Source organism: Chaetodon trifascialis, chromosome 9, assembly GCF_039877785.1.
Source record: "Chaetodon trifascialis isolate fChaTrf1 chromosome 9, fChaTrf1.hap1, whole genome shotgun sequence".
In the NCBI taxonomy this organism is placed as follows: Eukaryota; Metazoa; Chordata; class Actinopteri; order Chaetodontiformes; family Chaetodontidae; genus Chaetodon; species Chaetodon trifascialis.
This window is the reverse complement of record NC_092064.1, coordinates 2196533-2332778: the sequence shown is the minus strand read 5'-3', so window position 1 is coordinate 2332778 and position 136246 is coordinate 2196533. Positions and strand designations below refer to the sequence as shown.

The 136246-nt window shown below is 41.5% G+C and overlaps 1 protein-coding gene and 1 pseudogene across 3 annotated transcripts; both read right to left on the bottom strand.

Moving 5' to 3' along the window:
- Positions 1 to 40282: 40282 nt before the first annotated feature.
- On the bottom strand, positions 40283 to 104498 carry LOC139336736 (kinase suppressor of Ras 1-like). Of its 3 annotated transcripts, none has more exons than XM_070970941.1 (19): positions 104376 to 104498; positions 63271 to 63418; positions 56348 to 56744; positions 51926 to 52089; positions 51755 to 51821; positions 51027 to 51110; positions 50866 to 50927; positions 49755 to 49867; positions 48405 to 48576; positions 47807 to 47864; positions 47240 to 47294; positions 45035 to 45280; positions 44743 to 44939; positions 44442 to 44538; positions 43544 to 43677; positions 43270 to 43401; positions 42672 to 42807; positions 40444 to 41196; positions 40283 to 40336 (listed from the first exon to the last, which is right to left on the bottom strand). In XM_070970941.1, exons 2-18 carry the CDS (start codon positions 63377 to 63379, stop codon positions 41074 to 41076), a joined length of 2346 nt encoding a protein of 781 aa, XP_070827042.1. In that variant the 5' UTR covers positions 63380 to 63418; positions 104376 to 104498; the 3' UTR covers positions 40283 to 40336; positions 40444 to 41073. The 3 variants fall into 3 exon arrangements, with proteins under 3 accessions (XP_070827042.1, XP_070827041.1, XP_070827043.1); XM_070970940.1 differs by lacking the exon at positions 104376 to 104498 and adding an exon at positions 93119 to 93210; XM_070970942.1 differs by lacking the exons at positions 40283 to 40336; positions 40444 to 41196; positions 42672 to 42807; positions 104376 to 104498 and adding an exon at positions 93119 to 93210 and having other exon boundaries at positions 43339 to 43398; positions 43538 to 43677.
- Positions 104499 to 125408: 20910 nt separating this feature from the next.
- Positions 125409 to 126474, bottom strand: LOC139336503 (gap junction delta-2 protein-like; annotated as a pseudogene).
- Between the last annotated feature and the right edge of the window lie 9772 nt (positions 126475 to 136246).

Genomic DNA, 136246 nt, shown 5'->3' with positions numbered 1-136246 from the left:
TAAACACCGGATTGCTGCTGATATTGATAATACCGGCAGGGGCCCTTAGACTGTGGTGTATTCACCCAGGCCATGCTATTGACTGGTCTGATTAGTGTGTGCAACAGTGATTACAGGACATATCTGTCCATTTGTCTGGACCTCATGCCATAAAAATTCCAGTTAGAGAAATGGAAGTTTGTATGTGTGACAGGAGAGTGGGAAGGAGCATTACATATGGAGAGATACCAGATATTAGATGCGACAACGCCACCTGGGGAATTACACCCGAGGAAATCCTAACTAAGGTTTAGTTTAGTAAACAAGGTGACACAGGTTCAAGTACCACAGGGTGAGATGGTTCCCAATCAAAACAAATTTTATTTTTTGGCGGGGGGGGGGGGGGGGGGGATTAACTGCCGCTGTCAGCCCACAGCACCTGGTAACAGAGAAACACATAATAAAACATGCCCAAAAGCTAAACTAAACTGGTGTGGACTAAACAAATGTTTACATAATTAGAGAAACCAAAGAAATTAAACAATTTAATACATTAATCAATTCAATCAATGAAACTAAATAGACTACAAAAGATGATAACTTAAATTAACACAATAAATGAAACCAAAATACCAAGGAAAATTACTAAATTAATTTCCAAGTAACGAAATCAAAGAAAACAAATTAATACATAAGGGCTTAACACAATGGGCCCGTGCCACGAGGCGTGAGGAATCCTGCAGAACACAGAGCGGCTTGTATGGAGTTAGATCAGTCTCATAATTAATAAATGCACGCAGAAGGATTCACAAATGTATATTGGGATTTATATATAAATGTCTCTCAACACACAAATATTTTTCAATGCACACACAAATATTTCTCATTCTATATAAATGTAAAAATAATCCACATATAAATTAATAAAGTTCACAAATGTATTTTTGATGCACACACAAATATAACTTGTTTTAAATATATATCACGGAAATCCACAAATATCTTTATCTAAAAACATTTGCAATTTTCATCTAAATCATTATGTACATTGTGACATTTATTCACGAACTGTCGAATCTGCATTTGTGAACTGCTCTCCATTTGTGAACTTCGCTGCATTTGTGTGTGAATGTTTTTGAGACTCCCCTCGATCCACAAATGCATTTTTTTAACAGGAAAGTATCTGTAGCCAATCAGATGTCGCCCTCTTTTCAGCCAATCACAAGAACGTGCCCCACATGGGGGTGGGATGTACTTTTCAGCCAATCATATGAACGCGTCCGCACAGCACTATAAATGCCTGCCACAGCCAAGGACAGGACAGGCTGTTGTTGACCATGAACATGGCGTCCGGCAGTGGTAATGCGGAAAGTGTAAGTGAAACATTATACAGGTGTACTTAGTTTTCCTAAGTTGTGAGGTTTCCTCATAGTTAGAAAATTGTATGAAATGTATAGTTACGTGGTTTAAGTGTGTATCTAGTTTCATGAGCTAGCGAGCTATCATTGCATCAGCTAGCAGCGTATGCTAGCGAGCTATGCTAGCGGGCTATGCTAGCGTTCCCGCATGCTAAAAAGGTTAAGTTAACATCTTGCAATTAAATTGAAGTTATAGTAAATATAATGACTGTTTGACAGGGTCTGTCAGACAGCAGCCCGGACATTTGTCCAGCTGTTGGCCTGGCCTTGGCATGCATGATTAAGTATGTTTTAGTTATGAGTACTTGGGACATTATAGATGTGACATCATGGCTAGCTAACAAGTAAGCTATACAATGCTTACAGACAACCAAGGATCATTAACTGCTTAACATCAGCCATTATATGATCCAAGTAACATTAGACCAATATTACCCAAATTATTTTTCTGGGGACCCACCTTTTAAAAATGGCAAATCATTGTGAAGAGTTTCCCAATAGCCTGTATCTATAAATGATGAGATGAAATGAATGTTGTTCATCATTTTTACCATGATTCATAAATCATATGTTGGTTTTATGTAAATGGTATTGAAAACATATACACTCGTTAAGTGCTTTATGAGACAAACATGATAAGAATACATGAATTTAGGCGGAAATAAGACAGACTGTTGTTATTTTTATTTCCTTGCACCAGTAAAACTATACACACAAAAATACGATATAGAGAGGTTAGAGGTTAGCGCTTCAGTAAGTAAACATAGCAACTTACCTGGCCAATATACTTATGTCACATTAGTAGCAGAAAACTTAGCATTAATTAGTAATTAAAATTGCCTTCTTAGCTGGCAGCTAACAAAAAGTCATTGTGCAATCCTTATTTGCTATGTAGCACTGCCTCCAGCCCTGACTGATGTGCTGCTCTGTGAAGATGTGGTTGGGGCAGACAGCTCCCGGGCCAATAACTGGACAAAAGTCCGGGCTGCTACCTCGGCTTGAGGTGACAGACCCTGTCAAACAGTCATTATATTTACTATAACTTCAATTTAATTGCAAGATGTTAACTTAACCTTTTTAGCATGCGGAAACGCTAGCATAGCCCGCTAGCATACGCTGCTAGCTGATGCTATGATAGCTCGCTAGCTCATGAAACTAGATACACACTTAAACCACGTAACTATATATTTCATACAATTTTCTAACTATGAGGAAACCTCACAACTTAGGAAAACTAAGTAAACCCTAGGCAACCGGAGAATGTGAGCCTCTGACGTGTGGCTCAAACGCACAGCCAGAGCGGCAGGTAACCATGCAAAGCACAGCGGGGTTCCACCAGATCACTCCTCTTTCCCCGGCTGCAGAAATTGCAATGAGTGGAGAGAATAGTGCGCCTCGATGGCGATCACACCATTCTGTCCAAAAACAATGCTACCACACAAAGCCACAGCCACCATGGGGGCAAGTGAGGAAATTGCACTTACACTGCGATACATTGCAATTACACTGGGCTGCAGCCACAGCAAACCCTAGGCAACCAGAGGATGTGAGCCTCTGACGTGCGGCTCAAATGCACAGCCAGAGCGGCAGGTAACCGTGCAAAGCACAGCGGGGTTCCACCAGATCACTCCTCTTTCCCCGGCTGCAGAAATTGCAGTGAGTGGAGAGAATAGTGCGCCTCGATGGCGATCACACCATGCTGTCCAAAAACAATGCTACCACACAAAGCCACAGCCACCATGGGGGCAAGTGAGGAGGGGAAGAGAGGAAGAGCCACTGCCACACACCTGGATACAAAGGTGCGCATGGCACTGCCCAGCAATCCCGATGCTCGCACCGCTGGCGCAGTGCTCAACAGTGGCCAGGAAGGAAACAACCTCCGGCCACATGGTCCGATGATGTACAGAGAACACTGAAACTAACACCAAGGCCTGAAAATAGCAATCTGGGGACTTCCGGTTTGACGAGTGAGGCGATGGCAGCATAGGAGGGTTGCTCCTGAAAAATTGCCCACAAAAAACTTGAATATCTTTGAAAAACGTGAGTACAGTTGAATTTAGGATTGTGGGCAATAAAAATGCCTAAATATCAGCCGAAAAAGCGCATGCAGTCGAAGTTAATTGAGAATGACGAAGTTAGCCAGGAACTTCAAGCTAGCAACGAAATCAAGGATGCAGACTCAGACCATGACCAGGAGCAGATTGAAGAAGCAGGTCTGGGCCTTATACTGAAAGAATTAAGAGAGTTTAGGAAGGACAGCAGTCAGCAGCTGGAAGGGATCCGTGAAGAAATGAACAAAACTAACACTAGAATAGAGGAGGCGGAAAAGAGGATTGACACGGCCGAAACACGGATACAAGTGACGGAAGAAGCGGTAATGGAGCTGTTGAAGCTGCAGATACACCTGGATGCAAAGCTGACGGACCTAGAGGGTCGCTCCAGAAGAGAGAACATCCGAATCCACGGAGTTAAAGAGGGAGTGGAGGAGAACTCTCCATCGATGGTGGGTTTTGTTGAGCGGCTGCTGCGGGAGGGCCTGGGGCTCCAGGACTCCTTTGAGCTAAGAGTGGAGAGAGCTCACCGCGCATTGACATCGAAGCCACCACCGGGAGCTCCACCGAGGTCCATTGTAGCTAAATTGTCGAGCTACAAGATGAAAGAGGAGTTACTGAAGCTGGCCTGGCAAAAACAGGGATTTCAACTTCACAAAAAAACTGTAAACCTGGATCATGACTACGCGCCTGAAGTGTTGAGAAAACGAAGGGAATACGCCGAAGCGAAATCAGTTCTGAAGGAGAAGAACATCAGATTTCAAACTCCGTTCCCAGCCCGGTTAAGAGTGTTCTATCCGGGGGGGACAGTGGTGTATGGATCCGCGGAGGAGGCGACCAGGGACATGGCGAAGAGGGGGTTCCAGGTCTCGGTTATCAAACACCCAGAATCTTTGCTGGAGAAGATTCAAAAGTTCACATGGCGTACGGCCAGGAGACCGGGGAACCGGGAGGGAGCAGGCAAAGAGAGGAGCTACGCGGAAAAACTACAGGCTTTTAGACGTCAGGATCCAGCATGACATTAAAATATAAGTGAATCAGGGGATGTTGAATCTCTTGGAGAAGAAAGGGTGAGTTTGATTTTTTTTTTTTTCTTTTTTTTTTAAAGAGGAGAGTCCGGGAGAACCAGCTATCAGTGTGAATAGACTGCAAACAAGTACTGTGTATGACAGGAACATTTTACAGGCTATAACTGAGAACAGACTGTAACATCGGGAGTCTTGTTTTCCTATGTCAGACAACCAGATGGACATTAGAATAAAACTGCAAATAAGTGAGGGCCCTCCCACACCGGCCTGTGAGAGAGGATTTCCCTCAAGGCCCTCTTATCACCAGGGCCTAACAAGGGTCGAGATGAAGACCTCACTATTGGAAGTCGTTTTTTCTGGTGTTACTGTGTTTGTGTTGTTCCTCATTAAGAGGCTTGTTGTACTGCCGTTCTATGCAGCTTTTGGGGTGCTGCTGGGTTACACTCAGTTAGTGATGGACAGTGGTGTTGATGCGATGGGGTTTTCATTATTTCTTTTCAATATTGAACACCAAATGCAAGCAATTAAAATAGCAACTTATAACATGAATGGTCTAGTCAACCCTATCAAAAGGAGTAAGATCTTGACAAAACTTAAAAGAGACAAAGTTGAGGTGGCATTTTTACAAGAAACTCATCTTTCAGATCCAGAGCATGCTAAATTAAAAAGAATGGGCTTTAAGTGTCAGTTCTCATCATCATATTCAAATGGGCATAGGAGAGGGGTGGCTATATTAATCTCCAATAAAATTTGTTTTGAGTCCCTATTTGAAAAGAAGGAAGATATGTGTTTTTGAGAGGAAACTTAAATGGGTCATTGATAACCTTGCTGAATATATACTCTCCCCCTAATTCTGATTGGAGTTTTTTTAGTCAAATATTTGACTTGATTATAGCAGAATCTCAAGGTGTATTAATTTGTGGGGGAGACCTTAATATTAGATTGTGCCCCAAACTTGATTTATCAAAAATCTATGGATATCTATGGATATGGATCTAGTAGATGTGTGGAGAGAATTAAACCCTTCAAAGAGAGACTATACATATTTTTCTAATCCACACTCATTATATTCAAGGATTGACTACTTTTTGATTTTTGGTAAAGATTTACACAGGGTCTGTGATTGCAGCGTGGGGATTATGGACCTTTCTGACCATAGCCATCTGTATTTAAAACTAGATCTTGAACAACCCCAGAGAAACACTTTTTGGAGACTAAACATACATATTTTGAATAACATGAAGGACCAAATTAAAAAAGATATTACAGACTTTTTGGAACAGAATGACAATGACGAGGTTACACCTCCGATATTGTGGGATGCATGTAAAGCGGTATTGAGGGGCAAGATAATTGGTTACAGCTCCCACTTAAAAAGAGCTAAGCTAAAAGAGTTAAACCAGCTCCAAACAGAACTGAAACAATTAGAACAAAAACATAAAGACACAAATGACAAGAAAATTAAAGAAGCTCTTAGGAAGAAAAAGAATGAAATAGATGAGATCTATACAAGAGATATACAAAAAAAGTTAATATTTACCAAACAAAAGTATTATGAAGGAGGTGGGAAAGCCAGTAAACTGTTGGCTTACAGGCTAAAAAAGCAACAGACGGAGAATTCAATCCATAAAATTAAAAACCCAGTGACTAAATTAATACAGGAGATTTAGAATAGCTTTGAAACTTATTTCCAAAGACTGTATTCTCAACCACAGGTTGACAGAGGAAAAATGGAAGCATTTTTCGAGAAAATTAATCTTCCCAAATTGACAAGTGAACAAAGTAATCAACTTGCAGAAGAAATTACAGAGAAAGAAATAAGAGCAGCCATAGCCCATCTCAAACCAGGGAAAGCCCCTAGTCCTGATGGGTTTCCTTCAGAGTGGTATAGGGTGGTGGGGGATTCATTGATCCCTATGTTGCAGTCCACTTTTAACTGGGTCCTTAAAAGGAATATAATACCTCCCTCTTGGAGGGAAGCAGTAATTTCACTTATTCCAAAAGAGGGAAGGATAGATCTGAATGCGGTAACTACAGACCAGTAAGCGTGTTAAACCAGGACTATAAGATCTTTACACATATATTGGCCAAACGAATAGAAGGACTGTTACCACAAATCATTAGCCTTGACCAGACGGGTTTTCTTCATCAGAGACAAACCCAAGATAATATCAGACGGACGCTACATATAATAAATCATATAAGAGAACAAGATTTAGAAGCAGTTTTAGTTGGACTAGACGCAGAAAAGGCGTTTGATTGTGTAAATTGGTCCTTTTTGTTTAGAGTCCTGGATGAGTTTGGTTTCCACAACTCCTTTATTAAGACAATAGAAGCTCTTTATGATAACCCAAGGGCAAGACTTAAAATTAATGGTGTAGTTTCAAACCCATTTTCATTGGAACGTGGAACAAGGCAGGGTTACCCAATAAGCCCCCTGCTATTTGCGATTTTTATTAAGCCGCTGAGTCAATGGGTTATACAAAATAAGAACATTAAAGGAATACATATGCAAGGAGGAGAACAAAAGATTTCTTTGTTTGCGGATGACATACAGTTATCCAGTCCAGAACAATCTTTAATACATTTGTTTTCCCTTTTGGATCAATATGGATCTTTCTCAGGATATAAGTTAAATGTCTCAAAAACACAAATTCTCAGTTTTAATTACAGTCCCTCAGAAAATGTGAAAAAAAGATATAAGTTGAGTTGGGAAGCCGAATCCATGAGGTATCTGGGGGTGAATATAACAGCAGATTTATCAAAATTGTTCTCTCTGAATGTTCTCCCCCTGAATAACAAAATCAAAGAAGATATTAGGAGATGGGATTTAATACCCTTTCTTAATTTTGGGTCTCGTATTGAATCTGTTAAAATGGTTATTCTACCAAGGTTATTGTATCTTTTTTAATCCCTTCCACTAGATATACCTGACCAACAGTTCCAGGAGTGGGATAAACTCATCTCCAGATACATCTGGCAGGGGCGTTGACCAAGAATCAAATATCAGAATTTACAGTTAGCAAAGAATAAGGGAGGAGTCGCACTCCCATGTTTAAAAGATTATTACGTTGCAGCCCAGTTAAGACCATTAGTGTGTTGGTGCGATCCAGAATGTAGTGCTTGATGGAGGGAGATAGAGGGGGCTATAACAGCAGAGTTCCCAATTCAAGCAGCAATAGGGGATAAGGGTTTGATGAATAAATTGACTGATCTGGGAAACCCTGGATTGGTTTACCAATTAAGCTGTGGAATAAGGTAATAACTCAAAAGAATTTGAAAGAAGCGATAAAAATACTGAGATGGTGTGCATTTGATGCAGATTTCATACCTAAAAATATGGACACAAGATTCATGGCCTGGAAAACTCAAGGAATAACAGCATATTGCACTTTACTGTGTAAGGGGTCAGTGAACAGTTTTCAAAATCTAAAAAGACAGTTCAGTCTAAATAATGATGACTTCTTTAGATTTTTACAGGTTCGTCACCGTATTGAACAATTGAGGAAAGAGATTAAACAAGAACAATGGGATAACATTCTACGAAAAGTATTTTTAGATGCATATGTTTCAGGTCCAGGCCAAAAAACCATCTCAAAACTCTATAAAGGTTTGCAACAAATGAAGGGCAGCTCATTGCATGTAAAGCAGAAATGGGAGAGGGAAGGAAATCTAGCTTTAAGCGAAGAAGATTGGGAATATTTGTGTGTGATACAATGGAAAACTTCTAACTCAATATTATGGAGAGAGTTTTTTGTTGGAAAACCCTCATCAGATTTTTTATAACTCCAGTTCAAAAAAGACATTATACCAATTCATCAATATGTTGGAGACAATGTGGGTGCCTGGAAGCAAATCATTATCACATATTTTAGTCTTGTGTAATATTGTTGCCTCTCTGGCGGGAGATCTACAACATTTTGAAAAAGGTGTTTCAGATAGATATTACTTTTGAGTTTGTGTCATTATGTTTAGGAGTTTTACCATCGGAAAATGTATCCTCTAATGACAAATACCTATTTCAGATACTAAGTGCTGCTTCTAGAAAAGCTATAACAAGAAAGTGGCTAAAACTAGAAAAACCTTCAGTAGACGAATAGTTTGACATCATTTATAACATCTTCAAGATGGAAAGAATTACTTTTGCTGTAAGATTAAAACAGGATCTGTTTTTGAGAAGATGGGAAAGATGGATTAAATATGTCACTCTGGTCCGTCCATCCTTTGTATAGATCTGATATCCTTCTCCTTTCTTCATCTATGTTTTTCCTTTTCAACCCTTATGCATCAGTATATTTAGTTCATTTATTTATTTAGTTAGTTTTTTTTTTTTTTTATAACAGATGTGCACCCCAGCATTCTTGCTCTAAGCCAGAGGAGTTATGTTCCTAATTTTTGTATGTAAGTGATTTCATCTGTGGTATGATTGAGAGGACCAATCATCCCTAACTGTATATCTTGTGTAATTGTGGATGTCTTGCTGGATGAATCCGTTGTAATGTACAGACAATAGGAGGTGATTGGTGAATTGTTAACCATGAAAATCATAATAAAAACAGAATTGGAAAAAAAAAGAAAATAGCAATCTGGGCATTGGACACAGGGTCCGGAACTCCACCAGTCGCATTGTCCGGGTGATCAGCAGACTGAGGAAGGTGATGGACATTAGAATGGTGGCCAGCTGTAGAGCAAGCAGTTCTAAGCAATGCCTGCTGACTAGTGCTTGGCTGGTCAGTTGGAGACAACGAAGGAGCTGGCAGCTCTAGTACTGGGGAGGTTGCCGGGATGAGTGCGGGCTGCACAGGGGTTGCGACAGGAGCTTCGGCCGGACAGAAGACACCTGGAACAGCTGCAGGTGTTGGATGGGATGTTTCAGAGACCAAGACCCACAGATCACCATCACCAGAGGACCCACCATCCATTGCTGCCAGGGCAGGTGACGAGAGCGCTGTTTGTGGAGGAGCGGCAGCTTTGGGACCACCAGCCTTTAACATATCCTGATGCACATTTCAGACCTTACGCAGGTCGTGCGTGGAGCAACAGTGTAAACCAATCCTTCCATAGCAGGGGCCCTCACCACCTGATGAACCACCGGGCTCCAGAGATCCTGGATCTTCTGGTGGCCCCTATGACTGTGGTCTCTCAAATAAACCTGCTGACCAACTAACAGAGGTGTTTCCTGGACCTGTTGATCATGCCGCTCCTTCCGCCTGTCAGCAGCAACCGACAATGCTTACGAGCACCCTCAAAAGCAACTCTGAGTCTGACTTGATGCTCAACCACCCAATCCTGTACCTCACCAGGCACTGGATCCTGGACTCTGTCCAAGAGAAAATCCACAGGAAGCTGAGGTTCCTGCCCAAACATCAAATAGAATGGCAACTCTCCCGTGCTCTGAAGAGGGGTTGTGTTGTAACAGAAGAGTACCTGAGGCAAACAGGAAGCCCAGTCCCGTTTTCGTGATGCTGGGAGAGTACGAAGGAGGTTATGAAGAGCTCGGGTGAAGCGGTCGCATTGCCCGTTATCTGCAGGATGGTACGGAGTAGTGCGGGACTTTGCAACCCCGTAAAGAAGGCAGAGCTGGCTAATCAGTGAACTCTCAAAGCTCCTTCATCGATCCAAATGCAGACAGCTCAGAATGCCAAACTTATAAAACAACTCGGAGATCAAGACCTGGGCCACAGTGGAGGCCTGTTGATCCCCTGTAGGGACAGCTACAGTGAATTTGCTGAAGACATCAGTCATGACCAGGACATTTTCATACCTGTTCCGTGAAGGCTCCAGCAGTGTAAAATCAATGGCCAAGATCTCATCTCACAAGTGGCCCATGAAGCTACGCGGCCGGGGTCCAGCCTCCTTAGCAACTTGGCAATGCTCACACTCTAACACCCACTGCTTTATGTCAGAAGACATGTTTGGCATACAGCAGCGCTGTTAGACCAACTCGGTCGTCCACTCAATGCCCTGTTGGCCATGTTCTTGGTGAAGCTGGTTTAAAGTCTCCTGCTTAAGGACTGCAGGCAAGATGAGCTGGAGACACTCTTCTCCCCCATCTGGACGGAAGACCTTGCAGAAAAGAACCCCATCTCTCTACCAGGCAGTTCCATTGGCGCAAAGGAACTAGAGCTGCCTTTGAAAGCTGTTGTCGCTCAGCCCAGTTGGGCGAGGCCTTCCATCGCCAAAATGGCAGCACAGCCTTCAAGAGGGGATCCACCTTCTGCAAGGAGCAGAGATCGGCAGCAGAGTGGGAGGGAAGGACTGAGATGACAGCCTGAGTGCTTAACACCACAGGGCCTAAGTGTGCGTCTTGCTGAAGGTCGCTGGGAAGTAGCACCAGGCAAGGAATCAGCAACTACGTGTGACGCCGGCACATACTGCCATGAAAGTGCGTCTGCATTTTTGTTGCGGCGGCTAGAACAATACTAAATATCAAAGTCGAAAGCGGCAAACTGAGCGGCCCAACGATGTTTGGTGGCCCCCAATTTTGAGAGGACAGCCCCAAGGCCACTGTGACTGGTGTCGACCTCCAAAATAAAAGGGCACGAGAAGTCAGCATAGGCAAGGACTGGGGCTGAGACGAACTTTGCCTGACCAGATCTTCTCTTCGACTTTGTGCTGGCTGGTTCGGCCACCAACCGATGCAGAGGGGCTGCCGGCTTGGCAAAGCCCTCTACAAAGCACCGATAGTAGCTGACAAAACCTAAAAAAGAGTGCAGCTCTGACACATGGCTGGGGCACCGCTAGTTAGCCACGGCCTTTATCTTCTTGGAGTCCGTAGAGACCCCCTGGCTTGAGATCACATGCCCAAGGTAGCCCATCTCTTGTTGGAAAAGCAGTCAGCCCTTCCTGGTGGAGCCAACCAAACACCATTTCCAGGCACTGCAGATGTTGCTCAACAAAGGATGAGCAGACAACAATGTTGTCAAGATAGAGCAGCACAGACTGACACTGCTGGTCACCGAACATCCTCTGCATCAGCCACTGGAAGGTGCTTTGGGCATTACACAAGCCAAAAGGCATGGAATTAAAGAAAAGAGAGCCGAAGAGGCCGAAGAGTGTACAGAAGGCAGTTTTGGGCCAGTCCTGTTCCGACACAGCAACTTGGTTATAACCACTGGCCAGGTCAAGTGTGGAGAACCAGTGGGCCCCAGAAAATGCATCCAAGAGGAAGGTGCGTTATGGTGCATTACCGCCATGGCGGTAATGCACCATAACGCACGCACCATAACGCACGCAAATCTAGCTTGGTAAATACCTTAGCCTGCTGCAGCTGGTCGAAAACAGACGTCATCAGGGGCAGGGGATAGCGATTTTTGACGGTGATGGCGTTTAGGGGGCTGTAGTCGATGCAGGGCCTGAGAGATCCGTCCTTTTTCCCCACAAAAAAGAATCCGGCCCCAGCTGCTGACGAGGAAGGACGAATAAGCCCCGCCCTCAATGATGACTCTATGTAATCTTTCATGGCTGCTTTCTCTGGCCCGGAGATGGAGTACAACCGGCCCTTGGGTATGGGGGAGCCAGGAATCAAGTCTATGGCGCAGTCGTAGGGCCGGTGTGGGGGAAGTGACAAGGCCTTGCTTTTGTTAAAAACCTCTCGGAAGTGGTGGTAGCAGGAAGGCACGGAGCTCAGGTCGGAGGTTTCAGAGTCTGTGGCAGAGGTGACAGAGAAGTGATTAATAGCAGTCATGTTATTCCCCTGGACCGGAACCGGTTTGCGGTGGTCCACACAATCCTCCCCCCATCCCATAATAGCCCCTGTTATCCAGTTCACGTGGGGGTTGTGTTGACATAACCAAGGGTAGCCTAAAACCAGAGACTGAGAGGGTGAAGTAACCAAGTAAAGGGTCAGGAGTTCCCAATGCCCCTGGATCTGCAGATCCAGTGGTTCCGTGGCGTGAGTGATCAAAAACAGTTTTTTACCGTTGAGAGCCCTGGCTTTGATGGGGCTGGCCAGGGGGTTCGATTTTAACCCCAATGTCTCCGCCAGCCCCCAGTCAATTAAGCTCTCATCGGCCCCAGAGTCTATGAGTGCCTCAATGTCCATAGTGATGGCATGGTGCGTTACCTTAACAGGCGTCAGGCTGCGCGGAGCGCGGTCCGTGGCTGGGGGTTGACTCACCTCCTGGATCTTTTTGGCCGGACAGGTAGCGACGAGGTGATTAGATTTGCCGCAGTAAAAGCAGCTGCCTTCCTGCTGGCGTCGTCGTCGCTCCTCCGGTGTCAGCCATGTCCTGCCAAGCTGCATGGGCTCCTCTTCCCTGGTGGGGAAGGAGGGAAAACGGTGCTCAGGCGGTGAATCACGGAGAACTTGCCCCCCCGGGGTAGGAAAACACGGAGCCCTCTCCGACCTCGAACCGCTGCTCCGCGGTTGCCGGAGCTCACGAACCCGGTTGTCAGTCCGGATGGCAAGCGAGATGAGTGAATCCAGGTCCGCAGGCAAATCCAGGGGCAACAGCAGCTCCTGGATATGAGTCGCCAGCCCCTTCAGGAAGACATCGTACAGGGCGGTGTTATTCCACCCACTCTCCGCCGCCAGGGTGCGAAAGCGAATAGCATAGTCGCACACCGAGTCCCGGCCCTGTGTCACTCTGCTCAACTCCCTGGCCTTTTCCCTGTCAGTCGACACAGGATCGAAAGTCATCATGAGAGCAGTTTTGAAGTCTGTAAAAGAGGAGCAAAGCGGAGAGTCTCGAGCCCACTCAGCGGCGGCCCAAGCTTTGGCTCTCCCTGTCAGGTAGGAAATCATGAATGCAATTTTAGACTTGTCTGTGATGAATGCGTGCGGGAGCTGTTCAAAATGTATGGAACAATCAATAAGGAAAGCCCTGCATTGTCCTGGTTCCCCCGAGTATCGCTCCGGGGAAGCCAACTTGATTCCCATCCCGGCCACGCCCTGGGACGCGGCCGCAGCAGGAGCTGGGGGTTCCGGCGCCGCTGATGGTGGGGCTGTCTGCCGCAGGTGGTCCGTCAGCTCCCTCACCTGGGCCGAAAGCTGGCCAAGCTGACCCACCATCGCCGTCTGGAACTCCTCCTGACGAGAGATGCGGGCTTCCTGAGCCTGTAACGTGGCCGCCCACCGGCCAGCCTCTGCTGAGTCCATACTGGCCGAAGTGTACTGTCAGGCCCGAACTCAAAACAGGACTCAGGAGCAGAGAATGACAGTGAGCAGACTTTTATTGAGTCAAGACAACCTCAATGCAGAGCAAATAAAGGGGCTATGAAACCTGATCTATGAGAATACTTGACTACTCTAGTGAAAACAAAAAACACTCCAAAGGAGGAAAATATCTCAAACACGGATCTATTAAAATTATCAAAATCAAAATCACTCACAGAGAGGCAAATCAAAAGGTTACAAAACTTTAAACTAAAGTCTCTCCGAATGGAGAATGAGCTAACAAAGAAATAGAAAGAACAGGACAGAAACAAAAAACTCTCCTAAAAGATGGAGGCTAGACTCACTACAACTATATGAACTAAAAATCACTCCTAAGGGAGGCAAACCAAGAAAGCAAATTACTCAGAAGACTATAAATGCTAAACTAAACTACAGAAGTTACAACAAAAAATCACTCTGACGAGGAAACAAGACTTACAAGTACAGACTGTGGCTGTGAGCTATGATGCAGGCTTTGGTGATCGGACATAAGACGAAACACTTCGGCACAGGACAAAGGGGGACGCAGACTATTTAAACACATGAGGGTAATGGGGAACAGGTGGACACAATCAGGAATCAGGGATGACGAACAGGTGACACAAGAGGAAGGGCAAGTGATCTGAAACGAGAGGAGAGTTAGACTTTCAAAATAAAACAGGAAATGACAAGACAATAACCCAAGACAGGACGACCTCACCGCAGTGTGACAATAGCATGTGCACATGCTATGTTGGATTGTGGACCAGAGTAGCTACCCCGTGTTATAAAACAAACCATAACAGACAGAAAAAAAAACCAAAAAGAAACACCGAATTCTTTGGATCAGCCCTGTTTCAGTGAGATAATTGAATAAACTACCTACTCCAGTGGTAAAAATGTCTTTTAAGGTGATCTGTTCAACTCCCAGTTTCCTGATTTCCCTCCCCAAAGTTTCTTGTTGTCTTGAATATTTCTGACAATGAAGAATGACATGTTCCACTGATTTCTCTACTTGACACTGCTCACACAGTCCTGTGGGGTGTTTATTTATTAGATGAAGAGTTTTGTTCAGCCCTGTGTGTCCTACTCTCAGCCTGGTTAGAATATTCTCCTCTTTTGTGCATCTTTTGTCTGTCCTCGTTGTACCCACATCTTGCTGTAATGAATAAAGGTGTCGCCCTGTGCTTCCTGTGTCCCAACTGTGGTGCCACTCTTTGATAACGTGCTTTTTAATTAATGCTTTTGCTTCATTTTTACTGAAAGATATGTCCATACTTTCCTCCTGATTAAGGGTCTGTTTTGCTAGTGAATCTGTTATTTTGTTACCTTTTACCTTTTGTGAGCTGGTACCCACATAAAGGTTATAACTGTATTTAAACTCTTAAATTGGCATAACATTTCATATAATTCATTAACAATGCCCTGTCTACTTTGCGATGAATATGAGTTCAACGACATAAAGCAGAAGATGAGTCTGTATGAACAATGGCATTCTTAATCCAGAGTTCTTCTATTCGTTGCAGTGCTGTGTAACCTGGTTAGAAAATTATCGTACATTGTGTTTAAGTTTATATTAAGATAAAATATGTGACTTGTTTAAAAAGACATCTGGAAGGATGGAAGATGGCATTGTAACAGTGCATTAAGTTAAAAGGTTAAAAATAGTGCAAAGATCCTTTTAAATATGGTTAATAAAGCTATTTCATGTTTGGGTTAAAAAGATAAAATCTGATAAGTAAGTTTAACAAATGCAGAGGCATTGGTATAAATATTGAGTTTATTTTGAAGAGTTCATGGTTGTAAAAGGAAGTGGTAATTGTGAATAAGAGCAATGCTAATCATTCATGGGTTGAGGTGGGTGACTGACAAGTGTGCAGACACAGGAAGTGAGAACCTGAGTTAAGTTTCTACCACTTGACTGACGAAGTCGCGACGGAGGAAAAAGTCCATGTGGAGTGTGCAGACAAATGTGTAGCTGATGTCTTAGACTTACAACTCGTTAGTCTGTGTCCAGACATTCGTGTTGCACATTTTGGTAAGCAGCTAGAGATATTTCTACTCGGAGTATGTCACACAGTTGTTTACGTGTGCATTTTCTTCACATGTTAACGTTAACTCATTTGCATATTAAACGTTTGTTATTAGCATTCATTAGCCAAGTGAATGGACTCGTGGCCGCTTATTAGCTAACCCAGCTAACGCCGGAGGCTTTTGGTTCATCGTTTCTGACGTGGAAACCCTGAAGATTCATCAGAGACTTCTGTGAGTTAATCTTATTGTAATAGTTCATAGCTCAGAGAGCACTAGACCTCGCTGGAGAGACGACGCTGTCGTCTGATATCCTGCTAATTGTCTTGTTCTTCGCCAAAACTCAGACTGGTTAAAGCGCAGAGACTGTGACTGCTTGGACCCCTGCCTGCCGTCCTGTCCTGCTCCAGAGGGCTGGAGACTGGTAACCCTGCAGACTGGACTCTAACTCTTGAGGTACCACTGTTTATTTTCTGCTCATTTGAGTGAACCGGCCATAAGTTTTGGGCCACACCGCTCCCCAGCCTCGCATCAGGCCTGCAACGAGGACTTTTCTGCAGTTTATGCCATTTATGCTGGCTCAGGTGTGTGTGTGTATGTGTGTTGAGCGTGGGCCCACTGAGTTAAAATTTGGGTTTGGTTTTAAAAATCAATTGAATATTAGTTATTGTGTGTTTTGATTTAGAGGTAACTGTGACCTCCGAATATTTAAGAGAGAACCATATTATTTCAATTTGAAGTAAACAATACGTTTTCTTACATTTAAAATGAGTTTCAGCCTGGTGTTTATTATCATTTGTTAAAGGAGACCCATGACATTAAAGGGGTGTATTAGCACAGGATAAAAACAATTAACACTACCTTATAATTTGCTATAACTACCCTTAAGTTCAGTCATATAAAGAACTCAGGGCCCTTCCCTGAATAAAGGGTTAACTGGGCTACAGCTGTTAATATTGCCAATATCTCCACAGTAAATACTGAAAGGTGATCTGTAATTCTTTTGTCAGAGACATTTAATGTTGGAATACTAACAGCAAATCCTATTCTGCCTGTGGCAGGATCTTTGGATCCATCTGTAAAAACTGGGACATAAGTTTGGTATACCGTTTGCAACCTGTCCTAAACTAAAGCAGCAATATCTCCTATTCCCTTATAAACCTTATCCATAAAACAAAAATCAGCCAACCCTGGGGGGAACAGCCAGGGTGGTGTTACTGACAATGAAACTGTTGGAGTAAATCTGCTTTAATTTCATTCCACTGACCCATGCAAAACATTCTTGCTTGGCTCATTCTCCCAACATGGGATCAGTACCTTTGTTGTAGGATGGTTGTCAGCATGGCCTTGTAGGTTTACCCAATAATTCAGCTCAAACTGCTTTTGTCTGAGATGCAGTGGAGTTTCACCCACCTCAACCTGCAAGCAGACACAGGAGTTGTTTTAAAAGCACCACAACATAATCTTAAATCTTGGACTTGAATCAGTTCCAGCTTATTAAGTGATCTTGTTGCTGCTGACCCATAAGCAATACAGCCATAATCTAACACTGACTTGATCAGTGCTTTGTAAATATGTCTGATTGCTGTTCTGCTTGCTCCCCATTCTGATCCTGTTAGACATCTCATTACATTCAGGACCTTTTTGCATTTATCATTTATTCTATTACTATGTTCGTTCCAAGTAAGTCTTGAATCTAACCATCAAGAAACGTAAAGAATTCACCTGTTCTATTAATTGTCCATACATCTTAACCTGTGTCCACATTTCTTTTCTTTGTGAACAACACTGTTTTCATTTTATCAACAGAGAACTTTAACCCCCAGGAATATGACCATTTTTCTACCCTATTTACAGATTCTTACAGATTCTCACTATATGCTTAATGTTTTTCCCCCTTTTCCACAAGGCTCCGTCATCAGCAAACAATGACTGTCCAACATCATCCTCGACAGAAAATAGATTGTTTATCGTCATGGAAAACAGAATTGGGCTGATGACACTTCCTTGAGGCATACCATTATCCACAGCATAGCTTTGTGACAGTGCTGTACCTATCCTTACCTGTATAACTCTATTAAAGAAAAAAATCTTTAATCCATTTGTATGTCTTCCCTGATATTTCTATTTCATTTAATTTTATCAATATTCCTTCCTTCCAAACCCTATCATATGCCATCTCTACATCGAAAAAACAGCCATTACAGATTCTTTATTAACTTGAGCTTGAGGTTTCAAGGCACATAACTGGGTCCATGGTTCCTCTCCCTCTTCTAAAACCACTCTAATATGGAGATGGAATTCCTCTACTTTCAGTGTAGAATATTAATCTTTCTGTAATCATTCTCTCAATTATCTTACCTATATTAGAAGTCAAAGCTATTGGTTGATAATTCATTGGACTTGAAGCATCCTTCTCTGATTTCCTAAGTGGAATAATGACTGCCTCTTTCCAGCCGGATGGTAACATTCCCTCCTCCCATAGTTGATTATAGAAGCCTTGCAGCTTCAAGGACGCTAAAGTACCTAAATTCTTTCACATAATGTAATAGACTTCATCTCTCCCTGGAGCTGATTGACCTGATCTTAATATTGCCCTCTTCATTTCTTCCGGAGTGAATGGAGCATCCATTGCGCTGTTAAAATTACACCTTCTCTCAAGAATTCCAGGATGTTCTGATTTTGTCAACTCTCTTCCTCTCTTTCCCTCCTCACTCAAGTTATCAGAACTGTGAATTTGATCAAGAGCTTTTGCAATCATCTCAGCTTTCTCTCCATCAGAAACTGCTGTTTCCTCCACTCTTTTTAGTACAGGATACTGCCATTCTCTTCTGATCCCTCTCATACTCCTAATCATGATCCATACATTTCTTATTGGTGTTTTTCTACCAATCTTGTTACAAAAAGTATGCCAGCTTTGCCTTTTGGCTTTACGAATAACTCTTCTTACCTGTGCTTGAGCATGTTTATATTTCAATAAATTCCTTTCTTTCCCTGCCTTACCACGCTCATCTGTCTACCAGGGAACTACTTTTCTCTTCATTTTCCCATTTTCCCTTTGGAAATTGTCTGACTAGCAGCTTGAATGCATATTGTTTTAATCATTTTATCAATCTCCTCAATTTCTTCATTTAAATCTACTTTATTGATTTCATACTCGCATATATATAGTATTTGAACATTGCCCACTTTGCACTATTAAACACCCATTTCCCCAGTACTTCCCCTTGCTTCTTATGATTTCTAAGTAGAAGACTGCATAACACTGGAAAATGATCACTACCAACTGTTGAACTCTCTGATACAAACCATCCATCCATCCATTATCTATACCGCCTATCCCTTTCGGGGTTGCGGGGGGCTGGAGCCTATCCCAGCTAGAATGGGCGAGAGGCGGGGTACACCCTGAGCCGGTCGCCAGCCGATTGCAGGGCTCTGATACAAACCACTCCTAAAAATCTTTTTTTTGTGATACTATGGTTAAATCCAATGCTGAGGTGTTCCCTGTGCGCACATGTTATCTAGTCCCTGTTCCATCATTTAAACACACCATATTCTTTTTATCAAGTAACTCCTCAATCACCTCACCGTTTGCATCTGTTCTCACTCCCCATAACCCAGCACCCTAGTACCACCTATCCCCTTAATTTGTGCTAACCTACTCAAATCAAGTTTTTTACATGGATTATAATAATTAACAATGACAAATTCTCGCTCACCTGTCCATATTTCCACTGATACATATTCCTGATCTTTTCCTATACCTACCTCTCTAAATGAAATTCCCTCTTGCTCAAATGTTACACAGCCTCCCCCTCCTCCATCCCTCCTATCACATCTAATGGAATTATACCCAACCAGGATGGTTGTGTGTTTCCTGCACACAAATCACATCAGGTTTACTGGATAAATGATCTACACACTTTTTAAATTCCTGCCCGTTAGCCAGCAAATTTCTTGCATTCCATTGCACCAGGAGAACCATGATCAGAGCTAAGAACCAACCCATGCCTGATCCTGGCTTGCTTTAACACTGAGGTCATTCCTCACCTCCTCCCACATCATCTCACTCAGATCCAAGTGATGAGTTGCTGCCTTGACAATTATTTGAATTCTTTCAGTTTTGGATTTAACCTCCATTGTTGCATTTATTACTCTGGCTATGAAAGTGACTAGTTTCTTTAAATCCACCATTGCTTTCCTCTCATTTGCCTGCCTACCACTTTTTGCGATTGGGATTTGATTTCCTGCTCTACTTCTTCCATTTACCCCTCTTCTTTCGTTTACCATCTTTGCAGCCTCTGCATACGACAACTTGTTCTGATTTTTAACCTGCTGTATTTCCACTCTGGCATGTCTTCTCCTACCTTAACATGTTTTGGCAGTATGACCAAAGCTTTGGCAGTTTAACATCTCATTGGCCTTGGTATGTACTCCCTTACATTGTAACTCAGGAGGCCTAGAGTCACATTACTTGGGAGGAATTCTTCCTCAAAATCCAGCACAATGCCCTCACTTTCTTTCCTCACCCCTTCTCAGGTTACCTGGAACCACCAAGCACCTCTCACAATTCCTCCTTTTAAATTAGCTTTAATTTCCTCTATGGAGACTCTAACTGGCACTCCCCAAATCACCTGACTTTCCTCTATTCCTGGTTCATTACCTCCACTGCTTCTGACTTTCTTCCCCCCAGTCTCAATAGAGTTGTTCCTCTTTTCTCCTTACCTCTCTGACTACTTTGACTAATCTCCATTTCATCGCTATCATCATTAATGTCAGAATCTCCCCACTCAGGTCTATTCACAGCATAGTTGTGCCTACCTGCCATGCCTCACTTTCTTTATCTCATTGGGTTTCCCCATTTTCATCATCTCTGTCCACTTCCAAACTCCAACTGACAAACGAGTACTTAATCCGGGCTCATCTGTTAGATTTCTCGGATTGTTTCGCAAGGTTTTAACCATAAATTCAGAAATTTGCACTTCGACCACTACACCAGAAATCCGAACATCAACATTTCCGCTGTCAAAAATCAAGCGACACTACATACTGCAGCTACACAGCTTTCTTCTGAGCGGAAGAGCCACTGCCACACACCTGGATATAAAGGTGTGTGTGGTGTTGCCCAGCGATCCCAATGCCTGCACTGCTAGTGCAGTGCCCAACAGTGGCCAGGAAGGAAACAACCTCCAGCCACATATGCAGAGCAAACTTCAGCCAGAGAAAACAGATGATAGTGCAGGATGCTGTGCAGTGGTTCTAATGCTGGAATTTATCAGAGCTCAGCAACAAACCTTTCAGCTAAGCTTTTCTCAGCTAACTGTGAATTGCCAGTGATATTTTATTTGTTACACTTCACAGTGCAGCTGTCATTTTGTATGGACAGATAATGTACACAATTTTAAAAGAACATACATTAGTCAATCTATACTGAGTTCTTACAAAATGTACAATGCCCTGTTGATAATCCTGCATTGCTTACCCCTCTTTGCCTTAAATACAGACATATAGTGAAATACAGATCATATTTGTGGTGCATAGATGTTCAGGTATGACAGACAGCAACTCTGGGTACACAGACAAAAGACAGACACGCAGCAACTCTTTTTGGCTTGTGGAAGGGAGGGTGTCATTTGCAGGTGTTTATTACAGTATGTCAGTAGCTCAAACATGCAGTTTAGGACTGTGGGATTCTTCTATTACTTTTACAATGAGCAGCATGTTTAATATCAATATTATTTTGCATGTAATAGATGTTACATCCTGGCACCTGGAACTCTGTGAAAAAACAAATATTATTTGATATTGTTATTTGATATTTTGTGTAACTTCAAATGCTTTGCACAGTACATCAACAATATATCCAAATAAAGGCTTCAAAAACATGATGGTCTAAATCAAGTGTCCTGTATATTAAATATGCCTACAAAAGTAAAATGTTGATGACAAGCATTTCAAAATGTTGTTTCACTGTCTGAACAGCATTTGGAACTATTTTTTAAATAGACAAATCTTATTAAGCCATTTTTAAAGTTAAAGCCAAAAGCTGAGTTTGTGCTTAAGTGCAGAACATGGTATGGTATTTTTGAGCAGTTATGGAAGCTAACTAAATACATTTACTCAAGTTGTGCACTTACGCGTGGTGCGCAGCCTCGAAAATAGAGCCCCAAGTCTCTTTTAATTGTTGTCATGGTTATAGTATCATTGTGAGATGTTAGACCGGTACGGATGGATACGAAAAGCCTGCATTACCAGCACTTCTAACAACAACTTAAAAAGTACACGTTAATTGTCGTGGATTTCTCATCTCAAGATAGATTCAAGACGATTTTCATAAAAATTCAGGAAAATCTATCCAGAAGAAGTAAACTTTCACAGCAGATTCTGGGTAAAAGCCCTCATGCATCCTGTCTGTCTCCAGTGAAATCCTGCAATGACTCATTAATAGGGTGGAGGAACTTCCGGGATGCCAGGCTGGCTGTACAAATTCTGAAAAAAATCTTAAAGGCACACCCATGTTAACGAAAGAAAGAGAAAAACAATTGAAACTGTCAGAAGTGTAAAAGTTTGATTTGTGATCATTTGTGTGTGTAGAACCCATCAACTGATGTTTATGAGGTTTGAAGTTGTTATAAACTCACTCTGACTAGTGTTCCCCTGTGTTTCCCTGAATGAATGGCTGTGTCCCAATTCAAGGGCTGCATCCTTCGGAGGAGCATTTGAAGGCCGATTACGTCATAACGCTGCGCGAAGGCTGTCCCAATTCGTCCAAATTTGAAGGGTCCTCCAAATGCAGCCGACAAATGCGTCCTCATTTTCCCTGTTTTCGGAGGATGCATCGCTACTATCCTTCGCGGCCTCACATATTCCAAGATGCGTTGCGCACCGACTGTTTTTTTTTTTTTTTAACAATAGCGATCAACAGCACCAGCAGCACCATTATTATTGTAATTATTATATCAAATTAATAATAATTTTTTCTGTTGACATAACAGAAAATATGCTTTATATGTCATTTTGTAAGCAAGGAGCAGGCGGAGGAATTTATTAAATTCCGTGGTCAAAACAACCACCTGTTTACAGGCGCCAAAAACACGGCCACACTCGGATGGAGGTAACTGTTGAGGCATAAATGAATTGCCCATTTGTTCTCTATACATACTGTATTTGTATGTGAAAGTTACATAAAGGAACAAATATAATCTTTGGATCACATCAAATGAATGTTGTTTTTGGGTGGGGGTGGGAATTTTATGTCTGTCCTGATGTCACTTTTTGTGAATCTGTACATATCTGTGATAATGTGATCTTGTGTGTTTACCTTTTGTCATGCTTCACTCATGTTTAGAACAATCCTGCAAAAAATGGGATTGACAAAACATGATTGACGGGTGCTGATTTTTTTTAATGTTTTTTTTTCAGTTTGATTACATTCTGTGATGTTAGACTTAAATTGTTAATTAAAAATATTGTGTTCTAAATTAAAATCTTATAACCTCGTTACATTATCTATTCCATTTCTTATTTACAATATAAGTAGACTTTTGAACTACTTTTCAGTGACAACACAATTATTTTACTTTTTTGTGATATTTACAGATATTTATAAAGATACAATATGAATATTTCTATTTACAAGTGGGCATTCTTAAAATGTACAACTATTTACAAAAGATCAGCAGAAATGACATTTTACAGAGATTTGCAGATTTACAGAGAACATATATCCCTGGTTTATTGAAGCAGACAGTTTCCTGTTCCGGTAACAGTGACCATCAGGACCGCTTGGAGGCTTGATCCTCACATGGCAGCCGTTGATTGCTCCAGAAGCTTTTCGAAAAGCTCTGTGTCCTGCCAGCTCTGCAAACCCCTGAGTTACTGCCGCCAGGTCTTCTGTGGTCTTGGGGAGGTAGGTGACCCTGTGGTGAATGGCCACCACCTCCTCAGTAACTCGATGGACGATGCGGTGAACAGTGGAGCGAGGCATCCCAAACACCCTTGTCACCACAACTGGAGGATGTCCCACTCACCAGCCAGAAGAGACAGACCAAGGTCTCTATTGTGGCACCCCATCCGTGTCACCTTTCCTGGTGGAGAAGCTCCAGCAGCACCGCCAGGGACTCTCTGCTCAGCCTAAAATCTCGTCTGGTGTCATGATTGTTGAAAAATAATAGCAGAACAGGAACACTGATGTTTATGCAGCAGTACATCGCCCTTGCCTGGATGGAGAAAGGAGGGTAAGAACAGGAGGATTAAACAAGAGCAACTGAATTTTAGGAAAATCAGGAAATGCTCCCAAGTCTAGACCGTCCCATTTACCGATAGTTGATGCAGCAGACGGAGGAGCCTCCGAGGCCGTGGCCTCCGTGGGCCGTGTAGGCTGGGTCCTCCGAAGGATGCAGCCCCTGAATTAGGACACAGCCTACATGAGTGGAAACTCACTTTGCACAGAGGTTCCTGGCCAGCAGACCACATGATGTGAGAAAAGGAATTGAGTCATACAAGCTGGGACTGACTGCGAGAGATTATCTACTTTAGTATAGACTTTGGATACAAACAAAACTGTGCCTGCTGTCTCCTGTTTATGCAGTAAAGCTTTCAAAAGGGATCTTACGCATTCAAATTTTGGATGATAACAGAAAGGGCTCTATTTTCGACTCCACCGCCGGCGCGGCGCAGGCTGCGTCGCCGGCGCAGTGGTATTTTCGAGCAGCGCAGGCAGGCGCACGGCGCATTTGGTATTTTGGTAGACCGAGGCGTACAGAGGTGCGCCAGGATGGGCGTTGCGGCGCACTAGGGGGGAGGTGTTAGCATAATGAGCCAACACATTGGAATTTTCGACCATTTCGGTCTGCGCCGGCGGCGTAAAAGTGCGCTGAAAGCTCGCCACCTCAGACCTGGTCAACTCTGTGCGCCGGCGGCGCAAGTGGATTTTTGTAAACCGGTGGAGTTGTGCGCTCACATCACCAATACCTCACAGGCAGGTTTCCACAGTGTCTGGCATTTCACTGCGATCAATAATTAGCAATTAGCCTGGTGACGAATGTGTATGCCACTTTCCCCGGGTCGGCACATGACTCATCTCATCCGGCGAATTCTAGCATCCCTACAGTCTTTCAGGGGGACACCTCTCTGGATGTGTGGCTGCTAGGTAATAACGGCTATCCACTGAAAACGTGATGACGCCATATATCACACCGTCAACAAGACGGCAGCGTGGTTTTAATGGTGTTTTCAGCAGTGCTCGGTCAGTCATCGAACGCACTCTGCGATCAATAATTAGCAACAGCGACGATTCAATGTAACTATCTGAGTCAGCACATACAAGCACGTTCCGCACGCGTAATGGTCACTCACCCTGACCGAATGTATACAGGTGAAACAGGGATGCGAACTAATCGGTTAACGTCACTGTGCCAACAGAAACAGCCGTGGCATCCTACAGAGCATATGTACTGCATCTATCTCAGAGCACTCGAGAGACAGAGAGAGACAGACACATGAAAAAACGTAAGTGATGATCGTTGTCCGCTATTACCCACATTTCATTCCAAATACAAATGTCATCATTGTAATGCTTAACGTTATCTGCAACGATGGAGTACATCATTGCTTTGAGGAGGATGAAGAGGAGGCCGAGGATTTACCATCTAAGGACCTCATATTTAGACATCAGAATCAGAATCAGATATTCTTTATTTATCTCCGAGGGGAAATTGTTTTTGTTGCAGTGCTCCTTACAAGAATAGAATTAGAATAAAATTAGAGAAGAAAGAAAAGAAAGAGAACTATATATCTAAAAAGCAAATATATAAACAAAATATACCACAAAATATAGAACACAATATAAAACAATATATACATATATATATATATATATATACTGAGAAAAATTAAACAGTATATACAAACGGTTGTGCAAAGTAATACAAAGGGATGTCAGGAGACATGAGTGACGTCAGTCTCCTGGAAACTTGCCATGCGCCTCGCCAGCGGCGTTCTTAAAGGTGAGGCGAGGAGCTGCTGTGATTGGTGAAGATTTGACTCGGCTGTGCCAAACCCACTCCACGCCTTGTCCCCTCCCTCTTTCCGAGTTGCCGCTGGGTGGGACTGAAATGAGAAGGAGGAGATGTGCCGGCGGCGCAGCTCACGAAAATACCAAAGTCTGCGCCGCCACGCCCCATCGGCGCAGCGGACCTGACTTTGCGCCACGCCTGCGCCGCGCCAGCGGCGGAGTCGAAAATAGAGCCCCAACAGTTATATCAGGGTAGTTTTAAACCGTTAACTCACTTTAAAGGCAGAGACAAGAAAGCAAGAACAACTAAACAAATTCCCCTGGGGAAATTTTGAAAGGGCCACGGGGGCTACTGCTGGTGTATGCTATGACAATGCTAACAGCTGCTAATGCTAAGCTAACATTAGCATGTCAAATAGCACATTAAAAAGATCTGAAATACCTTCAGAATGCACTTAAGAATCAATTTACTGTATGTTAGCATGTTAGCATTGGCATTTTAACATTAGCATATTAGCACAACAACCTCATATTAAAGTCAAACCCATTCATAGGACCTCATGTCAGTGTCAGCCACAATGCTAACAGTGGCTAATGCTAAGCTAACATTAGCACGTCAAGCAACACACTGAGAAGATCTCAAACACCATTAGAATTAGGGGTGCCAAGAACCTCACGATATGATACGCATCACGATACTTGAGTCACAATATGATATGATATTGCAATATTCAAATTTTGCGATATATTGCGATATTCTACAGTTCACTGAAAAATGTAAAAGGCATTATGCATCTTAAAATCCGAGTTGTATGTGCATCAGATGATAGTGATAATTCATGGGACAAACTGAGTCAAAACAATGTAATTCAAATAATCCATGCCATTTTATTGTAACAAGTGCAAGTTAAAACATATTTGCATGAACAACACACCGTCTGAAACACGTTAAAAGGTGCAGTGTGCATTATTCTTAGTCCTCCTGAGCACAATTATGACACAAAGTGCAGTGTGGGTCAGTGTCCATACACTAAAACTGAATTGAAACCTCAGTGAATCATGTTTCTTGTGAACTCAAAATACTCAAAATAAAATGCAGTGTCTCACAGCTGAAATGTATTAGAAAAATAAAACGTGTGCATAGTATTTATATTTAGACAGAACAAAATTTGTAACCAGGATACTCATACATGAATGGGTCTACTTGTACTTGACTTCTTTTGTTTTTAGATTTTTGTGAAGAAAGATAATCTGATCCACATGTTCTGGGGTGAGTGTACTCCTCTGTGCAGTTATAATGTCACCTGCCGTTGAGAAGATTCTCTTAGCAGAGATACTCGTCCCCGGGATGCACCTCTTCATCTGCTGCCTGGTCCTCCAGAGTCCTCAACTTCTTTGCAGTAACTGAAGCAGTGTAAGAAAAAATAGTAGGGGAAAGAGCAACAGATTAATGGCTGAGCACTGTGTAGAATAATTAATGTACAGTTATTAACACTAAAATGCTTTCTTAAATTTATTTAGATGTGCTGAAGGTGTTCTCTGTACTCATAAAAAAATCATATTTTTCTGACTGAAGGGGTTCTTCATATTTTCTATACTGACCTGAGGCATATGATTGACCAAGTAGGTCTGCAAGGCTGCAAGAGTCCCTTGATCTCTTTTTGGATGTGGACAGCGGGTTAACTCTCTCCTCTTCCACAGGAGGATCCTCACTGCTCTTGTTGCCCTTTATGTCTTCGACCTCGTCTGGCACCATCAGCACTGCATCCTCCTCCTCATTCTCAGTCACAATCGCCGCTTCCACTGTGTCCTCATTTCCAGCCACTCTCTGCTGAAAAACAAACATCCATCCATCCATTTTCTATACCGCGTATCCCTTTCGGGGTTGTGGAGGGGGCTGGAGCCTATCCCAGCTCTCAACGGGCGAGAGGCAGGGTACACCCTGGACCGGTCGCCAGTCGATCACAGGGCACAATCAAACAACCATTCACACACACACTCACACCTAGGGGCAATTTTACAGTCACCAATTAACCCAATAAGCATGTTTTTGGTCTGTGGGAGGAAGCCAGAGTGCCCGGAGAGAACCCACATATTAACAATATTATTTAAGCCCATGTATATAATAAAGTGACAAGAGAATGCCAACAAAATCTTGTTCATTGAATTTAAATATTGACCAACATATTAACATATTATCCTGCATTTATGCATTTTAAGCTTCAGGTATTATACTTTTTTATTTGACGTTACCTGTGAAGTCTCTCCGGGGCTGGCGGCGTTGCCCTGCATGTTTGCATCTGGGCATGCGCATGCGCAGTTGGAGGAATCGCCGTTCGATTACTTTCTCCTGCGACAACTTCTGGGCACTGAGCTGTCACTCAAAAACTCACCCGCCAATGGCGACACACCCCTGAAAAAGCCCGCCCACGTGAGAGGTTTGTGTCAGAATCAGAAACAAAAACTCAGGGAGCGCAAAAGAGAGAGCTGGCAGCGTGAGTGCAAAGCTGATGGTGAGAGCGAAAGTCTGAGCAGTGAGAAAGAAACAGAGGATATGACAAAAATAAAAAAAAAAACAATAGTTTACTCAATTGCACAAATAATTAATAATTTAGGTTGATTGGTGACTCTAAATTGCCCCTAGGTGTGAGTGTGAGTGTGAATGGTTGTGTTTGTGCCCTGCAATCGGCTGGCGACCGGTCCAGGGTGTACCCCGCCTCCCGCCCGTTGACAGCCGAGATAGGCTCCGGCCCCCCTGCTACCCTGAAAGGGAAAAGTGGCATAGAAAATGGATGGATGGATGGAAGTTACAAGTTTTACTTTTGAGATGACTTTTTTTTTTTTTTGCCTCAGTGAATTTTATTCTCTCTCAAATTTTCATTTTTGTTTGATATTGAAGAAGTTTTGTTTGATTATCAATCAATCAATCAATCAATCAATCAATCAATCAATCAATCAATCAATCAATCAATCAATCAATACTCCTTTATTAGTCCCACAAGGGGAAATTCCAATATACAGCAGCATCAAGAAAGTGTATAAAGTATTAGAACAAGTGCAATGCAAATTCAAAACAAGTATATTATACTTGTTTTGAATTTGCATTGCACTTGTTGTGCAGTATATATTATATACAAGAGTGGGATAAAAGAATAACGTCATCCTAAGAAATTGTAGATAGTATTTACAGATTGTTATGCACTGATTATTGCACATTATTGCATTATTGCACAGGTTATTGCACAGATTGTATACATATTATTGTACTGATTACTTGGAGCAGTTTCTGTTGTACAGTCTGACGGCTGCAGGAAGGAATGACCTGCAATACCTCTCCTTCACACACTTTGGATGTAGCATCCTGTCACTGATGGAGCTCCTCAGTGCAGTGAGTGTGTGTTGGAGGGGGTGGGAGTCATTGTCTGTCATGGAGGACAGCTTGGCTGTCATCCTCCTCTTCCCCACCTCCTCCACCTGTTCCAGAGGGCATCCCAGGACCCTGGCCTTTCTGATGAGTTTGTCCAGCCTCTTCCTGCCAGCTGCTGTGATGCTGCTCCCCCAGCAGACTACTCTAGAATAAGGCAGAGGCCACAACAGAGTCATAGAAGGTCTTCAGGAGTGCCCCCCTCACCCCAAAAGACCTCAGCCTCCTGAGCAGGTAGAGTCTGCTCTGTCCTTTTTTATAAAGTGCAGTGGTGTTATGAGTCCAGTCTAGTTTGTTGTTCAGATGAACACCCAGGTACTTATAAGATGTCACCATCTCAATGTCCCTTCCCTGGATGTTCACTGGTGATGGGGGAGAGTGCGGGCGGCGGCGGAAGTCTACAACCAGCTCCTTGGTTTTATCCGCATTAATCAGCAGGTGGTTCTGCTGACACCAGTCCACAAAAACCTGAATGAGTCCTCTGTATGACCTATCGTCCCCATCTGTGATGAGGCCGACAATGGCAGAGTCATCAGAGAACTTCTGCAGGTGGCAGGTGGGTGACAGGTCGGAAAAGTCAGCTGTGTAGAGGGTGAAGAGGAACGGTGCCAGCACCGTTCCCTGGGGGGCCCCCACACTGCAGAGGACAGTCCCTGACACACAGTCCCGTGTCCTCACATACTGTGGGCGGTTGGAAAGGTAGTCCACTATCCAGCATGTGAGGTGTTGGTCTACTCTTGAAAGCTCCAGCTTGTTCCTCAGGATGGCTGGTCTGATGGTGTTGAAAGCACTGCTGAGGTCCAGGAAAAGGACCCGAACAGAGCTCTCCGGCAACTCCAGGTGAGATAGGGCTCGATGGAGGAGGAAGATGAGGGCATTGTCCACTCCAATGCCAGGCTGATATGCGAACTGCAGCGGGTCCATGGACGAGCTCACCAGGGGACGCAGGTGGGTAAGGACCAGCCGCTCCAGGGCCTTCATGAGGTGCGATGTAGCAGCTAGGGTCCTTGGGATGTGGGGTCTTTGGCACAGGTACCATGCAGGTTGCGGCACCTTTCCCAGTCTCAGACTCAGGTTGAACAGATGTCCAATAATCCCGCTCAGCTGATCAGAGCAGGATCTGAGGAGTCTGGGACTGAGGCCGTCCGGTCCTGCAGCCTTCCTGGTCTTTAACCTCCTCAGCTGATTTCGAGAGACAAGTTGGAGCATGGGGGCTGAGTGTCTTGTGAAGTGGATGGGGGGCTGGGAGGAACAGTGGGGGGTGGCGTTGGAGGTGGTGAGCTGAATACTGCCGGGGGGGGGGGGGCAGAGTGCTGGCAGAACAAAGGAGGGCTGCTGCAGTGCTGGTACAGCTGGGGGAGGGGCAGATGTTTCCTCAAACCTGCAGAAGTAGCTGTTCAGCTCATCTGCCCACTTTGAATCCCTGGCTGCCTGGGAGTTTGGCTTCGGGTGGCCTGAAATGGTTTTCAGGCCACTCCAGACTCCCCTGGTGTTATTCTCCTGAAGCTGTTCCTCCATTCTCCTCCTGTATCTGTCTTTCCCCTCCCTGATTTTCCTTCTGAGCTCCCTCTAAACAGTTTTCAGCTCCTCTTTGTATCCTGACTTGAAGGCCCTCTTCTTCTCCTTTAAAAGAGCCTTAATGTCAGGATTAATCCAGGGTTTGTTGTTGGAGTGACATCGTACAGTCCTGGTGGGTATAGTGGTCTCCACACAAAAGTTTATGTAGTCCATGATGCTGTCTGTCAAACTGTTGATGTCCTCCTCATGAGAGTCACTGAATATATCCCACACGGTTGTATTGAAGCAGTCCTGCAGAGCCTCTTCAGCCTCCTCAGACCACCTCTTCACTCTGCGTGACACAGCTGGTTGCCTGTTAACAAGGGGCTGGTTGTGATCAGCTCTTCCCAGAGGAGGGAGGGGTGATGATTCGTATGCCTCCTTGGTGTTGGCATAGAATAAGTCCAGTGTTTTATTGTCTCTGGTGGCACATGTGACATACTGGATGAATTTGGGCAGAGTAGAGGACAGAGAGGCATGATTAAAATCCCCAGAGATCAGTAAGAGGGCCTGTGGTTTCTGAGTCTGCAGCCTGCTGATCACGGTGTTGATGACATCACAGGCTGCTTCGGCGTTAGCGGAGGGAGGAATATACACAGCCACCACTATGGTGTGTGAGAACTCCTGCTGCAGATAATATGGCCTCAGACTAACAGCCAACAGCTCAATGTCCAGGCAGCAGTGCTGCTCTTTGATAGTGATGTGCCTGGAGTTACACCATCTATCGTTCACAAACACTGCCAGCCCTCCCCCTTTCCTCTTACCGCTCTTCTCTGTCCGGTCCGCCCATACGAGTGAAAATCCATCCAGTGCTACAGTCGCGTCTGTGTGCTGCGTTCCCAGCCAAGTCTCCGTTAACAGTAGCAAACTGCACCGTCGGTAATCCTGTTCATGTTGGGTCAGCGCTGCCAGCTCATCCATCTTGTTGGGGAGAGATCTTACGTTCCCCATGATGATGGACAGGAGAGTCGGTCAGTAAACTCTCCTCCTGTCGCGACGTTTAATCCCTGCACGGCACCCCCGCATCCTCCTCCTTATCTCACGGGGGACATCAGGTCGCTCCTCCGGCCGCACAGCTGTGTTACGCAGGGCCAGCAGCTGATCCCTACTGTAAACAATGGGAGCCATTGTCTCTCACGGACCCACAGACGCAGCGAAAGTTGCACGGGTTGTAAAGGTGGTCTCAAAGTAGCACCAGAGTTGCCGTGTTTAGCATCTTGAATGCGCCAGATATTTAAAAACACGTTAAACTAAAAGAATAAAAAAAGACGCACAAGAAAAACAGAAAGATAAGAAAAAACTCCTAAGAGTCTAGCGAGCTGCTGTAAAAGGCTGCCACTCGTACGGCGCCGGAAGTAATAATAAAGTAATAAAGTAATTTTGACACAAATCTGATTCCAAGATAAGCTAACATTCGCATGTCAAATAACACATTGGAGAGATCTCAAACACGATTAGAATGCATTTGAGAATCATTTTAACATCGGTTAGCATGTTAGCATTGGCATAAAACACCATTTCATTAGACTAGAGCTGTCTTATCTATTCTGGTGTGCATGAACTGATGAAGCCTGATCGGATGAGAGGCGAAACGTCTTCCAAGACAAACTGACAAAGTCCAGTTGCAAACGATTGAATGCCCTGAAGCTAACAAGTTCATAGGACATCATGTTAGCATTAGCATGTTAGCATTGTGGCTAATGCTAACAGGCCAACATCACTCATTACATTACTAACATTTCAAACTCACCAGTAATTGGCTCGGCACTGGCTCATTATCAAGCCACTGCAGAGCTTGATGAGGAGCTGATCATTTGAATCAGCTGCATAGCTGCAACTGAACCTTCATAATGTGTGTTTGTGTGTGTGTGGCAGAGGAGAGCACAGAGTACTGAGGCTCAGAGGTTGCCACGGCAACTTGAGCTGCTTGCCATTGACGATAGGGGCCCCCCAGGCAGACAGACAGGGGCAGACAGAAACATGGAGAGGAACAGCCATTTTCTGCCTCTGCACTGGTCTGACATCTGGGCTTATGCTGACAAAATGGTAACTCCTATCAGAAAAAAACACAGACCGTCATCGCACATGGCTGCACTTTGATGCTGCTAATTCAAATTCTGTAAGTCTCTCAGCACATTGTGAGAGATAGAACAAATTTCTCTACAAAATTGGAAAAAATCATGTGTGTAGAGTTTAAATTGTGGCTGGGAGGAGTGTGGAAAGAGAAAAAATCTGGAGTTTTCTCTCTCCCACTCTGACCGATGATGTCATCCACTCAGACACAGGTGCACAAGCACACACACCTGCTCTCAGTGCAGCAGACACACATGCATTCAGATGGAGAAAAAGCAATTTTCTGCCTCTGCACTGGTTGCGCATTTAGGCTACTACTGAGAGAATGGTGTCCAGAACGTCATTGCGTTAAGGACTTCCTGAACGAATCGGTGTGATTTCGGTGTTTCTACAATATTTTGCAGACACTTGCGAGTTTAAAACAGGTCCGTTCTGCTTCTCACAGAAAATCTTTGTATTGGAGTCCATGAGGAGCAGAGACAGACGTGGCCGTACTTAGAGGCTGCTAATTCAAATTCTGTAAATCTTTCTGATTTTTTGAACAAATTTTGAGAGAGAGAACAAATTTGTCTACAAACTTGGAAAAAATCATGCATGTAGAGTGTAAATTGTGGCTGGGAGGAGTGTGGAAAGAGAAAAAATGTGGAGTTTTGTCCAGCTCTCTCCCACTTTGACCAATGACATCACCCACTCTGACACGAACGTTCCGTGCAATACACACCTATTATAATCTCCAACGGTCGCAGTGGTGATGAGCCCTTTTGGCTCTGTGAGGGTCTAAGAAACGTCTGAATTTGGCCTCTGCAAGTGCTTTGCTGTGCACTGAACACACAGTGTTCAGTGCAAACTTTATCACTAATAATAAAAAGAAAAAACACGCATTATAACAAGAGGGCCCTACATTGGGCCCTACATTGCCCTACAGCTATTTCATAGCTATAGAGGCAATAGGCCTCAGTGCGATTGCCCTGTGGCCCTAATAAAATGTGTAAGTATGCAAAGCCAAAGAAGGCTTCAAAGAACATGGACAGTATCTAAAATGGGAAACATTTAGGGAGCATGGATGTGTTCATGGGCTGCATGGTGGCGCAGCAGGTAGTGCGCGTGCCTCACAGCAAGAAGGTTGTCGGTTCTATCCCCGGGCAGGGCCTTTCTGTGTGAAGTTTGCATGTTCTTCCCGTGCATGCGTGGGTTTTCTCTGGGCACTCTAGCTTCCTCCCACAGCTCAGTAGGTTAATTGGTGACTCTAAAATTGCCCCTAGGTGTGAGTGTGAATGGTTGTCTGTCTCTGTATGTTGCCCTGCGATCAACTAGCAGCCAGTCCAGGGTGTATCCCACCTCTCGCCTGTTCACAGCTGGGATAGGCTCCAGCCCCCCTGCAACCCCAAAAGGGATAGGCAGTATAGAAAATGTATGGATGTTTTTCATCATTTGGGCTGAGCTCCCTTAGTTGCAGATAAATGTGCATTAACTGATTTTTTGGTCAACGGGGGCAGAAGTTCATCACAAGCTCCTAATTGCACATATTTAAATATTATGGCCTTGTGTTTGTTCATATATACTCTCATTTTAGCTGTAAAAAAGACTCCACCAACACATAAGAAAAGTATCTGCCTCTTTAGTCACTAAATGCTCCACTAATGCCACATTTCCACTAGCGCGACTCGACTCGACTCTACCCGGTTGTTTTGTGTTTCCATTAAGGATAGTACCTGGTACCCGATACTATTTTTAGTACCTGCTCTGGCGAGGTTCCAAGCGAGTAGAAGCGATACTATATGTGTGATGTCAACAGCCTGTTGGCCACTGATTGGCCGGAGAGTGTCGTCACTGGTCTGCGACGTCCAACACCGGAAAAACAATCCCGCCCCCTCCATTGTAACGCTGGGCAACAGCAACCGCTGACTTTATTCTTTATTCTCACTCGAGGGAAATGGCTGCTTGTAAAATATCACCGTGGTCCGTCGATGAGGTCCAGACTTTTCTGGGTTTGTGTGTGACAAAAAGCCACAAACCGAGCAGCAAATACAACATCGCCTCGATGTCCTCCATTGTTTGTCGGCTCTGTTTGCGTCGCGTACAAATTGACATCATGGCAGTTGAAGTACTCTATTGTAATGGAAACTCAACCAAACCAAGTAGAGTAGAACCGAGTCGAGTAGAGCTGGAACTGTGTAATGGAAATGCGCCATATGTTTACAGCTAGTTGCAAACTGTGTTCATTAGCTGTAGACGTAGTGTACAGTGGGTTTATCTTTTTCACTGAAAAACAGCCACCTGCCACAGCTGGAAACAATACTGAAGAGAGCACTGGCACTGACACTGAACCAAAATTGTAGTTTCAGGCTGGAAAAACAAAATAATGAACTGAAGATGCCAAACCACTTTGTAGAGCTGCTATTGTCTGCTTGTCTGTCTGCTATTGTGGTTTTGACACTACAACTGATTACTGTGACATGACACATTTGATCCATTGTTTATGTCTTTATGTCTTTACAGTCTACAGCTATGCTAGCAGCTCCGAGGCTGTACTTAGGTACGCACTACTGCGTCCAACGACAATACAGCCTAAGCTCCTAGCATGGCTGTAGAGTCCTAACCTGCTTTAGTTTTATTTAAAAAACAAACAAACAAAAAAACATGCAACATGCTCAAAACAAGCACAAATTCATCTACATTCAAAAAACATATTTAGTTCTGAAGTGCAAAGCTAAAATTCTTAAATCTTACATCCTTACTGTAACCTATTTCTTTCCTATTTTGGTCTGAATGTAAGAAACAAAATTCTGGACTTGTCTTGACAAGATCACAATCTCATTTAAACCTGGTATTGACTGAAAGTGGACTAGATCTGATAGTGGTATGACTCTGATGTTAAATGGTCTTTACAGTTTGCTTGTATGGACATTCGGGCGCTGCTGTCGGCTGGCAGCCCACCGCTCCTGATCTGCCGTGGAGGAAGGGCTTGCCGGGATGGTATAAAAGCGGAGAAAAGAATTTCACTTAAGCATGGCGTGTGCAGTTTCCCCTGTAACTCTGAATGTTGCGTTGTGATCAATAAAGTGATGTCTTCTTCTTCGTGTTCTTCTTCTATAATATTGTATTATATCTGATACATAACATTGATCTGTTACAAAAGGAGGACACAGTCATTGATGATCAGCTTTATTGTCTTCAATTTGCCAGACCAAAAGCTTACAAGACACTTTGTACAAAAATACTCTACAGATTACCCCCTCCACACTAAACAAACAATAAAGAAAAAAAATCAAAAACAAAACACCAGTCCACCAAAAACACTTTACAGTGTCTAAAATCTATACATAAATATGACTGACGTACCAATTAAAATAAAAAAACAACTCTAAAATTAAAACCCCTGTACAAACAAATACGTATATTACATACAACCTCCAGCATTGTATGTGCATATATGCACAAGGTCAGTGTTTGATCATTGGCAGATGGCCGCCCACACAGAGCCTGGTTCTACTCAAGGTTTCTGCCTGTCTTTTCTCCCTGTCTAACCCTTTCCTTGCTACTGTCATGAAGTGTTTGCTTATGGGTGAACTTTTGGGTCTCTGTACATTATTGAGTATGGTCTGGATCTGCTCTATATGGAAAGTTTCCTGAGACAACTTTTGTCATGAATTCACAAACAAAACTGAATTAAATTGAAACTTCTTTATCTTTTAAGAAAACAATTCTTTTTACATTGCCTTCCTGCTCACTGATCTCCTGCCAGGAGTCTGAACAAACAAAGCAACAGCTTTCATTAAATCTCAGCGTGGGAGGTGTCATTCATAGGTTTACCATTTGATCCATAAATGATGATGATTGATTGAAACAGGATGTCATGTGACAGTTCTGTTACAGCAACACCAATCCAAAGCTGCCCCAACATACAGTAATTTAGAACCAACTTTTCATAAATGCCTAAATTCAAAGGGCTGTTTCAAGCATCATGTCAAGTATTTTTGCAGAACAGCAGAAGGCAGTGTCTAACCATTGTGGTAAGGAGCCCATTAGAGGTTAAACTCATTTTCAGTTCACACATCAGGGGTTGATGTTGATTGTGTTGCTTATACCATGGCAATCAAAATAAAGTAATATTTATCCATATTTTGGGGGCATACATTTTTCATCAATCAATAGTAACTTCTTCCAGAAACAGTGTCCAGGCCACTCACAGTTTAATGGAAAATAGTTCCCATAAAAAACCATCCACAGTCTACAGTTCTGTGGATTATCTAGAGTAATCAGGATACTATTTTTGCAAAGATGTGTTTCGTTTTTATCTCTAAAAAAACACTGACCCATTATTTTCGAGTGGAGGCAGAAATCTCAGAAAACCTGGAATAATAAAACAAATCTACACTGGAGCCTATCCTAGCTTCAATGGGCGAGAGGCAGGGTACACCCTGAACCGGTCGCCAGCCGATTGCAGGGCAACATGCAAAGACAGACAACCATTCACGCTCACACTCACACCTAGGGGCAATTAAGAGTCACCAGTTAACCTAATGAGCATGTTTTTGGTCTGTGGGAGGAAGCTGGAGTGCCCGCAGAGAAGCCACACATGCACGGTAAGAACATGCAAACTTCACACAGAAAGGCCCGACCCGGGGATCGAACCGGCAACCTTCTTGCTGTGAGGCACGCGCACTACCTGCTTGCACCACCGTGCCGCCCACACAGATAGATATTATTAAAGGTAAAAGAAAAGAAAAATGAATTTTTGCAATTTTTGTCATCCAGTCCTTTGTGTTGCCAACGATGGGGTAAATGTTATTTAACAATAATTAGGAGAAGCCAAAGCCTAGCCACATCTGAAACCAGCAGCTTCCTGTTATGAAACAGTGAAAAGGCACTGGGTCCATCGAAATATAGACAGTTAAAAAGATTTACTTTCATAGAGAACTATAACAGCTAGTGGTTAGAAAGTGGGAGGAACCAGTTGGACACAGTCTAACAAAAGCAAACTGTCCATTCTCAGTTTTTACATTTTAGGCTGGTTAGCAAAGACAAAACATATGCAGCAGCTATTGTGAGATTAATGTCATTGTCTCATCTGCTCATTGTGCTTTGACTGATACCTGACCAGGATGTGAGGTATTATGATTATTTGCTTATAGAAAATGTAAATGTACTTTCTGAATATACACAGCATCAAGCTGCGCTGTGGCTGTTCTCCGGCTCAGTCACAGCTCTAGTGAAGTTTGTGTCCACTGGAAACATTTTTTCAGTGTTTGTTCTTAAGGGCTGCCAAAATGGCCAAAAAAAAGAGAGAAAGGTTTTGCTCAGTTTCTTTTTATGGGGAAATTATCTAATTTAACTATAAGTTACAACTAAAAGTGATATTCTTCATGTCATTGTAAGACATTTTCTCTTTATTAGATACTATATTATTTACTGAACATATCTTAAGATATATGAAGACAGAGAAATGGCTTAAAACATACATATTATATGGTTTATATGGTTTAATTAAGTTGTATTTAGTGGGATGATACACAGAAGAAGTGTTCCATCCATCCATCCATCCATCCATCCATCCATCCATCCATCCATCCATCCATCCATCCATCCATCCATCCATCCAAGACCACTGAAGTTCATTCGGCCTCACAATGGGTGAGATCCAGGGTATGGCCTGGACAGGTCACCAGTCCGCCACAAGGCCAAGAGTGGCTAATGATGGTTTGCCAGGTTAAAAATTCTAATACTATACCTATGGGAAATGGAACAGCTCAAGCAGTGCTTGACCTCTGGTCTGGGATGAGGTGAAACTGTGGTGATCTAATTGACTCACTCATAGCTTGCCAATCGGCACCAAATCCACAGAAAAGTTAACTGTAAAAGCTGAATAATTTGGTAGACCTATGTACTCATAGCAAGAAAATATGTCAATACCATGACATATTTTTCATGGTGTAACAAGAAACCAAAATGTTGCCATAATAGAGTTGTTTTTGAGTAATTTGTCCTGTTTTATAAATACATGAAGACAGAAGCTTATTCTGATGTGTGTGTACATCATGTAACAGTAACCCTCTCTGTCATTGCTAATTTTGAACGCCAATATAGCTGATCTCACAGCATAGTTTCCATAGCCTGTATTTATATTTAGTTTGTCTGACAATGTCCTGATCATAAAGTAAGCGTTTTACCTGCAGGTCAGCAGCTCTGTAATAACTGCTTGTGAACATAGTATTTATGAGCCTTGATCAAAGTCAATACTTGCATTGTCTGACAACAGAAACAGAAATACATGTAAAGGAGAACAACTCTATTGTGAATGTGGTTGCAGTAAAACACAGTGAAAACAATAACAGAGAGCAGGACCCTCCCTCACTTTTTTCTCTATATAACTACATGAAACATGAAAAATATATAACCACAAGTGGCAATAATTCGGCTCCAAGCAGATTGTGAAAAATCAAAAAATGGAACATTTTTAGATCAGATGCAAATGACTTTAGAGGTTAAAATGATGAAAGATTTTGGCTCTTGGCCAAGCCATTTTTGAGCCAATTGCAGTTACAGTTTCACTTTGAAGTCATTGAGTGTCACGATATACGTATGTAACTGAGTAGTGGAACCCACCTGCCAATTTTGAGAGTTTCAAGGGTTTTGTCAAAGCAAACACTTATAGCAGTGAATAGTAATCATAAAAAGAAATTTGATATTTGGACATTGAAAATTTTTAGTTTGGAAATTGAAAAATTAGAATCAGTGTATTGGTGTCCTGACACTGAATTAAGCTTATGATGAACATTTTTATTGAGTGATATTTCGTTAGGATACAAAAAATTGATTTGCTAATCATCATCACTCTGTTTATACGGTACATTTGTGAACCAAAATAATATTGTTCTCTTCATTTATGGTGAATAGTACATGACACATTTCATTTGTGTATATTAAACTACAGTGCCAGAACTTTCTGAATTATTGTGCTTTCAACCTTCCACAGCCTGCTCTGGCGATATTCGACCACTACAAACTGCAAGACCAGGGTCACATGACTGATGGTATTAGCTGAGGTAGCACTTGTGCTTGCAAGCTTCTCTACTGGCTGCGGTGTTACCTACACCTGCTCCCTTTGTTTTAAAGCAGGAATTATATAACATAATTTCCTGGATCAGCACATCCTGGTAAACTCATCAACAACTTTCTCTGTCTGGATGATGTATTTGGTGTGTACTGGGTATCAATTAATTCAAATGATGATATCTGTAACAGATAGGTGTTACACTTTTCTTGTAAATTACTGAAAAGTAGCCTGCCTCAGGTATAACCCTCTGTCACATGAGACACACACACACACACACACACACACACACACACACACACACACACACACACACACACACGTTTGCTAGCCCACAAGCTCTGCCTACATAACTTGCATATTGATATTTGATGGTGATGTGGGCAGAATGGTCACAAAAATGCTCAGCAATAGCAGATACAGATCACATGTTAACACCACGTGAAAACAGGCTGAATATGTGCAGTAATATGCCAGATAAGAACTTTTCTTTTAAAAATACAAATACAAAAATAAAAAAAAAATTACAATATTTGCTCATTGAAATATAAAGACAGAACACCTTTGCCTCTCAGCTGCTGTATTTGGACATGTATAGACAGTGTGCATGTAGGCCCTGAGGACAGAGCTCTGTCAGGCAATGATGATGATGATCCCACAGCCTTCACCAGGAGAACGGAGTAAGGGTACTGATATCAGGAGTGTTAGAAAACAAGTGTGTCCAAAAAGAGACTGGGAAACAAAGGCATAAACAGAGGTAAAAATGTAGGGACGGAGACTGAGGAGATCAGGCACAAAAAGAACAGGCAGAGATGGATCAGTTGACACAGATAAGAGGAAATCACTGATAGAGGAGAAAGAGGGAGAGGTGAAACTCGGAAACATGAGAGAATATTACTGCTAAATGTGAGCAACGCTATAATAGAGAAAGAAAGAGAGCATAAACGGAGCAACTACTACAACATCATCGTAGGTACAAAATGTCTTACTGGAATTTTCAAAATGCAAAATAGTAGCTGCAGTTGACAAGGTCATTTAATTAGTTGATACTCAGCAGCACAGTTTCTCTATATTCACATTTCTTTACAAAATCCTATTTACAACATTTTCCATTTGATTGATGGTGTATTTTAGACTATTAGATCTATCTAATTTCTGCTTACATGACATGAATATGTGGATTGTGGCAGACAGAAAAATTTACATAAACTCCATTTTTGAATGTGGGTGTGAATGATGTGGGTTGGCTGGTTCACCCTGAACCACGAATATACCTTCTCTTTCTAAGATATGTGCTCAGTTGTCTTCTAAAAGTGTCCAGGGTGGGACAACCTGCGGTTCAGTTTGGGGAGTCTCTCCAGCATGCCTGCCAGCTGGGGGAAAGTCAGCCTGTTGTCTGCTTCGGAGGACCAGCAGGCAGACAAGATCTCCTGTTGGGATGGAAGGAGGGGGATTAATACATAATGCAGGATGCTTCAAACAGAGTCCAGTCGGCTCCCAGGACAGTTTCAGTAAACTAATTATTAATTAAGGTTTAACAAAGCTTGTGTTAACAGCAAAAAGCTTTACACTAAATTTGAAAAATTAGTTGATTGGATGGTTATCAAATTTTAAAACACAGTCAAAGATGGCAAGAGAAGACCAAACTGTTAGTTGGGGTGCTAGAAGACTGCAGGGCAGTGGGGACATCAGTTTTTTTGTCATTAAACTGCAGAAAGATTTTAGCCATCCAGGACATAATATTTTTCAAGACATTTCAGCAGGGAATTAAGCAACACTAATAACCAGCTTTCAGTGCAAGGTTCAGCTGATTATTGTCTGGATAACAAATGAAAAAGATGTAGATGAGTCTATAGGAAGCAAATATAGTGAAAATAAAGACCTAAGATGGAACCTTGCAGTACTCCACATAAAATTGGTTCAGGGGAAGCAGAAACTTAAGTTGTTCTGTTATGGAGGTGGGAGGCAAACCAACGCAAAGCCTGTCCCTAGTGCCAGCATCTCAAACCTCAACTTTTCCACATCGTAACTGGGGGGACTGTGTCTAATCATTTTCATAACTTTCTGTAACCTACAATCCAATAAGCACACTTTATTCAATCATTGCCTAGGTGTGCAGAAGGGTGAAAGTAAGCAGGATTTAAACTTTTCTAAACAATTTCTGTCGCTTTTTGAGTACAAGCCCAATGTATTGAGCCATTATCCTCTCTCTGACAGCAGGGTTTTTGCTCCACTGTTAAGAATGACAAACATGTCTGCCAATAGACATGTTTGAAGAGCATGTTGCATCAACCAGTTTGTTTCAAGCATACCCTGACCTAAACTGCCTCAGAGTCAGCGGAGAGATCTAACGCAATTTAGGTAGTATGATGTCCCGACCTTATTATTTCCAGGGAAGATTCAATGTGCTTCACATAAAAGCATATGTATACATGCATACATCCATCATATACAATATCACATGTAAAATGTGCAGGTGTATAAACAAACTAGACTAGAACAATCTGATATCCTCAGAACACAAACAAGAAGAAGAAGAAGAACTAACGAAATGCACAGGAAAACAGTAACGTTTCCAGTATCCTTTGTAACACTGTTAATGTATAAGCACATGTAATATACAATCCGGCAAAGTCTTCCAGCAGCTATGACCACAAAAAACACAATCTGCATCATCAGCTTCTGATCTAATCTTTGGAACAACTAGGAGGCCTGAGCCAGAGGAGTCCCTGTAGGTTCATATCAAATGAGTAGGTCAGAGAGGTACTATAATAGGCCAATAGTGAACCTTTCATTCATCAGTGAGATACAGGAAAATGACCTTCTTTCTTCAAGAAAGTCATACCCAATCACCAGTGAGTGTTCTCACAACCATGTTATTTTGAGATCTATGCAAATGACTCACCATAACCTCCTTGCCTAGGTTGGCTTCCGCCAGCACTTTCTTAATGCCCTCATTGCTGCCCACTAGCCAAATTTCTGCTTCCACCGGCTGGTTGGTTATTGGCCAGTCTCCGACCTGCAGCTCATACCAGATTGTGCTGAAAATGACAAAACACAAAAATCAGATCAGAAAAACTATTTTGACAGTGAAATCTCCTCATATGCTAGACCTTTTACATTCCGTGTCTAGGTCAAGTCAGTCTAAGCAAATAAGCCGAGTGATATATGAATCTCATGGAAATAAAGTTTCAAAAATGGATAGAGTCAGCACTAAAAGTTGGACAACACGTCCGGCTACATTTGTGAGCTGAACTTGTCAGGTTACATAAAAAAACAAGGAAAAAACCTCTGTGAAATTTAAAGAAGCTTTAAAGGTGAGGTGAGTCATTCAGTAGAAAGATTGTATTTTTTTCAATGTACACACAGAACAGACAGCTACCAGACCATGAGGTTCAACAATCTTTCTCCAGAATGACTCATTCCACCTTTAAATCATAAACATAAGCTATTGTGTCAATGCAACCATTACTTTAAAATTTAGCATAAATTTCAACCAATACCCAAATGCATAAACGTCAGCAGCTTTGGAGAAAGGGAGCTGGTCCTCATCCAGTTCTGGACTCATTTTTTGGACAATCTCTGGAGCCAGATAGTAGATCCATCCCTGAGGTATCCGCAACATGTTCTTTCTTCTATAAACACACACACACGCAAATACATACAATATATGCATATAGATAGATAGATAGATAGATAGATAGATAGATAGATAGATAGATAGATAGATAGATAGATAGATTTTTTTTAACCGTTTACTGTTTATTTCACTCCTACCTGCCTTCTTGTACCACTCCAGACATCCCAAACAGGCCAAAGTCTGTAATGACCACCTTGTTTGTGTCATAGAACACGTTCTTCGACTTCAGATCCTTGTGAATGATGCCTTTGGCATGCAGATAACCCATTCCCTGTAAAAGAAATGGATTTGCTGAACACAAGGCATTTCTATGACCAAGAGTGGAATATGAGTGGTAGCTGACATTCTTATCCATGTCATTTAAAGGTTAGGAATGAAATTCTTCTAATAAAGAGAATCAAATTGCTGAAATAAAGATACCAGGTTACCGTACTGGGATATATATAATCTCATCTAAATAAAGTCATCATATTTTCATTGTACACTTTAAAGACCAATACTAGTATTGGTATAGTATTGATATTTAAGAATTAAAAAATATTTATAAGGATTTAATGGCCAGTGTTTATTTTTTAACATGAGCGTATAATGCAAACATATTGATAGGATCCCTTAAATCTGGGTGCCAAAGAATCATGACCAACACATATATTGACTGAGACACTTTACAATTAAAATATACTTGTCAGGGCTGTCTAAAGGACAAATGATCAGGAATCCACAAAAAATGTGTCAGTGGTACCTCAAAGAAAGGAGAATGTTATGTTGAAAAGTGAGAGAATTTATTATTACTACCTGCATAAATGCGCACAAATACAGTCAAATGTTGTCTATATTCTGGATTGCAATATTTTTCAAGCGTGGTGTTCTTGCTCATACTCAACATATTCAATTCTCTTACTTTTTCTGCATTCAACTAAATTCCATCCTGCACATATCCAGCACATCTTTGGCATTTCTGTCCAGCAATTTCTTGTCATTGATATGCCAACATATATCGCTGAAAAATTTTAATGATCAGAAAGCGTTGCTTACCTTTACGATATCCTGTGCTATCTGTCTGGTTTTATTGATGTCCAGCATGTGACCTCTTTCTCTTACAACAGAGTATAGAGTCAAACCTTGACAGAAACTGCAGAGAAAATACGTACATATTCTTACTAAAACCAAATTCACAGATCAATATCACAACCTAAATATTCACCAAAAAACACATCACGTAATAATAATAAAGAATAACACATAAAATCCCAAGTGGTAAACAAATTTGGAATTTAGGGAATAACAGCAGAATTGAAATCTTTTATATTTTAGGTGACGAGTCTTGCAGCTGCACCTGGTGATGATGGCGAGGTGGGGAGGAGCCATGCAGGCGCCCATGAACAGGACAACATTCTCGTGCCTGGTCTGCCGGTAGTTCATCACCTCCTTCTTAAAGAGCTTCAGGTGATCCTGGTTGTTGCCGTCAATCTCCACAAGGCGAATGGCCACCTCACCATGCCAGCGCCCTTTATGCACCTTCCCCCAGCGACCCTAGACAGCCATAAAGTCAAACGTGTGTTGGACCCAAATGATAATTTATGTTTTCGTACCAACATTTAGTGTATCTATTGTATCTCTGTCTTCACCTTGCCAATGAGCTCTCCCAGCTGCAGTTGCTCATACGGAATGTCCCACTCCTGCAGGTACACGCTGGTCTGGCTGGCCTTACGAGAGACTGGACTCCTCCAGCGCCCAACGGTCCTACGACAATATATGGCAGAAGGTAGGTCCTCCAGCCCATCCTCATCACACTCCTCAGTGCTCTTTTTTCTGCTACACTGGTCAGCTGCTTCCTCAGCCTCAGCTGGGTACTCTTCCTCTGTCCCCTCCTCCTGAAACCAGTGAGGGAAGTGAACATGGACACATTAATGTTTAATTAATGATTGAACTCAGTTCAAAGCATTTTAAAAAGAAGGGCAATATGAGAACAATTTGAACATAAGAATAGCAGAAGTCAAGTTGGAAAGCATTATTTAAAGTTCATACAATGGTACATAATTAGCAGGGGCACAATGACCCCCTGATGGGTCTTTACAGTCAACTACTAGAATTTGTTTGTTTAATTCTTTATTTAATACAACCGCAGGGGTTAGATGCAACTTTTATAAAGCACTGGCTCCGAATGCCACTAAGCCCCTAAATTTGGTGGCCAAAGCATATTTTTGGTGGCCCAAATGTAGACCTACATGACAACAATACAGATAAGGTAACTCAGCAAAGCCTTTTTTAACTTTGACACTTCAATAAATTAAGACATTAACGGAATAAAAATCTATAATTATTTTTTAAAATTGAAATCTCAAGTTCTTTGAGAACATATGGTACATTTCCTCACAGTCTCTTAGGTCACAGTCTTTCTTATCAGTTCTTTTCCACTGAGAAATAATTGCTTTATAATATTTTTACATTACATACATAACATTACATATATCAAATATTTCACTTTAAACAAATCTAAAATGTCAATACAATTAATAATATTCCTGACATCACAGTGGTGAGTGAAGTTTAGAAAGAATGAAGAACACAGCCATCAGTCAGTAGTCAGTCATTCCTCCTGTCTGTTCTCCCTCTGCTGTCTCAGTGAGCAGGTAAGTTTACAAGAATTTGTAAAATTTTCAGACATGTGGCACACTAAGCTAAACAGACTGCATACGGACAACTTTCGTTTTAGCTTATTTGTAACAATTTGTTGTTATCCAAGCTAGCGTGCTATGCCCTACAGAGGTGGTGGATGATTGACAGTGGATAGAGCAGATTGAAATATTGCTTTTATACATGTTTGTTGTTGGACGGGTGTATTGATTAAGTATTAGCTTCTACCTCACAAGCATTGTTGGAGGAGCTTAACCCCGACATAGACAAAAGAAGAGATGCTGTAGCATGATAAAAAATTATACCAAAATGTTAAAAAGTACAGATAAAAGAACTCGTAACGTCAGAGCTTATCAATACTGATGTTACAATTTTTAATCATTTATCCCTGGAGCCTGTTTAATACTGGGTTTTGGTACCATGCCACTGCCTCATACACTGCCTCCCTCCCAGCATTGTGCCTGAATCAGTCAATTCTACAAAAAAGATATTACAAAAAGAAGTAGAAAATGTTCAATGCATGTTTTTTTTTTTTTTTAATTGTCTGCCTTTTTTGTTCCTAAGCCTTTCTGGAATACTGTACTAAAAGGCTTGAATGAAACAGGATGTTTGTGGAACTGTTGGGTAGCATTGGCAAAGACAGTTTCCCCCTTTATCAGCTGGTAATCAAATCATTCAGAAACACATTTAAGAGTTCTTCCAACTTCGACTGATGACAAAATATGTCAGTGATCCAAAAAGCACACAATCTCCATGAATAATGCTATGTTTACACTTAGGGAAAACGCATATATTTTCACACGGTTTGGCCTCTCGTTTACAACACCAGCTATGTGTTGGCGTGTAAACAGGGTTAAACAGCGTTTTAGGTTCACAACATGCAACTGAAAATACTTAAAGTCATGTGAGTGACCTGTGTTTACACTTGCGCCCATAGGTTTGGCGTAGTTATAATTGTGCTCGATGGCGTATTTATCTGTATTCATGTAAACAACAACATTTTTGAAAATGATGTTGTGTGCACGATGTTATTTTTGAAAATGGAGGGGCTAAAATATCCTTTTTCCAAAACATCCTGCTACGTGTTAACATAGCATAAGACAGGCAGACAAGATTTCATGACAAAACAAGCAGTTAACACTGTTTTCAACTTTGTTTGGTGATGAAACTCACTGTATGTAACTGCTAGCACTCACCCCCTCTTGATCTGCTGATATTAGCTGTGTCTCAGCAACAGCCATCTGTGACTCACTGGGGGAAAAAAATCACAAAAATTAGCAACCAACAAGATTATATAACGGTTATTGTGCTGATATACATATTAGCCTAACACTCACACACATGATTTTTGAGGCAGTTACACATATGTTTGAGCGATTACTATATACAGTATGATCATTTATATACTGTAAATGCTACATACATTACACCGTGATCTATACTAGATTTTTGATATAGATATTTAAGAGTTAAAAGGACTATCAATTAATATTATACTATATATTGACTGATATGTCCTTTTTAACATCATTAGATAACATAAACAAATATAATGAGGGTTGTTTAAATTTGCACTTTTCACAGTGTAAAAATAAACTCATCAATGCTCTCTAGTGGACGGACTATGTGATGGAGATTGTTTCTACATGGCCTCAAACATATGATTTGTCTGTGCAGACATTTCTTATTGCTTATCAGCCAGCGCATATGAAATGTGAAAAGCTAAGATCAGCCAACATGGAACCGTCTCTGCTGTCTCTTACCAAGGCTCATGGTAGCTGCCAGAATGTTGAACAGCAGTATATGTGGGAGCAGGAACATCTGTTGGAAAATATAACTTCAGAACAGTGCAATACTACCAGAGTAATTCTCATAATTGAAAAAGCTATATAAATACTAATAAATATAAAAACATATTACTTTATGAATTCAGAACAGAGGATGCAAAATGGTTTTATGTCTCAAGCTCTCAATCTGCCATATATTAGACCCCTATAAATAATGTGCTTACCTATCTAACAACTCTAATAGCCTTTTAATTAAGAGATTTAAAGAGGTACCCCAGCAAATTAGTATTGCTCAGATTAAAACTATGTGGGCATCTAAAAAGAGTCCAATAAACTGCAACTTTAAAAATGCCCTCCTTATGGACTAAAACTGAGTTTTCCAAAAATGGTGTTCAGAGTCAATATTTCTGAAAACTTCTCTTTTCAGCCTGAAGTTTGTGCTGCTATTGAACTATTTGTCATTATATTGAGATGTTTATATCAATGAAACCTGTAGTACCTGTACTGTTGGTAATCTGCTTATATTACACAAGGCTTTTGTGTATGTGAGTGATACCAGTGACAGGGTGTTGACCTGGGAAGTGGAAGCGGTTGTCCCGGGAACCCTGTGGTGATGGGTTGGGTTTGGGGGTGGCACTGAAATTCGGGGGGTTACTTTGCTGTAAATGTGCTGGGGAGGAAGGTGCAGAGGAGGTGGCTGATGATGGGTTACTGCTGGAGTCCATGTGGTTTAAATTGGGCTCCTCCTAAGACACCCACCCAGACAAACACACACACGCGCGCGCGCGCACACACACACACACACACACACACACACACACACACACACACACACACAATTCTATCATTATAATGTCGTCTCACAGCTAGAAGGTCCTGGGTTTGATTCTCGCTGTGTGCGCTGGGGGCGCGCCCTCCACCATGCACTCGGTGCCTGCTACTCAAGGAAAAGGGGCCTTTCTGTGCGGAGTTTGCATGTTCTCCCCCTGTTCACCTGGGGTATCCTCCAAAAAAAACCCCCCACTAAAAACATGCAAGAAGATCACCACCTGACCAATGGTGACGGTCTGTGGAGGAAGACTTACCAGGATGGGTTAAATGCGGAGAAAATGGCCGTTTCTCAATATGCATTCTTCTCTGTACTTGTGTTCTCGTGTACTTGAGAAACGTCATCACTCTGAGTCCAAGTACTGTTCCAATTCAAAAGTCTGCATCTCGACAAGTACACTCAAATACCCGGATGTGTTCTTGCCCCTCCCACTTTATCGAGGATGCATCGGATGGTGACTTGTGCGGACTTGGGGCAACCACGTATCCCAGAATGCATTTCATAGCAACGATGGCGGAGGAGAGGACTCACAACTATAAGTTACAAGTTTTGAAATACTGCGTTTTAGTAGTACGGAATGTGGTTTTAAGATTATTTTATGTGAGAAAGTGGATGTCGATTCATCACGATAGTGTGTAGTTTAAAATTTGCTCCAAAGTTTTCGGAGATGTGTCGTCCTGCTAACGTCATCAAGTATGCTGCTGTCCCAATTGCAGAATGACGGTCCTGTGTCCTCCCGTCCTGGAGAGACTGTACTCCCAAGTCGAACTTGCTAAGTCCGAACTGCCAAGTTCGTAAGTCCGAACTTGGCGTACTTGGTATTGAGAAACGGCTACAAATTTCATGAAGCATGGCGTGTGTGCAGTCTCCTCCCTGTAGCATGTGTGTGCAGTGATCAATAAAGTAAATCTTAATCTTAATCTTAATAGTAAGTACCTTCCACTGACACCATTTATTTCTTGCACATTGAAACTCTACATCTACATGTTTTACATTTTTAATTTTTACCAAAACAGTTATCTTGAGAATGAAAACCACAACAACAGACCAAAACAGACTTCAAAACATATTATAAGAAAAGTAACCTGTACTTACCCTTTTAGTTATTGCCTTTGGTAAAGTGCCAAACTGCAGTGGGACTTCTGCTGTGTGATCAATCCTATTATTGATATCTGATGGCACTGATTCTGCCCTGCGCATCCTTGGCACTACAAGTGAGATTAAAACATTAGCTAATTTTACATCGAACTAAATACTGAAATAGAACAATTTTTCACGTCTATCTTAAAACAATAGACAGATGCTCATTTGTGCACTGAAACAGGTTTTGCTGGATGTAATCATTCTCTCTGGTTACACTGAAGTTAAAAGATCCCTTTCTAATGCGCTTCAACTGTTAGTGATGGGAGAGTCGCACAGTCTACATTTTGTAGAGTGGAACTACGTTCCAGAGTGTATATACAGCTAATGTGAGTTACACAGAAAGTGTAAAAATGTTCTAAAATTGCTCTCTTTTTAGTACATTTTTGTAATACTGTGTCACCATCACAGCTCAGCACAGAAACACTATCCATGGAAAAACAAAGAGGGAATTCTATACTAAAAAGTAGCACCCCTACATGTAGATGATTTGAATCAGCAGCTGCTAATGCTTGAGGTAACATAATCTGAATATAATGATAAAAAGCTTGGTTCAAGAATGGCATTTTTTTTAACCTATCAATCTGCAATAACATGGTCAGGTGTTGGAATTTACAGCTTTTAATTCAAAGTTTAATTTAAATCCCCCATCAACACCTACTGACAGTTTCTGATAAAATGATATGAAAGACTGTGTCCAGAGGAAGAGACAAAGTTGCATGCAAATCCAATTGTCAGGGCCCAAACATCAGGCATCTACTGGATAAGCTTAACAGCACCATTTCATTGGTGGGGCTTGGGGCAAAGAAGCACCCATTCTCTCTGTAACCAGGTGGAACCAGGTTGACCATGCAATCACATCATCCCTAGTTCCAGTTGCATGTCATTTCTCATCTCTTCTGTACTGTCCCTGTTGTAGTAAAGGCAAAAATGCCCATATTACAGTAAACCATTAAAAATTTTGAATTTGATTTGTGAGTGACGGTGTGTCAGGAATATTCAGATGTGCATTAGAATTGAACACCAATAAAGCTAAAGTAGTAAAAGTGCTGTTTGTGTTGCTTACATGTTAGAAAGGATATCCGACATGAGGGAGCATCTTTGGTACACTTGTTGTGGCACTTTAACCTGTGAACAAATGGATATGATGTACCCTAATAAGACCATAACAAGAGCTACTAAACTCGAACAAACAGAGTGAGAGAGGTTATATTAATATTCTCTTACTTGCAGTGTTTGCACTTGACACCAAACATCATGCTCTTGCGACACACTTGGCACATCTGGGAGAGCCAGGACTTGGTTGAAAACCTACAAAGGACAACAAAAGAAAGAACAAAAAAAAAATTATAATGACACTATCTTCTAACATTTGATGCAAATTAATGAGTCTAATAAGTAAAGTTAACAAGTAAAGAAGACCAGAAATCTGAGGGAGAGTGAGTTCACCTAAAACCAGTTTGTCCATCTTTTTGGTTGAGTTGTAGTTTGACCCTACATTCAGTGACAGCAACAAAGTAATCTCAAAGTAGCATACTTCACATGAGTGAAAGTCTAAAGGCCCACTCAGGGACGATGTAAGTTGTGATGTTTAACACAACCCAGGACAGAACAAACAACATACTGATGATTTCGCAATTCTTGAATAGCTAAATGAAGCTACGAAAATAAGGTTTGTCCTGAGCATGATGGTAGAGCGCGTGCAGCTATTACGCAGACTGGGAATAGCTATTAACTCTCCCCAACAATTCAGCATCATAAAATGTCAAGACAAAAGAAAAAAAGACCATGACAACAACTCAAGTGTAACCTTTCACACAAAGCCCATATACACTAAAAATAATGTAACACATCAACCACAATGTCCACAGCATGATGTATAGCAACTGTCTTGTTTTCCTAAAGTCTTTTATTCTAGACAAGATTGATAGTTAATAGGGGTGATGGTAACTGACCTGTGTGTTACAGCCAGGCCAATGTCTCTCCTCAGTGTCTGAGGGGAACTCCTGTGCATTGTCACATCTGAGAAGAACATTAGGATGTTGCATGTAAAAAACATAAAAGAAACAATGGATGAATCAGAATCACAGAAGCACTAAAAGACAGTATCTGTTATAGGGACTCACTGTCCAGCAGGGTGGGGTTGGCAGGCGTCATGTATGGGGCTGAGGCTGGGACAGGGCCTGGTGTTCGAGCAGACAGCAGCGGTGACTGCAATGCTGAGTCCTCAAGACTGTTCCCACAGCCGTTTATATGAATAGCAGCCAACACTTTGTTCTTCCTACAGGTCCTGCCAGAAAAGAGAACAATAAACAACTAGTATGGTCCATATCCTCCTATGACGCTGTGTCTTCACATTATGTGACACTGATTACTCTGCAGTATAGTTAAATGAATACATTCAGAATAACGATTTGAAAAGAAACAGATGTAGAAACACTCTTAAACACCTTTGTGTATTGGTACTTTTGCCTGTTCCACTACTCATTAGACCTGTCAATGAGAAGAATGGAAAATAAGAAAAGGGGAATTTACCCAATGGTGCTGCATCAGTGGTGTTCTCCAACAGCATCAGAACAGCTGTCATTACACACAACTGTTTAGCATGGCTGTGGTCAGCACCTTAGAAAAATAGAGTTGCGACACTCCCATAAAGTAACATTCTGTGGGGCAATGGATAGTTTCAAACATGGAGGAGTACCAGCACTCATCCCCATTCATTTTGAGTCTTTCCCAAGCATGCTTGCTGGAAAGTTGATGAAATTACTGCATTTTAGACATTTTAATGGATTAGATGACCTCCAATGAATCTAGTCAATGGTGGTGTTGTATTTGTCAGCTTTAGTCAATGTTTATTAAAAGACACTAACTCACATCAAGGTAAGTACAGTTATTGTTGTTCGGGTGGCATACAAAGTTTGTTTTCGGTTCAAATCACAACAAAAGAACAATGGATTTTAGAGGTCAGTAAACATGCTGGAGCCAAGGTATACAGTTCAACCAAGGCCACACTTTAATAATAATAATAATAATAATAATAATAATAATAATAATAATAATAATACATTTTATTTAAAAGCGCCTTTCTAGACACTAAAGGACACTTTACAAAGATGAAGCAAGTGCAGTAAAACACCAACAGCTATACACAGATAAGAGCTATAAAATTGGGCAGTGCAATCAGAGGGAGTATGCTTTCTTGAACAGGTGGGTTTTAAGTCTGAATTTGAAGTGAGGAAGAGAGTCGATGTTATGGATGTCCGGTGGCAAAGAGTTCCAGAGTTGGGGAGCAGAGTGGCTGAAAGCTCGGCTCCTTATGGTGCTGAGGTGGGCAGAGAGCACAGTAACGTGGATGGAGGAGGAGGACCTGAAGGAGCGGAAGGGGGTGGCGACATGGAGGAGATCTGACAGATACGGAGGGGCGAGGTTGTGGATGGCTTTGAATGCACACAGGAGGATTTTGAATTTGATTCTGAATTTGACCACGAGCCAATGAAGTTGCAGAAGGACGAGGGTGATGTGGTGAAAAGAGTGAAAAGAGGGGGTTTAGGTGATGATGTGAGCAGCTGAGTTCTGTACAAGTTGGAGTTTATAGAGATTAAGATTAAGATTTTTACTTTATTGATCACAGCACACATGTTACAGGAGGGAGACTGCACACATGCCATGCTTAGTGAAATTTGCACATCCTGGAAAGTCCTTCCTCCACGGCAGACCAGGAGCGGTGGGCTGCCAGACCCGGTTCCTTTCGTCACCATTGGTCAGGTGGTGATCTTCTTGCATGTTTTTAGTGGGGGTATGTTTATGGAGGATACCCCAGGTGAGCATGGGGAGAACATGCAAACTCCACAAAGAAAGGCCCTTTTTCCTCGAGCAGCAGGCACTGAAGGCATGGTGGAGGACACGCCACCTAGCGCCCACAGCGGGATTCGAACTGGGACCTTCTAGCTGTGAGGCGACAGTGTTACCACTTGTTCCACCCTGCCACCTAAATGGAGGGATTTGTGAGGAAGACCAAAGAGGAGAGAATTACAGTAATCGAGGTGGTGACGAGGCTGTGGGCGAGGATAGAAGTAGTACGGGGGGTGAGGGAGGGACGGAGACGATTAATGTTGCGTAGATGGAAATATGCAGACTGGGAAATGTTATTAATGTGAGATTGAAATGAAAGTGAGCTATCGAGGATGACACCCCTCTTTACCTGAGGGGAGGGGGAGACTGAGGAGCTGTCGATTGTAAGGGAGAAGCTGGCAGACTTAGACAGTGTGGACTTAGTGCCGATGAGGAGGACTTCAGTTTTGTCACCGTTTAATTTTAGAAAGTTTGAGGTGAACCAGGATTTTATTTCAGATAGGCAGTTGATGAGAGCAGAAGGTGGGAGTGAGGAGTTGGGTTTGGTGGAGAGGTAGAGCTGGGTGTCATCTGCGAAGCAGTGGAAGAGGACATCAAATTTACAGAAAATGCTGCCAAGGGGAAGGAGGTAGGTAATGAAGAGAAGGGGCCCCAGGACAGAGCCCTGGGGCACACCAGAAGTGACAGGGGAGGTTTGGGATTTGAAAGTTTTGAGTTGTATGAACTGAGTGCGGCCTGAGAGATAAGAACGAAACCAGTCAAAGGTCTATTGAGGAGGATAGTGTGGGAAATAGTGTCAAAGGCCGCACTCAGATCAAGGAGGATGAGGATAGTGAGTAGACTGGAATCAGCTGCCATGAGGAGGTCATTGGTTATTTTAATGAGAGCAGTTTCGGAGAAACAGAGAAGCAGAGTGCATCTCAGTAACCACTGGGTAGACTTCACAAGCTACACAGAGATTGTCCCACAGGCGTGGCCCCTTTTCCAGCCTCACACTGGACTCAACACAGCTGAGTGTTTTGCACACACACTTTAAACCTCACTTCACTTGTGGGTTTGAATGTAGTCCACTCCAGCTGTCTGCTTGATCGAGTGAGGCTTCCTCCCACAGACCAAACAACATGCTCATTAGGTTAATTGGCAACTCTAAAATTGTCCTTAGGTGTGAGTGTGAGCATGAATGGTTTTATGTCTGTATATGTTGCGATTGGCTGGCAACTGGTTCAGGGTGTACCCCACCTCTCGCCCGTTGACAGCTGGGATAGGCTCCAGCCCCCCCGCAACCCCGAAAAGGGATAGTCAGGAACATCCAATGAATGGATGGATGGATATCATATCATGGCCTAAATATCAAGGTAATATCCTATGAGTGATGAGTTTTTGATATTGTTACATCCAAAGTAGCTAGCTCAACTAGATATCATGGGTAGCGTATATATGGGCGATCACAGTAAAAAGATAATATAACTGCAGATAGTAATTGTATTCACTCTCCCTTGCACGCAAACCTGTCTCTTAGGCCAGCTACTTGTGCATGGCCACAAAGCTGAAGTCATATTTTTACAGTTGTTCCATAGAATACAGTGATGGACTTCAGCTACACAACACCACTCCTCATGTTCATGGCTCCGTTACTGAAATCGGTCAAAAATGTCACCAAAACATGGCTTGTAGACTTGTGAGAGTGTCTCAGAAATGACAGAAAGCTCTCATACTGGTCATTCCAGCTTTCTCTGAAAGAAGCACATGTATGCTGCTACTTAGGGGATACCTTGAATGTTCAAAGTACCCCCTGATTGCTGATGGTGAGGAATGTACCCTATGTCCACAATGTCTGAACCCTTGTACATCCTAATACAAAAAACCTACCATCAAAATATACTTAAAGTACATAAAGTAAAAGCACTCATTATGCAGAAAGGTTTCAGAATAATGTATATAGTAATGAATTAGAATTATTGATGTATTAATACATACATTATTTTAATGTTGCAGCTGGTGAAGGTGGAGCTTTAACATGTAATCAATGCATATTGTACATGAATATATTTATTGAAAATATATATATATATATATACATTTATTGAAAATTGCTGCACATAATCAATCAATCAATTCCGCTTGAAACCTTGCAGAAGGGTTAACAGTGCAGATTTGTTTGGAACCGTTGAGAGCTACATGAACCATGTGACAATGTGGCAGCTCTCTGTCTCTAATAGTCAGTTTCTTGAAGTAAGTACATCTATAATAAATGGATTGCTCTTCCTCTCTCACCCAACCGGTCGAGGCAGATGGCCGCCCACCCAGAGTCTGGTTCTGCTCGAAGTTTCTGCCTGTTAAAAGGAAGTTTTTCCTCGCCACTGTCGCCAAGTGCTTGCTCATGGGGGAATTGTTGGTTTCTTTGTAGATAAAAGAGCTTGGTCTGTACCAGCTCTATATGGAAAGTGTCCTGAGACAACTTCTGTTGTGATTTGGCGCTATACAAATAAAATTGAAAAAAATTGAATGACATTTCCCCTTGCAATGCACCTCTTGATTAAGCAGTGATACTATATTATTTTTAATGTTATGATATATAAAATGGCTGAGGCTACACCTGAATATGATGACTTATGCTTCAATAGTTTTTTTCCTATTTGATATTTAGCAGCTAAATTGTAAGGAGACATGACTGTAGTATTAATTCAAAAACTCACTTGAGTGTAGCCGGCTCCTCAATGCGGTTGGCCAGCTGTGACTCATGACTCTTGCTTCTTGTCAGTGCAATGTTGGGCAGGAACTGCAGCAGTTTGCGGGAAGGCAGCGGAGGTGTGAGGGAGGGCTTGTCTGTGCGTGTCTTTGAAGCTTGGGTAGCTGGGGGGGTCCTTGGCTCCTGGTAGAAGGTGTCAGTCATTTCTTCAGATGATATATACGGTTTCAGGTCATTTGAACAAGGTACCACTGATATGGAGATGGAGCGGCCATGGGTGCTGGTGGGCTGCAGGGGAGTGGAAGGGCAACCAGAGCTGGAGGGTGGCAGAATGGGGGAGAAGGCATCACTGTCCTTTAGGTGCTCAGAGCTGCAGGAGCCCGAGTCAGGCATCAGGTCATCTCCTTGAGTCAAAGAGTTAAGATCACAAATGTTTACTTGTAAAATATAATCAGCTTTGAAATATAAATTCTAAATAAAATATATCTACTATAATACCATCTGAAATTTAATCCAGTTTACTGATCACTCTCTTTTATTGTTTAGTAACTGCTTTCGTATTTAAAGAGTTTAAAACCGGTGTACTACACCATACAGCACAATGTGCATAAAACACTAAAAGTCAATGTACCCATACAACAAAAACTTATTATTAGACATAGCTGTGATAACTGAAGAGTTCAATGTATTTACTGGGCAAACTATCAACCTGTCTACCGGTCTGTCAATTTTTAGTTCACCACAGGGCTGTCTAAATTGGCCCAAAATTATGTTTGAATGTGTCAAAACCATTCAAATATTTTTTTGTTGTGCATTTTGTTCATAAGAGTACACTGTGAACCCCATGGAGATAACATCAACTCCATGATTGACTGCTTAACAGAGAATATTTACCTCTGTGTTGACAACATCATACCCACCAAGACAGTCAGATGCTACCCCAATAACAAGCCCTCAATCGCCATTGACCTGAAGGACCTGCTGAACATCTGGCTCATCTTTCACCCCAGGTGTCCACCTCCCTGGACCTGCTGCCTACTACCTAGAGATTGGTGTTGAGTTGTTGAGTGTACCTTTAACACAATTCAGCCTATGCTGCTGTGAGAGAAGCTCCAGGAGACACCGCCACAACCTCCTAGAATATGGACTACCTGACAGACAGACCTCAGAGGAGATACAGTCCTGCTCACCATTATTGGCACCCATGAAGTTTAAGTACATAATGTGGAATATCTTCTGAAAAACATGAATCAAATGAAACATATTTTTTTCTAAAGAGAGCTCTTGTTTGATACAAAAGAGCAAATGATAAACAACAATTAAAAACAATGAACAATGGGAGGAAAAAATAGAAAAACTTCAAGCTTGCTGTATCACTGTTATTGGCACCCTTTGCTGTAAATTAGTATGGAAACACACTGTGGCTCACCTTTGGTAAATCACAAATGAGAATCACCTGTAATAAATTGTTTGTGCCCATGTGACATGAATTAGCCAATGAATGATGACTTGTGTGTTTTAAAAAGCCATCTGTCATTCCCTGTTCCTTTGTCACAATGGTGAAGACAAAGGAGCTGTCTGAGGACATCAGAAGTGTGATAATTCGCAAACACAAGACCTCCAAGAAGTATAAGGCCATCTCCAAAGACCTTGGTATCCCTGTTTCAACAGTGTGGAATGTTATGAATGTTATTAAGAAGTTTCAGAAGCATGGAACTGTCAAGAACCTCCCTGGACATGGGGGGAAGAGAAAAATTGATGAGAGAAGTCTTTGAAGGTTGGTGCGAATGGTGGAAAAAAACACCACGGCAAACATCCAAAGACCTGAAGGCCAACCTGGAACAGTCTGGGGTTATGGTTTCAACAAGTACCGAGGAAAAGAACACCCTACCAACAGTTAAGCATGGTGGAGGATCCATAATGCTGTGGGGCTGCTTTGCTGCATCTGCTACTGGAGGCCTTGACCGTATCACAGGAATCATGAAATCAGGGAATTATCAAGAAATTTTAGAGTGAAATGTCCTACCCAGTGTAAAAAAACTTTGTTTGAGTCAACGATCATGGGTCTTCCAGCAAGACAGTGACCCAAAGCACACATCCAAAAGCATGCAGGAATGGTTGAAAAAGAAAAAATGGACTGTTTTAAAATGGCCAGCAATGAGTCCTGATCTCAATCTGATCTTTGGTATGAGCTGAAATCTGCCATTGGGAAAAAGAAACCTGCAAATGTTCAAGAGCTTGAACAATTTGCAAAAAAAGAGTGGGAGAAAATACCAGCTGAGAAGTGCAAGAAGCTTATAGATGGCTACAAGAAACGTTTGGAGGCTGTTATCACTGCCAAAGGGTGTGCAACCAAATATTAAAGAGGGGTGCCATTATTGCTGCACATGCTGTTTTTTTTCTGTTTCTTCTTTGAAACTACTATATGTAAGTTGAAAAAACAATTTGTTAAATTACTTTGGACCTACAATTAAAAGATCCTGATGAAATACATTTGGTACATTTCCATTTATGTCTGAAGATATTGTAGAGGTTATGCAAAAAATGAAGGGGTGCCAATAATGGTGAGCAGGACTGTACGTGTCTCAGCACAAGACAGGGGACAGGGGACTGTACTCTCACCTTTGCACTTTACACGGTACACCTCCGAGTTGTGGTACGGTACAATTCACAGTCCTGTCATCTGCAAAAATTTTCTGATGACTCTGCAACTGTGAAGTGTGTAAGTGGTGGAGGAGTACAAGGAACTGGTGGACTGCTTTATGGCATGGAGTGGAAATAATCATCTACTCCTGGATGGACTTCAGGAGGACCAGGGGTAATTTACTATTACTAGTACTGTTTCCATCCTTGGAGGGGAGGTAGAGGTAGTGGAGGGGCTACAAACACCTTGGAGTTCACTTTGACAACAGACAGGACTGGAAATGTAACACTGAGGCTGTCTACAGGAAGGGACAGTGTAGACTTTCTCAAGTCTATCAGTCTGTTGCTGCAAGTGCAATTTTCTTGCAGCCATCTGATTGGGCTGCAGAACCAGAGTCAGTGACATGAAGAAACTGATAAAGAAGGCTGTCTCTGAGTTGGGGACTGTTCTGGAGCCCCTAGAGTTGGGTCTTAAGAGAAGAATGTTGCACAAATTTCTGAACATAATGTCCAACACTTCACATCACCTGTATGACCTATTAATCTGACAGCAGGGTATTTTCAGTTGGAGGCTTCATTAACGCTGCTGTAGTAAGGACCACCACAGAAAGTCTTTCCTACCCACTGCAATAATGCTGCACAATGACTCTGCTCTGTACACGGAGAGAAGACTTATCATCTGATGGTCCGCACACTGAACTTTATTTTCCTGAATAACTTTGCACATCTAACTGTATGTACTGAGAGCTCTAACTTATCTAACTTCTAATCAATTTTTTCATTCTGTCTTTTTTCAACCCATACAATGAGAGAAATACTACTTTCATATTATTTCAACATAGACATGTCTATTAAAAGATTTGCATACCCACACAGACCAATAAACAAATTAAATGATGTCCTATACTGTGTTGTTAAGTTATTGGCTTTTGTCATCATTGACATTTTCACATGCAAAATTTATTTTTAAAGTTCTTATTCTTAAAGTTTATTTGTCAAGTGATATTATGAACTACAGATTTAAATATGTTGGACTTCAACAGATTTTCCCAGTAAAAAAAAAACAAACAAAAAAAACAGTTAAACTCCTGTTCAAGGCTTACTTATGGTTTCTAAAGTTTCCAAAAGTAGAAATGGAACCATAGCCTTCAGATATTAAGCTGCACTCCTGTGGAACCATCTTCCACTCTCGGTCCTGAGGGAAGACACCTTCTCTACATTAAAGAGTAGGTGTTAAACCTTCTGTTTTGATATACCTCACAGTTACTGCTGGCTCAGGCTTGCCTTGGACAAGCCCCCACTTATGCTGCAATAGGCTTTGAGGTTTAAGTTTCTGCCTTCAGGTTGGTTCGTTACACCCAGGCCACCCCGATCTGGCCTTGATCCAGCTGCCCCCTCGTTTTGGTGACATGAAGTTCAGTTACGTACAACCAACACCTCATCTTTCTAAAGGGCTACTGCAGGAACAGTGATATCCCCTTTGTTTGGAATTCTGCTGCCTTTTTCAATAGGACTCAGCATTTTCAACCAGATGGCCTCCATCCCTCTTCACGCCTTTTGACCTTTTTTTACCTCCCCACCTGCTTTGAGTTCACCTAACTGTATCTCCCTGGACTCATACATTATATTTCTGTTAGAAGTACGCCTAGAACTAATAACCAGCACATTCTATATTTTCAACTTCTAGGTCAGATAATATGATTACAGTCTATTTATTCCTATCCAGCTAAAACCCTTATTCCAGCTGTCTTTACACTATTAACCTCTTAGGCTTTGTCTAATATATCTTTCATTCTCAATGATTTCATTGCATCCCATAACTTAGACTTCCTGTTCTTTACTGACACCTGGCTTAAACCTGGGGAACGGTCCATTCTAGTGGAGCTCTGCCCACCCAGCTCCAATCTTCTGAATGCACCAAGGTTAACTGGCTGTGGTGTTGCAGCTGCTTTTAAGAATCATCTCACTTCTTTTTTAGTTCTGGTTCTTTCAACTGTTTGCTGAAATTTTAACTTTTAAATAGTGTGCAATAACTCAATTTGTTGAGTAATAATTGATCAACCCCCAACTCTAATATGAGCTTTCTCAGTGAATTCTCTGAGTTATTGTCCTCTCTTGTGCTTAAATTTGATTAGGCAATTATATTTGGTGATTTTAACATTCACACGGACAATCCCTCCAATTTGTTTGGCACAGATTTCATTTTAACCTTGTGCAGCATGTCTCTGGGCCCACCAGGCATGGACAGGCCATCCAGCATACCGGGCAATGCCTGGTGGGCCGATGCACATTTTTGGGGCCGGGCTGTCATAATTTATAAAAAAAAAAAAAAGGTATAATTTTTTTTTTTTTTCAATTGTCCGCAATGGTATTTGAGACACGAAACACGGTCCATTGGTACATTTTCTTGAAGGACAATGGGTTAGTCTAATGAAATCTCTCAGCCCTCACCTCCCTCCTTGGCCTGCCCCTCCCCTCCAAGCAAGGTTAATCAAATTTCGCCATTGGAGTTTGACCGGGGATAGAGCGAAGTGAGTGTCCGTCTGTGGAAGTGGATAGGCCTAAACCACAAAAGCGCAAGGGGGCGCAGAGAAGCTGTGAGAAAAGAGGCTCAAAAGCCTACAAGTGGACGCAGCGAAATGTGCCAAAATCACAAACATGTTTGCGGCCACAACTTCGACTGCAACAGCAGGGCCATCAACATCAAATGCAGAAGTAGTCCCTAGTGCAAAGGCTGTCGGAGAGGCACACAGCTCTAATGTGCAACAGAGTCGTAAAACAGAGGAAAGAGAAGTAGCTATTCAGGTTGATTTGGAGGAGGAGGAGGAGGAGGAAAGAGAGACATGACCCAGCAGGGACAGATTGAGGAGGTCAGAATAGCTACTGTCAGCCCGGTAAGAAGTAGCCGAAATGTTAGCAGAATGAAGAGGGACTTTTCATGTAGGGAGGGCAGAGGGCTTGCTTGTGTGTGTGTGTGTGTGTGTGTGTGTGTGTGTGTGTGTGTGTGTGTGTGTGTGTGTGTGTGTGTGCGCGTGTGTGTATGTCACTCTTGATTGGCAAGCATTTGAGCGTTTATCTGCAACCTGCACCAGTAGCCAGTAAGCCACCTGCATTTTATATTGCGCATTTCGATTGTTGTCGATGCGGAGAGGAGACAACTTTAAATAATTGGGGGGGGAGCCAATTCTCTCTCTATGAAGCCAATTCTCTCTCTCTTTATTTTACATGGATGTATCGTCTTAGTGTAGGCCTAATTGTCTTTATTTGTAAACAGTAAATTTCATTTAACACTAGTCTACAAACATCTCCAGCAGTGTTTCTTTGACAACCACTTTCACTTCAAGATGGGAATTGTACCATCTCTCCCAAGATGAGAGTCTCTGTGAGTATTGAAAGAACATATAATTTTGTTTAGCATGGTTAATCTCTTCCATGTAGGCTACTGCGCTTTATTTTCATTTTTGAAACAACACAATGTGCGCATATATCCTCTGGTATGTCATGTGCCTCCACATATCGTATAAATAATCATGGTGGGCTGCCATGGCCAGAATTGACAGGGCAAGTTTTTGGTGCCAGTCCAGCCCTGGCGCCCACCAATAACTGGGGACACATCCTGGACTTGAGTTTTTCTTTGGGCATGTTTCTGAATTACCTGAATAACAAACCTCCAACTACAATAATCCAGAAACATAAAATCGACTCTTGCCACTTGAATGAGCAGTCTGGAGTCATATTTTCCAGCTACCTTTCTAACCAATTGCCTTACTCACTTCTCTAATATTAATGAAGTTAGTTGGTTTCACCATGTGAGAACAAAAATAAAATAATAAAAAGTTAACAGAAAAAAGCAATCCACTACATCATACCATTTTTCACAATTCATCGGTTTACTTTTAATCTTTCTATGGAGTTGGATTGTTTTGTTTAACTATTATTTTAGAGGTCAAGAATGAACCCTGAAGGATGGGTTCTGTCTTAATTGATCAAAATACTAAAAATCTACTACAACTGACACACAGTGGCCGGACAGCTGCAATACCCCCTGCTTTGCGGTTTCTGTTTTTAAATCCATTATAAAGAAACCCAATATATTTGCAAATGCCCTTTTCAAATGTGGAATGTAAAAATATATCATATAATTTCTCATTTCATATCATTTATCGAAATTACAATTCAAGAATAAATAAATCAACCTGAATCAGGATTTTTTATTGATTGTATTTTATGAACTTCCTATGAATGACCCCTTCACAACAAGTGGGGCAGCCAGTGGTCTTAGTTTACCTGTTTCATTAGCACTCTTCAGACAGGAGAGGGCGACAGTAAGGCGAGAACGATCTTCTGAGTTGGAGCCCAGGCATCTCATGGTGTCCTGCAGCTCAGCGCTGGACATCTGCAGAAACCCATCCACTGAAAGTTTCCCTGCTGCAGCCTGCAGGGGACAAGCAGGATATCTCTGTCAATGCCTGCTTATGGGACAAGACAAAGTTACAACAAACAAATCTGTAATCAGTAGGATATATAGTATATTATGAGTATGTTCTTCTGGGATCCTGTGTGGTTCTCTGTGTGTGATTGATTTGATTAGCCAAAATGCAGTCCCTGATAGACATTAAATAATCGTGCATAAAATGCAAATGTACACTGTGTAAAAAGAGAACGAAAACATATTGCAATTATTCAGAGTGTATTTACAGACAATGATTTTACAAGGGATCCCAAGCCCATGTAGTATGATCCTTTCACAGTCATATGTTTCACAAAGTTTTGAACCTCACCATATTCTCTCTTGTGAATGACTGAGCCTTTCCAGGTTGTCCCTTTCATACCCAATCATGATACTATCACCTGTTACCAATGAACCTATTTATATATGGAATGTTCTAAACAGGTGTTTTTGGAAAATTCCACAACTTTCCCAGTCTTTAGTTGCTCCTGTCTCAACTTGTTTGAAACGTGTTGCTGGCATCAAATTCAGAAGAAGCATACAATAATCAATGTACTGTTTTCAAGTATATGTATTGTATATGTATGTTTTTGAGTATATGTCAAACAGGCTAAGCAAATATAAATATCATATTCTGTTTATCTATGATTTCCACAGCTTTTTTATCATCAGGTTTGTAGAATAGTGTAAATTGTTCAGCTGACAATGAGAGGAATGATACACACTCACAAACCACAAAACAAGAACCAGAATATAATAAATGTCTGTTTATATACGGTACAGTATGAATTGTATGCATTCAATCCAACACCAACTCCATTTTTTACCCGCTTTTCATGTAATTGAGATACTTACAGTAATCTAACATCCTAGAGTTGCAAGAAGTAGCAAAAGCTGGACAATGTTTGGATCACGACGCCTCATCGCAGTATTTGCTATTTGTTAGGCAGCTCCTGGTACGTGTAACACGATAGCAAGTTATTTCAAGATCCCAATAACAACAACCTACAACTCTAAATAATATCCCAGTCAGTCAGTCAGACACATGCGTGTAAATGACTAAACTGCACTGAGTGAAATTGAGAATTGAGAACCAAAAAAACCTCTACATACAATATGTAGCACACTTAAATAGAGTCCTGTGTGAAACTAGGGACCTAGCTCAGTTAGCATCAGTTAGATGGTAAATAGTACATATCTGATACACTTTGTCTGACAGATTTTGATACAGCACTAGCTTGCTTTAATTTTTGTTTTCTCTTGCCTCTGCAGGCAATGCAAGTATGTCTTGTACATCCATGTGGGCCAGTAATTTACTACTCAGCCCTTTGGTGCATGACTTCTGAATAAAAACCCAACATTCCTTTATTCCTGTAGATGGATATCTTGATGTCAGGTAAGACTGTAACATAAACACTGGCATCAACATCATGGCTGTCACGTGCCAATCATCACAATCTGCTGATATCAATCTTATGAAAACTATAAGATGATACTTGAATGTATCTGCAGAGAGGAGCGCTGGCAGTTGAAGCAGGCTTGTCTGCAGATCAGCTGGAACAGCAGGGAACTACCACTCTCATGCAATCAATCAAAGAAAAAAAAAAAATTCAAGACCAAATTTATTTATTTTTATTTTTTCTGGATACATTTGACTGGTAGAGATCTGTGCTGTCACTGATAACCAGATACCAGATAACATAAGGAATGAGAGGGATATGACATGTAACGAAGTCCTCAGCCAGAGTAGAACCATGGATGCTGTGGTTACAACACTGTTTGTAGAAACAATTCTACAGTGAAGATATAGAAACAGTGTCATTCCACAAAGTGATGTCTCTGTTTATTCGTAGTATGGTCATATAGTATGTAAGAATGTTCCCATTCTTTAGGATACATCTGTTAAAGCAGCCAAATTGTAAAAGTAATTAACTAATTACTTACTAATTAATTAATTAATTAATTAATTATCAATGCTGGGCAGTATGACCAAAAATATATCACGGTATTTTTCAAAATTACAATGGTTTCACGGTATATGACGGTATTTTTTTTTTTCTTTCATCTGGAAGACAGAACACAGGTTTTTTCAGGCGCTCATTTGGGCAGAGTACAGTTATCTTATCCAAGCATATGGAGAAACTCCTCTGTTGAAAACACTTTTTCAGCCTTTTTTTCTGCGTGCTAATGTTCTTATCTCTCACAAAAGGATGAAATGCAAATAAAACAGTAAAATAACACCTCGGGCTGCTCAGCAGAGTCCTCTGTTAGCGCTCTGCTCATTCATGTGTACATGAGAAGGAGCGGTGAAACTAACTGCGCAGTTAGACCTGTCAATAACTCAGCAACCTATTGATCGACACCTCCATTGACCAGCCAGAGTCAAGAGATTCGAGGGGCAGTGCCCAAATTCACCATAGTAACACCAATGACGATCCAGAAGGAAGTAAGCCCAGAGATAGGTTATCGCATAAAGAGAGCTCCCTCCACTCTAGAAACCCCCTCCTCTTTAGGTAAACAACTAGGACCTTCGTGATTGATCTCAAACTAACGCAGAGTCATACATTAGACATTAGCAGCGTATTGTATGAGTTAGTGAAGTTTTTCTCTGCTACTGATTGGCTGCTAGCTTGCAGAGTTTTCGTCACAGTGAGGAGGCAGACATCTTTGTGATCATCAGACTCTCTGCTTTCATATGATACCAGGCTTGTGTGGTTTGCATGAAGTGGCGAAATAAAGTGGACATATACTATTTATGTCTTATTGTTACAAGATATGCTTGCGGCTAAGGTGGTGGAGCAAATTGCTCATGTTAGCCTGACAAAAAAAGCTACAGACACGGCTCCTCTTTCTGGCACAAATTCTTCTGTGTCATCATGTTCTACTAGTTCTGCAGCTTCAATTTCGGAACTTTAAATGGCTGTGTCCCAATTCAAGGGCTGCATCCTTCGGAGGATGCATTTGAAGGCCGATTACGTCATAGCGCTGCGCGAAGGCTGCCCCAATTCGTCCAAATTTGAAGGGTCCTCCAAATGCAGCCGACAAATGCGTCCTCCTTTTCCCTGTTTTCGGTGGATGCATCGCTACTATCCTTCGCGGCCTCACATATCCCAAAATGCTTTGCGCACCGATTCTTTTTTTTAACAATAGCAACCAACAGCACCAGCAGCATCGTTATTATTGCTATTGGGTAGCACGGCGGCACAAGTGGTAACACTGTCGCCTCACAGCTAGAAGGTCCCCAGTTCGAATCCCACTGTGGGCGCTGGTGGTCTTCGGTGCCTGCTGCTCCTTTCTGTGTGGAGTTTGCATGTTCTCCCCGTGTTTACTTGGGGTTTCCTCCTTAATAACCCCCATTAAAAAAATATGCAAGAAGATCACCGTCTGACCAACGGTGACAAAAGAGAAAACAAAAGATGGGTCCCCGGGCGCGGGCACCGGCGTTGGTTGGCGGCTGGCGGCTGGCAGCCCACCGCTCCTGGTCTGCCGCAGAGGAGCGCCGGACCAAGATGGGTCAAAAGCAGAGAAAATAATTTCACAATACATGGTGTGTGTGCAGTGATCAATAAAAGTAAAATCTTAATCTTAAATCTTAATTTTAATCTTACTGTCGTTATTATATTGAACAATACTTTTGTCTGTTGACATAACAGAAAATATACTTTACATGTCATTTTGTGAGCAAGGAGCAAACGGAGGAGTTTATTAAATTCCGTGGTCCAAACGACCATCTGTTTACAGGGGGCAAAAACACGGCCACACTCGGATGGAGGTAACTGTTGAGGCATAAATGAATAGCCTATTTGTTCTCTATACATACTGTATTTGTATGTGAAAGTTACATAAAGGAACCCAAATCCTGTACAAAGACCAAATATAATCTTTGGATCATATCAAATGAATGTTGTTTTTGGGTGGGGGTGGGAATTTTATGTCTGTCCTGATGTCACTTTTTGTGAATCTGTACATATCTGTGATAATGTGATCTTGTGTGTTTACCTTTTGTCATGCTTCACTCATGTTTAGAACAATCCTGCAAAAAATTGACAAAACATGATTGACGGGTGCTGATTCTTTTTAATGTTTTTTTTTCTGTTTAATTACATTCTGTGATGTTAGATTTAAATTGGTAATTAAAAATATTGTGTTCTAAACTAAAATCTTATAACCTCGTTACATTATATATTCCATTTCTTATTTACAATATAAGTAGACTTTTGAACTACTTTTCAGTGACAACACAATTATTTTACTTTTCTGTGATATTTACAGATATTTACAAAGATACAATATGAATATTTCTATTTACAAGTGGGCATTCTTAAAATGTACAACTATTTACAAAAGATCAGCAGAAATGACTATTTACAGAAATTTGCAGATTTACAGAGAACATATATCCCTGGTGGTGCTGCAAGATTATTGAAGCAGACAGTTTCCTGTTCCGGTAACAGTGACCATCAGGACTGCTTGGAGGCTTGATCCTCACATGGCAGCCGTTGATTGCTCCAGCAGCTTTTCGAAAAGCTCTGTGTCTTGCCAGCTCTGCAAACCTCTGAGTTGCTGTCGCCAGGTCTTCTGTGGTCTTGGGGAGGTAGATGACCCTGTGGTGAATGGCCACCACCTCCTCAGTAACTCGATGGATGATGCGGTCCACCACAACTGGAGGATGTCCCACTCGCCAGCCAGAAGAGACAGACCAAGGTCTCTATTGTGGCACCCCATCCGTGTCGCCTTTCCCGGTGGAGAAGCTCCAGCAGCACCGCCAGGGACTCTCTGCTCAGCCTAAAATCTTGTCTGGTGTCATGATCGTTGAAAAATAATAGCAGAACAGGAACACTGATGTTTATGCAGCAGTACATCGCCCTTGCCTGGATGGAGAAAGGAGGGTAAGAACAGGAGGATTAAACAAGAGAAACCGAATTTTAGTTGATACGACACCTCTAGTGAATGTTAAAGCTTAGACCAGTAATGCTTCATTTCTCCATCTGTTACACTTTGGCTTCTCAATATGGTTCTGATGTTTAATAACACAACATTTTAATAGGCTATTGAATTAAGTCAGGGTTATTTACAGGGTTCATACACATTTAACTATTCAATTCAAGCACTTTTCAGATCTTGAAAACATAGCATTAAAATTACAGCATACAGAAGTATCAAGACTCATGGTTAAATGACATATATGTCAGTCCATAGTTTATATGGCAAGCATTTGTCACTAAACGGTATCGTTTATTAACGGGTATATTAATTACCACCAACTATGGTAGCTATGTATGAACATTAATATGGGTTAAAATAGCCGGTTAATGTTACCTCCCCACGGCGCTCTCCCAGCCGGAGATAAACGAGCCGCCGGTGTCGCAAAACCTCTGGCTCCATTGTCGTCTGTCTGTTATGTTTCCGTCGTCTGTCGGTTATGTTTCTGTTGTGTCGTCTGTTAAATTTTTGTCTCCGTACGTGTGTTTTTCCCGGGTTAGGAGGGAAGACGTTATGATGTCGTGACGCAATCAGGGAATGCTCCAAAGGCTAGACCGTCCCATTTACCGATAGTTGATGCTGCCGACGGAGGAGCCTCCAAGGCCGTGGCCTCCATGGGCCGTGTAGGCTGGGTCCTTCGTAGGATGCAGCCCCTGAATTGGGACACAGCCAATGTCTGCCCCATCCATCTTCACCGTAACGTAACACCAGAGCACTGCAGTTTACACTCACCACGCCCCGCACCATGCCTGTTTAGAAGAGCAACATTGAAAACGGTCCCGTCTGAAACAGTGTTGCGCAGCGCAAAGTTACGGACATTGCGTAATCACATACACTGGTGTGGCGGTATATTAAAAATTCATATCATAACAAAAATATACACTGGTATTCGGTAGTGGTGTGCGATACTGCATATTTTGGTATCGATCCGATACCAAGTAAATACGGGCCAGTATCGTAGATACTGATACCGATATCGATACTTTTCAATAAATAAGGTGGATGCGTCATTGAATTGCTAAATCTCAATTAATTTTCATGACCCTGAGTCTTTTTTGTGCTGTTTCCTTTTTTGTTATTAAATAGTTAAAACCCAGGACAGAATTAGGACAAAGTGTAGAATATAGAATGGAAAATGCTTTATTATCAAATTTTTTTCAGAAAAATCTTAAATAAAAAGTGCACGCAAACCAGTAAACAAATTAAAACAAACAAGTACTATTGAAAAACTATAATACAAAAATTAAATAAAAATTCTCAACAACAAAAACAACTGGTGAAAATATAAATAATATGTAAACAACTTAACAACCCCCAAAGCCCTTAGTTATTCTGTGCAGAACAAAGGTTTTGGTTACAGGTTTTTGTTCAAGAACAGCATCATATTAACATTTTTTGCCTTTAATGCACTTCGTTTGTGACTTAACTAACTGCTCTGCTTTTGAAAAAATCCTCTCAGCTGGCACTGATGTTGCAACCACTGACAGGTATTTTTTGGCAAGTTTTCTCAGAGAGGGGAATGTTTGTTCATAGTTTTTCCACCAAAGTAGTGGATCCTGATCCCGAGGAACTGGCCTCTCCTCAGTGTATCTGTGCATCTCAATAAGGGCATGAGTGCCAGTTGTCTGATGCTGCTAAGAGGCTAGGACTTTACAGTCAAATTCTTCCCATATCCCACCTTTTGCTGCAAGTGGAGATGAAGTAGCCCCTCCAGACGAGCTTGAGGTAATTTCAGGAGTTGGGGCAGAGCTGGGGGCAGAGATGGTGACAGAGCTGGTGGCAAAGCTGGTGGCAGAGCTGGTGGCAGAGCTGGTGGCAGATGATGAATGTGCTGACATCTGACTCACAGACTGCATTTCAGTTAGAAGCGGAGCTCTTACACAGTCAATGTTTGCAGAGTCACGGATGCTGCTGGTTTTTAAATCTGTTGTCCAAGAAGGTGCAGACAGCAAGACCATAAAATGTTTCAATAGAGTTGAAACAACGGTGACAATGCCCTGACAGCTGAGCAGCGAGCTTGCTACCTTGAGACTCTGAAGCTTTAGTGGTTCTAAGAGGCAGTGACACAAGGGGAATCACCTTGGACACAGAAACATGTTTTTCAGCTGATATCTCTCTGGTTGCTTCCTCAAATGGTCTCAGTGCATTGATGGAGAGATGGATGACAGACCATTCTTCCTCATTTAGACAAAGTGAGCTCTTTCCAAGGAGACAGAGGACTGTGGTAACTGCCTCCTTTTGCTCAAGCAATCTCTCCAACATGTAGAATACAGAGTTCCACCTTGTCTCAACTGCCTGAATTAGTTTTTGTTCAGGGAACTTCTGCTGCTTCTGGATGTCTTTGAGCTTGTCTGTAGCTTTAGTTCTGTGATGAAAGAAAGCAACAATAGCACTGCTTTTCTGCTGAAGCTCAAGCAAGTCAGGCAGAGCTTTAATGAAGTCTTTTGCCACCAAATTTAAAGTGTGTGCAAAACATGGGTAGTGTGTCCATCCTGCTTTGCGCACAGCAGCAACCATGTTGGCACCATTGTCTGTTACAACAGCCAGAATCTTGTCCGTTATGCCCCATTCTTCAGTGATTCTGGTTAATTGTGCAAATATTGTCTGCAGTGTGTTGTCCAGGAACAGAGCACGTTTCAAGCACGTATGCCACCATTTGCCAGTTTTCATCGATCATGTGGCATGAGACTGTTAAATATGCCTCTGTGGTTCTTGATGTCCACATGTCACTGGTGAGCACAACATTGTCCACACCACTCAGTGCCTTTCTAACCTTAGCACAACAGTCTTCATAAAGAGCTGGTAGTTTCCCCTCCATTAAAGATTTTCTGCCTGGAATTTTGTACCGGGGGTCAAGTGTCTTCACAAAATTCCTGAAGCCATCATCCTCCACTATGGAAAGAGGTTGCAGATCTTTAACAATCATCTCTTGTGATCTCTTCTGCTCTTGGGGAATCAGCTAAGTGAAATAATAAAACAAATAAGCCTTTAGCACATCTATGTGTAGTTTAAATGTAGAAATCATACAGTATCCTTTTGACAGTTAACACAAAAGGGCAATAATATTAAATAAATTCTGAGCCATATTATATTCAGTATATGTGTTTTAATTCCAGTATATGTATTCATTTAAATAACACATTTCAATGGGATAAATGTATTACATCAAGGTCTTGGCATAATTTATACTTTTAGAGTTGGCTAAAGTAATAAATAACAGTTTCACTTTGTTACTTTCAACATTATAACCTGCCTGGATATTTTCTGCCATGCTGAAAGGCCTCTGCCAATGACCTCAGCCTCTGGACTGGGGGTCTTGCAGCGGGGCCAGGGGGTGGGGGATTTCTCTTCTCCTCTCTCCGTTTTTTTTAGCTCCATGTTTTGATTGGGGTGGTTTTTGAGATGTTTGTATAAATTGGTAGTGTTTCCACTATATTTTACAAGCTTCTTGCAAATCCCACATTTTGCGGTTGTGTCATTTTCCGCTTCAAAATACTGCCACACAGTGCTCCTCTTCCTCTCTGCCATTCTCCTGTTGTTTATCTGAACAGCCGTGTGCTGATGAACCTGAGCCGAACTTGCGTGTTTGCTTTGTGCGTCACGTGACAGCGCAACATCCAAACACAAGAGGGGGGAGGGGGAGCAAAGTGTGCCTGCCTGCCTGCTCTGCTCTGACACAGGAGCGGCCACCTGGCTGTTTCCTCTTTGCCGAAACCGCAGCATTGCAAACAAGAGCGGAACTTAAAGTAAAGAATCGATCTCACCAGGCTAGTATCGATCCGATACCGATGCCGACTTGGTATCAATACTATCGATATTTGGATTGATCCGCCCACCACTAGTATTTGGTGTTGAACCCGAATAACGCCCACCCCTAGTTGTTTCCCAACTAACTTCTGCTTTCTGTGGAAACGTAAAGCTTAAGGTTCAGCTGAATCTGAGTATTGTTTTAAGGAAGACTTGAAAAAGTCTCCACCTATCCTATCCTCCACTGCCAGAGGACCTGACAGGCCAGGAGATCTGGATCTGATCTGATAAATGACATATAAATTTGTACAAATAAAAATATTTATTTAATTCAGCATTCGTTGTGCAGGTGTGTGCGTGTCTGTACATGCGTGCGCTGTCTGTAACCCCCACCCCTCCCCCTCCTGCTCAGTGTATACACACAGAAGCCACCAAATATCATGTAGTTGACCAGTTATGTGCGGCTTGAACAGAAAAAAACAAAGTGGCTCGAATCGTTCACTTCAAAGAGCCGGCTCTAAGAGCCATTTGGTTTGCAACCAACACATCACTAATTCCTCTACCTGTTCCACTGTTATTAAAAATAGCGGTGCAACTTGGTGGGCGTTATCCTGGCAATTTCTCTGCGTGAGAAAAACAAGGTGTGGCGTGTGAGCATATGAACGGGTTGAAATGCATTGAAAAGCTACATTTATTAGTAAACTCCTCATTTACAGATCCCGTAGCTGGATATTCTGTATATTCCACAGACCTCACTGTGGATGCTTTGCATTGGAACTAGTTTCTCACAAAGAAACTGTTCCTATGAAAACTGTTAATTGTGTGGTCTGTGGATATTCCAAGTTAACCAGGACACTGTTTCTGTACACACTGCTGCTGTTTTTTAAATGTGGTTTTGTAATGCTGTGAAAAGCACAAATATAATTCCATCCATGTACAATGTAAGCTAGATACCTCAAGACTGAAAAACAACAGTGTCTGTCAGTAGCTCAAATGTGGGTGACTCATGACTCTTGTCTGTCATAATTCACAAGAAGTGAGGTGCTGTTTTAGTGCACCTAGTTGGACAGCATGTGCATGACATCTATGACCTGCAAGGAGTAGAGGCAGACAAATACACTATGTTACACAGAAACTAAAAAAGTACTTTATATCAAAAAGAACATTCTGTACCAGAAATAAATGTTTAGAGAAGCAGTGCAACAGCCAGGAGAAAAACTAGACACATACTACACCAGACTATACGTGCTTGCTAAGAACTGTGAGTTTCCCAATTTGGATAAAGAGATCAAAGCACAACTGATTCAGTGCTCAGAAAACCTGGAATTACCCTTGGCCTTCTTGACCACAAGAAATCACTGCAGCTGCCCGAACAACAAGCAACAGGCAACAGCTATATACACATGGTGCACATGTAATACAGAGGCAGGACATAAAAAGACTAGGAGCAAATTCCAAGTGATGCAGAGTGAGGGCTGGTCCTAGGTTGTCCTGGTGGTCCAAGGTGGTTTGTGTGATAGGCTACAAAACAGCTAAGAAGCTAGGCCTAAACAAAATCATAGAGACAGTGACAGGCCCTACACCATGGGTTTTCCTCATTGTAAGAACCACCCAAGTCAGAAGATCCAAACAAAGTGAGAAAAGAGAGTGAGATGCAGTGTTTACAGTGTGTATAACACAATAGCGTGTTGCTGTATTTGTGGAGTAAATGGTTATCCATATTGTGGAGGCGTTATGGGACTTTGCAGCTGTCATTTGATGTTTTATCAATTGAATGGGTAAATGCAGCTCATGAATCAGCAGGACCCTCTCTATCAGGAGTGGGTGCATTCAGAATCAAGGTGAGGTTATGAGGGTTATGCCAGGATCTGGGTCAGACAGAGTTAAATACTATATAGTTGATACAATTTTACATCAGTGTCTTGGTCCCTTTCCAGTTTGGGTGTAATCCATCAGTTTTTTAAAGGCCATTCTTAGTCAAGAATGAGTCAAAATGGCTGAAAAAAACATAATCTGTTGCTATACAGAAGTTTTCGCAAACAATAATGGAGTGAATAGGACCAGTTGGAAGACAGTGTTTGCCCAGACTTCCAATAGTTAATACCAATGATTCAGTCTCACGCTGGAGCTTGACTGATTGTCTGGACATGATGTCATTTGTTTCTTCATACACTGTGACCATGTGAACCAAACAGCAAAGTTTAGTGAAAGTTCAAGTAAAACCTACTACATTGCCACCAGAAAGGAAGTAGATTATGGCACTGGGAAGACCCACAAATCAGATAATGGATACCTAGATCTAGAACCAAAGCTTTGCAGTTATTATAATTTCCAGGGCCCCTGGGAACTGGTGATTTGCAACAACCATGCAAGCTGTGTTAGCTGTATTAGCACTGCTGGAGAAGGTGGCTTCACGGTCAGATAGCATTGTGGAAAAAGAGGCGCCAGCTCTACCAGGAGTACTGTTGGGTGCATGAGTGGAGCTATCTTTGGGACTAATACTAGACACTCAGTCTTATAGCCTGAGAGATTTGCCAATTGGAGAGCTATTTCAGGAGTCGGAGAAGCTGGATGGGTGGAGGCTTTTGCTTGATGCTATAATTTGTTCTGCTTTGTTCTGTGTGGTCTGTGTGGAGAGAATGGGGAAACTGCCTGCTCTGCAATGGGATGCTAAAAGAGCAAGGGAAAGACTCCTGCATGTCGCCACCATTGCCCAGGAGGAGCAACTGGGAGTGGGGTTAGTGTCACCTCTTTGTGGCTTGAGTGGGAACAATGGGGACTGACAACCCAAGGCTAGCCAAGAGGAGAGCTCTGTTTGTCATTGGACAAGATGTATGATGAGAAGTTCATTCGATTGCAACTTAATTTTTATGTATATGATTGCTACTGTTGTAAATATGGTTGACTGTCAAAGTGGGGAAGGTGATTTAACAATGTTATCCTTATCAAGATTTGTTGTATGTAGTACACAAACTCAGTCAATGCCAGCTGGAAAGGAACAACTACACTGTAGTATGTCGTACACATGCATACTCCCTGCTGCCAAAGCAGCACCAACATGTGGAGACAGGTCTTGCCCAGCCCTGTGTACTCTCCAAGCCCATCCTCATCAGAAAATAAGCCAATTAGCTATTCAAAATCTCAAAATAAAGATATTGTGTTTCTTCACAGTTACATATATAATATTCATTCAGGGGAAAAAGAAAAAGTTACGAAAGCACAGTGTGCAGATCATATTTTGTTCTTCACACCTTAACATTCATCAATAACATTTTATTAAAAATATCCTAATGTCCCACTCACTGACAAAAGTTCTGCATCACTTTACTACTCTTAAAAGCAAAAAAGGTACTGTACTGCCTCAGCTTGCTGGCATGGCTGAGGGCGATGACTGTACACATAATTGTAACAACACAATCTTACAGAAGTTCTGATAGCAAGTATAAAAGCACAGTTTCTGAATACAGACTGTGTGATTTTCCCTGTGTATTAAGCGTTTTGATACTTTCACTGCATTTATAGACCACCTAGATGTGCTTAATAATCAAAAAAGATGGAAATATAGAGATTGGACATATGAAATTTATAATAAAATACTTCCTTTGTAGCTAAAAAACAGTGGGTTGTTGGTATTTTTATAAATCTGTTTATCTGTATAAATCTGTTTACATAGTCACATTGTGGAGACTCACTGTACTTGTGGAGACAAAATGCAAGTCTCCATATTGTTAATCACTGGATTTTAGGGTGAACACTTGGGTTTATCTTAGGATAAGGTTAGGGTAAAGGTTAGGGTTAGGCAAGTAGTGGTTATGGTTATGGTTTGGGCAAGTCTGTGTGTGTGTGTGTGTGTGTGTGTGTGTGTGTGTGTGTGTGTGTGTGTGTGTGTGTGTGTGTGTGTGTGTGTGTGTGTTTGTTTGTTTGCGTAGGGCTGTGTATGTGTAAGAACAAATAACAGAGTATTATAGAATGGAATAATAGATTAGAGATCTTTTCATAAAAAAAGATAATTTATACATACTTGGCACATTGTAACACTTTACAAGTAACACCAATACATGACAAAAAGTAGCCATCTCAAGCTGTGATGTTGGACCTTACTTGATTGGTGACCCAGCTTAGGGAATTAGTTCATGAAGCCCTTTTCAGACACTGGCAGACTGACCTTTGAACAATGCACAAAAAAGTAAAGGCTGAACAATGCACGATTAGTTGTGGAGATGTCTTCTGGGAGATTAAAGGGATGCTGGAGGCACCTCCTAAAAAGAAATGACTGCAAGCTGGAGCTGAACAAGAGAATGGCGCTAACGTGATGTGTGTGAGGAACATGGTGACAATTTCACCAAGGGGCACCCAAACAGGCATACAAACTTTCAGCCTCTGTTCAGGCATTATTTGAGCATGGCAATCCAGAAAGGGCTGACATTAAAGCTGTATTAATAGAGTTCTGCCCTGCCTCCTCCCTGCGGCGTCTGCATGGTTGCCGTGATAACCAGTAGACTTTAGACAAACTTTATTGTCATTCAGTAAACAGCACGTGTACACTGAAATTTCAATTGCAGCAGGCTCAGCACAGGATAGAAAATAGTTTAAAAAATATACATATATATACAATATATGTATAAATGATAAAGAATGTAAAATAAACAGCTGAATAATTTGTATATAGTGTATAAATATACAGTATGTAAAACAACAGTGTGTACAACAAACAGTAGAATAAAGGGAGATAAGTAGGTAACGTTAAGTAACATAATGTTAAGTAACAAAAGTAACGTTAGCCTTAGCATCGGAAACAAGCTAACTCTGCCCAGCCGCTACATCACAGTCACTAACATACCGTATATACTGCAGAGTGTTACTGTAGTGTAATATTTGTTGTCTTAGCCGTATATGCTGTTGTTGGCAGCAGCGTTATGAGCAGTTTTACTAGCCTCCTGGTGCTGCTCACAGAGCTGTTTGATTGAGCGGCAGCTGGCAGCATGAGTGGAGGAAGGGGGCGGTTCGCAGCGTGTATAAGTAGTGATTGGCAAATGTCAGACACTCCCTCAGATGGTCCTCTGGCTCTGATTGGTTGTTTTGTGTCGAATGGGGGATTCTTGCAAATCGCAGTAGGAGCAGTAGGTGGGACCAATGGAGCCGGCTTTTTTCACAGATTACATGTTTCATGTACTGCTGTCTGGGCATAGGGACAGTTTTAGCTAATATGACAAAAAATTACTTTTATACAAGTTACCTACTGCAGCTTTAAACTGAAGGATAAAGTGTTCCTTTAAGGATTGACAAAATTCTCCCGCTTCTTATGATAAATGACCTATTTAAAAACCCTTTGGATAAGCAGAAAAATACACTGCCACAAAGCTGGGGAAAATACTGAAAGTACTGGCAGGGACCATTTTACTGCACAATGAGTATTTTTAGGTTTCCACTGTAAATATTTAGACACGTAGAAACTTAAGTAAGGTTTTGAATATAGGACTTTTACTTGCAGTTGGGTTTTTTCAGTGTGTGTATTGCTACCTTTACTTAAGTACAAAACCTGAATATAACACTGGTAATATAACAACATAATATAGCACTGGTTATATTGCTGTACTATATACTATGTTATATGATATCACTACACTTGACATTATAATTTATCTGATATATATCTATATCTCCCCCACTAAGTCATCATGTTCCATATTATGTTATATTGTACCATACAATGTTAATGTCACAATGACTTTACTCTCTGTATCATAGTCCTACTTCATCTCTATGTTAACACTGAAAATTTGTAGTTTTACCTATTTTAACTGTTATTTATCAAAGCAAATGGATTTAGAGCCTGATTGGTGGTAATACAAATATAAAAATTGAATATCTCTATGTCTGCATAGTGTCTGGTGTGATGTGTGGTGTGGTGGAGGCAGCCCCGCAATCAGGAATCTGAACGCCTGATGGTCAGATGCTTTCTATACTAGTTACTACACTGCAAGTGAGAGCTCAAGCAAAGAAATACTGTAGTGCCACGGTCACTTCGACTGGGTGCCAATCCACAACCGATTCTTATGTAATATGAGCTGGCCTGAGTGTAGCCAGAGAGGAGGACCGACAAGAGAGAAACTACAAGGTCGACTGAATAATGCCACAAGGAACAAGTGGAGTAATGGTGGAAAGCCAGACAAATTCATTTGGGTAAGACCTGGCTCCTTTTCGTGTTGACTGACTACCAACACATTTAAAATACTTTGTGTATGATCTCTTATATGGCTTTGTTTACTTAATGTCGAACCATACAGATAATTTAGGTTTAAATTAGTTAAGTTAATGAGGGTGAATGTTTTTTTTTGGTGGTGTTCACAGCATTAAAGGTGACATATTATGAAGCTTTTTCAATAAGTTTCATACGTCTATGATTTCCATAAAACATGTTTCTGAAGCTGTTTGCTGGAAATAGCTGTAAGGAAAAGATTCTCACCTCCCTCTATTTTCCTCTGTTTCAGAATGTGCTGTTTCTGGTGTCTGTAGCTTTAAATGCAAATGAGCTGATGCTGTCCCACCCATGTTACCGTGGTAACGGGAGAGCGTAGTCTTATGTAGCACTACGCGTGTGAAAGTAGGGGACGTGGCGGCAGTAAACAGACCAAGCTCTTAAGTAGTTCAACCGTACATGTTCGAACCTGAATCAGATCCTGAACGAGGGGAGGCTCCTACAGAACCTCAATTCAGCAGGATGCTTCTGAAAGGTTAGTCTAAAAACGTCAATTTCTTTCTCCTCAGTACGAGCACAGCCTGTACAGGAGGCAGCATGAGAGGCCCGCAGTTCAGACGGTCAATGCTCACGCTAGGAAGCACCAATCCTAACTTGTAGCATACCAGAATGACGGGAGAAACTCGGCTAAAAGCCCCTACAAAGCATTGGCACCCAAGCGAAACATAATTCAGACAGCAATAAATTATATGGGCATGTGATGAAAACAACGAAATAGTGTATGTCCACTTTAGCATGTCTGCTGATTTCACCATGTCACGCAAACCACACAAGCCTGCTATCATATGAAAGCAGAGAGTCCGAAGGTCCTGGTTGTTTACATAAAAAGGAGGGGGTTTCTAGCAATCACTGGGTTGCTGAGACATTGAATGGTCTAACTGTGCTGTTAACCCCTGACAACTCAGAGTAGAGACCAGGAGGCAGAGCTCCAGTCCTACACGCTTCTCTGTGCCTCCATTAGAGCAGTTACCCACCCAACACTCCATAGAGACTGTGTCTGCCCCCCGACCACATAAACTAAGTAAACCAAAAGTACAGAGAACAGGAGTTAAACATAAAAATCTAATTAAAATTAAAACAACCACTGCAATAGTACAACAAGATAGGAGAATTAAATGTGGACTCCTTAACATCAGATCTCTGTCCTCTAAAGCTGTTTTAGTAAATAAGTTAATATCAGACCATAATATTGATTTATTTTGTCTGACTGAAACCTGGCTGTGTCCTGAAGAGTATGTGAGCCTAAATGAAGCTACTCCTCCAAGCCATATTAATACTCACATTCCTCGAGGCAGCGGCAGAGGAGGTGGAGTTGCAGCCATTTTTGACTCAAGCCTATTAATCAAACCTAAACCTAAACTTGACTTGAACTCATTTGAAAGCCTTGTTCTCACTCTTTCTCATGAAAAATGGAAAACAGTGTAGCCAGTTTTATTTGTTATAGTATACCACTCTCCTGGTCCCTACTTTATTTATAGCTGAGTTCTCGGAGTTTCTATCAGTTTTAGTCCTTAAAGCAGATTAAGTAATTATTGTAGGTGACTTTAATGTTCATGTCGACGTTGATAATGACCTTAGCACTGCGTTTATCTCAACATTAGACTCAGTTGGCTTCCATCAGAATGTACATGAACCGACTCACTGTTTTAACCACACCCTCGACCTTGTTCTGACATATGGCATTGAAATTGAAGACTTAATAGTCTCCTCACAGAATCCTCTTTTATCGGACCATCATTTAATAACTTTTGAATTCATATTACCAGACTACCAGCCAGTAGGCAAAAATTCTTATACCAGACTCCTGTCTGATAGTGCTGTAGCTTAATTTAAGGATATGATCCCATCAGAATTTAATTCAATGCCATGTCTCAATACAACAGAGGATTCTTATGCTAACCTTAGTCCCTCCCAGATTGTCTACCTGGTTGATAGTGCTACAGGTTCATTGCGTATGACACTTGACTCTGTTGCTCCCCTAAAAAGGAAGATAATTAAATAGAGGAGGTTAGCTCCGTGGTATACTCCTCAAACCCGCAAATTAAAGCAAACTTCACGGAAAATAGAAAGGAAATGGCGTTCTACCAATTTGGAAGAATTTCAGTTCGCCTGGCAAGACAGTATTAAAATATACAGGAAAGCCCTCCGCAGTGCCAGGGCAGCCTATTACTTTGCACTAAGAGAGGAAAATAAGAATAATCCCAGGTTTCTCTTCAGCACTGTAGCCAGGCTGACAGAGAGCCATAATTCTGTTCAACAGTGTATTCCTTTAGACCCTTTGGACTTCATGAGCTTCTTAAATGATAAAATTCTAACTATTAGAGACAGAATTCATCGGCCCCTGCCGTCAACAGGTACTGTTTTGTCTTCAAACACAGAAACCGTAGAAACCGTTTCTCAGCCTGTCGCAGTTTTAGACTGCTTTACTCCTGTCGACCTTCGCCAACTAATTTCAATAATTTCATCATCAAAATCATCAACCTGTATTTTAGATTCCATCCCGACTAAGCTATTTAAAGAAGTATTACCTTTAATTGACTCTTCAGTATTAGACATGATCAATCTGTCTTTATCAACAGGCTACGTACCACAGTTCTTTAAAGTAGCTGTGATAAAACCGCTACTTAAAAAGCCTACTCTTGATCCAGGGGTTTTAGCCAACTATAGACCGATATCCAACCTTCCCTTTCTCTCAAAAACTCTTGAGAAAGCAGTTGCCAATCAGCTGTGCGACTTATTAAACAATAATAGTTTATTTGAGGATTTACAGTCAGGATTTGGAGTGCATCATAGCACAGAGACAGCACTGGTTAAAGTTACAAATGATCTTCTAATTGCGTATGATAAAGGATTTGTCTCTGTACTAGTCTTATTGGATCTTAGTGCTGCATTTGACACCATTGACCATGGTATCCTATTGCAGAGACTGGTACAGTTCATTGGCATTAAGGGAACTAAGCTGGTTTAAATCCTACTTGTCAGATCGCTCTCAGTTTGTACACATTAATGATGACTTCTCTGTGCTCGGTCAAGTCAGCTATGGAGTCCCGCAGGGTTCTGTGCTTGGACCAATTCTATTCACCTTATATATGCTTCCTTTAGGTAAGATTATCAGGAAGCACTCAATAAATTTTCATTGCTATGCAGATGATACCCATCTATATTTATCAATGAAGCCAGAAGAAACCAGTCAGTTAACTAGACTACAAGCATGTCTTCATGACCTGCAATTTTCTGATGCTAAACTCAGACAAAACTGAAGTTATAGTAGTAGGCCCTAAACATCTTAGAAAGTCACTTTCTGATGATGATGTTATGGATGGCATTGCGCTGGCCTACAGCACCACTGTAAAGAATTTGTTATCTTTGACCAGGACATGTCCTTTCACTCCCATGTAAAACAAATTTCAAGGACTGCCTTTTTTCACCTACGTAATATCGCAAAAATCAGGCATATTTTGTCTCAAAATGATGCAGAAAAACTAGTCCATGCATTCGTAACTTCCAGGCTGGATTACTGCAATTCCTTACTATCAGGCCGCCCAAATTCGTTGCTGAATATTCTCCAGTTGCTCCAGAACACTGCAGCACGTGTTCTGACAAAAACCAGGAAGAGAGATCATATTTCTCCAATACTCGCCACTCTGCACTGGCTCCCTGTAAAATATAGAATAGAATTTAAAATTCTCCTCCTTACTTACAAAGCCATAAATGGCCAGGCACCTTCTTATCTTAAAGAGCTCATAGTACCTTATCACCCCACTCGAACACTGCGTTCTCAGAATGCAGGTCTACTTATGGTTCCTAAAGTCTCAAAAAGAAGAACAGGAGTCAGAGCATTTAGCTCTCAAGCTCCTCTCCTGTAGAACCATCTTGCAGTCTTTATCCGGGAGGCAGACACTGTCTCTACATTTAAGAGTAGGCTTAAAACTTTCCTTTTTGATAAAGCTTATAGTTAGGGCTGGCTCAGGCTTGTCCTGGACCAGCCCCTAGTTATGCTGCTATAGGATTAGACTGTTGGGGGACCTCCAAAGATACACAGAGCTCCCCTGTCTTTCTCTCCCTCTGCACGCTTTCATGTTCTACTGTACCACGGCGTGTTAGCTCCTTCCCCGGAGTCTCTGTGCTTTGTTGTCTCACAGGTTCTCATGGACAGTGCCTGAATCTCGATTGTGGATTGCAGCTGCGTGTCCTGCCTTGGCTCTGCCTGACATCCACTGCAACTGCTACTACTGTTATTACATCCACTGTCACTGTTACCGTGATGCATGTCTGTCTGTCTGTCTGTCTGTCTGTCTGTCTGTCTGTCTGTCTGTCTGTCTGTCTCTGTCTCTCTCTCTTGCTCTTGCTCTCCCTCTCTAACCAACCGGTCGAGGCAGATGGCCGCCCACCCACAGCCTGGTTCTGCCTGAGGTTTCCTGCCTGTTAAAAGGAAGTTTTTCCTCGCCACTGTCGCCAAGTGTTTGCTAATGAGGGAATTGTTGGGTCTCTGTAGATAAAAGAGCTTGGCCTGTACCAGCTCTGTATGGAAATTGTCCTAATAAAAATTGAATTGAATTAGTCTCAGCGCTCCTAGTCATTTACATATGAATGGGCAGAGCATGCAGACACACTGCTGAGAAGCACGACTGACCATTCACCTCAGGCTGAGGAAAAGTAGCTAGCTAGAGCACACACATTCAAATGTAAAAAAGGGGTGCTGTTATTGGTTGAAAAGGGCTGGTGTAAATGCAGTCGTTTTTTTAATTTATTTTGAATGCTTTTACATGCTTTTATTCTATAATTATTAAAAAAACAGGAAGTAGCATCTGTTAGCTCCGTAAGCTTCACACAGAGACCGAGGAGCACTGGTAACGGTGATGTCTGCTAGTTCGTCTCCCTCTTTTTTGTTTATCACTCCATGCTTCGTGAACTGTGTGAATGAGGTTTATGAGCCGTTGGTTGAGGAGCAGGCTAAAGTGGTTAGTATTGCTCCATGTATTCTTATTGGTATTAGCTACGGTGCTAAGCCATGTTATTTCTGTAATAATTGCAATAACTGATGTCTTTTATTTTGTCTACTTGAACATTTAGTTCTACGGTGTTGGTGTTAATAAACATCTGTGAAAGGAACTGGAGTCTTGCATCCAATCAATGGGCGGCATAGCTGGTATGCAATGTTTGTTATTTCTTTAGCTTTATACATGCATGAATTGTCTTTTCATTTGATTGTATCAGTGCATGTGGAAATTGTGCAACAATGCAGTCAGAGCCTGAGAACATACGCTGCCAGGAAGTGCCACAGTAACAAAATTGATGAGGCCTATGTTATAATGATGGGAATTCTGGCTCTTTTAAGAGAGCCAGTTCTCACAGCTCCCAAGTAGCTCCTCAGATTTTTTGTTGCTTAAATTTATTTCTTACCAAAATAATGTAAAATTTAGTGCTGTCAATCGATTAAAATATTTAATCGCGATTAATTGCATAAATGTCAAAGTTAATTCGCGATTAATCGCACATTTTAATCTATTCTAAATGTCCCATTAATTGTCATTTTAATACTTTTATCAACATGGAAAAGTGGCTTGCTTTGCGCAAATGTTTTTTATTGAAAACAATGTGTAGTGTTTATATTTCACACTAACATTCTCGTTTTGAGCAGTCATTTACATTTGAATGAATCAAATCTCACAATTTAACACTGGCAATAAACAGATGACAAAAAAATAAATGCTTGGTTACAAAAAAGCCCCTTCAACAACCCTTTCTAAGGGATCAAAACAGGGTGATACAAGATAAAGTTACAAAGTGCACATCATTGTAAACTAGGACTCAGCCCATAGTGCAGTTAAACCATGGCTTAAACTTTCCTCTCTTAAGTTTCCTCTGAACATACAAGCAGTCAGACAATAATGCTCTTCTATTTATTCACCAGAGGATTATCAACCCAGCCTCTTATTTCTCCAGAAAGAATGAACATTACTTGGCTATGGCTGCAGTAAGCTTGTTCTTAGTTGCGGTATCCATATGCCTCTGTCCAAACTTTGGTCTTGTTAGTCGACCCATCTGGCAACTTTTTGAAACTAAACTTTCTATTCAGAATCTTGTTCACATCCATTTCGGCGTTTCGCGCTTGACATCCGCCTACACTTTCACAGCGAGCAGGCAAGACCAAAACATGCGTGGGGCGTTCCTATTGTTTTGTTTCCAGTTTACAATCGGATCCTGTAGTTTTTGTAACGTTACTAGCAGTGGCCACAGCTTCTAAAAAACTACAAGTTCACTAGGTCATAAAAAACGTTAATCGCGCGATAAAAAAAATGACGCCGTTAAAATTGATTTGCGTTAACGCCTTAATAACGCGATATTTTTGACAGCACTAGTAAAATTATGTGTAAAATTAATTACTAATGTACAAAACATACTTTATACCAATTTTTACTGCATTTCCTGCGGTCACTCATTTTCTCACCTTTCCAGCGTTTTGTCTGTATGTGTGTGTGTGTGTGTGTGTGAGTGTGTGTGTGTGTGTGCGCGCGCGCACGCCTACACACTGAAGCCACCACACATCAAGTAGCGCCTGTGGCGCCTGGACATGATCCATAACATGGTGCTTTCGAAAATGTAACAGCGGATCTGTCAGAAGGTGGCGCTGGGTGGAGAGACACTGGGCGCGCCGAATTCAAACGGGGGTGCTTACAGAGATCCGTATCTCACTCAAAAAAGCGCAGACGATCTTATTTCACACTATGTATGCATGTGGCAACACCAGAGTTTTTCATAATATGGGACATCTAAGTGTGAAAATCATATATATATATATATATATATATATATATATATATATATATATATATATATATATATATATATATATATATATATAATTTTTTTTTTCATTTCTGATTGGGTGGGCAAGCTGTCGATCAGGGCGGGCGTATGCCCGCCCATGCCTGCCCGTAGCTCTGCTACTGCCTTATGTTATTCCTAACAGGTTACAAGACCGCTGCAGCAGCTGGATGAAAGGCCTCCATGCATGATCAACCATCCAGGTTTCAAACCTGTTTGCCTAAATGTGTATCCAACTCTTACATAGCTGACAATGGTCTTTTACAGCTATGGGGGACAGAGCAGTGAGTTTCATCTATAATAACCAACTTCACTGTTCATACACCATAATAAACTAAATAAAGTCAGTCATATTTTTTCTTGAACATATAGCCAAGTTTTTCCTTAGCAAATACTGTATATTACACATTTATTCACATGAAACATTTTACAGATATACAATAAATCTTTATTGACCGCAGTCATGAGTATTTGTTCATGGAAATACAGTACAAGTGAAGGATTCACTGAATCCATATTAGAAAAATGTGAATACAGATGTTGACATTATAGAACCTGTTGACTAACATAATGTTCAATTGTCTCAGTTGTTACAGGTATCTAGCCAATATGAGTTTTGTGAGCTGGTGCTGGAGCTTCCCTGGGCAGAAGATTTGTGTAGTCATCCCATCATGTATAGTACTTCAGATACTTTGGGAGTTTCCTGATGACCTGATGACCTCCTCCTTGTCTGGATGCTCATATTGTGAAGACACGTCCAGTGGGATGTTTATCTTCAGAATCTCAGCTCTGTACAATGATGGGTCGACAAAGATCTTCTCCATGATCATGTCCATCAAATCATCAATATACCCTGTGCAATTTACTGTTTACAAATACAAATAAGACAATTAGGCCTACACTAAGACGATACATCCATGTAAAATAAAGAGAGAGAATTGGCTTCATAGAGAGAGAATTGGCTCCCCCCCCAATTATTTAAAGTTGTCTCCTCTCCGCATCGACAACAATCGAAATGCGCAATATAAAATGCAGGTGGCTTACTGGCTACTGGTGCAGGTTGCAGATAAACGCTCAAATGCTTGCCAATCAAGAGTGACATACACACACGCACACACACACACACACACACACACACACACACACACACACACACACACACACACACACACACACAGAAAAAAGTGAATCATTAGTATCATTTATTAGATTATTCAACAACTGTTAATATAGTGACATTTTGTACTTTGAATTCTGCAGTTTCTGAGGTATTTAAGTGTATGTTTTTTTGGTTTATTTATTGTGTTGAAAGTACCGAGTTCTGGTACTTTGTGACACGTACAATATAAATGTTTGTTTCTTGATTGAAAAAAAAAAAAAAGAAGTTAAGAAGTTAACACTTACGAATGTGGCCTGAGTCTTCACTGGTGTGGCTCTGCACTCTCCCTTCATGAACTTTGGAAAGCTCAGTTTGAAAAGAGGATCCCCTGATGATGTGGTGGCTTGTCCTCAATCAACATTCTCACTGTAATGCAGTGCATAACAACAGTAGTCCTTGCAGGACACAGCAGCCTGGACAGCTGTAACAAAAGTATATTTTTATGATAACAGGTCATACTCAGGAGTAAAACATGACAGCACTGTTGCAGTGTAAATTCAAGCACTAAAGGCTGCAACAGCTCACTGCTACACTTGATCAACAGCAGGTAACTGTAATGATGCACTGGCCTATATAAAAAGAGAGAAGTGACATCAACTTTATCTTACATGTATAGCTATGCCAACAGCTACATACAGCGTAAAAAAGGATCACTCATAAATAAACTCCAGAGAAAAAATGCTTGCAGTGTAAATTGTGCTGGGATGTAGCAGTCTCAACCATACAGTCATTTTGCCCTGGGCTTTTCTAACATACTCCAATTTAGAAAACATTTCCAAATGCATTATTTTCTCAAATTCCCGAAGCTTAGACCCTGCCGAGTGTCTGTGTATGTATCGCTTGACCGGCCGGTTTGCTGGGTTTGACCGTGAGACCTTGCTGATTTAACTAGAAGCCAGCAGTTAGCATTAGCTTGTGCAATGTGGCAAAACACTTCTTGCTTAGTTTGTATAAAGCTCCAAAATGAACACAGCTTAATATTTGTGAATGCTGGCATCTCCCTGCAACATGTATTAAATAATTTGCAAGATCAAAAATGTGATGTGATGTACCAAAAGCTATGGTAGCAGTGAGCTAATGTTTGATGACTAAAGTTGTAGTCTTGAAGCTAGCGGTTATCCTTACATCGTTCTCAATGGCAAAACACACGCTACAACACACAAGAGTTCGCGCTAATCTACAAAAGAAACACACAGCTAATTATTTGTATACTTACATGTCCTTCCTCTGCACGTATTCCACGCAAAGCTGGAAGTGAGCCCTCCTGTAGAGAAAGTCTCCTGGCCAATCCTGCCAAGTACTAACCGAGGTTGGAGATACAGTCAGCCTCAAAGTGGTTAGCACACACCAACAGGTTTTTGCCAACTGTAGTGGGGACGTTGCCTTCAAAAATTCAATTCAAGTCGCTCTTCTGTCCTCTGAGGCTGAGAGCCCATGGAGCGATTTGTGCTCGTAATTACAGCCAACAACAGAACACTGAGTGTGGCGGCTGGACATGATGAATCCTAACATGGTGTTCTTGACAGCGAAGTGGCGGATCTGTGAGAAGGTGGTGCTGTATCTGGTGGGTGGAGAGACACCGGGGAGATGGGGAGCAGGGTGGTGGCTGGTAGGTGGGAATATACCAGAGCTGCCAACTCTCACGCACTGGCCATGAGACTCACGCATTTGATTGGCTTCACACGCTCTCACGCCACACCTCCGATTTCTCACGCTGAAATGCACATCAAGAGCCTTTTTATATGTTTAAGGTTAAAAACAGTTAAATGACAGCTGAGTTTATCTGTGATCTATCTGTTGAGCCTGAGAGAAGCCACTCATGATTGATTAGTTATGCTTGCAGAGACTGTGGGGGGGGCTGAGCTTGCGCAAAGATCCTCCACTCGTCTGACTCATTCCCATTAGAGTGCCTTCCAAACTATTTTTAGCTGGCATCATCCTGCGCGTCATGGGCTCGCGCCCGCGATACCGCAACAGTTCTTGGCCAGTTCATTGCATCATCCTGGACTGAACACCAAGAGAGGTGTCCGACCGTGATTTACCCCTTTGCAGTAGGATTGGGCGGTAATCCGGTAATAAGGTATCCCGCGGTATCTAAAAATAGCAACGGTATCAGTCTATATAGGTCTATAGGGGTCTAACATAATTGTAGCATCGTCATAAGAAAAATGAAGTCCACTCTGTTCAATGTATTTGGTTGTATTTTTACTTGAGAAAAAGGTGACTCTGCAAAATTACATGCTACAAAAAGAACCTGAGCAGTTTTACAGGTGTTTTAACACAGGTATGTCCAGGCGCTCATATGGGTGCGTTTGGGCAGAGTACCGTTATCTTGTCCAAGCATATGGAGAAACTCCTCTGTTGAAAACACTTTTTCAGCCTTTTTTCTGCTGTAACAGTAAAATAACACTTCGGGCTGCTCAGCAGAGTCCTCTGTGAGCGCTCTGTTCCTTCATGAGATGGATCGGTGAAACTAACTGCGTGGTTACGCTGGTCAATAGCTCAGCGACCCGCCCACATTCACCATAGAAACACCAATGACGATCCAGAAGTAAGTAACCCCAGAGATAGGTTATTGCATGAAGAGCTCTCCCTCCATTTGAGAAACCCCCTCCTTTTTATGTAAACAAGCAGGACCTTTGTGATTGATCTCAAACTAACGCAGAGTCATAGGAGGAGACATTAGCAACGTTTTTTCGGGCTGGAATATAACTTTTGACCACAAAAAAGCAAAGGTAAAACATACTTTATAATTTAGCGAAGTTTTTTTCCCTGCTACTCTTTGGCTGCTAGCTCGCCGAGTTTTTGTCGCACAGTGTGGAGGCAGATATCTTTGTGATCATCAAACTCTGCTTTCATATGATACCGGGCTTTTGTGGTCTGCGTGAAGTGGTGAAATCAGCAGATGCAGTGCCTTTGACATGCGCTATTTTCGTGCTTTCGTTACATGCACATATAATTACACATATTGCACATATTTTGTGGGGTATGAATTATGTTTCGTATGGGTGCTAATGCTTGGTAGAGACTTTTAACTGAGTTTCTACCCATCATTCTGGTATGCTACAAGTTACTGGTGCTTCTTCACGTGAGCATTGACCGTCTGAACTGCGCGCATGTCACGCTGCCCTGTAAAATGATTTTTAATTAGTCATGGTAATACCGTATACCCTGGGAAAATGTGGGGAAAGTTTGACGGTATCAAAATTTGGATACCGCCCAACTCTACTTTGCAGGTATGTATTTTTGAGTATTTATACCCTTAAGCTCTAAATAACATTTTGTGATACGTTGTGTGTGTGCTGTGGCATTTCGAGCATTTCGTGAACATTTTTTTGAGGATTAAATGTTTAATTAGTATATTGCTGCACCAGCTACCTTAATTTTGTCCTCTCAGCAAGCGGCACTGGATAGCACCTCCTATTTTGATATGTTAAACAGTCATGGATGGCAGTAAATCCTTTGTTTTCCTATGTACATGTGCATCTTAAGGAGCCCCTAAAGTTCCATATTAAGAAAAAAAACTATATACTGCGCTCAGCGCAGGAGATACCAAAGCGTTCCCTCATTTAAGCTAGATGGATAAAAGTACCATACCACTGTGAAAACAGTCCACAAGTCCTGCATTGAAAAACTTAAGTAAAAGTATGTATCAGCAAAATGTACTTAAAAGTATCAAAAGTAAAAGCACTCATTGTACAGTAAAATGCTCCCTCTCTGTGTTTTACTATTATTATTACAGGATTAATATTATTGTTGCTTTAACACTAGAACTGCCTTTATAATCCAAATTACTTTGTTTTATAAACTACAAGCCAGTCATTCTCTGACTTTTCCTAAATATGTATTTTGTAGGTTTTTTTGAAGCTTATAAGGTGCTTAAATAAAGCACAAAAGATTTCTGAGCATATACCTCTGACCGCCACGGCGGTCACACAGACCGCAGTTGAAAGATGATACATTTTGCAGGGTTGTTTTCAATGGCTATGATTTTTTTTTTTCCCACATGAAAATTAAATCATTATAGAGTGTATTTTAGCAAATTGTTCTTTTTAATGGGGGATGTGAAGCAGTGGTAAAAATAAAATAAAATGAACAAATAAAAAAGCCTACTACTAAATTGACATTAGACATTGAAAAGTTTGTGATCCTGCTCTAGGCTGTGATATTTTGTTGATTTATCATAATTTCTGGTATGAAAAAATGCAGTCTTGGTGTGTGAGCACAAAAAATGGAATTACGTATAATGGTCTGGCTGACGCACGGCGCTTGGAGGGGGTGCTATAATGCTGGCGGTCCTAGTGTTAATGTGCATGTTTTGTTTTACTATTGTAGATGTTTAAGGTTGAGATAATTTTAACTACTTTATATACTGTTGTGTAGGCTAATCTGTAAGATCATATTATTGTATTGTTTGATTAAACATGCACAAAATGAGCTATGCTATGTCTTATGTCTTCCCATCATGTATGCAGCAAAATTTTGGTTGGCTCAACCAAATCTCACTCCAAGGTTTTTTGAAAAGTTGGCAGCCCTGTATACAAATGTGCCCACTTGTTGGAGCTCATTTGGGAGGGTGCTTTCAGAAATCCGTATCTCACTCAAAAAACGACGCAGAGGCGTGAACCGTCCGACGCGAAGAAACATGAAACAAAACTTTGCATCATCCTCTGCATCATCCTCTGGACACACACAAGCGGTAAGAGGTGCACTTGCCCCCTGATATGATACTTTGTAACATAACGTTAAGCAATCATCTCACTTTCCTCCACTGATTAGGCCTAATATAACAGCTGCGGCCGACCGAGCTGCAGGTTCTGTGGCCAGAGCTGGTTACCTTGGCAATGCGTCACAATGATAGTCCACTCAGCCGCTTCTTGTGAAAAACGTACAATTTTAACAACATTAACGTATTAAAAATTGATTTAATATTTATTTCTTTCATAAGTGACCATGGTATAAGTGGGACGGTTCATGCCTCCGCGTCGTCCATTCATTTCTGATAATGGACAAGTCATTGGGCATTATCCCTTACATAAGTCACTAAGAACTCTCTTTCAAAAACTACTGTTCTGATGAGTCAGGATACTCCATCAACCTCACTGTCAACAGTTTTTATTGGGAACATTTCTTCTATAGAATGTTCTAGTATATTTCAAAATGAATCTGTCCCCCTGGGGTCGAAGCAGGGTGTAGTTTTCTTATACAGTATACAACAGTGTTAAGTAACATTCAGTTTAAAATCAAGTTAAACAAACATATTTGGAACATGACTAGTGGAGTTGAGGAGTACTCAAGCTCATCTGATAGGCCTGTTTGTAACTCAAAGTCAGGAGTCATTTGAGCAAAAACCAGCAAGTTAGCAGAAAGTAAAATGATGCAGATGTTAATGTAGACGTTAAAGTACTCCTAAAATCCAAGACATATACTTCACATTACCTCACTCTTAAAAGAGTCCTCCACTGATTCAGCATTACAATCCAACAGTTTTTCCACACTCATGATGGACAGCATACAGAGAGGATAAAAACTAATGCTGAAGAACCAGATGTACAATTTTATTCCATACATAACCTTCGCCCTTTGGCATCTATATTACCCACAATGCAGCTTGACTCCTGTTCAGTGGGAGATTCGGTTGTGTTAAGGTAGTAGTCTCTAATTTGGCCTGGAGCTGGTAATCTCAGGCAGACATGAGGATTGGGCTACACAGTTCACTTCTGTCCAACTCCACATCCCCAGATTTGGTTGAATTCCACTTTAATGCTCCACAAAGCTCCCTTGAAGTCTTGAAAATATGCTTTAAGAAATTACCGAAATCAGTGCCGTGTTGAAGAATGTAGCAACTGATATTTCAGTAAGCGTGATACTTAAAGGGCAATAGGATCAGCAAGAGCCTTTGCTGTCCAGTCAGGATTAATAAGTGATTCTATGCAGTGAAACAATTACTTATTTGACAGTCTTTTTTCCATATACAGTGAATGTGATTTTGTTTTCTAGTAAGGATGATGGTTTACTGTTTACTTCCCTTAAGTCAAAAAAAAAGGTTTAAGAGACAGACTACACACTTTGCAAAGCTGACGCATACCAATACCTGGGCAGTGCCTGGGCATGCCTCAGATGCCTGTGTTTACAGGTGATGAAAGCTCAAACAGAAAGGAAGGAAAGACGAAGAAACGCTAACAGAAATACAGGACAGTGACTGAAGACTGAGTAATAATGAAAGCCTATCCTGTAAGCTCATGAAGGTAAATCACAAATACGGCCAACCTCCTGTACCTGACACTAATTACCGGTTTCTCATGCACACACTTAAACACATAGAAACAAACTTCTGAGGAAACAGTCAAGCACACAGACTCAATAAGAGGGTAGAGTCCACCCTAACAGGCACGTGGGTTTGGATATATGCCTCCACCTAGCAGGCAAATAAAAATCTGTCTCGAAACTCACCACTGCCAACAATGACACAAAGGACACAAACAGCTGAACAAACAGGCTACACAGACACACACCAAAACTGAGAACACATACAGCAACTGCCTGAAATAGAAGCAATATTTCATAGATGTGCTGAAACTTGTTCCATAACAGCACCCCTATCAAATTAGGAAATGAAGGAAACACCTATTTCTAACCCTTCTATGACAATTTACATATGCTAAAAGCTGGCAGACAGATCCAGTAGAGGTCTGGTACTGTACATTACCATATTGTTGACAGTATCTCCTGAACATTGGCGCCCCTACTCTCATAATCCAGGCATTGTCGTAGAATAATCCGTGAATGCAGCAGGCTGCTGGGAAACACACTGACACAGAGCCAACAGATCTTCCAAACACTGTTATCACACTCCCTGTTTTTCTCCTCCCTCTGTCTCACATTTCCCTCCTCTCTCTCTCTCTCTCTCTCTCTCTCTCTCTCTCTCTCTCTCTCTCTCTCTCTCTCTCAGCAAGGCTTTCCAGATCAGAGCGCTCTGTTTTCTTGACATGCCAAAGCTGTGCATCAGTAGCTGGTGGCAACTGTCCACAGGATGCCTAACTCCCTGTAGGAAAAATCAGGGTCATAATGGTTTCATTTTCATTTTGTTTGAATCTTACTAGTGAGAATGTGTCCACTTTTGAAACTGTGATATCTTGGCTCACTTCTAACTTACCCACACAAATGACACATCTACATGTTCAACAATGTCTTTTGGTGCTCAGAGTGACAAGCTTTGAGTGTTACAACTTTTTTTTTTACATTTGATGTTTTCATTGAGTAGGATTCTCTGTTTTATCACAGAATGAGGCCAATAATTACTCCCTCTTTTGTAATCAAGCGCCAATGGATTAATGAACTGTTTACAGTTTGTGTGTGCCAGGATTCGTTATTTTGGAATCTGGTTAGCTATCAGTAGCTACTTGATTTGTGAATCTGATGTTTGTTAGTAAAAGCACGTGGGGCCGTGATGATAAAAATGGTGATTTTTGATTAATTGGCATTTGAAGTATAGTTTAGTTACAGCATGTTGTGGGCTTATGATGGTTTAAAAAATGTTGCTTAAAAATAACTCTATAGTTTAATATTACTTGGAATAAATATGATTTTAATACAGTAAAATACATACATTACATGATGTTACAGTTAAAGGTTCTAACAGGTAGGCATTAGCTTTATTGCATTTAATGTTGAAAATATATAAATAAATTTCTTGTGAAAAAATGTAATAAATAAATTTAAATAATAAATTTAATAAATAAATTTAATAATGCATATATTTATTTGTTGCTATTTACGCATTTACAATAGCATATATTGTTCTCTTTGTTTTTTTCTATTTAAAGGTTTTTCACCTAATGGCTAATGATTAATGAACCTGCCAAATAAAAAAAGACGAAAAAGGAAAAGCTGTTATTTGAGTTGAATCCAGTTAAAAAATCTCTAGGTAGGTATATATTTCTCTTTCAAGTTGAGAAACTGCACATGCTCTGAGGAAATAACTTGACAAATACTGTGCTATTATGGAGAGCAGTTGAAAGTGGTTGTATAGCTTAGGGTTGTCAAAAGTATCGATACTCCAAAAAGTATCGATACTAAAACGTTATATCCGGATACAATACTCATTTGCAATTTGCAATACCCCCCCCCCCCCCCCCCCCCCGGCGCTGCTGCTGCAGGCACACACCTTCCCCCCCACTGCTGCCGCTATGTCACGTGAATTGTGATGACAATAACAGAAGATGGCCAGTGCTGCTGCAGGAGGGCCAAAGCAACCACTTTTGGTCGAAAATGAACACCCTGGCCTTTACGGTGAATTTCGACAGGTCAGTAAATCATCCGTTTCAAACTTATTACTGATGATATCGTGGCCGGTGGCCCGCATTAATGTTGGCAGTCTTATTAGCCATTAGCCGCAGCTAGCCTAAGCTAGCCGTGAAAAGCTGACGTCAATGATTAAAAGACAACATTTAAAAAATAAATAAATAAGTAGTAAAATAAATAAATAAAAAACTGATGTGTCAGTATACTAAGTTTACTTATATGCTGGTGACTGAAAAGTGTTATTTTCTCTCTTAAAGTTCCAGAATGAAGCAGAGAAAAGTCGACCTGCAACCAAACAGCAACACACACAGCCGACCCTACCATCTTTGTTTGACCAACAACGAAAATACGATGCCAGGTCACCAGAAGCTGTGAAAATCAACAGAGCTGTGGCAGAATACATATGCATGGATCAGGTTCCTATTTACACTGTGGAGAAACCTGGGTTCCAACAACTTCTTAAACAACTAAACCCAAGGTATGCTCTTCCTTCCCGGAATCACTTTATGTACACTGAAATCCCAGAGCTGCACAACACAACAAAACAAACAGTCTTGGAGCAGCTTCGGGGGAAACCATACTTCTCCTGTACCACTGACCTTTGGACCAGCAGGGCTGCATCCTCTTTCATGGCTGTAACACTGCAATTTATCACAGAGTCCTGGAACATGCAGAGCTGGTGTCTGGGCTGTGTTGGGCTACATTCAGAGCATACAGGGGACAGCTTAAGGGATGCTTTGGAGGAGATTGTGCAGGAAACATGGAAGCTGGATATAACTAATATGGCAGCCATCACTACAGATAATGCTTCAAATAACAAGAAAGCATTTCAGCAGCATTTCACATGGGTCCCATGCTTTGGTCACAACTTGCACTTGGCCATTAACAAGGGTCTGGATATTGATAGTGTATCAGGAGCATTATCCAGGTTAAGAAAAACAGTGGCAGCTTTCACAAGGTCACCAAAGATGACCCAGCAGCTAAAGAAAAAACAAAAAGACTTGAAGCTGCCTGAACACAGACTCATCCATGACGAGCCAACACGCTGGGACTCAACTTTTGAAATGGTAGAGAGGTTTATAGAACAGCAGCAAGCAGTCAGTGCAGTTTTGGTAGAGGACAGAAAGAAATGGTACCTTATGCCAAAAGATGCAGACATCACAATTCTCGAGACTGTAAAAGAGGTACTGAGCCCACTAAGCTCTTTTACTGATGCTCTTAGTGGTGAAAGGCATACCACTCTGTCCTCTGTCCTACCCCTAACCTGGAAGATATATTCCACATTAACAGTTGAGGACACAAGCAGCAACTTAGAACGTCAGCTGAAAGAAAAAAATTGGAAATGATCTGAAACACAGATATGAGGACAGGCATCTACAGCTGGTATTGAACACAGCCACCTTTCTTGATCCCCGCTTCAAGGCCAGTTTTACCAGATTAAAAGAAGAAGTGAAACAACATCTTGTGGATTATATGCAAGATCTGCAGACTCAGAGAGTCCCAAGTATATCTCCTTCAGCTGCAACCCAGCCTATGAAGAAATCCAGAACAGATATGAAGGGGCTTTTGTCAAACATTCAGGGGGAGAGAAAGAAACAACATGGTGATGATGCACCAACAGCATCCACAGATGAAGATCCAAAATGCAGGCTCAGGCAGGAGTTGATATTATATGAAACCATGTCTGAGCTGAATGCAGAGGAAGACCCCCTAACATGGTGGAAAACACATGAGAGCACCTTACCTCATCTTGCTCATGCTGCCAAGAAGTACCTGTCTATAGCTGCTTCAAGTTGTGCCTCAGAGCGTGTGTTCAGTACATCAGGGCTCATTTGCAGCCCAAGAAGGGCAAGACTTACAGAGGAACACATTGACGTGCTTGTATTTGTAGCAAAAAATCTGCAAATAGCAAAGCAAATTCAGGCCAGTGTTACCACCAGTGACACCTAAACAGTCATTCCTGTAGAGTGTGTGTGTGATTGAATAATTCTGTGCACTTTTCACTTTCAGACTTTTTTTGATCAGGTGCAGCTGCTGACAATACTGCATTTCAACATTGTGATGTTCATGTTAACTAGTTTAGCTAGTGTCATTTAGTTTGTTAGGTTGTATGCAAAGCATAGCCAAGAAAAGAACGTTTAAGTTAATTTTATTGTTGTTGTTTTTTCTGGCTTGCCTAATATTTAGATGTCTTGCACAGCACAACAACCTCAAAATATTGTTCTAATTGTTGCTGTTTTTTTTATTTATTTATTCATTTTTTGCACTACCTCAGATAACCTGAAACTTGTTATCACAGCTGCAGTGTATTTTTGCACAACTGTTCATTATTATTATTTAGACTGTGGTTCTGTTAATTGTTACATTTTTTAAGAGAGGTTATTTTTGCATTTTTCTTGTTAAAAAATATTTCAATTAAATTTTGGGGTCATTTTTTTTTTCCCTGTGGTATCGAAAATGGTATCGAGTATCGAGTATTATTAACGAATATCGGTATCGAGTTGAAAATGTTGGTATTGTGACAACCCTAGTATAGCTAGATCACAGAGGATTGGACTTAGTGGGGACCATTGATAAGTAGGAGAAAAGGTTGATAAAAGATGCTGTTAGTTTGAACTGTTGCAGTGGGAGATGAATATAGTAACTGAATGCACGGTATAAGCGATCACCCTAATCCCAAAGTTATTCCAAAACTGTAAACAAGTACTTCCACTCAACTCTGTCAAATGCTTTTTCCACATCTAAACATACATTGTACTTAGGGGCATTTCCATAGGATGAATACAGTGTATTAAAAAGACATCAGACATCAAAGGAGGAGTGACGATTTTTAATGAAGCTTGTCTGATCAGTAACTATTTGAAGAAGAACTTCTTGAGCTTGACCTAGGGCTGGGCGATATGGCTGAAAACTCCATTGCGATATAAGTGTTTTATATTGGTCGATATCGATAATTATTGATATTTTTTATGACCTATTTAAAATAAGGACCAGGAGAAAAATACATTAAATTTAAACATTTTTATTTTAAATTTAACCTTCCTCTGATTATAATCCCCTCAGCTATCAAGGCAGAAAGGAAAGGAAATGTTAACACAACCATGGAAAACACTCAAATAATAAATGTAAATAAAAGTGTAAAAATGTAAACAGAGAGAAACCTGAGAACTTTTTTCTGTAGGTTTAGTGCAGAAAGTTCACAGGCTGATTCACCTTCTGGTGAATAAAATGTTTTCAAATATGTGCAGTGTTTTGGAAACATAGCAGAAACTTGACATCTGTAACATACAAACAAACAAACATGATAGACAGTACAGTAACACTGACTGAACTATAAAACCAGCCTAGACATATGAACAACTTTACTCACTCTTCTTACTCTAAACATACATGAACTATTCGATTATATTTTTATTGCAAGTGTGTTTAAAAAAAAGCACGTGTAAGAGATGTTTGTAACCTAGCTTCTCCTCAGTGCTCAGTGAAACATGTCTTTAGCTATATGATATGCCGCTGCCTCCGTTATGTCTTCGTACCTTTTAGATGATTTGTCATCAGGCACTGAAGCAGATACCTCTGCATGGTGGTCAGCTGCTTGTGCGGTGGTGCTGCGGTTGGCGGACGTTGGCGAATACGGCTGTGCTCCAAAGAGTGAGCGCGGCTAAGGTGGTTAAATAAATTTGTGGTATTACCGGTCTTGGTGGGGACGAAAGTCTTGCATAAGTTACAGACCACATTCGTCCGACTACGGTCCGACTTATAAAATACAAAAAACTGCCATACTGGCGAGCTGACTTTTCCTGTTCTATCGATGATGTCTTTGCTCGCTGCAGCGCTCACTTTCTATTTCTCATCTCACTCCTCGTGGAGCAACAAACACAAGACAATGAGATGGCGCAACAAAACTTGATAATGTTACATGATTGGCGTGTTAGCGCGTCTCTCTCACTGATTAGCGATTACTCCCTACGTTGCTCAGTTACCTGAGAGCGAGTGCCTTTGTTCATGCAACCAACCTCGCTTCGCAACTTCAGGTTTCTTCCGACGAAGAAAAAAAAAATATCGAATGCTTTATCGATTTTATTTATTTTATATTGATACTGATGATGTGTCTATCACGAGACATATTGCTATTGTTCTATCGGCCCAGCCCTAGCTTGACCCATAGGGGGTGACATAAATACTAAAAACAAACCAAAAAAGAGTATAAAGTATTTTACCAATTTTGGTCTGCATGCAAGTATTAACCAAAGTCTGATGCTGATAACTCAAGAGACTTTTCAGCAATCCTGATTAAACTCATTGGAGACATCCTTGCTGAGGCTTTTTCCTCACAGTAGGTTGTTGTTGTGGTTGTGATCTCAGCTTTTCTGGGTGGTGATATGCCAAATGGCTTCTTTTGTTTGATGTATTTCCCAAATTGTAGCTGATTGCCATCTGGCAGTATTTGCTGATTGTTTTTCAAATTCCTTTTAGACATTGTCATTTCCTGAAACAGGAAAACTGAAACGCTGCTAAATTGGCTCAAAATGTGAACTGAGCATCTGCAATCTGAAGTTCAAATTCTTCATTTAGTCATTTGCCACCACGTCCATACACTTCATTTGTCATTTTCTCATTGGGGTAGAACCTGTCTCTTTGAAGATGCCAGTCAGTACTTACATGCAAAGGCTGACTGGAGACTGTCTTCTTGACCAGTATGATTGCACTCCCTGCTGTTCTCACAAAAACAGTACCATTTTTGACAAGGTGAGATAGAAGAGTTAAAATGCTTCCACTGTAGCAAAAAAAAAAAAAAAAAAAAAAAAGGTAATATTGTGGTTATTATGTCACCGTCCCATGACATTATCAAGATGGGTTTTTTTTATCATGATATTGCAAATTTTGATAAGTCTTAGATCCCTAGAAGTGTCTCTTGGTTCTCCTCTTTTGTTCGTCCAAAACCCAAGGTATTGGAGGATGAGTGTACTTTTTTAGCAACCAAGTTTGTCACCACCATAATGCAAGCTGATTTGTCACTGTCACTGATCAATATACATTGGGCTAACTACCTTTTTTCACTGTTATATTCTGCTGTTACAGCACTATGAAAAATAGGCATCATTGTCCATCGCTGCGGATATTGTATGCCAGTTTTGTTGACATTGCCCAACCCTCATTGTCCCTATTTCTGAGAAGTCTGCAGTGTCCAGTAGGAAAGACTACTGTCCCATGACACTCAACCCCATTCTGATGAAGTTCTTCAAAAAACTGGTTCTCAAGCACATCAAAAGACTACATCCCAGCTAGGGCTGGGCGATAAAAACGATAGCGATATGTCTCGTGATATCAATATCAATAAAAAATGTGTTCGATAAAACATTCGATAATTTTTTTTTCTTCGTCGGAAGAAACCTGAAGTTGCGAAGCGAGGTTGGTTGCATAAACAAAGGCACTCGCTCTCAGGTAACCGAGCAACGTAAGGAGTACTCACTGATCAGTGGGAGTGACACGCTAACACGCCAATCATGTAACATTATCAAGTTCGGTTGCGCCATCTCGTTGTCTTGTGTTTGTTGCTCCGCGAGGAGTGAGATGAGAAATAGAATGCGCTGCAGCGAGCAAAGAAATTGACGATAAAACAGGGAAAGTCAGCTCGCCAGTATGGCAGTTTTTTGGATGTTTTAAGTCGGACCCGTAGTTAGACCAATGTGGTCTGTAACTTATGAAAGACTGTCGTCCCCACCAAGACCAGTAATACCACAAACTTATTTAACCACCTTAGCCGCGCTCACTCTTTGGAGCACAGCCGTATTCGCCAACGTCCAACAACATCTGCACCCACAGCACCACCACACAAGCAGCTGACCACCATGCAGAGGTATCTGCTTCAGTGCCTGATGACAAATCATCTAAAAGGTACGAAAACATAACGGAGGCAGCGGCATATCATATAGCTAAAGACATGTTTCACTGAGCACTGAGGAGAAGCTAGGTTACAAACATCTCTTACACGTGCTTTTTTTTAAACACACTTGCAATAAAAATATAATCGAATAGTTCATGTATGTTTAGAGTAAGAAGAGTGAGTAAAGTTGTTCATATGTCTAGGCTGGTTTTATAGTTCAGTCAGTGTTACTGTACTGTCTATCATGTTTGTTTGTTTGTTTGTATGTTACAGATGTCACTGCACATATTTGAAAACATTTTATTCACCAGAAGGTGAATCAGCCTGTGAACTTTCTGCACTAAACCTACAGAAAAAAGTTCTCAGGTTTCTCTCTGTTTACATTTTTACACTTTTATTTACATTTATTATTTGAGTGGTATCTGCTTCAGTGCCTGATGACAAATCATCTAAAAGGTACGAAGACATAACAGAGGCAGCGGCATATCAAATAGCTAAAGACATGCTTCACTGAGCACTGTGCTCAGTGCTCAGTGAAACTTTAAAAAAAACAAACAAACACACTTGCAATAAAAATATAATTGAATAGTTCATGTATGTTTAGAGTAAGAATAGTGACTAAAGTTGTTCATATGTCTAGGCTGGTTTTATAGTTCAGTCAAGTCTACCGCAGTTTCTGCTATGTTTCCAAAACACTGCACATATCTGAAAACATTTTATTCACTAGAGGGTGCACAGAGAATAATCTACTGCTCAATTTCAGCAAAAAACAAGGAACAGATTGTTGATATTAGAAAAAAGCAGGCAAGGACACAGACCCTTGTCTACATCAGTGGAATTGAAATCGAAAAGGTGAACACTTGTCTTTCTTTGCAATTCAACATTCAACAAAAAACCTGACATGGACATCACACATCTCTGCTCAAACTCAAAAAGCTCTGTTTCTTAGAGAAACTTAAGAAGGCAAAATTCCTGAGCCAAGTTCTATATCACAAGGCAGTACGACTATGATACATGACAAATTAGATTTACAATTGCACAGCACTTTGACTTGGTAGTGAAACAAGGCGGTGAATCATTACAGGCCCCTCAGAGGGACGGAGATAGGGACAAGTTGTTTTCACATAAAATTACAACTGTTTGCTGACCTGGCCCCACAATGGTGGAATAAGTTCCCCATTGACATCAGGACAGCAGAAACCTTACACACAGACTGAAAACTCATCTGTTCAGACTGCACCTTGGCCCATAAAAACAACCTCCATCTCTTATTTTTCTTGTATGTAGCACTTAAAGCAGTTTAGCATATTTAATGAAGTGCACTTTTTTGGCTGTATCCTTGTGTTGAACACTTATTGTAAGTTGCTCTGGATAAAAGTCTATTAAATAGATGTGATGCAAGGTAACATGGGAAAACTTTTTGGATCCATTAGCATCAGACACAAAATCAAGAAGACGGTACCATTAAAGAGTATGGGTTAGGTTAGGGTTAGGTTTGCTGTTTTTTTTCCACAGATTTGACACTACTGTTTCTTTTGTATTATCATGAAAGAGCCATGAGGTTTGGCTCTTTCTTATGTGGAAGTGCTAGAACAGGTCATGGGATTAAAAAATCAACTTTGGGAGGCCATCCCATTGAGGCATCATTATGTCAAACCACAAGCAGTCCAAACAGTGCATGTACATGTACGGCGGCATGAATAAGTTTAGGTACCCTTGGTCAAAATTTCTTTTACTGTGACTAGTTAAATGAGTGTAATGAGTGATGAACTGATCTCCAAATGGCATAAAGTTAGTTTTCTTAAGAAAGATTATTGTCTTATTTTTGATTTAGACAATTTTTAATTCAATATTCCTTTATTAGTCCCGCAAGGGGAAATTCTAGAAAAAAGTGAAAAGGGAAAGGAGCACCATGCAAACGTTTGGGAACCCAAAGAGATTTGTGCTCTTGGATAACTTTTACCTGACCTCTCAGATCTTAATCAGGATGTTAGGGCTATGGCTTGATCACAGACACTGTTTGGAAAGGCCAGGTGACTTCTTAACCTTGTCCTAACAATCAGCAGCCACATGCTCCTCTAAGCAGCTGCCTAGCACTCTGAAAATTAAAATTATTGATGCCCACAAAGCAGGAGGCTAAAAGAGGATAGCAAAACATTCTCAGATTAACTGTTTCCTCAGTTAATTAATAACTTGTATCATCTTTCATTTTCTGCCATTCATAAATCTATAAATCTTTTAGTTGCTTAACTATTCACAGTCACATAAATTTTGACCTGAAACTTTTGCATGCCAGTGTTTAATGTATAATTTGATTTGTGTGAACTTATCAAAAACAACTATAAATGCTGACAAATACAGCCTACACAGATATGGTCAAAAGAAAATGACAGCAACCACTGTCATCTATTATAAACTTATTCTGCTCAGTGACCAGACAATCCTACCGAGTGACTCATGGTGCGAAGCGAACCACAGTTCACAGGGCTGTCATGGACCAGGACAAACTTTAAGCAGCTCCAGCCTGAACCAGGGAAATGAAAACCACTTAAATAAACAGCTCTTCGTACACAGAAGTAACTCCAAGACTTTAAGAATCGTGGTATCATTACCATGGACATGTCAAACCAGCTCTACCAGAAAGGGGACTGCATTATGATGAGTTCAGTGGTGGAAAGTAGCTGACAGTGTCTACACAGGAAGTGTAACATGAGTAGCACGTTTGCAGAGCAGCAGCTTCAGTATGTTCAGACACTGTAGCTCACCCGCATTTTGGCAGTGCTCAGAGCCCAACACACAATCAATACAACAGTTAAGTGAAGAACTGAAGAATACACTTTGGGTCGAGTCTACACGCTGGATTAATTCAAGTGTAACAGTGCCGTCAGACAAGTGTGAGATGGATTGTTGAAAAATATGAAAATACATGGCTGAAATACCTCCTGTGTAGACATACCCTAAGTTTATATTGCATATATAAGTAAGCCCCTTGAAATGGACATCAAATATTTTGTTACTTTGGAGATTCAGATTCCACATACATAATGTGATCATTTAATAAATCATGCTATATCATTATAAATTAAACAGCTAAACAGTATATAAAGAAGTTACCTACTGTTGGGTATAAAGTAATTATCTAATACTATAATAAAGAGCGTAGCTCTGTAAAAGGAACTGCATTCATACTTTTGATATTTCAATATCATTTTCTAACATTATTGCTTATTTAGAGCAAATTTTCAACACCTCTGTACATGTACTGTATTCATTTATTCAATTAGTTGGGACAGTGCACACGAAGAAATATTACTTTATGTGTGCTGAATTTAGCCAAAGGGCAGGTTTTCATCTGTGCCACAGTGCTGAGGCACTATAACAATCTGCATGCAAGTGAAGCATGTGATGCATAAACCAAGAGACACATTCATGCAAAACACCACATACCACACAGGTGGTACAACAAAACAAAACCACTATGGAGGACATATGCCATTATCGTGTAGCAGAAGCCAAGTACACAGATGGATTAAAGTTTGCCAGGTGACCAAATAAGAGAGCAACTGATTTTAGATGACCAACCTCTTTAAATGGAAACTAAATTACTAATATATTGTGTAATTAACAGAGGCCTCAAGGCACTTATCAGTGGAACAACATGCTCTCGTCTCTGTGACTAAAGACTTTAATCAGTCTTGGGATAAAATAGCATGCATCAAAAGAAAAATTCAATATCCCAAAGTTTAATTCAATGCTGACTAACTTATTATCTTACCTCAGCATGCTAAATGTGATCCTGTGACATTTGATAAAAGTCCAGCTGCTCCCATGTGTGCTGACTATCAGCCTGAGCGTCTCCTGCTCTCTGCCACTCTATGTGTCTGAGGCCACCTGTTGCTTCCTCCTCAACACAGTGTCATGAAAGAACTGAGTCACCCTGAGGCACAGCTCTTACCCTGCCTCCAGTGTTTGTGTTCACTATTGTTCACAATGAGTTTTCAAGTCTGCCGAGCTGTGTGCACGTGTGTGTGTGTGTGTGTGTGTGTGTGTGTGTGTGTGTGTGTGTGTGTGTGTGTGTGTGTGTGTGTGTGTGTGTGTGTCTGTGTATGTGTCTGTGTGTGGATCAGACAACATGTGTATGCACTTGTGTCTGTGTGTATCTGTTGGTATGTCCAGTGGCTGCTTGGGGTGTGTATAAATAGCACACTGGGGAGGGACAGAGGCTTGCAGAGCAGCTGACTCAACACATTCTAGTTCGGGTGAGTGCTCATCACACAGAGCAGCATTGTGATGCTATTCAAAACACTGCAGGACTCTGTCCAACCAACACACTGCAGCCCATAACTACCAGACCTCACTAGTGTCAACCTAACATTCAGGCCATTTAGGCCTTAGTCAAACAATTTAATCAAGACTGGAATTCAAGTTTCTTTGTCCCCTGAAGTCTCTTGCGAAAGTAATGCATTTAAACTACACAAGAAAGAAACTAGTACACTAGTACACAATACTATTTGACAAGTTTTTCAATGCTCCAAGTTGTCGGACTGATCACACTGTGTCTTAGTATGGAAATTGATATAATTAATATAATATCCTGTAGGTGTCATTAAAATAACTGATGAAATGTTGAGGAACACACTTCAAAGTTAACCCATGGCACTTAAAAAGGTTGGATGACTTCACAAGACACCACTAGTGGTATCTAGCCATGCAGATAGTTTCAAGGTAAGGTAAGGATGGAGTCTGATAGCATTTTATTGAATTCCAATCCAATATCAATTCCACTGACTGAATCCAAATTACATCAAATCTGTTTGAATATCTTATTAGGTTTACATTTCAACATGTGCAAGTAACTAAAGGCTAAAATAACTACAACTCAAAGATGATCCGATTATGATGATATGAATCAAGTTTACCTGGAGCATTCTTGAATTGACGTGATGATCATTCGGCATTTCACCACGCTGTTGGTCCCTGCTGAATATACTGAATGAATGTTAATTAGCTACAACTGATCTAATCTGGTATTAGTGATGTCTGCCATTTTGACCAATGACATTGACATTTGGTCACAACACTGCTGGTCCCTGTTGAAAAATAATTTTAAAAAAAAACAAAACAGTGTGATGTGTCTTGGTCTCAATATAGACACCAGATGCAGAGAGAATGTTAACCTTTTGTTCATGACAAGGTGATAAAAAGAATGAGGAGAAAGAGAGCCAGATATTTAACCAGTGTTTCCCACCAATTAAGGAGACTGTGGCGGCCCGCCACAGTCTCGTTTGCCCCCCCCCCACCTAAAAAAAAAAAAAATAATAACCAGATCCGTCAGTCAGCTGATTACACAGCTGTAGCCTACTCTACTCTATAGCCCGCGAGCGTGAACACACACGCACGCGACAACAGGTCGCGTTCATAGACGGTCCTACTGTCTGCTGCATTTGGCGCGATCCGGCGACACCGCATCCATACATGACAGCAGGCCGGGACGGCATTTCAAGATTGTGTGAGGTAAGTGTAACTTCTCTTTTGGGCAGGTATCAAGTTCGATAACGGAGCAGTGTCGGCCATGTTGCTGATCTCATTGCACCAGTCAACTTCTAACATACCAAACAGAGTCTTTCCACTATCCCTGGTGCTGATTTCCCGGTAGCTAGCTACTTTTCCGCTATTTCTCCCTCTCCCGCTCGCGCTATTTCTCTCTCTCATCCCTCTGTCGTTTGTGCTCTCTCTCTACCCGCTTATAAAAATTAATCTGAAATTAATTATTTAATATCTCTCGTCGGCGAGAAAAAAAAAAGAAAAAGAAAAGATAAAGAAAAGAGGGATCCGACAGCACTGAGTCAGTGACTCTGCCACAGCCTTATCGGTGAGAGGGGTGAGGTTATGGCTTAAAAGTATTATTTCAGATGGCCAGTGCACTTTTACCGCTTGTGTTTACAGACTCCATGGTGTCATGATGCGCTAAAGAAAACTTGTTAGGTGCCTGTTGGAAGTTGGCTGTTGCTGTGATGGATGTGCTTGTCTCACATAAAGCTATTTTTCAGTGAATAAATGCAAAATTCGTCTCCTCAATACCAAATCATCTTCCTTTCCACCTGTCAATTAAAATTAAGGGGGGTTAGCACGAGAGGAACAAGTTGGCTCTAACTTATCATTTGTCGATTTGTGAAAAATTAAGTGTTCATGGCAGGGTGCAGAGTGTGTCAGTAGGGTCACAATAGTGTGACACTCAGTGTCAAGCTGTCTGAGTCTTAGCTGACTATTGGTGCAGCATGCATGTGCCAAGGTTATGGACAGCAAGTGTTCTTTGTTCATCATTTTGTTTGACAGTGAAGATTGTTCACATGATTGATGTTAAGTTTTGTATGCTCTAAATGAATGAATGAGTGAGTGAATGAACAAATGAACAATTGATTGAATGAGTGAGTGAATGAACAAATGAACAATTGATTGAATGAGTGAGTGAATGAATTAATGACTTTGTGCCATGGTTTTTTTTTTTTTTTCAAGATTAAATTTGAAATATTCCTGATATGCCTTTGTATGTTCTTAAGGATGATACCAACCTGTTATGTTCATATACAGCAATTTATATTACATTCAGTGGTCTCAAAATGCCCTAAAGAGATACATCAGGCTTGAAAACGTACACACACACCCAACCCCAAGGGTCAGAGACCCTCCCACCACAGTCTCCTAAAATCCTGTGGGAAACACTGTTTAACTATGGCTTTTCTATGGAGTTGTATTGTTTTGGGGAACAACTTGCTTGTGTTATACCTAGGTGTTCGCCTCAACAACAAATTGGGCTGGACAAATAACAGATGCCCTGTACAGGAGAGGCCAAAGTTGTCTCTACCTGCTAAGAAGTTGAAGTAGGGCACTGCTAAAAACTTTTCTGACTCCGTGGTGGCATCTCCAGTTTTCTACACAGTGGTCTGCTGGGGCTGTGGAAGCTCTGAGAGAGACAGGAAAAAACTTAAAGGTGAAATATTCTGAAGCTACATAGGTCTATGATTTCCATAAAACATGTTTCTGAAGCTGTTTGCTAGAAATAACTTTCAGGAAAAGATTCTCACCTCCCTCTATTTCCCTCTGTTTCAGTCCCTTTCAGAATGTGCTGTTTCTGGGGTCTGTAGCTATAAATGCAAATGAGCTGCTGCTGTCCCACCCATGTTACCGTGGTAACAGGGAGAGCGTAGACTCACGTAGCACTACGCGTGTGAAAGTAGTAAACAGACCAAGTTAATAAGCATAAACGCCAGCAAGACGAAGGAGATGGTAATTGATTTCCGAAGGAATATACCACAGACTACACCAGTGAACATCCAGGGCTCGGACATTGAGATTGTGGGGGATTACAAATACCTGGGTGTTCACCTCAACAACAACTTGGACTGGACAAGTAACACAAATGGCCTGTACAGGAGGGGCCAAAGTCGTCTGCACCTGCTCAGAAGACTGAGGTCCTCCGGAGTTTGAGAACATTGTTAAAAACATTTTACGACTCTGTGGCGGCATCTGCAGTTTTCTATGCAGTGGTCTGCTGGGGCTGTGGGAGCTCTGAGTGGGACAGGAAAAGACTTAACAAACTGGTCAGGAGAGCTGGCTCTGTTCTGGACTGCCCTCTGGACACCATCGAGGAAGTGGGTGAGAGGAGGATGTTAGCCAAGCTGACATCGATCATGCAGAACCCATCCCACCCCCTGCATGAGACGGTGGGGGCTTAAGCAGCTCCTTAGGTAGCAGACTGCTGCATCCAGTCTGTAAGAAAGAACGCTACCGCAGGTCCTTCATTCCAACATCTCTCAGACTGTTTAACTCCAGCATCATGTGATGTAGCACTGTATGGACACTGTCCTTCTTTCTTAATCTCTACATCATAAACCTGTTTCTGATTTTGCACTACTGTTCAAGGCTAATATATGCTCTATTGCTAATATCTGCTCACATTTATCCATTTCACCCAGTGCAATCTCTAAATTTCTAAAGTTGGATACTTCTCTCAGCTGTGCAATAACACTATTTATTATCCATATTGGCAACCGTATACTGTGTACTTCCCAGGTGCAATAGTATTTTATTCGGGTGCAATAGTATTCTCAGTACTTTTTTATGGCAGTAGATTTCTTTTGGCATTTGCTATTTTTAATAACCTGTACAAATGTATATAGACATAGTTGTTTTTTCTAGTGGGCGGCACAGTGGAGTAGCAGGTAGTGTGTGTGCCTCACAGCAAGAAGGTCACCGGTTCGATCCCCGGGTCGGGCAGGGCCTTTCTGTGTGAAGTTTGCATGTTCTTCCTGTGCATGCGTGGGTTCTCTCCGGGCACTCTGGCTTCCTCCCACAGACCAAAAAACATGCTCATTAGGTTAATTGGTGACTCTAAATTGTCCTTAGGTATGAGGGTGAGTGTGAATGGTTGTCTGTATATGTCGCCCTGCGATTGACTGACGACCGGTTCAGGGTGTACCCCGCCTCTCGCCCTTAGACAGCTGGGAGAGTCTCCAGCCCCCCCACCCCCCCGGCAACCCCGAAAAGGGATAATTGGGTATAAAAAATGGATAGATGGATGGCTGTTTATTCTATACTGTATTTTTGTGAACTTTCATATTTTTATTTTTTGTATGCTGCTTGCTGAAACAACTAAATTTCCCTGGCGTGGGATCATTAAAGTCCTATCTATCTATCTATCTATCGTCCAGTCTGTAAGAAAGAATGCTACTGCAGGTCCTTCATCCAAACAGCTGTCAAGCAGACTGTTTAACTCCAGCATCATGTAACGTGACACTGTGCTGATGCTGTCTTTCTCAATCAAACATCATAAATCTATTTTTGATTTGCACTGCTGTTCAAGGCTAATATATACTCTAATGCTAATATCTGCTCACATTTATCCATTTCACCTGGTGCAATTTCTAAATTTCTAAGTTGTATATTTCTCTCTGTGCAATAACACTATTTATTATCCATATTGGTAACTGTATATTTATAAACTGTATATATTGTGCATATACATATAGCAAATATTTCCCAAGTGAAATAGTATTTGTGACTAGCCACAAGAAAACCAGGAACAAGTCTCCCGGGGGGCATTTTGAGTTATTTACAGATTCTAAAAGTGTAGTTTCTAAGCTTTCCAACGATGTCTAACACATGGAAATAGAAGAAGATGCGGCCATTTGAATGTAGCCACTCCTCAAACTAGTTGAGAAATCCAGCCTGAAAGATTCTCAAGATTCTCACCTACCAGGGGAGCCAGGTAACACAATGCTGCTCATTGCATCTCATTTACATAAGTCCAACCCCCTACTGGTCTAGCTATCAGTGACATCTGGTATCTGTTGGCAAGCAGGACACCTCATTCATGGACTAAAGCTGCACTGCTTTTATTCTGAAGTTGTTGTTTTTCTTATTCACGTACATAATGAAGTAATACGTATATCAAGACATGCGCGTGATTAAATGTTATCACAAGACGACTTTAGCCCTCAAAAATGTCCGCTCAGGCTAAAAAAAGAAAGGTAGATTCCAAATGTAGGATTTTCAACAAAAATTGAACGCAAGTATTTATTTACTGAAGTTGGAGGTAAAGGCGTATGTTTAGTTTGCAGGGAGCAGATCGCCGTGTTTAAGGGCTACAATTTGAGTTGGCATTACCAGACAAAACATGCAGAGAAATATAAAAAACTTGACTGATGCTGAAAGAGCGTGAACATCGGAAGCTTTGCTAGCTAAGCTGCAAACACAGCAAGGCAAGCCATTCTCAGAGGGGGGAGTTTGTGAAAGAGTGCTTGGTAGACTCTGCAAAATTAATATGCCCTGAAAAAAAAGCAGCATTTGAGCAAGTCCCACTGTCCAGGCGAACCGTGACGAGAAGGATCAAGGACATTGCGGGGAATCTGGAGCTACAGCTGCAACGTGAAGTGCCAAGTTTTGACTTTTTTTCCTCGGCTTTGGACAAGAGCTGTGATGTCCACGACACAGCCCAGCTACTCGTATTTGTCCGTGGGATAACGCCGGACTTTAAGATTATGGAGGAGCTGGCAGCAATGTGGTCGTTAAAAGGGACAACGACAGGGAGCGATCTCTTCACGGAGGTAAATACGTGTATGGACACGTTGGGACTGAAATGGGACAGACTGGCAGGTGTCACCACGGACGGTTGTCCAAATCTTACAGGAAAGATGTCGGACTTTTAAAACGTATGCAGGATAAAATGACTGAAATTGACCCAGATCAGAAATTGGTATTTTTACATTGTATTATACACCAATGTGTGTTGTGCAAATCAATGCTAAAAATTAACCATGTTATTGATGTTGTTACTAAAATAGTAAACTTCATCAGGGTGCGGGCACTGAATCACAGACAGTTTGTAATACTTCTGGAGGAGCATGAGAGTGAACATAGTGACATTGGCTACCACACTTTTGTCAGATGGCTCAGTCTGGGCAAAGTGCTAAAAAGAGTCTGGGACCTGAAAGCACAAATTCGAGAGTTTTGTAAGACGAAAGGCACAGACATCCCAGAGCTTTCAGATGAGGACTGGATGGCAGATTTTGCATTTGCTGTTGATGTGACTACACTGATGAACGAACTGAACACCAAGCTGCAAGGCAAGGGCCTTTTTGTTCATGAAATGCACAGCCTGGTGAAGGCTTTCATGAGAAAGATACAGTTTCTTTCAAGACAACTGGAGAGCAACACTCTCACTCACATGCAAACCCTGAAAGAAGTCACACCATCAGCTGATAACATCTGCAGGTACTCATCCATGTTAGGAGCATTGCATGGTGAGTTTTCAAGGCGATTTGAGGATCTCAGAACAATGGAGGATGAAATGCACATGATTTCCTCTCCCTTTACCTGCAGTGTGGATGATGCACCCAGTGATGTTCAGCTGGAACTCATTGACCTGCAGTCTGATGTAGTACTGGCAGAGCACTTTAAGTCAGGATCTCTGCTGGATTTCTACTCTTCTCTCAAGGAGCAGAACTTTCCAAATATTAGGAGACATGCTCAGAAGATGTTTGTTCTCTTTAGCTCTACCTACATTTGTGAACAAACATTTTCAATGATGAAGTTTACAAAATCCAGGTATAGATCCTCTCTCACTGATGATCATCTGTCAGCTGTGCTTCGCATCTCCACTTCAGACATTCAACCCGACTTTGCTGCACTCGTTAAAGCCCAGCAGAGATTAGATTTCTCTCACTGAACAAGAAAAAATAACTTAAAAACACCAAATGAGGTTGTTAGACCACAAATGAAGGCATGTTAAGGCACCAGATAGCAGTGAACTGGGACACTTTATCTGGAAGCCTTTTTCTCAAAATCACAGTTCAGTGACAGTTCAATATGTTGTATCTTGCTTAATGTTTGGTGCACAAACACAATATTGTGATTTCTTTAAAATGCTCAGAACCTTTACACAACTTTCCAACGGTATATGAAACTCAAAATGTGTTTTGGAGTGAATGTGACTGAAATGAACACTAATATGAGTCACAAATAGTAAAAAATGTTAACATTTTGTCTACCATTGTTTTGAGAAATTTGAGTGAATAAATTACTTTTTTTTGTAAGGCAACCTCACTTTTTCATTGCTTAACTTCAACATATACTCTTGCCAGCTTGTCAAAACAATGCTATTTACTGCTTTTTATAAAGAAATACAATTAATATTATGCAGAATTGAGTTCAGCCTTTTGGCCCGGCCCTCCACAATATTTTCTGTTTCTTATGCGGCCCCATGGAAAAAATAATTGCCCACCCCTGCTTTAGAGTTAGAGGGAGCAAATGTAGATACTTATTTCTAATATTAAATAAAATAAAATAAATTCTGTCACTCTGTGGTGCAGTGGGATGGATCAGTCGGTTGCTGAATGAGCTGAATGAGTCAAGTCAAGTCAACTTTATTGTCAATGCTGCTACAGGACATTAACAGAGGCCGGCACTTGATGATCATAAACTCCACGAGGGGTGAACAGTGTCTACAAATCACCACAGCGTCTTTACACCAAGCATCCCCGATAAAAACACAGACCCCGTCGCCGCAGGTCTAACCTCCTTCAATGAGGGCTCTGTCTGCTCGGTAGCATGTTAGCTGGTCCAGCTGGATGGCGGAGTCCGGTATGCTGTTATTGAGTTCCGTAAAAACAAAAACACAGCACTCTCTTACAGTCTCCTGGGTTGAGAAGGTGTATATAGTCCTGTTTGTTGTCCAGGGAGCATACATTGGCGAGCACTATAGATGGTATAGCTGGCTTGTGTGGATTCACCGCTAGCCCAGATACCCCTACGCTTTCCCCGCCTCCGCCTCCTCTCGCACTGCCTGCGGCGCTTCCTCTGCAGGTGCGCTGCAGTAGTGGGGATCGGTGTTGAAACTAGCAGCCGGAGTAGGCCGAGGTCGAGTGTGTGCCGGTTTTAATTTGCAGATTGCTGTGTTGCTGATGTCAAAAAGAGTCCCACGGCTGTACATGCGCATTGGGACAAACAAGTGTGACGAAAACATAAAATCACTCGCACACACCGACGAAGACAAACATGTAGATACCACATTATCGGGACAGAGAGAAGCTGCTGTGTCCGACTGTCATCATGACTTCTGCTCTTTGTCGTATTCTTCATCATCTTCATCTTCAGCTAAGGTCAACTGTAGATTAGGGATGTTCTCCAGTGTAATGCAGTTGCTTTCGTCGATTTCTTCAGTTTCATCTTCTAGTTCAGGTTCAGAATCAGAAGTGAGATCACCGTCGGCATAACCAGAAGCTGCATAAGTAGCCATGTGGTTCCCTTTTAACGTGCAGCTGATTGGCCGAAAAAAGAACAGAAGCATGCGAATAGCCGTGAATAGCCAAAGAAAGCCAGTATGCTAATTTACTGTTGAATCACCACATCCCCAACTAGGACTGAGAATTTCCTCTAAAACAACCCAAATTCAAATACAAAGTTTATGGTTTTAAGGCCACCAATACTGTCATTTGGCTTCAACTTATATATTCTGCAAAAAAAAATAAAAAATTCTTTGTTTACACAACTTGCGCCGGGCCGACTCGTTGCTGGTTTTCTCATGGTGAGTCACATTTTTTCTCAGGTGCAATACAGTACATGTCATGTCAGCACTTTTTCTACTAGCAAAAGTCCTTTTTATGGCAGTAGGCTTCTTTGGTATTCACTATATTTTATAATCTGTACAAATGTACATATACATAGTTTTTTCTATTCTGTATCATGTATATTTCTATTTTTTTTTTACCTCTTTATGCCAATGTGCTTGCTTTTATATGTAAATTTTATTAACATTTGCCATTTTGTTTTTGATGCTGCTCAGAGAATACAACTGGAATCTGTATCAAATATTTGTCATTGTCTAAAAATAATAAAAAGAGTAGTAATAAACTTAATTGTATAGCACCTTTAATACCTTTAATATAATGCAGCTCAACTTGCTTTATAACAGAGAACATGCACTGTAGTGCTTCACTATACATGCACTGTGGCCACCTTGTGGCAGAAACACTCTAGCAGCAATCCCTCAATGTCCTCCAATGTGATTTCTAATCAGCAGGCAATACTGTGCAACTAGAGGAATATTTAAAAACCGCAATAACAAAAAAAATCCAAAATTTGATACTGCCCAACTCTATCATTGGGCCAAAAAACAAGAATTCAATTTGATAAAAAAATATATATATATATTATTTTAAATCAAGTAATTAAAAATTTCGATGTCACCTCCCATCTTTGATGATATTGGTGATATTTGGTGATATTATTATTATTACATTATTTGGTGACACACCAATATCACCACAGCAACTTTCTTTCACCTCTGTCACACTGTCACTTTCTAACACCGTAAAAAAGTTAGAAAGTAGTGCTTATTAGTGTAGATGACCTGCAAGCCTCACCATGGATTAATACCTCCCTACCTATCAAAACTTTTCAGGCCTTACATTTCCCCATGTACACTCACATTTCATCGTCTCAAGTCAGTTGAACTCATGGTGTGAGGGATGTGGCTTTTCCAAAATTGAATTTCGAGCCTTAAGTACCGTAAGTATGCCTCTACCTGGCCGATTGGGCTCATATTTCTTTAGAAGCACTTTAGCACTTTTCTTTAGCATCATTTCCAGTTATTGGGCTGAATTTCCTGTTTCTAGCTCATTGAAAGATTTTACCGTTAGGGCATAATAATAATAACAAGAAACACAATTAAGTACTACTCAATTGGGGTTAAGGTTAAGTGGAATACTTTACCTCCCCCAATCAGAGGTGAACACCTTTAAGATTTTAAAATCAAGACAGAAAAACTCCCTACTTTCTACTGTCATACTGCCACCTTTTTCCGGGTTTGCTTTTTTTTTAATAAATCTTCCTGTCAATAAGCAATAAAAAATCCTATTTGTTGTTTGAGCATTTTTTATATACTTTACATTACTATTTTCTCTTTCTGATATCTTGTAACAATTTTAGTTCGTTTTTTGGGGGGGGTATTTTGCCATGGCATTTTTAGTACTTCCTGGATCTATAGCACATGTCTATGTTACAATAAATTAGATGCAAAACATCACCGAGGGATATGAAATGTGTAATGTATGTAGTGAGAAATGAGACACAGTTTCAGTTTGCGGAAATTCCCTCTTACTGGTGGTCCACACCAGAAGTCTGTTGTTAAACTGTAGAGCATGCTGTTAAAATAAGTGTGAAGAAAATTTAAGAGCTTGTTTTAAACTGCCTGAGAGTTTATTAAGGCTGAAACTATTTTTACTGTCACTGATGACATTTTCATCCTGTCCCCACAAATTCAACTTTTGAAAGTCCCCATATTTTAACTTTTCCACTTTAAACATTTGGGACTTTTGGGACTAATCGTCTAAAATGTTTCAAATGACAATGTCAGAAGTCATTCCATTCAGTCCTCCAAAGTCCATCAGATCTTGTGGTGTTAATCTCAGTTGTCTTTCAAACAATAAAACCCAAGCTGCAAGCAATCTAGAGTTTATATTTCATGCTAAGCTCTGCTTTGATGATCAAGTCAAAAGTGCTGTTCTGTATCTTTCTTCCAGCTCAAGTTAATCTCTAATATTAGCTCATTTTTTTGAACTGCTGCTGATTATTATTATTTATTCTTGGCTTGATTACTGCAATGTACATTATTTGGCCCAGCCAGGGCTCCCTCCACCCTCATCAGTTGGTACAAAACACTGCTGTTCAACTCATTGCTGGAACAAAGAGGTATGATCACATCACCCCTGTGCTTGCATCCCTATATTGCCACCCTGTCAGATTTCAAATTGATTTTACAATTGTATTCTTTACCTTTGAGGCCTTAAATGTCCTTGCTCCTAAACACCTGATCTGTTGACCTGGTATGTGCACTCTCCACCATTAAAATCCACAGATCACAGTTTGTGACTTAGGGTGATCCAGTGTTTGCTTTTAGAGCCCTCAGACACTAAGTCTCTTGCATCTTTTAAATTTCTTCTTAAAACTTTTCTTTTTGTGGAAATGTTTGATATATGTTTTATTTACATTGTTTTTTTATTCCCATTTCTTTTTTTTTTCTTATTCAGTTCATTTTGTTGTCTCTTCTTCCTCTATGCTCTTGTCCTTGGTCTTTATCTCATTTTATCCACATTATCTGGTTTTATTTTATCTTTTGTAAAGCACTTTGCTCAGGAAAGTGCTACATAAATCAAGTTTATAATATTTTTAAAAGCAAAACTGCTCATTAGGTTTCCGTCCAAATGTAGCACAAATTTCAAGTGACTTTTTGAACATCTGCAGTGCAAATTAATGCACATTTAAATCCACTACCATTATTAGAGGCTGGTTGGTTGACATAAACAGCTGGTGGTGCTAACTGCTGAAGAAAGGGATACAATATGGTGATGTAATTAAATGGGTGCCAGTCAAACCTCAGATGGTGAAAAGCAATGTGGAAAACATGATGGAAATGTGGCCTTTGTTTGTTTAACGTATTAATTTAATTTACAGTCTTATCACTCCACACAGACTTGATACTTTCGTTTGCCACTGTTTTTTATCGCTTCAGTGATGGTTTTGGCCATGACACTGATAAATTTCTATTTATCAAAGGCCAAAGTCTACTTACCCTGAAAATAACTCAAGGCCTGCATATGCCATATTCAGTGACACGTTTTATAGGAATACAACAAATTTCTATTTTTGTCACATAACACAAAATTACTACGACACTATTTAGCTAAGTTTGAGCTTAATTTGGGTTAAGGTTAGAGTATTCTTCTGAAAGTGGCACTTATTTTTGTTAACAATGAAAGAAATGACCCCCTGGATTTTTTGAAATATGAAAGAAAAAAACATCTACAAAGTCTCAGATATTTACTCGATTGATGTCAAAAAGTGAAAGTGGAAGTGGAACTACTGTTACTAGGTTTTGCAGTTTGTTTGTTTTTGTTTGTTTTTGAATTTTTTTTTTTTTTTTTTTTTCTCAAATCCTGTCTTCATCATTTGACATTAACATTGTTTGTGGGTTTCAATTACTGCTAAACTATGACATCCTGAATTCATAAAAATAGACCTGTCTATGGGTCAGGCAGTTTAAGAACATAATAAAAGGGACAGGAAAAGGGAAAAAACGAACATTCAAATCTAGAAACCAGTTAGTGCATCATCGATTGCACAGACCTCCTTCACTTTTCTGTCTGTAACATGAGCCCTAGCACAGCAACATATTTGTCTTCTCCTCCCACAGTCATTCACGTCATTTGACTTTCTTCCAAACAGGATATGCTGAGAATTTGTGGGAGGGGACCACAGCTAAATTTAGGCTCCTGCCACAGATATGTATACAACAAGGGCTCTGTGCTCCTCCCAGCACAGCAATATCCACTCCTTAGCTACACCACATGTGAAGACCAAAATCAGATAGAAAATCAGATAAAAACGAAAATCGCTCATTTGACAGATCTGTGATGTAGACGAAAACATTGCTGCAAAACCTGATACTGACTGTGGGAAAGACAACTGAACAACCAGACTGTATGCTATACAAGAGTTTGAGCAATGTGTGGACATCTGAAAAGTGCACCTTACTGTTGAGCAATTTACCAACGACAAATTATCATGACATATATGACAGTCTATTTGTTCAATGTCACAGGCTGTCAGGCCTTCAGTTATTGTCAATTGGTTGCCATTCTCAAGAACTTGGCTCTAAGATAATATGAGCCTGCCCAACCCTGTACACTACCCTGTACACCCTGTACACTGTAAATTACATTTATATTTTACTAAAATGTTTTCCCAATTACTTGCTGGTGACAAACATAATCACTGCCTGGATTATATTCAGAGGCAAGGTGTTTTTAGTGAATGAAGCTTCACAATTATCTACATGATGGGAGTATAAAGTGCATGACTATGATGCTAGAGTCTGCTGTTCACATCCAGAATCATGTCTGTGGTTAGGTTTATACAACAAAAACACTTTGGTTTAAGGTTAGGGAACAGATAGTGATTTCAGATCAAGATCACTGCCTATGCTTCACCAAGTGCTGAGTGCCTGAACATAACCATTAAAAGTTTAATAAATCAATAGTTAGTATACTATTGCAAGAGGGAAGACACTAGAGGTGACAGTGTGAGAGTGGAGACATGGATGCTTCAGAGCGGTGTGCTGCAGAGATATACAGAGTGCAACTTTTTGAAGAGACAGTGATGGACATTGAAGCATTTATGTTTGTTTCTGTCTGCATCTACTTGCCCCTGAGCACGGCTGGCCAGATCATGCAGCTCAGTGGATGACACTGCTGGGAATGGGTGGAGTGAGCCAGTCAAGTTCATTGTGGTTAAGGTGAGGCCTGCGTCCTTTTGTTGTTGACTAGCAACCAAGGTATTCATTGTATGTAGGCAGTTACCCTCTGGTAGAGGGATAAAACTCAGTGGTAATTAAATGTAGCATGTAACAGCCATACATATTATACCAGCTATTTTCAAAGTATACATTTTCCATTTTCAAACAATCTCAGACGTGTAGATATTCAACAAAGACTGCTCAATCACACCATGTACAGGAGGTGTAGTGGTGCAGCATGTAACAGAACAGCAGCTTCAGTGCTGAAAAAGCAGGACAGATATTTATTACAAATGCAAACGGCAGGTCGTAAAAAAAGCAATAACCAAGAAATGGCTGAGTAAAGAGCCTCCAACAACCTTTGAATGGAAAGAAATAGTTCAGGAAATCTATACTATGTAACGATTGACCTTCTCTCTGAGACACAAAACCAAAAAATATGAAAAATACTGGAAAAATTGGAAATCCTATTTGAATTTGAAATGAGTTATGACTTGTTCTCTTTCCCTACTATTGTTTCCTTGTTGGTTTTTATGTAAGAATATTTTTATTTCCTTCTTTAGGAAGGCCAATAGAATGGACTTTAAGTAATAATTTACTGGAAGAATTCTTCCTAAAAAAGCAAATCTTTGCCATTGTATAAATAAAAAGTCCATCCATCCATCCATTTTCCATACCGCCTATCCCTTTCGGGGTTGCGGGGGGCTGGAGCCTATCCCAGCTGTCAAAAGGCGAGAGGTGGGGTACACCCTGAACCGGTCGCCAGTCGATTGCAGGGCAACATATAGAGACAGACAACCATTCATGCACACACTCACACCTAGGGGCAATTTTAGAGTCACCAATTAACCTGATGAGCATGTTTTTGGTGTGTGGGAGGAAGCCGGAGTGCCCGGAGAGAACCCACGCATGCACGGGAAGAACATGCAAACTTCACACAGAAAGGCCCCGTCTGACCGGGGGATCGAACCATGGATTATAAAGACCACTATCTTTTCAGAAGACAGTAAAAGACATAAGGAACTCATAGATCTGGACAAGGTAATGTAACCCTGATTTCTTTCAAGTCCCTGTTTTTAATGATGTCAAGCATTTCACTTGACCTGTGATGACCCTGTCTGTTATTCCCTGATCTGTCAGCGTTGTTCATTTGTAAATATGTATGTAAATAAAAATAAAGATTTTTTTTTTAAAAAGAGCACATAATATATTCTTCCTTACTAATGAAAAGGTGAATTCATAAGCAGTAATGTGACTTCAGCTCATGTGAGAGAACTTTTAATGCAGTGTAGCTGACATTAATGAGTACCTTTACTGCCTTAGTGGTTCTTCTCTACTTGTGCTACTGTTAGACTATGTTTTGAGATGTATGTCACATACAAAATTGACAATATACTGCAATCACTGCGATCTGCTGCTTGTCTACTGGAGGTTTTCAGCAACAGTAGAAATAAAATAGGAATGCAGCCTTGTCCATTATGCCCAAAAGCTCTGGAACACACAACCTACAGAGACAACTCAGCTTGCTGAGTATTTTTAAAAGAAAGTCAAAAATGTATCTCTTCACTTCGGCATTTAACTAGCTCTGACTTTCCTGGTAGAGGCCTGAAACTTTTGAGCTTTGTCTTGCACTTTAAAATGTTGTATTTTACTTGATTTTTTTGCACTCTATTCTCATTTTATCACCATTATTTTATTAATAAGCTTTTTATTTTCCATCTCATGATATGCATTCTTATCTTAATTCTATCTTGTTTTTGCTATTATTATCGAGTGAGTGGATTTTTTTCTCCATCTTAATTTACATCAATTTTCTACCACTGGACTTGGTGCATGTGATTTCTTTGTTCTAAAGCACTTTAAGCTGCACTCTTGCATGAAAGGTACAATATAAATAAAACTTCTTTTCATTATTATTATTCTCATTATTAGTAATAATACCTTTTAAGAAACTGGCTAGGGAATCTCAGTAAATTCTGGCAAATTCAATAGGAAATTATTCTGTAGTTGCAACTTGCTGATAATCCAAAATGGGCCACAGGATTTTCTGTTGCAATACTGTGAATAGTCACGGGGACCAAATGGCAGCAAGGCTCTTCATGCATCAATGAAAGGCCCAGTTCACCAAAGTCTGTCCAAAGTCAAAGTTTTGTTTTGAGAGATTTAAGGTCAGCCAGCACCACCCCTCCCTCTCTCTCTCTCTCTCTCTCTCTCTCTCTCTCTCTCTCTCTCTCACACACACACACACACACACACACACGTACACACACACACACACACACACACACACACACACACACACACACACACACACACACACACACACTCACATTTGTGTTTATATCACTTGTGGGGACATTACATAGACTTAAATTCATTTCCTGGAGCCTTACCCTAACCCTAACCATAACCACTATTTGCCTGTTCCTAACCCTGTACCTAATCTAACCTTACCTAACCCATAACCCTATCCTCAGTCTGTACCCTAACAATTAATGATTTACATTAAGGGGACCTGCATTTTGTCCCCATAAGGGAGGTCAGTCCCCACAATGTGACTGTGTAACAGATTTTTGTCCCCACAACGTGATAAATACCTGGACACACACACACACACACACACACACACACACACACACACACACACACACACACACACACACACACACACACACACATACAGCATTAACCTCTGGCTGGTTGGAAAGATCACTCCCACCACATTCTGTCATGATCTGCAGCCGAACTTGTCAAGTGACAAGTACGACACAAGTAGTGCTACTTGTGTCATAATGGCGACCAAAGTATCAAAATAATGCTAAACGTGACCATGAACAGAAAACGTTTGCAGCGTTCTTGATCAAGTCACGATGCACTCATTAGTTAGTATTATTTGTCAGGTGTCCCTCTGACAGGCATGATGCTGGCACATTTTCCACACACAAAAGCGACGTTACAGAGTTGTTGGAGGCTCGGAGCCCACAGAGCGTCCGTCCTCTGTCGTACCTCTGACGTGCGGCTCTCCCGATGGATGAGGTCGTCGGATGCGGCGCATCTGGTCCTGGGAGCCTGCAGGGTGGAGACGGAGAAGTCTACCAGGGTCTGTATGAATTGATGGTGATGCGGAGCCTCCTCAACTGCGGCCCTCTCTGTCCGCTCCATTCCGCCACATCAGCGCGTCTTCTGTCACAAACTGCGACCTGAAGACGTACTGGCGCCTCCTCTGAAACACACACACTTTCAAACAAGTTTCCGTGTTTGTGTTTCCGTGAAGACAAGTGTCCTTCTCCAAGCTAACCGAAATAAGAACAAGGCAGCAGAAGTTTAAAACCACTTCCTTCAAATGGAACCTCCAAATTAAATCAAGACTTGAACATTGAGGATAGGATCAAATGATTCATAGAGCACACTGAAGAACAAGAGCTTTTACACAGAGATGCAAATACAGTCAGAGACCTAATATGTCTTTTACTTGCGTATATTATATGCAAAAAAGAAATGGAAAAACAGAATTGTAGCTAAAACACAAGAATAGGCATTGCACAGGGAATTGAAGAATGTATATCAAAAAGCTCCAAGGGTCTTAAGAAGAATGTCACGATACCTTCGAGGGGCAGGTATTCAACAATTAGTGAAATGTATAGTAAAATTGGACAACTTCTGAAGCAGACAAATATTCATTCTAACCTCTTTTCTTTTCCCTCGAACCTCCTGTAAACTTCAGGACTACTTTTCTTCATCATACAGGTTCACCTATGAAACTGTTATATACTGTTATGGGGCAAGAATTTTTAAAAAGAGCTACACAAGATGTTCATGTATCATTAGTTACAAAAGGACAGTGGTTTCTGCAATGTTCTGGATTATTTTGAAGGGCTACTTTATGCTTTTATTTTGAAATATGTATTTTGTGATTTCTTTTTTCACTCTAGCCAACACAAGCAACTTGATACGACTCCAGCAGTAACCACCACCTGCTGCATTTGAGGTCCTGTAATCCCAAATACCTGTCACACATTAACATGGATTCCTATTATAATAGAAAAAAACTTCACATAAATAGCCGGTGTAGAAATGTGACTCATGACCAAGTGTACTGTACTCCGTGTACTTCGTTGTATAGAATGAATATAATGAGTTTTGAATGAAGTGTCTGTGTACGAGGAGTGATCATGGCAGTTAAGCTTGTCTTAATTTGTGAAAAGACTTTAATTTAGAGGGTGTGCAGTTGTATTTTTCTGTGTAAAAAGGAAAATATGTGCAAGAATATTTCCTTTCTTGATGGTTTATTGGGAGACACGTCAACAATCAATCTAAACAAATCAAAAAGTAGATTACTGCTCGTTGACTCTGTCATCAAGAAAACATTGTTATGAACTGGAGATCAGGGAACTCCACATGTGTTGCAAAATGGGAAAACTTGGATCATATTATGGATTATTTTTGTCTGGAAAATGTACACATCTTTGGCATTCCTAATACCTATGTATTTATTTAGGAACATTTGTTTGCTTGTTTAACAATCATAATTTGAGCACACTCACAGCTATAGCAGTATCTACTCCTCCATGCAAAACCACTACACACATACATACATACATACATTATTAAAAATTATATATATGTGTGTGTGTGTGTGTGTGTGTGTGTGTGTGTGTGTGTGTGTGTGTGTGTGTGTGTGTGTGAAAAAAAAAATATATGTGTGTGTGTGTCTCCAATCTTTTGTCATCTTTTTTATGTAGTGACCCCTTAACATACTCACAGTTTCACTACCATAACAGTAGTAAAGTAAATGAACTGTCAGGTTGTTCTCTGCTCTGTCCCTGCAGCTGGAACTCCAGCACTTAGACATTTCTCTCTGGAACAGGTGGCAAGGAGAAGGAAGACAGTGTCAACTTGTGTCTAATTTCCTCACAATATTTCTTCTTCTTCTTCTACTTATTGTTATTATTATTATTATTATTATTATTATTATTATTATTATTATTATTATTATTATTAGTGGTATTAATGGTAGCAGTCGCAGCTCTGGAAGCAGCAAAAGTTAGGGGTAGCATCAGTGTACACTGTTTATCTTTATTCCAATTTTTTTTCTTCAATGTAATCGGGGTTTTTTTCTTTTTCTTTTTTTTTTTTTTTTTACTTATCTCCCTTCCTATGGTGCCCATTAGTTTTCATTATTTTCATCTATGTGCCACACAGACCAAATGCTCAGACAACACACAGGCAACAGTGCCACTGACAAACACTTTGCAGTCTTTGTGATAGGCTAGAACACTCTGCCATCTGCTGCCAGAGCTGTGTCAATGAACACTCATAATATCAAGTGAAATAACACACTGCCACACAAATAAAGGACTGTCCAACCAGTATATCATAGGTCTTTCCGCATGTTGGTGCCCCACCAGATGCAGTTGGTGCCCTTTTTATTTTTTTCATCCCTGTTTCTTCAGACAACGTGAATCCAAATCTGGATGTGAGTATTTAAGGCTTATTCTGGCATGTTTTAGACTCAAGAGCTAACAATTTCATTGTTTATGAGCAAAATACACACATTCTAATTGAAGCAATTTTTTTCCCCACAAGAATTTCTTCAAGTATCTGGCAGTATGGAGAAGAACAACTTTAAGTCCATAATGTAGGAAGATAAAATATACAGAAAATACTGATGCACAGTTGTATGACTGTTAATTTTGTGATTAAAAAACTCTCTAATGACATCTGTCATTATAACCATACCCACCAGTACGTACCTACAAAACATGTTTAACAATGTTCTACTGAAAAACACTGAAATTGATTGTTCTTACTTTTGCATGCTACAGTAGGGGCAACCCAGTACTCCGTAATATTATTTATAACAAATGGCCTGAGTCAAGATGTAGCAGCAGTCACACAACAGTTAATTTTGTTAGGTTGGCAGACCGTGGCTTTTTCTGCTGCCATATGTCATTGCAGCCTGTGCTACTATGCTGATTATTTTCAACGACTTAATATCTGTCAGATATAGCGACCTTATCCTTGTTTCCATGTTTATCTGTGACACAAAGTATAATTTGTTTTCAAAAATATAGATTTCATCCTTAGTCTGTGTGATCACTTATGAGAGTGTTAGAGTTAAATATTTACTCTCATCTCTTAATAAGCTACATACACATAGTAATACAATCAACAAGCCCTCCAGTAACTATAAGCTGCACACACATAGCCACACAGGCAATGTGACCTTCAGTAACCTCAGAAAACACAGAAAACGAAACTTAAGATATCTCGTGTCAGGTAACACATAATTTACATATAGAGAGGGGGGTCTAGCTATCTTCTCTTTCAGGGCGCTGTCTCCTATGGATTGGATGGGTCGTGTGCCAACAGGCTGGGACCAGCCTGTGGACCAAGGAGAGGGCACTGAAGTCTAAACCACGATGATCACCACCTGTTTTGACCAATCAGATAGCTGCACATTTCTTTTTAAAACTTTGTATAATCGTAAGTCAGGCATTCTCATTCTGGCGGGTGGTTGCAGCTAACTGCTTGCAGACTGCGATTTCCCAAAAGTCTGAGATCCATGTACATGTACTCTATTTCATCAGTGTGTTAATAAATATCCTTAACTGAAGACAGAATATCTCCTGACCTCTTTCTGCAAAAAACGAACACACTCACAAGAGTGACCACACACACTTCTGTTGCTCAACTCTATCCATGATTCTTCCTCATGCATGCCAGATTCCCAACAAAAGCAAATATGAGTCACTATTTGGGCAGACAACAGCCTTCTCTTATGTGCTCAGCTGCTGCAGGTCAAGATATTGTATATTCCCAAATCACCCTCAAGACATGCTGTTATGGCTGTACAGCAAAATCAATTCAGGTCAAGAAGGCTACATTTCTCGGCCACATTTGAAGAAGCCTTTGAAATGTGACAGCCTTGACACGACGCTGTGACACATTTGGTCTTCAAATGTTGCGTTCCAAGTATGAGGACTCTGAAGTGGGACACAGCTTTTTTTTCTCTCCAAACTTCCAAAAAGTTTCCATCATCTGAAAATACATGACAATTGCATTTGCTGTCATGGTGGTAACGCGGTCATCCATTTCAATCCCTGGTTGTCTACATGTCGAAGTACCCTTGGGTAAGATAGTGAATCCCAGAATTGCCCCTGATGCTGTGCCATCGGTGTGTGAGCATGTTTGAATGGATAATGCTCGTAATAAGCAGGTGGCTAAGCCACCGTGCAAATGGGTGAATGCAGACTCTGCGATGTTGAGCACAAAAGCAGCCCAGGCTGATGCTGAACATGAAGTTCAGGAATATGGTTTTCTCAGTGGCACGTGACACAAAGCAATCTGTACGAGTAGGGCAAGGGTAAGTCTCACAACAGTAAAGGTGAGGCACCTCGAACCCAAACAAGAAGTACTGCCCTACCAGGAAGGTGATCTCCATGACAGATCGTAGTAAAACATGAAGGATGTAGATGAGCAGAACTTGGTTGGACTGTTTGGTTGGGTCCTCTTCCACCTTACCATAATCCTCTTCCAGAAAGCTTTTTTCCACTCCTTCCCTCTCCCTTTCATTCCAGTCCTCCTTGTAATGAGGACAGTAAGTAGGCATGCCAACTCTCAAGCCCTCCATGCCATCTTTCACTATGTGCCCATATCTCTGTCTGGGAGGACACTGGGCTACCACCTGTGCCCTTTGGCCATTCAGCTTCTCATCCTTGGCAATCTTATGCAGGACAAAAACTATATAGAAGATGGATGGGGTGGAGACCAGCACAATTTGGAAGACCCAGAATCGTAGATCCGAAACAGGAGCAAAGGTGTCATAACAGACATTGTTGCATCCAGGCTGCTGGGTGTTACAGATGAATTTGGACTGCTCATCGCTGTACACAGCATCACCCACCAAGGCCACCAGCAGGATACGGAAAATGAGCAGCATGGTGAGCCAGATCTTGCCTATCACTGTAGAGTGGTTCTGGACCTCAGACAGGAAGCGACCAAGTATAGACCAGTCACCCATGGCTTAACCTTAGAGAGAAAGTAAAATATTATGTGATCAGTGTTATTATAAATAGGACATGTAAGAGAAAGACATTTTTGTCTTTATCAATGGTTCTCAAACTTTTTGTCAAACCGTAAGCCCTTCTTTAATTTATGTTTGTGGTATGTCATATACACAAAAATAGAGAGTGAGGCAGAAATATGCATTACTTACTCTTTATATTGGTTTTACAAATGTAAATAATTTCAACAAAAAAAAAGCAGGGTTGGGGTTAGATGACAGCTCTATAATAGACTCTATATGTAGTACAGTATATATAGTGTAGTATATACATATATGGTGTATTTATGTATGTCATATATGCATGTATTAGTAACAAATTGTATATGTCCATATTGCAGCACTATGGATGTGAAAATCAGAAATCAGAATCAGAAATCAGAAAAAACTTTATTGCCAAGTACAATTTCACACATACGAGGAATTTATTTTGGGGAAGTTGGTGCATGACATCTATCTACTAAAAATAAGCTATTAAATAAGTAAAAAATATACCAAGATAAAAATATATACACAAGTCTTTTTTTTTTTTTTTCACGAAAACACAGTCTGTTTTTTCAGAAGAAGTCCAAACTGAGTGTTAATGTAACACATAGAGTTATGGCGATGTCAATGTGACAAGATGAGGCAGAAGAGTGTTGGGTGGGTTCTGGGCCTTGTTGATAAGGCTGATAGCAGATGGGAAAAAACTGTTCTTGTGGCGTGAGGTTTTGGTCCCAATGGACCGCAGCCTCTTGCCAAAGGGGAGTGTCTCAAAGATTTTGTGTCCGGGGTGAGAGGGATCAGCCACAATCTTTCCTGCATGCCTCAGGGTCCTGGAGGTGTACAGGTCCTGAAGAGATGGGAGACTGCAGTCAAACACCTCTGTAGACCTAATGACACGCTGTAGTCTGCCCTTGTCCTTGGCAGTGGCAGCAGCGGACCAGATGGTGATGGAGGAGATGAGGATGGACTCAATGATGGCTCTGTAGAAGTGCACCATCGTTGTCTTTCGCAGACTGAATTTCTTCAGCTGCTGTAGGAAGAACATCCTCTGCTGTGCTTTCTTGATGAAGGAGCTGATGTTTGGCTCCCACTTGAGGTCCTGGGAGATGATAGTTCCCAGGAAGCAGAAAGACTCCACAGTGTCAATAGTGGAGTCGCAGATGGTGATGGGGGCAGGTGAGGCTGAGTTCTTCCTGTAGTCCACAACCATCTGTCTTTATAGCATTGAGCTCTAGGTTTTTCTGGTTGCACCAGGTCACCAGATGGTCAACCTCCCACCTCTAGGTGGACTCGTCACCATCAGAGATGAGTCTGAAGAGGGTGATGTCATCCGCAAACTTCAGGAGCTTGACGGAATGGTGACTGGAGGTGCAGCTGTTTGTATACAGGGAGAAGAGCAGAGGAGAAAGAACGCAGCCCTGGGGGGATCTGATGCTGATGGTCTTTGTGAGACGCGTTTCCCCAGCCTCACGCACTGTTTCCTGTCAGACAGGAAGTCTGTAATCCACCTGCAGGTGGAGTCAGGCACGCTCTGCTGGAAGGTGTCGTGGGGTTGCTGGACTGTCCCTTTGTCTTTCAAAGCGGCAGTAGAACTCGTTCAGGTCGTTGGCTAGGCATCGATTGTTGATGGAATGGGGGGCTTTAGGGTTGTAGTTGGTGATCTGCCTGAGCCCTTTCCAGACAGATGCAGAGTCATTAGCTGAGAACTAGTGTTGGAGCTTCAGAGTACAGTCATTTAACCTCTCTCACCACCTTGCTAAACTTGTACTTCGACTCTCTGGATCTTTGTCCCCACACATCCCAGTCAGTAGAGTCCAGACATGCCTGGAGATCCTCCACAGCCTCACTGGTCCACTTCCTTGATGTCCTCACTACAGGTTTGAAGAGCTTTACTTTATGCCTGTACTCAGGAATCAGGTGGACTATGATGTGGTCAGAGTGGCCTAGTGCAGCATGGGGGACGGCGTGATAAGTATCCCTGACAGTGATCCAGAATAATCTCCTCTCTGGTTGGGCATTTAATAAACTGTCTGTATTTAGGGAGTTCGTGGGTGAGGTTACCTTTGTTACAGTCACCAATGACAATAACTAAAGAGTCCGCTCCACACGCAGTATCTGGTCAGCGCTCTGCGTCCTGCATGTTGGCCTGCGGCGGGATGTAAACACCGAATGAATGAAGCGAACTCACAGGGTGATTAAAAAGGCTTACAGTTAATGGTGAAATATTCTAGGTCAGGAGAACAGTGCTGCAGGATCACTGTCACGTCTGTTGCTGTAGAAACAGATTCCTCCACCTTTAGTTTTGCCGGAAAGTTCTGTGTCTCTGTCCGTGCAGTGGAGTTGGAAGCCAGCCAGCTGCAGCGCAGAGTCCGGTATTAATGCACAGAGCCACATCTCGATAAAGCACAAAACCGCAGATGAAGAGAAGTCCCTGTCTTTACCCAACAGCAGTTGCAATTCCTCCAGTTTGTTGGGCAGTGAATGCATGTTAGAGAGAAATATTCCCGGTAACACTGTGCGTAGTCCACGCTGGCGAATGCGCACAAGCGCGCCAGCCCATTTTCCTCTCCTCCGGCGTTTCGCTGCGTGAGCAAAGGTGAGGGCACCTTTGACCAGGATGTCCAAAATTTCCACTGTTGGGAGCAGAAAATTAGGAAATAAATCCTCTGGTGTTGCTCCCCTGATGTTCATGAGCTCTTCTCTGGTGAAAGAGCTCGAGGTACCGTTGCAAAAAACAGATTTAACACACAAAACAAAACAAAACAAAACAAAACAACATGCACCAACACACCAAGGCAGCCGTCAGCGGCGCAATCTTGATGATGAAAATAAGGGAAGTATGACTAATAGTTGTGGCAGTTGCAGGGCAGGGCCATGGCAAGAGATGTAGCTATAATGTATTGACATTCAATCTCTATCCATGGGAACGCGCAAAATGACAAAGCACAAAGACTCAGAGGAAGAATCTTAGTTAGTAACATGCATTGGTAGGACATAAAAGTGTGCAGGTGGAGAGGGAGAGAAGAACAGAGGAGCTTGGGGTATCATTGGAAGTCCCCTGACAGTCTAATGCAATCGTAGCATAACTAGGGGCTCGTCCAAGTCAAGCCTGAGCCAGCCCTAACTATAAGCTTTATCAAAAAAATGTAGAGATGGTTTCTGCCTCCCAGACAAAGAAAGAGAGAGTTGAAGAGAAGAGAAGAGAAGAGAAGAGAAGAGAAGAGAAGAGAAGAGAAGAGAAGAGAGTTCAAGAGCTGACCTAGCATTTGCATCCATACATCAGGAGGCAACAAGGAGAAGGACAGTAGCCTGGCTTCAACCAGGAGCTGAAAGATGAAATGTAGCTGTTTATTGAATCCAGTGGTCATGATTCAGAGTGGGGCTGCTGATGCTCAGGAGGTAGAACAGGTCGAATTTAGTGATAGTGTTTTCCTTTTCCCCTTTCCCGTTAGTGTTACTTGTCTGTCTGCCTGTTCCCTTGTCTGTCAGAGGCTGGGTATGGTCTCCTACACCCTGCTGGCTCCACCCAATCATCTGTGCACCTGTGCAGCATCAGGCTGATTGGGCCAGGAGTATTTAACATCTGCTCTCGGCTCTACTGGTTCTACTAGTTGCCATTTCATTCTGATCTCTCCTGTTACTATCAAATTTTGCCTGTGTGAGTATCGCCAAGAGAATTTATCACATCCTACAAGTCACAGCTATTCAACAATTCTAATCTCATCACAGAGCCAAACAGTGGCTTTTTTTTTTTTTCCCAAAATTACTTAATAAAACTTGCGGCTGACAAAACATTTCAGCTGCAGTGCTCAAAACCACAGTTCCTCTTTTCACAACATTATATGCAATTCATGGAGCTGAAGTTGGATCTGAAACTTTGTTTTTAGGTTTATTACAAGGGAAAGTCCTACTCAAAGAAGTCGTTTTCAATACCCTGTCCCCAATACTGAATTAGGTTTTTTGAACATATTTTTCTTTTGTCTAGATATAATTAATATATGATCAATGTTAACCTCTCAACATAAGTTTCAACTAAGACATTGCTGTACTTTCTCACTTCTTTGTGTTAAAGACTTAAATATTACTGATAGGAGTACCATATGAGTATCATTTTATCTTAATACCAACCTCCTCCTCCGATATCTGGTTTCTGTCTTGGCTCGTGATTTCCCATCTTGTTTTTAAGAAGAAGAAGAAGAAATCCCTTTATTAGTCACATTTTTTTACACACAACATGTGAAGTTAGGAGGGGAAACTGCATATGCCATGCATATGTGAAATTTATTCTCCGTCTTTAATCCATCCTTGGACCATCCCTCCTCCGCGGCGGATCAGGAGCGGTGGGCTGCCAGCCGACCGGCGCCTGGGGACCAATTCCTTGTTGTCATCATTGGTCAGGTGGTGATCGTCTTGCATGTTTTTAATGGGGAATTTTTATGGAGGATACCCCAGGAGAGCACGGGGAGAACATGCAAACTCTGCCCAGAAAGGCTCCCTTTTTCCTTGAGCAGCAGGCACTGAAGGCATGGTGGAGGACACGCCACCAGCGCCCACAGCGGGATTCGAACCGGGACCTTCTAGCTGTGAGGCGACAGTGTTACTACCTGTGCCGTCGTTTTTGTATTTATTTTAATTTTCCTTAAACTTAAAAGTTTTACATTTTGGCTGAATTGGACATCTAAAGACATATTTTATGGACAAATATTTAAAAGTTGTGGATGACCCTTGCGACCTCTGATATTTCATGGATACACTCTGCTCTGGCCTCCTGACAGAAAAAGCCTGCTTCGGCCTACCAACAGAAAAAGCCTGCTGGCAGCTAAAGCTAACTAGCACCAAGATGCCTCCTTTCACCACAGATGACCTCAACAAACTTCTGCAGCAGGTTGCAGTGTTGGAAACTAAAGTTCAGCGTCTGGAAATAAACACAGAAGTGAACGGACTTTGTGGAAATGACAGCACTTTGCCACTGACTCAAAACAGCGGACTGGAGAATGCTAACAACCAGCTAATTACCTGTGATACAGCTCCCATGAAACTAAATGGCTGTGTACTGGGCAATAAATCTGCCAGTATTAGTCCTCCCTGGAATGCTCTCAGGGGAAAGCCCAAGAGTAAATCAGCTGATATGGGGAGACGTCCAACGGGTAGAACCCAGTGCCCAGAGATCTGTGATGCGACAGGCTGGCCTGCGTTATCATCTTCCTCAACACCTATGCAGAGTGAAACACAGCCATGGATAAAAGCTAAAGGGAAGATGAGCAACAAAGCTCCCAAACTAACTAGTGTGCAGTTACAAAATTGGTTTTCTCCACGACTGCAGGACCCTGGATCTCCAACTGAAAACCTAGATAACTTCTCGGACTCACAGAGAAGGGTAAGGCCTGACAGGAAATCAGAAGCTAGAAAGCTACAAGGAAAGCTGCTGACTAAATGCAGTGAGCTCTCTGAATGGAGAAGTCTTCTTCAGTGGGCCCTTACCACCAGTCAGAGCGGGATAGGGAGATTCAGCAGATTGTTGGCAGTAAACAGATGGCTTTCAACTGCATGTGATGTCCACTCAGTGCATTTTATTGACAATTTAAATTTTTTCTGGAACCGCAGACATTTTTTTTCAAAGGAGACGGACTTTCCCTAAATAAGTCAGTAAAACTTTTTGCCTCCAACCTATCTTTCTTCCTGCGTCACACTGTTCCCACTCCCAAGGACAAGAGACAAGAGGAATCCAAACAAAAGCAGCAACCGACTCTCCCCCTGCCTGTATGCTCTAACCATGAGGGATGCCAGAGCAAAAAAGGGGATGCCGCATGCCCTCCACCAGGGGCAACTGCTCGTGAGGATTCACTGACTCCAACCACTAAAACTCCACCTAGGTCACCATCTCCAACTGCCAAAACTCCATCTAGCTCATCATCTTCACTGGGTATCCCATCACCCTCCTCACCCCTGCTGGAGTTGACTGACCAAATGAATAAACTTGTCAGTGCTGGTATCAGGCTTACTCCTTGCCCATCTGGGATCCTGTCCCCCCAAATACCACTATCTACTGTTTGTTGTTTGTATTGATTTTGACTGTGTTGTGTTAGTGGGTGACTTCAACATTCATGTTGATAACCTCAAAGATGGATGTGCTAAAGAACTTTTAAACATTCTGGATCATTTTGGCCTATCTCAACATGTAACACATTCAACACATAACAAAGGGCATATATTAGATTTGGTTATCTCCAAAGGGCTTAATGTCTCTGAGGTTGTGGTGATGGATGTTGCTCTTTCTGATCATTACTGTGTTTCATTTCAAATGGCAACACCTGCTATTCTCAACAAAAGTGGAACAGAGGCAATCAAAAAGCGTTATATTAATGATAACACCTGTGCAGTCTTCACTCAGTCTTTTACACCATCACCAAAACTGCCCTCAGCTTCAACTGATGACCTTGTAAATAGTTTCAGTTCCAAACTCCATTTGGAACTGGGCGACTCCATCGCCCCAATTAAGACCAAGGTTTTGTCAGGAAGGAAAAAGGCACCTTGGAGAAACACCACACTGGTCAAAGTACAGAAGAGAGTCTGCAGACAGGCAGAGCGCAGGTGGCGAAAAACCAAACTCCAGGTTCATTATGAGATTTACAATTCAATTCAATTCAATTCAATTCAATTTTATTTGTATAGCACCAAATCACAACAGAAGTTGTCTCAGGACACTTTCCATATAGAGCTGGTACAGACCAAGCAATTTTATCTACAGAAAACCAACAATTCCCCCATGAGCAAGCACTTGGCGACAGTGGCGAGGAAAAACTTCCTTCGGGCAGAACCAGACTCTGGGTGGGCGGCCATTTGCCTCGACTGGTTGGGTGAGAGAGGGAGAGCAAGAGAGGGAGAGTGAGACAGACAGACAGACAGACAGACAGACAGAAATGCAGTCAGAGAGAGAGAGAGAGAGAGAGAGAGAGAGAGAGACAGAGACAGAGACAGAGACAGAGAGAATAGTTGAATGGCGGATATGGCGGCGTGCGCAGGTGCAGCAGCTCACGGCTCTTCCTTCCAGTGCTTCTTTCTGCTATTTTGGTATTTCTTTCTTGTATGTTTGTGCACTGTCGGCTCCGCGAACATCCACTACAGTCGCCAGAACCTTTTGGACATCAGGAACCAGCACCAGACACTCGTCACAAGTGATTACCATCACACGCACAACATCTCAGACGAGATAGTGAGACCACCGGGCTCTCCGTGGATTGTTATCGGGTCTCGGAGGCGGCGAAATCGGAGGAGGGTGCGGAAACAGAAGCGAGGCTGCAGGTCCGGCGTCATGCTAAGGCTAAGGAAAGGACCTCACAAGCCACCTCTACCGAGCCTGTACCTCTCAAATGCCAGATCATTGGTACATAAAACGGACGACCAGGAACTACAACTCGCGGGGAATCAATATGCTCGGGACTGTTGTGTTTTGATTATCACCGAAACCTGGCTCCACGCAGACATACCCGATGTTAACATGCAGCTAGCAGGCCGCACGATGCTACGCTGGGACAGGACCAAGGACTCCGGTAAGAGCGGGGGGGGGGCTCTGTATTTACGTGCATGACAACTGGTGCAACAACGGGACTGTCATAGACAAACACTGTTCCCCTGACCTCGAGTACATGTCTGTAAGGTGTCGGCCCTTCTTTCTACCTAGAGAGCTAACTGTAGTGATCATCACGGCCGTGTATATTCCACCTAATGCCAATGTAAATTCAATTCAATTCAATTCAATTTTATTTGTATAGCGCCAAATCACAACAGAAGTTGTCTCAGGACACTTTCCATATAGAGCTGGTACAGACCAAGCTCTTTTATCTACAAAGAAACCAACAATTCCCCCATGAGCAAGCACTTGGCGACAGTGGCAAGGAAAAACTTCCTTTTAACAGGCAGAAACCTCGAGCAGAACCAGACTCTGGGTGGGCGGCCATCTGCCTCGACCGGTTGGGTGAGAGAGGAAGAGCAAGAGAGGGAGAGTGAGACAGACAGACAGACAGACAGACAGACAGACAGACAGACAGAAATGCAGTCAGAGAGAGAGAGAGAGACAGAGAGAGAGAGAGAGAGACAGAGAGACAGAGAGACAGACATGCAATCACAGTAACAGTGACAGTGGATGTAATAATAGCAGTAGCAGTTGCAGTGGATGTCAGGCAGGGCCAAGGCAGGAGACGCAGCTGCAATCCACAATCCAGATTCAGCCACTGTCCATGGGAACCTGCAAGACGACAAAGCACAGAGACTCCGGGGAAGGAGCTAAGTTAGTAACACACCATGGTAGGACATGAGAGCGTGCGGATGGAGAGGGACAGACAGACAGAGGAGCTCGGTGTATCTTTGGATGTCCCCCGACAGTCTAATCCTATAGCAGCATAACTAGGGGCTGGTCCAGGACAAGCCTGAGCCAGCCCTAACTATAAGCTTTATCAAAAAGGAAAGTTTTAAGCCTACTCTTAAATGTAGAGACAGTGTCTGCCTCCCGGACAAAGACTGGAAGATGGTTCCACAGGAGAGGAGCTTGAGAGCTAAATGCTCTGACTCCTGTTCTGCTTTTTGAGACTTTAGGAACCATAAGTAGACCTGCATTCTGGGAACGCAGTGTTCGAGTGGGGCAATAAGGTACTATGAGCTCTTAAGATAAGAAGGTGCCTGGCCATTTATGGCTTTGTAAGTAAGGAGGAGAATTTTAAACTCTATTCTAAACTTTACAGGGAGCCAGTGCAAAGTGGCGAGTATTGGAGAAATATGATCTTGCTTCCTGGTTTTTGTCAGAACACGTGCTGCAGCGTTCTGGAGCAACTGGAGAATATTTAGCAACAAATTTGGGCAGCCTGATAGTAAGGAATTGCAATAATCCAGCCTGGAAGTTACGAATGCATGGACTAGTTTTTCTGCATCATTTTGAGACAAAATATGCCTGATTTTTGCGATATTACGTAGGTGAAAAAAGGCAGTCCTTGAAATTTGTTTTACATGGGAGTGAAAGGACATGTCTTGGTCAAAGATGACTCCGAGATTCTTTACAGTGGTGCTGGAGGCCAGCGCAATGCCATCCATAGCTGCTATGTCATCAGAAAGTGACTTTCTAAGATGTTTAGGGCCTACTACTATAACTTCAGTTTTGTCCGAGTTTAGCATCAGAAAATTGCAGGTCATCCAGGTCTTTATGTCATGAAGACATGCTTGTAGTCTAGTTAACTGACTGCTTTCTTCCGGCTTCATTGATAAATATAGCTGGGTATCATCTGCATAGCAATGAAAATTTATTGAGTGCTTCCTGATAATCTTACCTAAAGGAAGCATATATAAGGTGAATAGAATTGGTCCAAGCACAGAACCCTGCGGAACTCCATAGCTGACTTTAGTGAGCACAGAGGAGTCATCATTAACGCGTACAAACTGAGAGCGATCTGACAAGTAGGATGTACTTGTCAGATCGGGAAACTCAGCGCTCTCCCTCCTGTCAGACACCATTAACACACACCAGCGGGCTCACCCGGATGGTGTCCACATAATTGCAGGAGACTTTAATAAGGCCAACCTGAAGACAGTACTCCCGAAATTCTACCAGCATGTCAACTGTGCCACCAGGGGGGATAGCACCTTGGATCATGTCTACTCTAACATCATGCACGCATACAGAGCTACACCCCTCCCCCACCTCGGGCTGTCAGACCATCTTTCCCTCCTGCTCTCCCCAGCCTACACCCCCCTCAGA

Coding starts and splice junctions, on each gene's coding strand:
- LOC139336736 (XM_070970940.1), bottom strand. Junction 51,822..51,925: donor CAACCCCACCCTGCTGGACA/GTGAGTCCCTAT, acceptor TGTTCTTCTCAG/ATGTGACAATGCACAGGAGT. Junction 44,940..45,034: donor TGGGAGAGCTCATTGGCAAG/GTGAAGACAGAG, acceptor ATGGCTGTCTAG/GGTCGCTGGGGGAAGGTGCA.